Source organism: Bos grunniens, chromosome 23 (assembly GCF_055505025.1).
Source record: "Bos grunniens cultivar Pamir isolate PY7600 chromosome 23, Bosgru_T2T1.0, whole genome shotgun sequence".
NCBI classification, from domain to species: domain Eukaryota; kingdom Metazoa; phylum Chordata; class Mammalia; order Artiodactyla; family Bovidae; genus Bos; species Bos grunniens.
The window spans coordinates 21486011-21630189 of NC_141187.1; the positions used below are offsets into that span (position 1 = coordinate 21486011).

The window sequence follows — 144179 nt, forward strand, 5'->3', positions numbered from 1 at the left end:
ATGTAAGTCTCTTCTAAATAAATAACCACTCAGGTGTATCAGGTACCCTACCATTTTCACCCTGTTGAGCCATTTCCCCTGAAGGTCCAGCCTGGACCTGTCCCCCCAGCTGTTGTCTGGCTAGCGACTCTCTTTACCCCAACCCTGGAGGTTCCTTCTCTCTCTCTTCTACTGAATCTTGTATTCTAAGTCTTCCTCTTTCTGGGTTTATTGCCTCTTTCTGAATTTACTTGGTCTATTTTCATTTATCATGCTGGGCATTCATTCAGCCATTCCAGTAGAGAAACTCATGTCCCTAAGTGAGAAAAAGCTGTTCTCTATTAGCTTCTCTAATGATACCCTTCCTTTTGTTCCTCGACACTTTCTTTCTGAAAATCCAGTTATTTAAATGGTGAAACTTTGGGTCTAGTCCTCTAATTTTTTTCTCTTTCATTTTGCATCTTTTTCTATTATTTCTATTTTCCAAGTCATTGCTTCAACTTTATCTTTCATCACCTCAATTGAAATATATCAGTAGTTATATTATTCTATCTTTAGTTCCAAAGATTCTTTTTGTGGCCCCGATATTCCTTCTTATGGCATCCTACTCATAAATGCAATGTTCTGTTGGAGGGTAGTATTGATCCCTGCCTTTCCTCTCTTCCTAGTTGTGTTTTTTCTCCCAAGTTGCCTTTCTTAGTTTTCTCCTTCATCTTCTAGTCAAGTCCGTAGACTGGGTTCTAAGTGACACCATACTGACTCTTTCTATAGTCTTTTTGTTTGTTTCTGCATTTAATATTGGGGGCTTTCCTAGACAGCCTAGTGGGCTGTCAACTAGTGGGCACATATCTCTTAGCCAGGATAGATTCTACCACAAAGGCATATGGGTAGAGCATCCCTTGACATTACTTCCCCCTTGACCTCCAAGGAGCCTTTCTGCGCACATGTGGTCGGGGAGGTCTCCTGACTTTGGGAATGAGAAATATGTGGTCTGTCCAGGGCCCAGCCTCCTCCTTTAATTGTCCTACTATTTCGCCTTGGAGTTTCAGTCCATAGGAAATGAATGTCGAATTGTTTTATGGAGTGGAGGGGGCATCTACCTCCTATCTCAATATCTCCATATAGTCTATTGCTAGGATGGAGGAAGAGGTGATTACTTGACTACTTGGGGTGAGGGAGGCATCTGAGAGTCTGTTTCCTAAGTTGACTTTGAACTACATGTATGGTTTAGGCCCAGACTCACTTCACTTCTTAAGGAAATTGATGCTGCCAAGTCTTGAGTCTCTTGAGAAATTTTTCAGGATAAATCAGGTTGCCCCTTGGCTTTCTCCAAGACCAAGGGAAGTTGCTCAGTCGTGTACGACTCTTTGCGACCCTATGGACTGTAGCCTACCATGCTCCTCCATCCATGGTATTTTCCAGGCAAGAGTACTGGAGTGGGTTGCCATTTCCTTCTCCAGAGGATCTTCCCAACCCAGGGATCAAACCTGGGTCTCCTGCATTGTAGGAAGATGCTTTACTGTCTGAACCACAAGGGAAGTCCTGCTGCTGCTGCTGCTAAGTTGCTTCAGTCGTGTCCGACTCTGTGCAACCCCATAGATGGCAGCCCACCAGGCTCCCCCATCCCTGGGGTTCTCCAGGCAAGAACACTGGAGTGGGCTGCCATTTCCTTCTCCAATGTATGAAAGGGAAAAGTGAAAGTGAAGTCGCTCAGTTGTGTCCGACTCTTTGCGACCCCATGGTCTGCAGCCTACCAGGCTCCTCCGTCCATGGGATTTTCCAAGCAAGAGTACTGGAGTGGGGTGCCATTGCCTTCTCCAAGGGAAGTCCTACTGCTGGCTTAATATTTAGCTTTCTTAGGCCAGCTAAGTCAGTTTGCACTCATCCCACCTGCTTTCCAAAGTTCTATTGTTATTCCTTCCTCTCTTACTCTTTATTCTTGGGAGTTCATGTCTATGACCACAGATAATCCTTTTCTCCTGCTGTTCACACCTTTAAAAATTCCCTTCCCTTGAGTATAGACAGAACCTATAACTCACTTCTAGCTGATAGAGTATGACAACAGTTATAGGATGTCACTCCCCTGATAACTTATATTGTACAAGACTCTGTCTTAAAAGCATCTTGGAATAAGAGACTGTCCTTTCAGGCTCAATGATATAAGGTGGCCTTGTAGGAAAATCCCCATGGGAGTGATGTCTAGGTGACCTCTGGGGTCACAGGATAACATCTAGCCAATAGTTGGCAAACAGTCAATGTTCTCATTCACACAGTTGCTGGGAAATAAATTCTGCCAATAACCCGAATGAGTTAGAAATGAATTCTTCCCCAGTTGAGCATCCAGATGAAAATGAAGACCAGTTAGCTCCTTCACAACAATCTGTGAGACCCTGAGCAGAGGACCCAGTTAAACTGTGCCTGGTTTCCCAAGTCAGGGAGACTGAGATCATAAATGCAAGTTTATTTAAACCCCTAAGTTTGTGGCAGTTTTTTATACATAGAAACTATTCCAATGTCTTTCTCTTTTTTAAATTCAATTTTTTTTTTTCAGTTTCTTTATTTTTTGGCTGTACCACACGGCATGTGGGATCTTAGTTCCCTAACCAGGAATTGAACTTGTGCCCTCTGCATTGGAAGGTAGATTCTTAACCACTGGACCACCAGGGAAGTTCCTTAAGTTCTTTTATCATTGTTTCAGTTGCATCCTGGAAGGAAGCTGAAGTGAATGTGTGGTAATCAGTGAGTTAGACAACAATGGCATATGGTATGTGACCTGACACACTTTTCAGTTCAGTTCAGTCACTCAGTCGTGTCCGACTCTTTGCGACCCCATGAATCGCAGCACGCCAGGCATCCCTGTCCATCAGCAACTCCCAGAGTTCATTCAAACTCATGTCCATCGAGTCAGTGATGCCATCCAGCCATCTCATCCTCTGTCGTCCCCTTCTCCTCCTGCCCCCAATCCCTCCCAGCATCAGAGTCTTTTCCAATGAGTCAACTCTTCGCATGAGGTAGACAAAGTACTGGAGTTTCAGCTTTAGCATCATTCCTTCCAAAGAAATCCCAGGGCTGATCTCCTCTAGAATGGACTGGTTGGATCTCCTTGCAGTCCAAGGGACTCTCAAGAGTCTTCTCCAACACCACAGTTCAAAAGCATCAGTTCTTTGGTGCTCAGCTTTCTTCACAGTCCAACTCTCACATCCATACATGACCACTGGAAAAACCATAGCCTTGACTAGATGGACCTTTGTTGGCAAAGTAATGTCTCTGCTTTTCAATATGCTATCTAGGTTTTAAAAGACTCTAATTTTGGTTAAAACAGGCAAGTAAACATTTCTAGCTACTTTCTATGGACTGAATAGTGTTCCTGCAAAATCCCTATGTTGAAGGCCTAACCTCCAATGTGGTTATTTGGAGATAGGGTTAGCAGGGAAGTAATTAAGGTGGAACCAGCTGATAAGGGTGGGGCCCTAATCTGATAAGATCGGTGTCCTTTTAAGAAGAGGAGGAGACACCAGAGAGCTCTATTTGCATGTGCACGAAGAAGAGGCCATGTGAGGACACAGACAAGACAGAAGAGCAGTCTCACTAGAAGACAAGTCTGATGGCATGTTCAACTTGGACTTCCCAGCCCCAGGACCGTGAGAAAATACATTTCAGTTGTCTAAACCACAAGTCTGGGATGTTCTATTACAGCAGTCTGAGCTGACTAATATATTCCTACAGATAGCCGTACATATGGACATAATTTGCTTTCGTAATTACAAGCTGCTGGGTCTTAGGACATCAGGGCTATGTGTAAAATAGTGGCTAGAAGAGACCTGAGCTCCCTTGCAGACCAAGCAGTCTAGGATTCTAATTACAATTAAATAAACAACGTCAATCTGGCTAGACTGACTTACATAACCCCTCTCTTACTGTAATTCAACTTCTATAACTTCTATCTTGGCACAGCCATTTGCCATCCATGTTGCCCTGCTCACATGATCTCACCTCTGTGTGCCTTAGTTTCAGCTGCTATAAAACAGGGATAATAATATCCCCCCCTCTCAAACTTGTTGTGAAGATTACATGAGATAATAAATGCAAAACAGATACATGTATATGTATGGCTGAGTCCCTTTGCTGTTCACCTGAAACTGTCATGACATTATTTTTTAATTGGCTCCATCCCAACACAAAATTTAAAAGTTATTTAAAATAAATAAATAAAAAATAAATACAGAGTAGAGCCTGACACATCGTGAGTGCATATACATATTGCGTCTTCTTTTTTAATTTCTTACCATCACCGTCAGCATCATTATCATCGCTACTGCTGCTGAAAGGAGCAGATACTTGCTTTAAGAAATACCGCTGCAGACTTTTTAGGAAACTCTGGAAGCAAGGATGAATCAAAGGGCTTAGTTCTTCTGGGCTCTGTGGTCAGGGCTGAAATTCAGGTGAGCCCAAAGTGATGGCAGTATGGAAGGGAAATGTCACTTCCTAGAGAGTCTTCACTTGCTGCCTTGTTATCTCATCCAAAAGTAGCACCAACTATACATGTAAGTAACTTCCAGTAAATGCCTGCTGTATTATGAAAGAACACCCGGGTGCTTTACGGTTTTCCCGAACACCGACAGTCAAACTCTCCCTCGCTTTGCCTCTGACATAGAGAGAATTCTGGGAGGAAGAAATGAAGAACTTAACCTCACAAGGCTTGATTAGGATTGCAGGTAATTTTCAAGGCTGTTAGGGGGCTGTAGAAATGGACTAGGAACCAAAGTCCTAGAAGTGCCCAATAGCCTTTTAGTGTCATTGCAATGCTTGGGAAGTCACTTGACCTGTCCAAGCCTAAATTTCCTCATCCCTTCATTCTGTCTGCCCAGACACCTCACGTCACTGGACGGGGACCAGATGAAAGTTCTTTGTAAATTGACAAATACTGCATTTTATATAAAATCACATTGTTATAGTTTCTAAGTCAGGGCTGCAAAGCTGTCTGAAATGGACACTTTCCATTTTGCTTCTGATTAACCTTCAAACTTCAGTGACTGAATCTAAAAAACAATTAACATGCATAAAATTTGACTAGAAATTGAGGAAGAAAAGGCCTTTTCTCTAGGAAATTTCACCAGTGATTTTTTTATAAGAAAGTAAACATGGTCCATCAATGTATTTAAAGTGATTTCATGACATTTCCTTATTCCAAATCAGATAACTGGAAATGTCACATGCATAATGCTAATTTATGAAAAAGGAAACCACAGTTTGTGGCAGTGAGAAGCTAGTACAACTGACAAAATTTCTGACACAAAATTAATCTTCTACATTTATGAAGCAATTCCTTTAAATCAAACCTTACAGAAGGCAATCTCTCCATTTAATTGAAGATAAAAGATGGTGGTCATGAAGCTGCTGAAAGCTCTTTATTTTATTCCCAGATTTTTAAATCAGAAAATTCCATTGAATATCATTTCTTCACTGACATTGAGCTCTGAGTGTCGATTTACTAAAAAAAAAAAAATTATCCTTGATTTTAGGATTCTCCGCTTTGTTCAGCTGATGAAAACTGAGTTAGCATGATGTCGTGTGAGGATTCGCTAGTATACGAAAATACGTAGCAGCCTAAAAGGGGAAAAAGAGGATAAGAATTATTGCTGTTATGTTGGAACAAGCTAAGATCAAAATTAGAGTAAGCCTATGCAATTCTTTACAATTTTGGACGGTCTCATGAAGTGAGGGTAGACAGCATTTTATTAATGCCATCGAAGCTTACATCTCTCATATTTCTCTCATTTGAGAAGAGAAACCCCACATTTTCAGATCCTGGGGGATGAGATATAGGTTTGAGACCACTGAATGTTACTGCTGGAAGGAACCTTAGTGGTCTCTTAGTTTTTCATTTTACTGATGAGGAATCAATGTCCAAAAAGGTAAAAAGATTTATTAAAAGCCCTCAGGCTGATTTTGGTGCAACTTTTGTCGTGTATAGCTCCACATTCCTTTATTTTAACCCTAAGACCTTTAATTACACAAATAACATATTATCCCCCACCACTGCCCACATAAGCCTTCAGACTGGTTGGTAGCAGTGATAATAGGACCCAAAGCTTTTGAATGAGCACATTGAGCATTTGGGGTGGGAAATGCTTTTTCAAGGTAAGACACTTGAACTTTATCTGAAATTCAAAGAATTTTGATCAGAATCTAAAGTGAATTACCCATGACAGATGCTTATTCTTTCTTCCTACCCTTTGGAAACTTTGGTCTGTTTTTACTCACCTTTCTGTTGGAATGGGTTGAAAGGCTTTTCGAATCTGAGTGTGACAGATGAATCTGATAACTTCTGCTGCACCAAAGGAAACCAAGTTACTTAGGTATTCAAAGTATTCTTTCACGTGCTTCCTTATTTATTCAGATTCCCTCAAAAGATTACAAATGCTCATCTTTTCTTCGACCAAATGTTCTTAGAAGATGAAAATCTCATTTTTATCACCTACTCAGAAGACAAAAATCTTATTTTTGTCACCTAATTTGAAAGTGAAACTGCTGCTGCTGCTGCTAAGTCGCTTCAGCCATGTCTGACTCTGTGCGACCCCATAGACCGCAGCCCACCAGGCTCCTCCATCCACGAGATTTTCCAGGCAAGAGATACTGGAGTGGGTTGCCATTGCCTTCTCCAGAAAGTGAAACTGGAGGAATACAAATGGAGAAGATGCAAAGCCCTCACTGACCATGGCTGCCTTCTGAAAAGTGAACATTTTATATTAGAAACAGGGAGAAAAAAACACTGTTGGGAATCTTTACTTTTGGGTTTGCTTTATTCTACTTTTGAGTGTTTTTCTTTCTTTGATTATCCAATGAGGAAAATTCTGACTCCCTGCTTTGTAGGGTGGGGGTGTCCTGTCTTACTTTACTAAAGGATTGTCTTTAATGCAGTCACACAGGCTATAACTCCTTCCTTTTTTTTTTTTTTAATTTACTTTTGATTTGAGGATAATTGGAGGATATATTATAAAATACTGTGTTGGTTTTTGCCATACATCAACCTGAAATCATCCATGGGTATACATAACATACACATGTCTCCTCCCTCTTGAGCCTCCCTCCCACTCCATCCCACCCCTCTAGCTTGTCACAGAGCACTGCGTTTGGGCTCCCTGTATCATACAGCAAATTTCCTCTGGCTTTCTATTTTACATACGGCAATGTGTATGTTTCAAGGCTACTGTCTCAATTCACCCCACCCTCTCCTTCCCCCACTGTGTCTACAAGTCTGTTCTCTACATCTATGACTCCATCACTGCCCTGAAAATAGATTCATCAGTACCATCTTCCTAGATTCCATATATATGTGTTAATATTTGATATTTGTTTTTCTCTTTCTGACTTACTTCACTCTGTGTAATAGGCTCTAGGTTCATCCACCTCATTAGAACTGACTCAAACATATTCCTTTTCTGGCTGAAAAATATTCCACTGTGACATTGTGATGGTGACTGCAGCCATGAAATTAAAAGACGCTTACTCCTTGGAAGAAAAGTTATGTTTTTTATAACATAGACAGCATATTAAAAAACAGAGACATTACTTTGCCAACAAAGGTCCATCTATCTAGTCAAGGCTATGGTTTTTCCAGTGGTCATGTATGGATGTGAGAGCTGGACTATAAAGAAAGCTGAGTGCCGAAGAATTGATGCTTTTGAACTGTGGTGTTGAAGACTCTTGAGAGTCCCTTGGACTGCAAGGAGATCCAACCAGTCCCTCCTAAAGGAAATCAGTCCTGAATATTCATTGGAAGGACTGATGTTGAAGCTGAAACTCCAATACTTAGGCCACCTGATGCAAAGAACTGACTCATTCAAAAAGACTCTGATGCTGGGAAAGATTGAGGGCAGGAGGAGAAGGGGACGACAGAGGATGAGATGGTTGGATGGCATCACCGACTCAGTGGACGTGAGTTTGAGTAAATTCCAGAAGTTGGTGATGGACATGGAGGCCTGGCGTACTGTAGTCCATGGGGTTGCAAAGAGTCGGACACAACTGAGCAACTGAACTGACTGAATAATCCATTGTACCTATGTACCACATGTTTTTTATCCACTCATCTGTTGATTGACATTTAGATTGCTTCCATGTCCTAGGTATTGTAAATAGTGCTGCGATGAACTTTGGGGTACATTTGTCTTTTTCAATTATGGTTTTCTCAGGTCACTAGTGGGATTGTTCAGTCATATGGTAGTTTAGAAAAGTGTAAGTGTTAGTCACTTAGTCGTATCTGACTCTTTGTGACCCCATGGAGTATAGCATGCCAGGTTCCTCTGTCCATGGCATTCTCCAGGCAAGAATACTGGAGTGGGTTGCCATTCCCTTCTCCAGTGGATCTTTCTGACCCAAGGATGGAACCTGGATGTCCCATATTGGCAGGCAAATTTTTTAGTTTGAGCCACCGTGGAAGCCATGGTAGTTTTATTCTTAGTTTTTAAAGGAATCTCCATACTGTTCTCCACAGTATTAATTTACATTCTGACCAATAGTGCAAGAGAATTCCCTTTTCTCTACACCTTCTCCAGCATTTATTGTTTGCAGATTTTTCAATGATGGCCATTCTGTCTGGTGTGAGATGGTACGTCATTGTAGTTTTGATTTGTATTTCTCTAATAATGAACCTTCTTTTCTTAATAGCAGAGAATGATTCATTAATTTCACATTTTCTGGCTCAAGGCATGTTAGTTCTTCAAGACAATACAATTATCAAGACATACAATTAAAATCACAGAGCATTAGAACTTCTGCTTTGAGCAACTAGTCCAACACTGAATTTTTACAGTTTGAGAATATGAGACCAAAATGTACTAAGTGACTTTCCTATGATCACACAATCAGTTGGCTACAGAGTCAGAAATACAGAGCAGGTCTCTCAATTCCTGAGTCATGGATCCTAATTCACAGCACTCTCCAATGAAATGCAGACCTAGGAAAGTTACTTTAACGCCAGAAACTAATTGCCTCAGTTCAGTTCAGTTCAGTTCAGTCACTCAGTCGTGTCTGACTCTTTGCGACCCCATGAATTGCAGCACGCCAGGCCTCCCTGTCCATCACCAACTCCCGGAGTTCACTCAGACTCATGTCCATCGAGTCAGTGATGCCATCCAGCCATCTCATCCTCTGTCGTCCCCTTCTCCTCCTGCCCCCAATCCCTCTCAGCATCAGAGTCTTTTCCAATGAGTCAGCTCTTCACATGAGGTGGCCAAAGTACTGGAGTTTCAGCTTCAGCATCATTCCTTTCAAAGAACACCCAGGGCTGATCTCCTTCAGAATGGACTGGTTGGATCTCCTTGCAGTCCAAGGGACTCTCAAGAGTCTTCTCCAACACCACAGTTCAAAAACATCAATTCTTCGGCGCTCAGCTTTCTTCACAGTCCAACTCTCACATCCATACGTGACCACTGGAAAAACCATAGCCTTGACTAGATGGACCTTTGTTGGCAAAGTAATGCCTCTGCTTTTGAATATGCTATCTAGGTTGGTCATAACTTTCCTTCCAGGGAGTAAGCGTCTTTTAATTTCATGGCTGCAATAACCATCTGCAGTGATTTTGGAGCACCAAAAATAAAGCCTGACACTGTTTCCCCGTCTATTTGCCATGAAGTGATGGGATTGCCTCACTGTTTCTTTATTTCAAAAGTTTATATTATCCCATATTAAAAAAAAAAACCCTCTAAATATCTATGTATTTTTTTCACACACTTAGGTCAGTTGATTTTTATCAGACACAGAAATTTCTACTTTAGAATCCTTTCTGAAAGACCCTCCATGTCTTACTGAAAGATAAAAGTATGAGGTAATGTCAAAAATACAAAATAGGGAGGCAAGTACTTTTGTTTCTAACTGTACGGTTCCTTACATGGATTGCACTTTTGTGGCAAAGAATGAAAACAGAAATCCTGTCTCCATACAAACTTGGCAGTTTGTGGACTAAAGAGCTAAAATTGCAAGGGACAAAGTTTGTTATACCAGCATAAGACAGAAAATTCAAAGAGAGAATTTTTTATATTAGAAGTTAATGAAGACTTTCCACTCTGCTTTTCTGGAGAAGGAAAACGGGTCTACAGGAGATTAGGCAGAAAGTTAGGCAGAGAAAAGGACCCTACTGATTCTAGATGTTGGAAAACAAGTCAGACTACAACAAGTGATACACTTCAAATGAATTTGCTCACAAGAACACTGCAGACCCCCATGCCTGAGCATCTTTGAAGCTTTCCACACATTTGAATTCATTCATTCACTCACTCACTGAAAAACTTTCTGGTGAATATTAACTGTTTGCTGGACGTCATGCCAGATACCAGGAATATAATGGCAACAGAAACTTAAGTGGGTTTACACAAAACTGGGCCTGTTGTGGGACTGTGTAAAAAGTACAGAACTTCACAAATTGCCTCCATGGTAGCAGGAGATAATTACCTTTGATGTCTGGTCCCAACAGCTTAAAGGAGACAACTTGTTGAGCAGCAGCTGTCGCAGCTATAGGGCAAAAAAGATATATTGAGGAGCTACCCATATGCAGTCATACATAGACATATCAAATACAAAACTAGTAAAATTGTTATTTAGTAATAGTATTTCCCAGCGGTATTTAATAGACTATAAGCATAGGGACCTGATGAAAGGATTTTTCTTTTATGTCTTTTCTTATAAAAAAATTTAGAATGAAACAAAAAATAACAGTACCAAAAGCTATAATAATTCAGATTCTAGACATTAGTAATTGGCAATAATTGCTGACTTGAAGTTTATCTTTGAAGTGAAGAGTCTCCTCACTGACTAAATGGTGAAAACCACGGAATTATTTATTTTTATTTAATTATTTCCTTCCAATCCAGAAGAAAGTAAATTACTTCTTTGTAAACAGGGATTTGGGGGCATGTACAACAACAATTATAATAATTATAAAATATCCTTATCTTCTTATTGAAACAAAGGCTACATTTATTAACTTACTATCTTTACTTCTCTCGGCAGAATTGCTAAAAGCTTGGAAAAATAATAAAAGTAGTATAAGTTTTTTTCTACTATCTTTTACTTGCATTAGTCATCCTTCATTAAGAATTCTATTTCATGTTAGAGGCTACAAAATATTTACTATATTAAATTCTAGAAACATAGAAATAAATAGGCTTTTCCAGCATATGGAAAGTTTTTTTGCAGGCTAATTATGCCAAGTCAAAATTTGAAAGTAAAATCAAGTTTCCCCCTTTTTTCTACAGTGGTCACATTATATGCTGTGGTTGATTCACTATAGCTCCATTATCAGCAAAGAGTGTTCAGTTTCTTTGTATGCTGACTGAACCTGCCTTTTGTAAAATTATAGAACTTTTTTATGAAAAAAAAGTTTTTCATGGTCTAACCTCTTATATATATGAATAAGGACCTTAGAACTGAAGGGAAGGGATTAGATTCCTGGGTTAAAGGAGGAAGAGAGAAATGAATACACATACCTTACTATCCAAGAGAATTCCAAAACACAAGATGAAAAGACCCTTTAAATGAAGGAATAAAGCACATGCATTATCTCTTCCATTTCCAGAAAAGAAAGTTTTCATATTATTACTATTCTATTCTATTCTCCAACATTGAAATTATTTCCTTGTCTGTCCCCCTATTGGCTGTGGGTTCCCTGAAAACAAGGATACGATGAAACCTCCACAGTGCCTGAATTAACACAAAGTACTCAAACATTTTTGTTGTTGTTGCTAATTAAATTATTGAGTAAATAAAGTTTGAAACACACATGGAGCTTCATGTTCCCCTTTGTGTCATCCTAAACCCCAAATAAAGAACTTCCATTTGCTTTTGTGTCTTAGGCTTTCTTTAGACATTAAAGAAATGCCAACTCAGCGTCTTATGATGTCAGCCGGCTCTGAAGTCCAAGGCCAAGTGGAGGAAATTGACTATATCAGCACGCTTTCCATGAAGTCCAGCCCCTGGGGAATCCTCGGCAGCATCTTTCTTGGACCCTGAACTCCTCCTCCTGGTTGGAGCACCCTCAGCTGCTGCCTGTTCAGACAGCACGTCACCAAGGGCCCTGGACGAAAGCTCCCTAACCCTGTCACCATGAGGTGTGTGCTCTCCATGACAGTCCTTGTGCCACCACTAAACATATCCTGGTTTGCTGAAGTAGGTGGAGAACCAACTGCTTTCTGGAGGCCTTTACTGACCACTTACTCTGTGCCAGGCACAGTGCTAAATGCTGAATGATCTCACTGAACCCTCGTATTTACTCTAAGATACAGGTAATAATTGGGTTTCCCAGGTGGCAGAGTGGTAAACAATCCACCTGCCCATTCAGGAGACATAGGAGACCTGGGTTCCATCCCTGGGTGGGGAAGACCCCCTGGAGTAGGAAATGGCAACCTACTCCAGTATTCTCACCTGGAGAATCCCATGGACAGAGGAGACTGGCAGGCTATAGTCCACAGGGTCTCAAGAGCTGGACACAACTGAGCACCAGCACCAGAGCACACAGATGATAGTATTATCCCTGTTTACCAGGGGCTTTCCTGGTAGCTCAGACGGTAAAGTGTCTGCCTACAATGCTGGAGACCTGGGTTCGATCTCTGGGTCGGGAAGATCCCCTGGAGAAGGAAATGAAAACCCACTCCAGTATTCATGCCTGGAAAATCCCATGGACCAAGGAGCCTGGTGGGCTAGAGTCCATGGGGTTGCAAAGAGTCAGACATGACTGAGCGACTTCACTTCACTTCACTTACCAGATAAAAGAATTGAGGATAGAAAAATTAAATAACTTGTTAGCAGTCACACAGTTGGATAACATGACATATGTGAGCCTACAGCTATTTAACTCCAGAGTACAAACATTTAACCGCCACTACCCTGAGACATTGTTCAGCGTTAAGAGACCCAGCCAATGTTCCTTGAACCAGGATTGAGGGCTCTCTTCCAGATTCTCCAAATCTAAGGAATACTTTGCCCGCCTACTTGCTGAACACTCCTTGATCATGGCGTGTAAAACCCGTGCTTGACAGCAGAGGTCCACAAACCTTTTCTCTAAAGAGTCAGAGAGTAAATATTTCTGGTTTTGCAGGTCATCCAGATTCTTACTACTGCTCAGTTCTGTCCATGTAAGGGAAACAGCCACAGACCCTATGCAAATGAACTGGTGTGGCTGTGGTCCAATAAAACTTTATTTACAAAAACAGTGCTGCCTGCAGTTGGCCAGGCACTGCTCTGTGGCACACTAGGGACTTCCTTTACACCATTCAGACTCCAAAAGTATTCTAGATTTATTTCCCTTTCCCTGTGTGCCTTCACAGAGATCAGCACAAGACAAAGAGGACTGGGTCAACAGCAAGGGAGATGAGTGTTAGCTACGCGAATTCAAACATTTAAAACACTGGAATGGATTACTGAAGAAGGCTAATATTTACTTTTGGGGAAAAAAATGGATCTTTTTCTTCTGTTCACTGTTGCAGGCGGTTTTGTTTGTAATAGTCCTGCTGGAGGCAGGGAGATGAGATCATCTCCAGAGTGGTCTTCCCATCCTCAATTCTCTACACTCCAGTTACCTGACTATACAATAGGCTATTCTCATTGTTCTTACCTGGAATGCATTGAGAAATGCAAAAATAACGTGCCAAGACAGATTCTGGCCGTCCGCCATTGTTGCTATGCCGAAACCCCAGGTGAGCCCCAGAAGAGGGGTCAGGACGAGGAGGCTCTTCCCTATGCGCTTGACAGTGGCCTTGTTATCCTGGGCCAGCCTTTCTCCAACAGCTGGCCTCCAGAGCTTCGTGAGAACTAATAGCACCACCGCCAAATTTACAGCCACAATAGTCAGGGCAGGAACCGCAAAGGCCAAGAGAGGCTTGCTCCCATCGGACCAGTTAAGCCAACATGCATCCTTCCTTTTGTAGCCATCGCTGGGCTGGGTGACCAGCAAGGTGATGATGGATATAATGAGAGGGCACCCGTAGCCCAAGCAGAACCCGACAGCCACCATCAAAGATGTGGCCATGTGATGGAACACAAAGATCACCCTATATGCCAGCAGGAACCCGAGCAGAAGCATCCAGAAGAACAAGGAGAGGTAGAAAAGGTGTGAAAAGAACACGGCAGCTGTGCAGACGCCAGAGTTTGTGTCCACCGTGGCAGCAACAATAAACCAGACATCTGCAATCAGGAGGCACAGAGCTATGTTCACTATGCAGATGTGACGGCTGTGTGAGGTTTGGTTTTTGTTGACCTGCTTCCAAAACAGACCTTGGATGGTCAGGCATAAGATGAGACTTCCAATGGAGACCCCCAGTCCCACAAAGGTGATCCATTTCACAATGGGGGCGATGGCAGGGGGGACAATAGAGGACATCAGCACGGAGAAGGAGGTCAGGTGAGTACAAAGGCATGTCACCAAGTTTGCAGTTTCATTCTCTAGGTGGCAGCCGGTATCTGTCCACTGCAAATGACTGAAATCCCAAAACACACATTGAGGTTGACTCAGATTCAATTTCATCTTAGAAAAAGTCAGGGAAATTTCATCGATGGAAGAGTTTGGGATAATAATGGATATCAAGGGCCCATTAACCTGAGCATTGTTATTTTCAGCAATGGGTAGAATGTTCCCCAGGGTCAAGGAGGTCATGCTGATGATAGTATGTAGAAGGTGCTTCTCGAATTGTCCTGGCCCAATAGACACATGGCCTGTGATGGGACTGGGGGTATTTTGGGGGGGAAATTCAGTTTCATAATTGTAACCTTGATTGCTGAGATTTGCAGATACTGGAATCCCTTTCCAGTTAATGAAGTCTCGAGAAAAAGTCAGAGGCAGAGCTGTCGAAGGTACCAGAGTGCTGATGTTTTCCAGTGATTCTAGTAACTGGGAACTGGCATTCTTTTCTTTCTTCAGTAACACTGTCCAGTTGGTTAGCGAAGCTGAATTAAGGATGTGATCAGCTATATTGATGACATTCTAAAATACAAGGATGAAAGTCAATTTGGATTTTGAGTAAACTGGTCAGAGGACTGTGGATGGATAGTCCTTAATCTTAAGCTCAAGAAAATTGCCCAGAGAATTAGCTCAATCAAGGATCACACATTAAAACTTAGCAGTGAAATATAGCATGGTGCTCCACACAGGGAAAGCTTTGGGCTAAGGAAAAAAGATCCACAGAATCACGTCAGTTCCAGGGTGAACACGTCCCAGGAATTCATAAGCCAAACAGGGTTTAGGCATGAAGGAGGAGAATGCTGCAATGGGGGCTGAAAAATGTGCATTTCTTGCTTCTGAGATAGCAAACAGGACTGCACGACTCCTCAGGCTGAGGGTCCAAGAGTGAGACGTTCTTTGTAACTCCTTTCCCATATTATGTTTATTTTACTAACATCAGAAGTTCTAAATTCATGTCACGAATGTTCAAGCTTTAATTCATGTATATTTATGACATTAACAGAGGAAACTAAAAAACAAAAATTCTTAAACCCTGGACATGCAACAAGGAAGCCTTGAATTGAGTTGTGGGTTTTAAGGGTCATTCTTAGTTTAAGACATTCCTTTTCCAAACATCCCTGAAGGGCAATGTTTTCTCCCCCAGGACCCTTACTCACTCTTAACAGCTCTGGTCCCCAGGCATCTGCTGTGGGCATCTGTCACTCTAGCTGAGTCTCACCCTGAGCCCTCTGTGACTCCTGGCTCAAATCCCATAGTGGGTTTCTTTTACTGCTTTCAGCAATCTCTGCTTTCTTTTGGTTTGTGTTTGCAGCTCTATTTTCCCCTTCATTTCATTTTTAGCTTTTTTTGTGTGTCATTTTGTTTTATTTGGTCTCATTAACAGTACATAGTCAGACTTTTTGAAAAAAACAAATCTGAGCATCTTTGGTTCAGGGAGTTTAACTTATTCACATTTAATGTCACTTCTGACATATAATGTTCACCTTATATAGTTAAGGACCATTGTGTGATTATGTAACAGTATACATAATATAAAACCCAATTTTGTAAAATATTATATGCTTTAACATATAAAATGCACACATCCAAAATTTTTGGAAAGACACTTATTTAACAAATAGTTCTTGAGTACCTGCTATGCGTCCCTTGTCAATCTTCTAGGCACTGAGATAACACCTACAATGTAAGCAGTTGGCCATTCTAGAGTGACAAGATTACATATCACTTATTTTTCTTTTTGTTTATTTGCATATCTTATAGTGAGCATGTCTTATTTGAGGACTTTTTAAAGTTAATTTTAAAATATCCAAACTAAATCATGAATTCCCCACTCAAGAAATGGAGTTCTTAAAATATACTAAATATAATATACTAGAGTCAGAGTTTATAGCCACAGGAAGGAAAAACTACAGACTCAATATTAAGTATCAAAAAGTTGGCACCTGTATCATTCAGTGTCATGTAGGGCAGAGACTTACACCTTTCCCTTAGCCAGGTGCCACCCAGGCGGCCTGCCTGGAGGCAGCTCCCTCTTACTTTGTACACACACAATTGAATCCTGGGGATTCTTATACATTGCAGAGGAAGCAGCAAAGCTCACACAAAGACTGTTACATGACTCTTTGGTCCTTTTCAACAACATCTCATCAACTGGGGCTTCTGCCATTCCTCCTACCCGATCGAGCATTTAAAGTGAGCCGTTCCAGCTCACGCAGACTTTACCTCCATTGTTGAATTGGACACCGTGAAGCTTTTTCTCAGAGATGAGATATTGCCCAGAATTGACACCACGGAAGCCAGGTTCCCAGCTGTGGTTGATGGGCTTTGCTGGATGACCATCGAAAGCTTCTGCACCAGAGACGACACAGCTGCCTCTGCGTCAGTACTGTTGCGGGCCAGCTCACGTGAATTCTAGCAACAGAAACAGTTACCTTCTAGGAAACAATGTAGTGCTTGTGCTTCATCAGACTTATATCAGTTTCATGGCCACATATAACTAACATTTGTATGGTGCATGATAACCTAGGATAATCATATAACAATGACACTAACACTACGGTGGCTGTCATTCAGTGCTATTTTCCATACACTGTTCTAAATGCTTTACTGGGGATTCACTGATTTGATTTAATCCTTCAGTTCAGTTCAGTTCAGTTCAGTTGCTCAGTCATGTCCGACTCTTTGCGACCCCATGAATTGCAGCATGCCAGGCCTCCCTGTCCATCATCAACTCCCGGAGTTTACCCAAACTCATGTCCATCGAGTCAGCGATGCCATCCAGCCATCTCATCCTCTGTCGTCCCCTTCTCCTCCTGTCCCCAATCCCTCCCAGCATTAGTCTTTTCCAATGAGTTAACTCTTCGCATGAGGTGGCCCAAGTATTGGAGTTTCAGCTTTCCTTACACTACCCTGTAAAGGAGGTACCATGATTATTTTCATTTTGATTAAGGAAATTAAAATTTGAAGAGTTTCATTAAAAAGTATTTTTATATAAATTATTACCCTAATTATACAGAACCTGAAGTGAGAGTCAGTGACTTTCCAAACAGTACCCCGCTAGGAAGTGGAAAAGGCATGGTCTGCTTGGCACTAAGTGTTATATCCGTTTACTATGCTGCGAAATCCCTGTAGAGCAGGGGTCCCCAACCTCCAGAATCTAATCCCTGGTGATCTGAGGTGGAGCTGATGTAATAATAATAGAAATAAAGTGCACAATAAAGTAATGTGCTTAAATCACCCAGAAACCATTCCTCTACCTCCCAGTTCATGAGAAAACTGCCTTCCAAATCGGTCCCTAGTGCCAAAAAGGTTAGGGACCACTGCTATAGAGGATTTAAAGGGATGTACGTGGAGATTTGACTACACTTGGTCACTGGATTTGGGGTTTTACTTTTTCCTTGAGGCTCCTACCTGCTTCCACAACACTGAGCTAATTTGGAAGGCACCTAGAAGGGATATTCTCCTTACTCAAAGCCTGTCAACCCAGGAACCCAGATCCCTGTTTTCATTTTTACTCTTCTCAGTTGACAGAGCTGTACTCTGCCTCAGCACCTGGGATCTGCTTGTCCTTATACCCTGGGGTGGCCTAGTCCCAGCTATGGTTTATGTCCAGAGCTGAAGCAAAGACAGCAAGAATAAGGATAAGCCCCAGAAGTCACCTGCTCCGACCTCCCTCCCAAGTTTACAGATAAGAACCTGAGGTCCAGAAACGGAGGGTAAAGCTTCCACAGTCCCTTGGTGAATACCATGGGGGGTTCTCTGCTTCTGAAGTGGGGTCTCTAGCTGGAACTGAAGCCCTGTTCACTATGAAGGTCTATTTGCAGGACCATATCTGTGAACTGGTCTTGGAGTCCCTTTTAACTGAGTTTTAACTCCTCACCATTTGCTTGCATTTTTCTATTTATCAAGTCTTAAGTACTTGAATCTTCCTAAGAGAGCATCATATGAAGGTCATAGCCCTAATCCAGTGACCACATTTCTAGTTCAACACTGTTGCTACCTGAGGGACCATTAGCCCCCTATTCTCTCCTTTTCCAGTCTATAGAAGGAAATTGGTAAGGTGCATGGCCCTAGAGAGCCATTGCAGTTCTCTCATTCTATATGGTTCACCTCTTGCTGACCCACTCCCTACCCCCATTTCTAACACATGTACATCTTCACTTGCACTAAGGTTATGGCTTCTGACTTAACACCTTCACTTAGATCTTTAATTCCCAGGCTTTCTGGATTTAGTTGCTGTTCTGCCATCTATAGTAGCCCTCCACCACATTGATTCACACCTCTACAGCACCCTCCCCTGAAAACCATCCAATCTGACATTTCTGACATTCTCAGCTGCCACTTAGGCTCACTACTCATGCTTACACTTCCTGGGTTTCCCAGGGTCTGACGTCACCGACATCTGACCAACGAGACAAACTGATACATATTACCTACCCCCAGGAGGGTTCACTGGAGACACCCACTGTGAAACTCAAAAGCAGGGCAAGTCTGCAAAGTGGAAATGCCTTTTTTTTTTGTTTTACCTTCTTCAGTTCTTCCAGCTCAGAGAGCACACACATCTCTTCAAGGATATGCCACCCAGAGGGTTGGCACCTGACTGTGATGTTTCCGATGTAGCCGAGGCTACAGGGAAGAGTGTACTCGTCATTCTCAGACCCAAATCCAAAGGCAATGCTGTTACACTGGGCTGGAAAACAATAGAAACAGAGAAATAGAGAAAAGAATAGAAACACAGTAGAAGAATGTCTTGACACTCTCTATAAACTATGTATTAATAGCAGTGCTTTAGAAGTCATATTTTCAGAGCCAAACCTAGGCAAAATTCAGGAGTAGAAGAAGTTTATTTTTGATGCCCATCTTTACCCCCATCAGTCCCTTTTCTTCTTTCCTGATGTTCTGCCCTCCCCAAGGCTGGCCCCCTTTCCCTCCAGGTATGTAGTCTAGGCCAACAATCTGACTTTTAGTGAGCTATCAAATAGTAAGTATTCACTGAAAACAAGCCAAGGTGTGATCGCTCCTAGAAAATATTTACCCTCTTTAAGGGCATGCTAGAATACCAGATAAGCTTCAAGATACTATGGGACAAAGTAGGCATGATAAGGTTAAAAGATAGGCAGTTGCCATTTGGGGGTGACATGTCCTACTCTGTTCCCCTCACATCATGACCAACCACTTAGCTCCCCTTGCACCAGGCCCTTCCTAATAGGTTCTTACCATGATCGTGACTGGGAGAAGAAAGAACCACAAGGGCTGTGATTTTTGTTTCTTTTCCCCACTGCTCTGTCGTAAGTGTCTAAGCTCTTTGTACACTTAGTAAATATTTGTTGGATAGATGTTGAAAGTGGCAAAAATCTTGGTAAGAGAGATTGAAACTGAATGTAAAGAATTTTTCAAACATTTGAAGAAACGAAGTGGGGTGTGTGTGCCTGTGTATTTCTGTGTGTGTTTGTGTATGTGAAAGACCTGAAAAAAAAAAAAAAAACATTCTTTCCTGGGTCCCTTGGATTATAATTTAGGAATGTCATCAGCCCCAGGGCTCTTTCAACATGGACACCAGTAAACTATTGCTGAGTCATTTCCAACAGAGCCTGCAGTGAATCAGTCTTGCATGACATTTACATTAAGAATAAGAGGTCAGATCACCCATGAGCAAGAGTCTGAAATAGTCTGAAATAGTCAGCTGAAATTGAGTTTCATCCTGGCGGGAGTTGGGCGGGGGAGGGAACAGCTGCTTGATAAAGTCAGTCTTAGAACAATTCTGTTTTGGGAACATCTCCAATACATAATCTACTAATTAGGCTCCCACAACCTACTTCCCTGGAGCTTCCCAGGTGGCTCAGTGATAAAGAATCCACCTGCTGATACAGGAGATGAAGGAGATACAGGTTCAATCCTTGCTCTGGGAAGATCTCCTGGAGGAGGAAATGGCAGCCCATTCCATTATTCTTGCCTGGAAAATCCCATGGACAGAGGGACCTGGCGGGCTACAGTCCACTGGGGCACAAAGAGTCCCACATGACTGAGGATCTGAGCCCATATACAGGTAACCTAATTCTACAGAATCCAGCTTTACCTTCTCCGAACACTCTGAAAGAATTTTCTTCAAGTGCATACAGCTGGCGCAGATATTTCTTAGCTTTCTCAACCATCTGCTCAATGCCCGACAGGAGCTCAGATGTGCCACTGGAACCAACAACTTCATACCCAACAACGATGCTTCCATCTCTACAGTGATGATGTGGAAAGAAAAATGAGATATATTTGTTCAGTCACTCAGAGCTTACTCTGTGGGGGTGACCTTAGGTCTGTAGGAATAGATCAAACAGATTTGATTTTTGCCTACATAGAGCTTACATGCTGATAGAGAAGGCAAGGAAAATAGAAACAAATAACCACTATATATAAATATATATAATTCTAAATTTTGTTAAGTGTTATGATAGACAAGCTCAGGGATAGAGTTACAGATATAGAAAACAAACATGGTTACCAGGGTTTAACATGAGGGCAGGGATAAATTGGAAGCGTGGAATTGACATGTACACACCACTATATATAAAATCTTTCCCAGATTTTAGGAAAAGATTGAAGGCTGGAGGAGAAGGGGCAACAGAGGATGAGACGGTTGGATGGCATCACCAACTTGATGGACATGAGTTTGAGCAAGTTTGGGGAGTTGGTGATGGACAGGGAAGCCTGGCGTGCTGCGGTCCATGGGGTTGCAAAAAGTCAGACGGGACTATGTGACTGAACTGAACTGATATATAAAATAAGTAACTAATAAGCACCTACTGTATAGCACAGGGAAGTCTACTCTATACACTGTAATCACCTATACGGGAAAATAATCTAAAAAAGGGTGGATAAATGTATATGTAGAACTAATTCACTTGGTTGTATACTTGAAACTAAGACAACATTGTAAATCAACTATATCCTATAAAAATTTCAAAATAAAGTTTCTTCATATAGATCTTTTTAAAAGCATATTGGAACTTCCCTGGTGGTCCAGGGATTAAGAGCCCACCCTGCAATGCAGGGGATGCAGTTTCCATCCCTGGTCAGAGAACTAAGATCCCACATGCTGTGGAGCAATGGAGCCCACGTGCCACAGCTTGAGAATCCGTGTGCTGCAGTGAAAGATCCCATGTGCTATAACTAAGACATGACACAGCCAGAAAAAGTCCCTAGAATAAGCACGGAGAGCTGTAAGATCTGGGTTCTAGATCTTAGGACCCTGGGTCCTAGGAGAACAGCATCTCTGGAACTGAGATGGGGAAGATGGCAGGAAAAGAATGTGAAAGGTTATGATGGGGGGAGATGGAGGACCCCCATTTTGGACATGTTACATTTGACATGTCTACTAGAAAATCAACTGGAGATGTTAATAGGCATTGGATATTTGAGTTTGGAATTTAAGGGAGAGGCTGAAGTCACGTAACATGTTTAGAACCCACCTGCATACAGACGGTATTTGACGTTATGAAAGCCAGTGAGATAATATATATTAATTTAATCCTGCGATTCAATGAGGGTTAGGCTTTAGGGTTATTCTCATTTTATAGATAAGGGAACAAAGTCTTAAAGAGAAGTTGGGTCAGGTCATTAATTATTAATTGATGGGGACTTCCCTGATGGTCCGATGGCTAAGACTCCAGCCTCCCAGTGTAGGGGGCCTGGCGTTTGGTCCCTGGTTGGGGAACTAGATCCCATATGCTGCAACAAAGAGTTTCCATGCCACAGCTAAAAAGATCCTGTGGGCCACACTAGACCTGGTGTAGCCAAATAAAGTAATATTTCTTAAAAGTTATTAGTTGATGGATAAGAACCTTTGGCTCTCTGAAGCTCAATTTTTTTTTCTTTTCTTTTTTTTAGATTTAAACAAAGATTATTCCAAAGGTCAAATTCTTAATCACTTCATTGAACTAACATTGAGCTACACTGAACTCACAATAAATAAACCCAAATACCTTTTTAGGTTGTAATGGTCACAATGTCGTTTCATTGATATGGCTCTTCTGTAGTGTTTGAAAAGTATTTTTCTGCCTATTATTTCATTTTATGTAATTGAGCTTAGTCAGATTCCATAGCTATTAATAGTTCTGTCTGACAGATAAATAGAGAAAGTGAGAGATTAAGATTTACTTTAGGTCATATATGTAAAGAGCAAGACCAAAATAGTTGCATTTTATAGACAAGTCCACTTTTACTGTGATTTTGTCTATGAATTATTGAGGACAATTTGTAAGATAAATAGATAATTTGATGGAACATAAATTAGAAATATAAATAGAAAACCAGGACCAAGGAAAAGAAAAATGTGAATATTGAATACAAAACTGTTGACTGATTTTCAATTTTGTCTATGAATTTAATAACGACATAGTCAGAAGCAGAAGTTACATGAATTATATAGACCTTGATATAAGAAAAAGGAAGCAGAGTTTTTCCTAGAACTAAATTTTAAAGAATATTATACATGTGATCCTTTTTGTAAGTACATGAGAAGACTTAAAGGATAATGTTCAAAACAGTATATTTGTAACAAATGTTATTGAAAATTTCCTATAACTACTCTTTAACTGTGAAAAAAAAATATAAGAAGCTAAATTCTCTGACCTCTAAGTCATTACTTCCTCTAACAGACTATAAATAGCTGGTAATCAATACACACATGGATAACTAACCAAATAGCTTTTGAATTAAAGTATCAACAAAAGGATAATTTACTAAATACCTCTCTATTTGCTGTAGACAATGACTACTGGGCTTTGAAGCATGGTACATAAATGATATCTACACAAAAAATTTAATATTTTACCCAAGGAGCCCCTTCTGGCTCGCAGTTATACAACATTACACCCTCTCTGCTCAGGAGCAAACCCATTCCTTCACAATCCACGAGCCTCATCTCCACTCCTTGCCCCTTCCTATTCATGCCTTCCTGCTTCTTTCCAAGCTCTACTCTGCCATCTGGGTTTCTGATTCTAGTTTCTGATCCATAGTTTTGAGAATGACATTTAATATTTATGCTTGCAAAAACATTTAAGTGAGAATATAGGCCTTCTTCTTCAGACTTTTGCAAGCATCACAGACTTTTATCCAGCTTTAGTAAGAATCCTACGTCAAAGACCAGTTCTGACCTATTTTCTGTCGTGGTCACTTGGAAACAGCATGAGACATCCTTCTTGGCTCTGGGGAGGCCCTTCTAAGACCACTGTGGTACTTACCGAAACTGGATGACTCGAACGGATTCAAAACCTTGGATTCCTTTGTATGCTTCCTTTAGCTTTACAAAGAGAGCAAAGGGCAATGTGTTGATCTTTGTCCCCATACAAGAAAGACATTTGAGCAAAAAAATGGATGCAGACAATAAATAAACCAACTGAAGCCCTGAGCAAAGGAAAGAGACTTGGCAGGAGGTAATTGTGTGTTACAGAAATACTATTAAAATGACAGCAGAGAATGGACACCCACACGCCTGTGCACACACATACAGTTTAATCTTGAGGTGGCTAATAAAGAACGTAGAAGCAATTGCTTAGATTAGAGGATGAATTTGGTGCCAGATAGTATAATAAATTCACCCCAAACCTATCTTTTCCTTCCCCTAAATAAGCCATTTATTTCTAAACTGAATCTACTTGTGAAGTATTTGTGCATGTCTTCAGTTACGACCACACGTGAACCACCAGCCTAGACAGAGGTAGTTTTATGTGACTTCAGTATGAAGTCCAGAATTCTGGAGAGTACTCGCTTTAGCCTCTAACAAGAGAGGCTTCTTTAAGGAAAAAAAAAATCCCAAATGTTAACAATTGCACTCAGATCATGAAAACTTTCTTTAGACAAATAAAAATCAGAAAATAATAAGGCTTGATTTAATAATACCCTAATGAATGAGCAAAACCAAGCACTAAAGGAATGAGAAGAGGTCAGCTGCTTAACACTCCTTGAAAGAATATGTTTAAAATATATTCCTTGTGGGCAGAGTGATTAACTGCTGGGTAAGAACTAATTGAAAAATGAATAAAGAATATGTGTTAAATAAACATGTTGAATTAGAAAACATCTGAAGTTATGTTTAACCAACAAGTTCTTATGTAATGAGGAAAATACTTACCTGCATTTCAATTCCAGTGGTATATTTGGCGTACACGGCAGAAGATGAGTCCAAAAGGTCTTCTGTAAATTTCTCATTAATTTTGAAAGTACCCCAAACCTCTATGGAAAATAAGAAATTTACAGAGATAAAAATTACTCACTGGATATAGCATAAAATTACAAAGGTCTAATTCAGCCTATCTATTTGACAGTGGTACTTCAATTTTTTTTATTTTTATTTTTTTGGTCAATTTCTTTTTATGATGAATGTTCCCCTAAAGTAAGTAACACAGGAAGAAAAATAATTCTCTTTTGTGGTTTTGGAACATAATGGGAAATTGCAGTAATCAAGACTACCTTTTGTTGTTGTTCAGTGGCTAAGTCATGGTTGACTCTCTGATATTCCAAGGACTGCAGCACTTCAGACTTCCTTGGCCTTCACTATCTCCTAGAACTTGCTCAGATTCGTGTTCAGTGAGTCAGTTGTGCTATCTATCCATCTCATCCTCTGCTGCTCCTTCTCCTTTTGCCTTCAATCTTTCTCAGCTTCAGGGACTTTTCCAATGAGACAGCTCTTTGCATCAGGTGGCCAAAGTATTACAGCTTCAGCTTCAGCATCAGTCCAATGAAAGTTCAAGGTTGATTCCTTAGGATTGATTAGTTTGAACTTCTTGCAGTCCAAAGGACTCTCAAGAGTTTCCTCCAGCAACACAATTTGAAAGCTTCAATTCTTTGGTGCTCAGCCTTCTTTACGGTCCAAATCACACATCGGTACATGACAACTAGAAAAAACTTAGCTTTGACTCTATGGGCCTTTGTCAGCAAAGAGATGTCTTTAGTTTTTAACACACTGTCTAAGTTTGTCATAGCTTTCCTTCCAAGGAGCAAGCATCTTTTAATATCATGGCTGCAGTCACCCATCCACAGTGATTTTGGAGCCCAAGAAAATAAAGTCTCTCATTGTTTCCACTTTTTCCCTTTCTATTTGCCATAAAGTGATGGGACCAGATGCCATGAACTTAGTTTTTTGAATGCTGAGTTTCAAGCTAGCTTTTCCACTCTCCTCTTTCACCTTTATCAAGAGACTGTTTAGTTCCTCTTCACTCTCTGCCATAAGAGGGCATCATCTACATATCTGAGGTTGTTGATATTTCTCCTGGCAATCTTGATTCCAGCTGGTAACTCATCCAGCCCTGCATTTCATGTGATAAACTCTGAATAAAAGTTAAATAAGCATGGTGACAATATACAGACTTGACATGCTCCTTTCCCAATTTTGAACCAGCCCATTGTTTCATGTCCTGTTCTAGCTGTTGATTCTTGACCTGCATACAGGTTTCTCAGGAGACAGGTAAGGTGGTCTAGTGTTCTCATCCCTTTAAGAATTTTCCACAGTGTACTGTGATCCACACAGTCAAAGGGGTTAGTGTAGTCAATGAAGTAGATGCTTTTCTGAATTCCCTTGCTTTTTCTATGATCTAACAGATGTTGGCAATTTGATCTCTGGTTCCTTTGCCTTTTTAAAATCCAGCTTGTACTTCCAGCTGGAAGTTCTCCATTCACATACTTCTGAAACTTAGATTGAAGGATTTTGAGCATTACTTTGCTTGCAAGTGAACTGAGCGCAATTGTATAGTAGAGTAGTTTGAACATTCTTTGGCATTGCCTTTCTTTGGGATTGGAATGAAAACTGACCTTTTCCAGTCCTCCAACCACTGCTAAACTTTCCAAATTTGCTGGCATGTAGAGTGTAGCACTTTAACAACATCATCTTTTAGGATTTGACATAGCTCAGCTGCAATTCTATCACCTCCACTAACTTTGTTCGTAGTGATGGTACTTAAGTCCCACTTGACTTCACACTCCAGGATGTCTGGCTCTAGGTGAGTGATTACACCATCATGGTTATCTGGGTCATTAAGACCTTTTTGGTATAGTTCTTCTCTGTATTCTTACCACCTCTGCTTCTGTTAGGTCCATAGTGTTTCTGTCCTTTATGGTATCCATCTTTGCATGAAATGTTCCCTTAGTATCTCTAATTTTCTTGAAGCAATCCCATCTTTCCCATTCTATTGTTTCTCTCTATTTCTTTGCATTGTTCACTTAAGAAGGCTTTCTTATCTCTCCTTGCTCTTCCTTGGAACTCTGCTTCAGATGGGTATATTTTTCCCTTCCTCCTTTACTGGAGTGGGGTGCTATTTCCTCCTCCAGTAGCATGGGTCATGACTTCATTGAGTTACATAAGCCCCTTTGCAATGGTAAAGCTGATGAAGGGGATGACCTTATAAGCAGGTAAGCAAGTAAGCACTCATATGTGGTTACAAACAACAGCCACTAGCAATGAAGTATATCTCAATTTAGGCACTGAGCTTAAACGTTGTCCCTATTAAAAAGAAAACTTTTTAAAAAATCACTATTTGCTAATTCCAACTTAACCCTTGCTTACCTATCACTGGTGCCTTTCTGCTCTGGGACAGGCTATTCCTTACCTCTGGATGGACAAATCCTGTGTCTTTCATTCAGGACTTGGTTAAATGCACCTCTTTTGCAAGGCCTTCCCTAGGTCCCATATGAAAAGAATCTTTCCCTCCTTTAAATTCCTACAGTACTTTATCCATACCTCCCTTCCAGCCTTTTCATCTACACATCTATCTGTGAACACACCTCATGTATATACATTCCTACTCTATTTGGGAAAGACTCTTGTGAATGTAATCCCTTTCTGATTCATGCTTGTATTCCTCCAAAGATGGATCAGAAATGGACCACTTTTCAAAGAGTAGGATTCCATCAAAATCTATTGAAAATATGACATTGTCTTTTTACATGTGTTAACAATCTGGCCTACCCAAGCAGCTTGCTAATGCATCAACAGCAAGAGAAATGCCTTATAGTGACCTCCCAGAATTTGCTCCAGATCTGGGTATAAAGATGGTGCTTAATAATTACATGTTATTTGGGGAGGAAAGGATTGGTCATTTGGGATTAATAGATGCAAAGTATGATATATAGGATAGATAATCAATAGGTCCTACTGTATAGCACGGGGAACTATATCCAATATCCTTTGATAAACCATAATGGAAAAGAATATTGAAAGAATACATGTATATATACATATACATATGTATATGGACTTCCCAGGTGGTGCTAGTGGTAAAGAACACTCCTGCCAATGCAGGAGACATAAGAAACATGGCTTCACTCTTTGGGTTGGGAAGATCCCCTGGAGGAGGGCATAGCAACCCACTCCAGTATTCTTGCCTGGAGAATCCCATGGACAGAGGAGACTGGCGGGCTACAGTCCATTGGGCTGCAAAGAGTCAAACACAACTGAAGCAACTTGGCATGCACAGATGCATACGTGTGTGTGTGTGTGTGTGTATGTGTGTGTGTGTGTATCTGAATCTCTTTGCTGTATAGCAGAAATTAAACACAACATTGTAGATCGACTGTATTTCAATACAGTTTTAAAAATAAAAAAGTAAATAAATAAGCATCACTTTAACCTGAATTGCTGTGGTCCTGAGAAAGGGACCACAGGATACCCAGGGAAGCTGGGCTATTTCAGGTCCTCCTTTACTCTCTGCTCCACTTTACCAAACTCTGGGGCTTCAAGACAACTGGACTAGTCACTGGGGACATTTCCTAAAGTTATTCAGTCTGTTGGGGGCCCATATCATCTGGGTCACCTTATCATACACTGAACATCAACCTAAGCTGGCAGTAGCTCCCTCAGCATCCACTGGTTTCCTAAGCTAGACTTTCAACTTCCGTTTAGTTTTGGCAATTCATCCAGTACATGTATTTGTTGGCAATTTAGAGCATTTCTTTCACTATAATTACTAGATAACCCTCCCTGTTTTACCCCTCTGAATTTTTATTTTCTGGAAATTGATGTTGGCCCAAGAAGTGGAAAGAAAACATTATTTACTCAGGCTGTTCCCAAGGAATCTCCCTAAATTTCAGAAGAATCATAGAATTGTTGAGGTGAACTAGATGTACCTCCAGGATAAACTGGCACCCAAACACCAACTTGCATATCTGAATTTTCTGCACTTCCAACTTTCTCAGTGTGTCCAGCCAAGCCTAACATGGCATGTCATCTCTGCCTTTCCATCTCCCTGTAAACACTAGCTCTCCTTTGGAAGGCAAAGAGAAACATCGGGGTGCAGAGCTAAGAGTCCTTTTTCTCTCTGTCACAGGTGGAGGCAGGAAACGCCCTGGCTCCCCTCTGGGTATCCGTAGATGCTTACTTGTTCTCTCACAGAAATAGACGCTCTGGGTGAGGTTGCTGGAATGACAGTCACAGGTCTGGGGTGATCCTGCCTTGAGAAGGGAGCAGTTCTGGGGATCGAGGCACTGGGGAGGAAACCAGGAGTAGCTGTCTTCACAGGCACAGTGCAGGGCCCTGTTCTGGTAGCCACAGTCTGCAGGAAAAACAGAGCTTGGTCTTACCGGGCCTTTTTCATAAACGGGCTATAGCTGAGTTCTCATCCTTGGCTTTGACACCGAATCTGAATCAAAAGCTAGAGGTATCTCTCTCCAAAAGCTAGAAGAATGAAACCAAAATGGAAACAAGCATGTTTAAAGTTAAGGAAACATCCTGCTCAATAGATACTGAGGTTGGATCAGAAATCCAGCAGACAACAATCAAATATCTTGGAAAGTGAAAGTGAAAGGGTTAGTCTCTCAGTCATGTCTGACTCTTCTCAACCCCATAGACTGTAGCCTGCAGGTTCCTCTGTCCATGGAATTCTCCAGGCAAGAATACTGGAGTGAGTAGCTGTTCCCTTCCCCAGGGGAATCTTCTCAACCCAGGGATCAAACCCAGGTCTCCCATATTTCAGACAGATTCTTTACCATTTGAGCTACTAGCATCCAAAAGAAGGATGTATGTTCATTGATACCCTTTGAATGGAGAAAGAAGCAGAAGAAGGTTTGTCAACCTGAGAGTTATTTGAAGGATTCTAGAAGGTATTTGTCCACTGTCTTATTGGAGGCTCTCATCAGCCTAGCATCACTCCCCCAAAGTCCCTGTTAGCCATATGGCAAAGACAGAGGGACCTTTCTGTTGAGAGTCATAAGGAAAAATTCTATTAACCAATCCTGAATGTTTCTATTTGACCTAAAACTCCCACCAAAAATCCTTCCTTTTTAACAGACCAAAAAAAAAAAACCCAAAAACAAAAACAAAACCCTGGGGCCAAGTCACCAGACACTGTTGTGAAATTACACACAACTGTGCCCAGGAAGTGGTTCTCTAACTTGATCATGCAACAGAATCTTCTGGGAGGGGTCTCATTTCAAAGTTTAGGAGGCAAAGTCTGGGATTTGCATTTTTTTTACATTCTCTGTTGCTGCTACCACCAGTCTGGGTATCACACCCTGAGAACTTTTGTTTTATAAAATTTCTTAATTTCTCCTAACCCCACTGTGGTGGTTGTTAGTGGGGCTTCCCAGATGGCTCAGTGGTAAAGAATCCTCCTGCCAAGCAGGAGATGCGAGTTCCATCCCTGGGTCGGAAAGATCCCCTGAAGAAGGAAATGGCAACACACTCCAGTATTCTTGCCTGGAGAATTCCATGGACAGAGGAGCCTGGCAGGTGACATCCATGGGTCACAAAGAGTTGGACACAACTTAGCAACTAAACAATAGCAACAACATTCTTTTCAGTCATAGCTATTGTAGGGGTGACGGATTCCACAGGATAGCCTAAGCTCTACCGACTCAGGCATCATATTCCCCATTTCTAGTCCCAGTCAACAGAGATGGACTCACACGTGGTGGCCTTTGCTCTGATTATCTTCACTGGCTCAGGTAAGAAAAATGAGGAAAGCGCACGGAACTTCAGAAATTCCTTCAGCTCTCTTTTCTCCTTGGAATTTCGATAGTGCACCTGAAGCAGCAGCTCATATTCCTGGATTGAGCCTAGGAAAAAGAGAGACAGTCAGAGGCATCCTTTCTCGGGCTGGGAGGGAGATACTGCAGAGCAAGTGAGGGCAGAAGAGAGGTCAGGTTCAGCGTGGGGCTCGTGGACGCTGCTTGGTATTCACTTCCGCTCATCCAGTCATGGACTGAAAATAAACCTCCAGAGTAAAGCATGCAGACCGCCCACACAGGCCCAAGACACATCTCTTCTCTGACTTCTGCCAGATTAGCTGCTCCGTGCTCTCCAATCCAGCTCAGCTCCGATGTCCTGATTGTCCCTACTTCTCAGGTCACATCTAGAGTCAAGCTTCAGGGTCAAGACTGAAGGGAAAAGAGGTGAGGAAGTCTTAGTCACTCTCCCCTCCTGCTCCCTCAGTTCAGGTCTTCTGAAAGCGTCTCTGATACTAAACCCCCAGTTCAGACTTCTCTGGCGGTCCAGTGGTTAAGACTTCGCTTTCCAATGCAGGAGGCGTGGTTTCAATCCCTGGTCAGGGAGCTGAGATCCCACATGCCTTCAGGCCAGAAAACCAAAAAAAAAGCAATAATATGTATACCTATGGCTGATTCATGTTGATGTTTCACAGAAACCAACACAATTCTGTAAAGTAGTCATCCTTCAATTAATAAAAATAAATTTGAAATTAAATAAAAGAAGTAATATTGCAAATTCAATAAAGACTTTAAAAATGATTCACACCAGAAAAATCTTTAAAAAATAAATAAATAAAACCCCCAGTCCCCTCTTTCCTCTCCAAAGAGCCTTTCCCTCTTATGCACAAATGTTCCACTAGTTAGCTGAGTTTGATACTGAGATGAAATGCCAAAGTAAAAAACAAAGCAAACCTTACTTGAACCTTAACGCACTCTCACCTCCACCTTATCGTTTCTGAGCAGCACTTCTCGTTTCCTTAAGGAGAGGCCATTAGGTGCTTTGCACTGGGAGAGAAGAGGAACCCCACCCAGAATTTACTTAGACACATTCACATGAAATTTGGTATCAAATTCCATGGGGTCTTAATATCCTCCCAAGGTCCTCTGTGGACCCCAGACTGAGAATGTCAAGGACTTCAGAGACAAAGAGGCAAAAGATGAGTATCTTTTTCCCCCGAGTTTCATTTCATTGCCATTGACAAAGAAACCTCTAAGAATCCTGTAGATTTCTCAGGACACCACCCTGCTTTCTCCGGGCACAGATGAGATGGAGAGGGCTCCTATGAAACTGCCCTGGGGAGTTGGAAGATTTATAGGGAAGAAAAGCAGCTGAATCAATCCCTAGGCAAGGAGGGCATGACAACCCATTCCAGTGTTCTTGCCTGGAGAATCCCATGGACAGAGGTGCCTGGTGGGCTATGGTCCACAGGATGGCAAAGAGTGGGACATGACTGAAGTGACTGAACACACACAGAGGAAAATCCCTAGGCTTCTTGGAAGGAAATCCAGAGGTTGCAGCCTGTCCTGGGACATTAACAGGAGACTCCTGTCTGTCACGGTTGCCACCTACTCACCTCTCCCCTGCCTCCTTCAGGCCAGAAACTCTATCCCAGCCTTGGGAATTACCCCCAGTGATGAGGGCTAAGGAGATATCCACTCCCATGGCTCAGACAGGTAAGAGGTGGGAAACTGCGGAAAGGCTGACCCTGGCCACACTGTCAGGGGTTAATGCTTCTTGTTCTGGAACCACACGGACTGGGGTTCAATCAAGCCTCCACCCGCCCCCGCCCCTCCCTGGGCTGTGTCAGTTTCACACTCTCTAAAATAAAGATGGTGATTGAACCTAACTGATAGGATCCGTGTGGGAATTTAATTCATCTAACACACCTAAAATAGTGCCTGGCATTTGCAGCAGTTCAATGTGTATGTGTGCATTTACCATTTTACAGCATTCCAAGTTGAAATTCTGATTTCATTTTCCCAAAGAATTATGGCCTTGCTACAATGTGGGAAGGTCTATGGCCCTGTGAATATATTGTCGGGTGGCAAATTTACTGTCATCGTTCAGTCGCTAAATAGTGTCTGACTTTTGCGACCCCATGGACTGTAGCCCGCCAGGCTCCTCTGTCCATGGGATTCTCCAGGCAAGAATACTGGAGTGGGTTGCCATTTCCTTCTCTAAGGGATCTTCCCAACCCAGGAATCAAACCCGGGTCTCCTGCACTGCAGGCAGATTCTTTACTGACTGAGCTACGAGGGAGGCCCAGATGGATTGGGGTGAAAGATTTACTGCACCATAATAAAGCTTTAGTGGTCTGACCCAGGAATCTAACAACCATCTGTGTGTATTGCTTCCATGGGGAAATATACACAATGCTTGAGACACCACACTTACAAATCAAATTTCAGACCACGACTCATTTCTAGATTGAAGTCTGTGCCTTTAATTACATTATTGGGATCAAGATGAGGAAGGAAAGGAGGAATATGGGCAGTTACTGGCTGGGCACGGGGTAGGATACTATGCCTCTATTATATTATTTCATCCTCACAAGGAATTACTATTATTATCATTCTACAGATTTGAGGTATATAACGACATGCCCAAGATCATACAATCCATCAGAAGCACTCCTAGGACTTAAACCCTGCTCTCCTGTGACTCAGAGGGTAAAGAATCTGACTGTAGTGCAGGAAGCCTGGGTTTGATCCCTGGGTCAGGAAGAACCCCTGGAGAAGGGAATGGCTACCCACTTCAATATTCTTGCCTGCAGAATTCCATAGACGGAGGAGCCTGGTAGGCTACAGTCCTTGGGTCTAAAAGAGTCAGACATGATTGGGTGACTAATACCTTTACTATCACTCCTGGTTCCAGTGTATGCTTCCAGTCTAAGAGTCTTACCTAGAGGCTTTTCCTTATTCACAATGAGTTCTTGTTTTGTTTTGATGCCTTCATCCCTCTGTTAAAAAGAAAAAAAAAAAAAGAATTACAGCAAGGGTTTGTCATGTTGTATTTCATAAAGCTGTTTCATACAACATGCTGTATTTCATGTTGTTGGATTTCCCAGATAAATTAAAATTATGTATCTAAAACCTAGCGAGATGGTGAGTGGGTACAAGACAAGACATGGCTGAGACACCTTTTGAGCACAGATCTGAAGGAGGTGGGAAAGTGAGGATCTCCAAGAAAGAACTTTCCAAGAGGAGGGAACAGCACGTGCAAAGGCCACGGGATAAGAACATGCCTGGCACGTGAAGGCCAGAGTAGCTATGTGCTGTGGGGGAGGGGGCAGAAGTGAGGTCAGAGAGTATCTCTGGGGAGGCAGGTCCTGTGGATCTTTCTGGGCTGTGGCAAGGGCTGTACAGGACAGGGAACTATACTCGATGTCTTATAATCACCTATAATGGAAAAGAGTCTGAAAAAGAACACATATGTGTATATATTGGGCTTTCCTGGTGCCTCAGTGGTAAAGAATCTGCCTGCAATGCAAGAGCCATGGGTTCGATCCCTGGATTGGGAAGAACTCCTGCAGAAGGAAATGTCAACCCACTCCAGTATTCTTGCCTGGGAAATCCCATGGACAGAGGAGCCTGGTGGGCTACAGTCTATCGGGTCACAATATTCTTGCCTGGGAAATCCCATGGACAGAGGAACCTGGCGGGCTAGTCCATCAAGTCACAAAAGAGTTGGAGATGACTTAGCAACTAAACAACTCAATCACTTTGCTGTATACCTGAATCTAACACAATTGTAAATTAACTATGTTAGCTAAACTAAAATATGTAAATTATTACTTCAATTTAAAAAAATGGGAACTTCCCTGGTAGTCCAGCAGTTACAAAGCCATCTTCTAATGTGGGGAACACAGGTTCCATCCCTGCTTGAAGATTTAAGATCCCGCCTGCAGCCTGGCAGCTAAGCCTGTGAGCTGCAATTAAAACCTGACATGGCCAAATAAGTAAATTTTAAAAATAGATGACTTCTTATTTTTAAAATGACTATTGGAAAAAAAAGAAAGTGAGAATAGGAAAGAGTCCAAGGATTGCTAATGTTAATTAATGTGGATTTATATGCTTTTTCTCCATCAAAGAGGCCATAGGAGAGGATGTGCTGAGTTAGATGTGATCTCCAGGATGGCTTAGTCCAAGATGCTGGTTTTGCTGTCAAGTCATCTAAGCTCCAGGAGATAAAATGACTCGTCTAAGGCCACACAACTAAGGCAGGTAATGTTGAGACAAGAACCCAGCACTTCTGATTCCAAGTCTATGAAATTATGTCATTTCAGTTGCCTAGAGAGTGATGGGAACTCAAAGTGGCAAAAAGACAGAAAGGAAAACAGGACATACACCAGCTAACCTCTAGGAAGCCATCTCGGCCCTCGGTGATCGTGAGGAAGGAGAAGAGCCAGAGAGGAAGAAATCTCATCTTCTGCTGGTCCCTCATGGTCCTGGACAGGACACAAACAGCTGGAGTCACAGTCTGTGACTAGACGTGTGTGCCATGCAAGGATGAGACATGAAGACAAGTCATTCAAACCAAAATTTTAAAGTGCATTGGTGGGGGTGGGGGTGGGGAGCAAATCTTGACTTGCTTCACTTTGCAACTGAGCGCATTTAACATCCAGCCTTTTATATTTCACTGAGGTTTTCTTTTCATCTCAGTAAAGACAAACACTCAAATAACCAAGGACCCTAGAAACACTAATATTAAGATAGAATCAGAGTGTTTTAGCATTAAAACAGTCATGCACCAATCAGATTTCCTTCTTCATAGTTCATGCGGTTAGCAACAAATTGTCCTCCAGTTCATGGTTATCTCAGAATAATTTAGACACAACTCAGCCCACAGTCATGGCGATAAAATGCCCTTTACAGCTCCATGGGAAAAGATGAAGAGCTGATTCCCCAGCATTGGAATCAGTGCCTGGAGTCAGCAGCACAGAAGATCAGTCCAGCACTTACCTTCCTCTCTGGGTGCCCTTTGAACTTCATGCACGCTTTGTCATCCCAACAGCACTGCCCTGTACTTTGCTCTGTGATCTACATGAAAATAGAACAGTTGGGGAGGGATGGAAGAGGAGGTTGGAGTTAGCAGATGTAAGCTTTTATATAGATAGTGGATAAACAACAAAGTCCTACTGTATAGCACAGGGCTGTGCTGTGTGTGCTTGGTCACTTAGTCCTGTCCAACTCTGCGACCTCATGGACTGTAGCTGCCAGGCTCCTCTGTCCACGGGGATTCTCCAGGCAAGAATACTGGAGTGGGTTGCCATGCTCTCCTCCAGGGGAATCTTCCCAACCAAGGGATCAAGCCCAGGTCCCCTGCATTGCAGGCAGATTCTTTAACCATCTGAGCCACCAGGGAAGTCCAAGAGTACTGGAGTGAATAGCCTATCCCTTCTCCAGGGGATCTTTCCCACCCATGAATTAAACCGGGGTCTCCTGCGTTGCATAGCACAGAGAGCTATATTCATTGTCCTGTGACAAAGCATAATGGAAAAGAAGAGAGAATGTATATATAAGTATAATCCCTAAATCACTTTCTTATTCAGCAGAAATTAATACAACATTATAAATCAGCTATACTTCAGTTAAAAAAAAATACAATTAAGGGACTTCCTTGGCTTCCCAGTGACCAAGACTTCACACTCCCAACAGAAGGGGCCCAGGGCTTGATCCCTGGTCAAGGAACTAAGATCCCACATGCCACTACTAAAGATCCTGCGTGCCACATTGAAAATCAAAGATTTGAATTCTGCAACTAAGACCCAATGCAGCCAAATAAATAAATAAATAAATGTTTCTTAAAATATTGATTAAAAAAAGAAAAAAAGACATTGAAGACAGTGCAACTACTGCCACCGATATGGCCTATATGTTAGTAGAGAGTCTTTCTAGGGCTTTCTAGGGCAGCATGAAAAATAAGCCATGGGACACACACCCCTTTTGTATTTACCTGCTCCCCTTAGTGAATGGTGCTCACATGCCCCCATCCCCTGCCTGCCAAGATTCCCTCTAAATAGACTGCTTTAACTTTCTTTGGGCAGCAATCCGGACTCCGGATCATTCTTCTCCATCTTGCTTCCCAAAACCTACCTGCTCTGAGTCCTGGTCCCTCTGACTCATGCTTTTTGCTTTCTGAAAGTGATAGGTTTTTGTCTCTGGGGTGGTTGTTTTTTCAGATATACACTATGCATATACACCATCATGCGTAAAATAGATAGCTAGTAGGAAGCTGTTGTCTAGCACAGGGAGCTCAACCTGGTGCTCTGTGATGACCCGGAGGGGTAGGATGGAGGGGATGAGAGGGAGGCTCAAGAGGAAGGGAATATATGTGTGTGTGTATGTGTGTGTATATATATATAACTGATTCATGTTGTTGTATATTACAAACTAATACAACAATGTAAAGCAATTATTCCAATAATAAATTTTTAATTCAATTTGTAAAAAATAAATAAAATTAAATTTTAATTTAAAATGAAATTAAAAAAATTTTTTTAAATGACTCCATAAAAATAGACATATTTTATAACATGAGTATATGTACATGGGGCTCCCCAGGTGGCGCTAGTGGTAAAGAACCCGCCTGCCAATGCAGGAGACGTAAGAGACGTGGGTTCGATCCCTGGGTCAGGCATATCCCCTGGAGGATGGCATGGCAACCCATGCCAGTATTCTTGCCTGGAGAATCCCATGGACTGAGGAGCCTGGCAGGCTATGATCCGTAGGCTTGCACAGAGTCGGACACGACTGAAGCAACTTAGTCGCAGCAGCAGCAGCATGCACGCATATTTATATTGGGGCTTCACCAGTGGCTTAGATGGTAAAGAATCTACTTGCAATTCAGGAGACCCAGGTTTGATCCCTAGGTCGGGAAGATCCCCTGGAGAAAGGAATGTCTACGCACTCCAGTATTCTTGCCTGGGGAATTCCATGGACAGAGGAGCCAAGTGGCCTACTGTCTATGAGGATTGCAAGAAGTTGGACATACTGAGCAACTAAAAAAAAGAAAGAAAGAAAAATATGGATGTAAACATAGATACACACATACATAATAAAACGTTTCTATCTATATCTGTATTATGTGTATATACACACTCATACATAATGAAATTTCATATAGATGTAAAATAGCTGAACAGTTTTGTGAAACAGAACTCCTTTTCCTATGTCCTTTGGATATTTTCTATTTGTTTTTACTTATACATATGTTGTTATTGCTTATTTGTTGGTGAACTGCCACATCGTGCTAAACTGAAACCCTGATCCTAAGTTCCAATTTACCACATCCTGCTAAGCCAATTTTCCAGTACCTTCCTGAAGTGAAGTCACATTGCAGAGGGAGCTGGTGCTCTTTCTAGCTCCTTTCCCACTTTTTCTCCACTTCCAGGGATGATTTTTAACATGATCTCCTCTTGTTCTCTTGTGCCAGGGCCTGCTTCCATGTGGGAGGCTTGGCACTCACATGGCTCTTTCTCTCCATTTCTCTCTCTCTCTCTTTCTGAAAAATCTCTTTCTCGCATATGGCACCCAGGCCTGAGGCTGCAAACCCAACGTGAGGAGGCCTGGGTTATTAGTTCCAAGTGTTGTGAGGAAACTCTCTTATCCTTTTGGCCTGTTTATTCTCTCTTCTTCCCCAACTGGAGGGTGGAACATGGGCTTTCTGTCTCCTTGGACTTGTTAGAAATGGTAAACTGAAACTTTAATCAGGATTTCAGACCAGGGATTCCCAGTCACTGGTCCAGAGGCCAATCATGAATAGCCAGACTATGAAAAGGAGAGGGAGGCATTGAGAAGGAGAAAAAGAAACACTTCAGGGCCAATTTGAAAATACAGGCACCCCCATTCCACCATAAATCTACTAAATCTTACACAGACCAGGGTCTGCCATGTGTGTTATTAAAGCTTCCCAAGTGAGGCTGACCCCTAGACAGCTCTGAGAGCTGTTTTTCTAAACTACTTCTAGGAGAAGAAAAAAAGGTTCTATTCCAAGGCTATTTGGAAAGACTGAAGCTGAAGCTGATGCAAAGACCAGACTCATTGGAAAAGATCTTGATGCTGGGAAAGATTGAGGGCAGGAGGAGAAGAGGGTGTCAGAGGATGAGATGGTTGGATGGCATTACCGACTCAATGGACAAGAGTTTGAGCAAACTCTGGGAGATATTGAAGGATGGGGAAGCCTGGCCTGCTGCAGTTCATGGGGTCTCAAAGAGTCAGATACAACTGAGCGACTGAACAACCACAATTGAGGCTAATACTGTTATCTGAATTCTCCTTTTGAAGTGTGAGACCAAAGTTTCAACTTACCAAAATGGTTTCTTTGCTTCCTTGGTACACTCAGCTTCCTCTGGGGTAGGGTTGGAAGACTTACAGATAAATAGGGAATAATTTTTTAGTATTAGGTATGGGCCACACAATATTTAGGACACTATTCATTGTCCAGGATGACTGTTGTTTTTTCGAAATTCAAATTTAACTAAGGGACTTCCCTGGTGGTCCAGTGGTTAAGACGCCACACTCCCAATGCAAGGGCCCAGGTGTGATCCCTAGTCAGGGAACTAGATCCCACATCCCGCAACTCAAGATTTTGTGTGCTGCAACTAAGACTTGCAACAGCCAAAAATAAATAAAAATTTTTAAAAATTTAACTGGGCATCCTATATTCGACAAGTAATCGTAGATATGGATATCTCAAGGTGCATGGGTCAAAACAGGCTCTGTGGTTAGCCTGCCTAGGATTCAGATCCCGGCTTTGACATTTATTAACTGGATGCCCTTTGACACTTTCTTAGTCTTTCTATGCCTCAGTTTGCTCATCTATAAAATGGGGAAAGTTGAATAAAATTCAGAGATTCTTTAGAGATTTGAATGAGTAATTGCATATAGAAAACCTAGAGCAATGCCCAGCAGATGGTGAGCCTCAATGATTGATAGGTGCTAATATTAGCACAACTAGCATTTCAATCTCACCACCAGTTTCCATAGTAACTTGTTGGATTATTTCAGAATTTGACTTCAATCTGAGTCAAATTAACTAATCAAATAAAAGGTACTCCTGGTACTCCTGATGCCCAGCACGGTATCAATGGAGGGATTTAAGCTTCAAGGAAGTAAAAATACTTGTTTACAATAACTGAGTTAACTAATTCTAAAGATGTTTAATTGTGTGTGTGTGTGTGTTGAGGAGTTGTTGTTTAGTCGCTAAGTCGTGTGTGACTCTTTTGCGATCCCATGGACTATAGCCCACCAAGCTCCTCTGTCTGTGGGATTTTCCCAGGCAAGAGTACTGGAGTGGGTTGCCATTTCCTTCTCCATGTGTTGAGGAGGCGTAATCTTAAATCCTACTTAAATTTGCCCTCACTAGAGGCAAGCCCTATGGTATTTTCAGCACTTCCTTCTCAGTTGGAAGTGTCTTGATTATTTAAAAAAAAAGACAAGTTCTCAGAATCCACGTGTCCTTGCCACAGATGAGGAGCTGTTGTTGTCATCAGCGTGTGTGTTTGTTTACATCACACCTCGCTGGGGGTCAGTGATACCTGACCTACAGCTGTGTCGGCCCTGGCATCCATGCGAAGGCTTGGCCATAGTGGGACCCCCTTCACTTCCTTGAATTCATTCAACTGAATTCATTCCTGATAATCCTTGTCCTTCAGTTTTTGGAGAACAATCATTAGCATTTGCTATTATGCTTCTGGAGACAGCTGCCCATTGTCTTCTCAGTCTTCCAGTTATATATTTATGGATCAGATTTCATTTATTTATGTCAACAGCTGTCTCCTTATGAACAGTGGTGCTGAACTGGGACTGCTCTCACCTACAGTTTCCAGAATTTTTAGTAATAATCTATTCTTAGGCAGAACTGAACTCGGGCGGCTTTCCTGGCATCAGTGTTTATGGGATTGTGTTTCTCCCTCTCTAAATAAAAGAATTCCCAGTAGAATCGTCATCCTCCTCTCTGCCTTGAACTCATGTGCATGCACACATATGCGCCTGTGCACGCGCGTGCACACACACACACACGGGAAGAGCAGATCTCTAACTGGGATATGAAAAAAATTATGATTCAAATAGAACTGGTTAACAGGTGAGAACTTGCCAAACCTTGTTTTCATTTTATTCTTTTTTTATGAGTTTTCGGTCATGTTTTCATTGGGATCTGCCTTTGTATAGGAATCCCTGAGCCATTTGCCTTTGAGAATGTCTTCGTGTTTTTCAATAGGCAGATACAGTAGAGAAGCCAGGTGGAAATATAGGCGGGAAACAAAAAAGATAATCAATGCGTCACACTTGGAAAAATATTTGGTGGTTTGGTCATTTTTTTTGAGCTAGACTAACTTCTTCTGGAAGGACTATAAAGATATTTAAAATTTCAGTGAGTGTCTGTGTTGTCTCCCCAGTACAATTTAAACACATATTTTATATATTAGCATGTTTTTAGTATGTTAATATTTAATGAACTTGGTCGGAAAAAACCTAGATGAATTAGACCCTAACCTCAACTTTGTCCTTTTTCTGCTAGAATTTGTGCAAGCTAAAAAGAACTCTTGCTGGACTCAGTTTCCTCTTCCCTAAAGTAAGCAAGAAAATAAGATGCACTCAGAACTGTTCTCATTCAGATTTCATTATTATATGCGCATTTCACAGTTTCTATGTATATACCATTTATGTAGTTATTCTTTACATTAGTGCCTATCAGTAACTGAATCTGAGCTTGGAGAGATTAATTTTTTTTTTTACTGGACTCTAGGTAGGCTGCAGTCCATGGGGTCGCTAAGAGTCGGGCACGACTGAGCGACTTCACTTTCATGCATTGGAGAAGGAAATGGCAACCCACTCCAGTAATCTTGCCTGGAGAATCCCAGGGACAGAGGAGCCTAGTGGGCTGCTGTCTATGGGGTCACACAGAGTCGGACACGACTGAAGTGACTTTAGCAGCAGCAGTAGCAGCAGTCCTATTTTCTCTAGTTATTATCATTCCTGAACATCTTTTAAGGTCAGCTGAGAATCTACTTATAATTAAGTTCTTAGGATGAGAATAGCAGTGGGGTGTTTTAAGAACTCCCAAGGCTGGAAGAGATAAAAGAACCTACTTAGCTAAGCTGGCCTTTCCCTTGGGACACTTCACCAATCTGCAAAGCTTTAATTTGTCCAGTCGCTCCCCCCAATTTCCTAGGCAGGGAGTTTGCTCATCGTAGCTCCACCCCCTTGGGGAAACTCCAAGAACCATGATCAGATCTACTTTTGAAAATAGCTGCTGCATCGCTTGAGTTTCTCTCCTCCAACGTCCCTATTTAAATTTCCGATGGCTCACTGAATGGATCTCCTTTCAGAGTCCAGCTTAAGACCCTATTTCTTCCCTGATCCTTGTTCCTTCAAAAATTAAGAAACATTTTTTTTACAAGTCCCTGTGTAGTTCTCTGGAACTTCGACCAGAGAGCATTTCTCCTGTTGCTGATGCTGTCATCATAGCTCAGCTGTCTGCTCCCTCCTTACATGGATTCTGGTGTTTTGTTTTTCTTAATTCATTTGTCTCCACTTTACATCTTAAAAGAGTTGCGAGAGTGCTCAGTCTTGTCAGACTCTATGTGACCCCATGGACTGTAGCCCACCAGGCTCCTCTGTCCATGGAATTTTCCAGGCAAGACTACTGCAGTGGGTTGCCATTTCCTCCTCCAGGGCATGTTCCAAACACTGGGATCGAACCCGAGTCTCCTACATTGCCTGCATTGGCAAAGAGATAGAGAATGACTTGTTGTTCTCATCACCCAATACTTCTAGTTTATTTCTCATAGACAAGTCTAGCTCTATTCTGCTGTAAAAAGCCTGACTGCCAGCCTCAAGGGTTGGATCTATTCCAACCCCCCGTAACTGAAGATTTTCTCCTGTCACTCATGGTTCAGTAGCGCACAAGTTACCACCAAGCCCTTAAAACATGATTAATGGCATTCCAGAGGAGGTGCCAAGCTCTTTCTTGCAGCCAAGACTTAAGCTTAGCAATGGGGACCCAGCCCTCCTGGAATCCCCCGGTCATTATTTGCCATCTTCTCCCGCTTGATTTTGCCTACTGACAATCAGTAAAGCCCAGAAAACTTGAGCTTCCTCTTGAACTGTTTACTTGAAAAAAAGTACCTGAATAACACTCAAGGGAGGGGATAGTTACATAAGAAGAAGTAAGGATAATTCTTTCTAATTTACAAAAAGCTTTCATATGTATGTCTTTGATTATTTTGGCGATTAAGTGGGAATTATTTTGGCTTCACACTTGTATAAAATGAGAAGAGTAAACCTAAATTCTAAATAAAAAGACTGTATCTTTGATTTCCTTAAATTTCTCTCCCTAAAGAACCTCATATTTCTCTTAGACTCTGGGCCCGGTTCATTTTATTGCTTGGGCCATGGTTTTTCTAAAATTTGAGTGTAATTGCTTTACAATGTTGTGTTAATTTCTGCTGTACAACGAAGTGACTCAGCCATATGTACACATATATCCCCTCCCTCCTGAAACCCATTTCCGTTCCTCCCCATCCACCCATCTAGGTCAAAACAGAACACCGAGCTGAGCTCCCTGTGAAACGGAGCAGGACCCTATGGTCCTTGCCCTGCATGTTCTCTGCCTGCCTTTTGTCTGTGGAAAACTTTAGTCAAAGAATAATCATAAAAGAGAGAAATGCTGAAACAAAGAAAAAGAGTCAAAGGAGACTAAATAATAATAATAATACAGTCATTAAGCATAGGCAAAGACCTTTAGTTCTTTCTCAAGGTCTATAGATAATATTCAGAGCCATATCCTGTGAGCTGTCTCATAGATATTAAAACACGGGGTGGGAGAAGTTAACTACATGATGACCAGACTGTACCCAGGACACGAGCTGCCACAGTTTCAGTAACTGGCTGCGAGGAAATGGAAACAAATGGACCTGGAACTAAAGATTAACCATACCCCAAACAACCGAGATGATGTTGGTCAGACCACTGATGACCAATTTGAAGATGGCTGTTAGAGATGACTGTGCTGTTTTCACATGTAGCTCAGTTAAGCTCTCTTTGTACAAGAAAAAGAAGAATGTATGTTTCAAAGCTATGTTCCTAACAAATGTGAATGTCATTTTGTATCCAAGGAAACCTAACTCTTCAAGAGTGAAAACACAATTCATCAGGCCTACTGGGAAGAACCTACAGAACAGGCTTTGTGGGGTCTTCAAGGGTGAAAGGTCAGATTAAAGATTTTACAAACTGTTCTTGTGTGATCTGTTTTTAAATGAGTAAAACAATATCTGACTTCTCATTCAGTGCTCACATTGATAAACCTTGTTTCAAATCTACCAAAAAATACTCATTCTATAAGTTTCCCTAACCGTATTAACAGTATTTTCATCACAATTTCCTAGTAAGTAAAAGCCTATTTTACAATTATATTTCCTCAAATGATTTTTCTAGAAATAAAACCAGTTGCCTGGCATTCTGCCTATCCTGCAAATACCATGCCAATTCAAAACTAAAACACCTTCACATTATGTACAGATGAAAAGCAAACACATTATCATGGTAAATTTGTTATTTAGACTCCTATAATCTGTCTTAAACGTCCCTTCTATTAACCTTTTTCTTGTTCATCCTTCATTCCAGATTATTTTGAGTTTTGATAGACATGGCCAAATGAGCCTTCTCATTTGTACCCAGTTATAGTCCCTGGTACAGTGTAGAAATGCCTGTTTCGTCACACTGGCCCCAACATGGTTATAATGCTTGCCAAACTAATTGGCAAATTTTACTCTAATTGTTTTAATTTCTAGGCTTTTGATTATTAATAAAATAAAACATTTTTTCAGATGTTCATTGGCCATTTATATGTATTTTTCTGGTTTGACTATTTAAGTCTTTATATCAAGTGTTTCTATTGAAATGTTCACTTTTATCTTAACAGCTGCTTTTAGGAGCTCATCATAGCATGGATATCAGCTCTTTGTCACTCATGTTATAAACATTTGCCCATCATTTGTCTGTGGTCTCATAACTTTTTATGTTGTCCTGTTCAGCACAAAAGTTTAAAACATTCATGGAATCACATCTGTCAATCTCTTCCATTATGGATTTTAAACCTGGGGTCACGTTAAAAAATTTTTTCTATGCAAATATGGTAAAAAAAAATATCCTCTTATATTTACTTCTCACACTTCTTTAGGCAAGTTCGTTTGTTTGTTTGTTATACACATTTACATCTTCAACCTTCCTGAAGTTATTTTAGGTTTTGGTATAAAATAGGGCTTTGGGGCTTCCCAGGTGGCTCAGTGGTAAAGAATCCGCCTGCCAAGTGGAAGACAAGGGTACAATTCCTGGGTCAGGAAGATCCCCATGAGGAGGAAATGGTGACCCACTCTAGGATTCTTGCCTGGGAAATCCCATGGACAGAGGAGCCTGGTGGGCTACAATCCATGGGGTCACGAAAGAGTCGGACATGACTTTGCGACTAAACAACAACAAGGGCTTTCCTTTCCTTTTCCTCTAAATGAATAGTTAGCTATCCCAGCTACATTTCTCGACGGAACCATTCTTTATTAAGACCACCTGGAAAAATCTTTATCCGTTTTAAAGGTACATACTGTCATCATAAAACTCTAACCTGAATATTTTTAAAATTCTATGCTGTCTTTGTCTTTTCTTTTGCTAGTTACTTGCTTAATTGGCATCTTGGTCAACAGCATAGAAGAGTGTTATGTTATATGCCTAAGAACTGTATCGTTAAGTGTCTTATTAGGAAGAATTAACCTGATACTCTTACGCAATTAAGCACAGGAATGTCATCAAGCAAAACTGGGCTAAAGTACAAACAAAAAGTCTGAAAGGTTTTCATGGAAAATATAATCTGCTTAATCCAAAGTCTCTTTACCCAAAACGCTGCAGGTGTGAACCAGTCCTAATACCACATTTTTATAGTAAATGTCTGCTTATCCCTAAATAATAGAGGAACCCTTATGACCAGATTTTTTTAAAATTTTATCTTATGAGGAAGAGGCAAATGATAAAGAAATTATTTTCAAGACTTTATTTAAATAAAGTCTTTGTTCCAAAAGACCTTCTTTAAAGCAAAACAACAATTTCCACTGTCTGTGGGCCTCTGAAGATTAAAAACTGACATTTGCACTGAGAACCCAGAGACTATGAGGACTAGATCATCCTCATCAACAAAATTTAACTATATTTTGCATTTTTTTCATGTCTGTTCGCCTTTTTGGATTTTATTCACTTAACTGACCGTGCACAGGAGATTTACAATAACTCTAGAAAATGCTAGGGCAATTTCACACTTGTTAATTCTTATGGATATTTGTCCTGATATGCCTGAGCCCAGGTTTTCATCTGCCATTGAACTGGAGCTTCTATGAGATTCTCTGTGGCTTGCTGGGGAGTGGGGTGCTGTAAGAGGCCCCCCTCCCCACATTTCCTCTGGTTTTCTGTACTGCAGTGGTGGAATTCAGCAAGACTAGAACCAGCTGGGCATGGGAGAGAGGTTGATGCTTTACATCTTTTGCACCATCCTTCTAGGTTCCTAGATTATTTTCACAGCTATTAAGACCATGTAGCCAGTCCAGAACTTTGAAGGCCTTGACATCCTGTGAGCACATCTCTGCTCAAACACAATCTATGTAACTATGGGTATTCCCCGCCAAAAATCTTTAGAAAGAGAACGATAATTTGAAAGAGAACAATATTTTGAAAATTGCAAAGACATATGTTTAGATTGGGTAGATTGTGGTTTCATAAGGTGTTCTCGTTTGTTTAGTCACTAAGTCATATTCGATTCTTTTGTGATCCCATGGACTTTTGTGACTCCATGGACTATAGGTTCCTTTGTCCATGGGATATGCCAGGCAAAAATAATGGAATGGGTTGTCATTTTCTTCTCCAGGGGATCTTCCCAACTCACAGATCCAACCCCCATCTCCTGCATTGGCAAGTGGATTCTTTACCACTGAGTCACCAGGGAAGCCCACATGAGTGGCCTTATGCAAAACTGTGAATTCAATGACATTGTTGTGGAGAAGCCGTTCCTCTACTTTCTGAGTTGTTCACCCTGGGGACACACCCCAGCCATGGCTCACATCCTTCCATACCCGGTACCCTATTGCTTCTTCCAGTTCATGCTTGCACCAAACCAAAGTGCTCGGAAAGCCTTCCTCAGTAATCAGTGCAAAGAAAGAGGAAAACATTATAATGGGATAGACTTGGGGTCTCTTCAAGAAAATTAGAGATACCAAGGGAACATTTCATGCAAAGATGGGCTCAATGAAGGACAGAAATGGTATGGACCTAACAGAAGCAGAAGATATTAAGAAGAGGTGGCAAGAATACACAGAAGAACTATATACAAAACAGATCTTCACAACCCAGCTAATCAGGATGGTATGATCACTCACCTAGAGCCAGACATCCTGGAATGCGAAGTTAGTTGGACCTTAGGAAGCATCGCTACAAACAAAGCTAGTGGAGGTGATGGAATTCCAGTTGAACTATTTCAAATCCTAAAAGATGATGCTGTGAAAGTGCTGCACTCAATATGTCAGCAAATTTGGAAAACTCAGCAGTGGCCACAGGACTGGAAATGGTCAGTTTTCATTCTAATCTCTAAGAAAGACATTGCCAAAGAATGCTCAAACTACCGCACAATTGCGCTCACCTCACACGCTAGTAAAGTAATGCTCAAAATTCTCAAAGCCAGGCTTCAGCAATACGTGAATTGTGAATTTCCAGATGTTTAAGCTCATTTTAGAAAAGGCAGAGGAACCAGAGGTCAAATTGCCAACATCTGTTGGATTATCAAAAAAGCAAGAGAGTTCCAGAAAAAAACATCTATTTCTTCTTTATTGACCATGCCAAAGCCTTTGACTGTGTGGATCACCACAAACTGTGGAAAATTCTTCAAGAGATGGGAACACCTGACCTGCCTCTTGAGAAATCTGTATGCGGGTCAGGAAGCAACAGTTAGAACTGGACATGGAACAACAGACTGGTTCCAAACAGGGAAAGGAGTATGTCAAGTCTGTATATCGTCACCCTGCTTATTTAACTTCTATGCAGAGTACATCATGAGAAACATTGGGCTGGAAGAAGCACCAGCTGGAATCAAGATTGCCAGGAGAAATATCAATAACCTCAGATATGCAGATGACACCATACTTATAGCAGAAAGCAAAGAAGAACTAAAGAGCCTTTTGATGAAAGTGAAAGAGGAGAGTGAAAAAGTTGGCTTAAAGCTCAACATTCAGAAAACTAAGATCATGGCATCTGGTCCCATCACTTCATGGGAAATAGAAGGGTAAACAGTGGAAACAGTGACAGACTTTATTTTTGAGGGGGGCTCCAAAATCACTGCAGATGGTTACTGAAGCCATGAAATTAAAAGATGCTTACTCCTTGGAAGAAAAGTTATGATCAAGTTAGACAGCATATTAAAAAACAGAGACATTACTTTGCCAACGAAGGTCCATCTAGTTAAGGCTATGGTTTTTCCAGTAGTCATGTATGGATGTGAGAGTTGGACTGTGAAGAAAGCTGAGCACTGAAGAATTGATGCTTTTGAACTGTGGTGTTGGAGAAGACTCTTGAGAGTCCCTTGGACTGCAAGGAGATCCAACCAGTCCATCCTAAAGGAGAATGTTCATTGGAAGGACTGATGTTGAAGCTGAAACTCCAATACTTTGGCCACCTGATGCGAAGGGCTGACTCATTTGAAAAGACCCTGATGTTGGGAGAGATTGAAGGTGGGAGGAGAAGGGGACAACAGAGGATGAGATGGTTGGATGGCATCACCAACTCAATGGACATGAGTTTGGGTGAACTCCGGGAGTTGGTGATGGACAGGGAGGCCTGGTGTGCTGCAGTCCATGGGGGTCACAAAGAGTCGGACACAACTGAGCGACTGAACTGACTGAACTGAAAGTGCTCAAAAAAGTCACTGACACCCTAGTTTGAATGAATGTGTTCATTTACTTTTCCTAAGAGGATATGTCTGTCTCTTTAATTGCAGAACGAATGACATCAGAGGGCACATAGATACCAAAGTACCGAGCCCCCTCGCCCTCAGCACAACAAGACATAAACCTTTCATGAGAACCCTGCCCCTGTTTTTAAAAAAGAGTAAAGGAATACACTGTGTTTGTAGAGAAGCAAGATATATGTACCTATGAGGCATGTCAGCAAAAATTTACATCAACTTGTGGTCATGCATTAAATAGGAGTCTGTGCAAGTCAAGCCTCTTAGACTCAACATGTTCATGCTCCAATTTTAACACTTTATGCTCATGGCTACTATTTTCACATTAAATAACTAGAACAAGAAAAGCTGAATAATTTGCTCAAGATTATGCCGCTTGGTAATGGCAACCCACTCCAGTTTTCTTGCCTGGAGGATCCCATGGGAAAAAGAGCCTGGCAGGCTACAATATGGGGTTGCAAGAGTCAGACACAACTTAGTGATTAAACCACCGATGGTTGAACAAAGTACTCTATGTGGTCGTATAACATACGATCCTTTTAAATTTGGGTTATGTTTGAGTAATTAGTGGTGTTTTATTAAAAACATAGCAAAAGGTTTGTGTTAGTACTCTGATAAATTACAAAATGTATTTTAATCTTTTTTTGTTACTTCCCTTGACTCTGTAATCTGCAGCCTACTGTGTGTTATTACCAGGTTTGATTTAATGGATTTGTCCATGGAAATGCCAAAGTTATCATTTCCCCGCACCTCTGCAGCCTGACCTTCCTTCCATACCTCCTTTGGTAACTTCCCATGATTTAGTCTCTGGCATGGATGAATTACATAGACTAGCAGGCTTTAATACATGGATTCTTCATGAAAAAGAAGAAAAAGGAAGAGAAAAATGACTACGTTTCAAGGCCTGTCAGAAAATATAACGGGTCACTTTGTACTTATTTGAGGGAGAGAGACTAAGAAGTAATTAAAAACATCAGTTTGTGGATTTTTCAGGGCCCAAAGAAGAAGTTAAATTGGGAAATACTTCCTGGAAATATACCAATTAGGTCAAATCTTAAACTAATTCATCCTAAAGTGAAAATAAACTTGATCTTCTTAGATGGCACAATGGACTGTGTTTGTACGATTACCCTTGGTGAAGCTTTCTTTATTTCAGTCAATCCACCTCCCAGACACCACCCCCCAAGAAGAAGGGGTACTGTCTTGAAATCGATAGAGAGAAGGTTATGCTTTGAATCAACAACCTTAAGCCTGAGACTCACATAACATCTCAATTTATACAGTTACCAAGAAACTGAACTCAATTGTATCTGTTCCTTGTTTTCTCCACTCTCCATTCCTTTAGTTACCCTTCTTCAGGAAACGGGATATTGAAATATGGGTTTCAATTATTGAAAACTAATCAGATTAACAGGTGGTAAGGATGATGCTAAGACACGTTCTAAGGAATCAAATCACAGCATTGGGGCTTACCTGTGATTCCACTCTTCACATCACAGCCCCCGGGAGCCCTTCCTCTGGGGTAATCGTGGCTTGATCACTTCTTGTTCTGTTTGGAAAGACAATCGAAATAGCTGAGCCACAGCAGCTCGCTGGCATGTGTACAGGCCACTGATTTACTGGTAACTCCTGTAGCACATTGCTACCCTGTAGGCAGACAAGCCCAGAACACACCCGCTTCAATAAGGAAGAGAAAAATACCTTTCTGTTGACTCTTCCTCCCACTTAGAGTCCCTATCAGGCCTGGTAAGAGGAAGGAAATCAGAGCCCATGACCTAACAATTCTCCCAGCAGACAGAAATCATGGAGGGGAAATGGGAGGAAAATGCTCCAGGGCAATGCAGGACACTTCTGTCCTTGATTGGTGTGTTTCACAGTGTCACTCTGTCCAGCTTCCACAACCAGCCTCCGGACACCCAGGGTCATACCTCATAAAGCGGAAGGAATGCAGCCCTCCGTGTGTAAATTTCAGGTGGGAAGAGGTGGGTCATACCAGTGGGGTATGGAGATAGACAGGTATTATTTCTCCTTTTCTGATTTTCTTGCACAACACTGAATAATTGGCCTGCTACTTTCCCAGATGAAGCCACCTCAGACTTCTCTTTGAAATACTACAGAATGAAGGTGGGCAAAGGAGAGCCCTGGCATGTACGCACAGGGCAAATGCTTTCAGTATGTTGTTTGTCCTTAGAAAACCTCATGCTAAACCTTGTTAACTTCTTTCATAAGTTTCTTTTTCCCATCCAAGTTGAAAACTAACACTTCACAATTACCAATAATTTGAGGTAGGTGACTCTAAGTCACTCTGTAACTTACAAATGATTTGAGGCAGCTTACAATACTAACACTTAAAATAAAATTACATTAGAATAGACATAAAGAAATTTAAACTGTAATAGTTCTATACACAAACTATATATATATATATATGTATATGTATATGGAATATTCAAAAGAGAAACTATAAAAGTAGAGCATCAACTAAGAGAAAGAATGTAAATAAAAACTTACTAGGTAGTTGCTGTGTTTTGTAAATTGAAAGCTTAACTCTATGAACAGAGCTTCCTAGCAAGGAAAAGAGGAAGCTAGTCTGGTAGACTGCTCTTATTATCAGAAGAGAGGAAATATATACTTTCTCAGGAAGAACAAAAAGGTCTTTGGAGCACTAAAATCTAATAGAAATCTCTTTTTTTTACAGAGAACAATATTCCCCAAATTATCAAGGTCCATAATTTCAAGTTGAAGACTGACCTTCAGTGCCAAGCAGGCTGAACCTCAATGTGATCTTCTCGTTTCCAACAACGGCTTGGCCACTTGGTCCACATCCTTGCTCTTCGTGACCGGGCCTGGATCTGGCCCAGTGGAAGAGCTGACGAGAGAACGAAGCCGTTCTGCCAACCCCCAGTTTTTCAAGGGCATCAACCATCCCTCCTGTGTCACCCACTAGCCTGGGTGGAATAGAGCTGATGTCATAATAGTCAAGTTAATCCCCTTCTCTTCACATGCCTTTTCAGCAGGGTTTTGCCTGTTTTGGAGATGCATCAGTGGTAAGTGGAGACCAAATATTCATTGCATACAAAGAGTCAAGGTCTTCTAGACCTGTATTAACCTTTGGTTAATCCAATGCCTAACGTTCTAGGATCAGATGCCATCTTTTCAGTTCAGTGCTGCCTTTTCCTTTTGTCTGTATTAAAATGCAAGAGCTTGTAGGCACACTTATGTCACTGATATCTCAGTGTTTATAAAATGAGGCTAATATTTACTAATTACTTAGGGAGAAAGTAGCAGTAGAATTGGGTGGAGGGGGAGGGGAAGAGGTAAGGAAACAGTGGCAGAGTGAACAGATAAAAAGCGATCAATCAGCATGGAACTTGGCATGGTGAGGGCTGGTGGCTCCGATGACAGCTGTTATTCACCTCCAGCTCTTTGTGCCACGAAGCCCAGCAACTTCCTAGGCACTGGTGCGTAGCCCCACAACCAAAAGGACCCCTACTGTTTCTTAGAGCAAAGAAATGGTATCATTTAGCAGATACAGTAAGTCTCCTACATACGAATGAGTTCCATTCCAAGCATGCATTTGTAAGTCCAACAAAGTTAGCTTAGGTCCCCAGCTAACACAGCTGACTATACAGTACTGTGCTGTAATAGGTTTATAATGCTTTTCACACAAATAATGCATAAAACAAATTAAGAAAACACTTTTAGTCTTACAGTATTGTATCTTGGAAAAACACAGTAATACAGAACAACAGCTGGCATACATGGGCTGGTGTCAAGTGAACGGGCAAGAAGAATTACTGACTGGAGGAGGAAGGGGAGGTGGGAGATGGTAGAGCTGAAGGATCGTCAGCAATAGGAAACAGAGGGCAAGCTGTAATTTCACTCACATCTGATGTTGATGAAACCTACATTTCAATGCATCTTTGAAAATCTGCAAATAGAAGCTTCACTATACAGGGGGCTTACTGTTTCAAGAAAATTAAGCATCTAGTAAACACCAGTGGTTTCACGAGTACATTGATTCTGGTGAAACTCTGAATCCAAATAAATGAATGTGTTTAATAGGCAATTCTATATTTGATAGAAGGTGATCATAGGAGGCCCAATATTTAGGTTGTATCAAAAGAATCCGCCAGCCAATGCAGGAGCTCCAGAAGATTCAAGTTTGATCCCTGGGTCAGGAGGATCCTCTGGAGGAGGAAAGGGCAACCCATTCCAGTATTCTTGCCTGGAAAATCCCATGAACAGAGGAGTCTGGTGGGCTACAGTCCATGGGGTCGCAAAGAATTAGACATGACTAAGCAACTGGGCACTCGGGCATGTCAAAAGAGGGTGTGCTTCTCACTACAATGACTCACCACCAAACCATTTAATCACCCCTTGTAGCTTCCTCCTAATAATTTGTTAACACACGCGATGCTGAATTTTTCAATATTTCCTGGTTAGGGGATGGGGTGCCTCTGTCACTGCAGAGAACAAAAAGAAAATGGAAGAAGCATAGTGTGAGCCTTGAGGTGACATGTATGACACGTCTTTGTTATGAACCCAAGAAGAGCCACCTTCTTCAAAGGCAGAGTCATGGCAACACTGCTGCTCTGGTGTGACTGCAATGCTCCTTCTGCCCCCAGATCTCACACACTAACCTATAAAGCAGAAACAAGATTGTTCACCTGATGCTATAAAGGCAGCTAAACAAATGTGGTTTGGTCCATTTGGTCAACTCTACATTTTCCTTTTCTCTGGTGGTCTTGACCACAGAGCTTCCTTGGCGAGGCTGGCTCAAGCATCTTACAAATGCTGAAGAAGAGCAAGAAGGAAGACAGGGGGCTGAGGAAGAGCATCAGGCCTTCTAACTCCATCTATTTGGGTTGGTTTCCTGAACAGTCTGATGGCTTCATTTCCAGCAAAAGAGCAGAGTCACAGGAATAAACAGCAGTAAACCTGAAGTCTGGGAAAAAGGAAATGGCAAACAGAATCGTGTTATCAGAACTAGTTATCTAATTCTTCTGACCTCAACAAACCTTCCTGGAGAGGCAGTTGTGAGTCTGAGACAGTATCTTAATTGAATCGGCAGGTGGACCCACGAAGGACATGAACCCATGCCAAGCAGTGTCCATCCATCTGATACGCTGGATATCCTTTGAACTTGGTTTCTGAGAAGCTCTGATCCAGGGGCAGAGCTTAAATGGGCCACCTTAAATGATACGGTGATTCAAGGGAGGGAGAGGGCCTGAACTGTTTCCCGTGGCTTTATTCCATAATTGTGAAAGGGTTAAATGCAATTAAAAAAAGATTCAGGTATAATTATACAAAAAAAACTGAAAGGAGGAGTAAATAAGGGAAGAGTTGATTATAAAATGTGAATTACAGTGAGTAATATGGTAATTCTTACAAATATGGCAAAACAATCAAAACGGATGTAGTCTCTTACCACTCAGAACTAGGACTTAAAGAGAGGCAGATGGGGACTTATTAGACTGTCTGAGGACAAAACTTGGTCAATGTGACTTATGAGAAACTGTTGTGGGAGGTGGTGTTATTGCAAAATAATAGTATTGCTATTTAGCATTAATATAAAGGACATTTGGACTTCCCTGATGGTCCCGTAGTTAAGAATCTGGCTTGCAGTGCAAGGGACCAGGGTTCCTTCCCTGGTTGGGAAGATCCCACTTGCCTTGAAGCAACTAAGCCTGTGAGTCACATCTACTGCGCCCGCACGCCACAACTAGAGAGCCTGCACACTGCATGGAAAGATCTTCAGTGACTCAGTGAAGACCCCACGTGCTGCAACTAAGACTGGACACAGCCAAAGAAATACAATTTAAAAAAAGAAAACATTGAAGTAAACAAGGAAAGAGTTTGAACAACTATAGGAACTTCTCCCAATCACATAAGAGACAAGTGTAACAATCAAAAACCTGGAAATTGACCTAGACAGCAAAGGAGAAAATGAGATGAACTGTCAAGCGTTGAGAATCAGCTGTTTTTACTGCACACTAATCATATTCCAAGGACTCTTCTGAGTCATTTCCACGTGCTTTTATATCCTCAGCACTCTGTGAGGCAGGAACCACTAACATCCCCATTTTACAGATGAGGAAACAGAGGCACAGAGCAGTTAAGGAAATGATGGGCTACGAGAGGAACACAACCTGACTTCAGAGTCTATTTTCTGAACCTCTATTGCTTCTTAAAGACATACGAGAAATACACAGAGAGGTGCCCAACGCTTGCAAAAGAACCAAACGAAAGGTAAAGGCAAGGTTGTCTCAGGTACTAACAAGACACAGCGTTCTTACCATCCGAACTTTCCATAATCAGTTGGAGAGCCACCAAGACCCCATAGAATCCACAGTTTCATTTTATTCAAGTAGCTTCAAGAGTCATTAAATTCAAGGCCCTGGGTAAACTCAACAGTCAGGAAATCTTCTAATTGCTTTAATCAGTTCAGAATGTACTATATTTGAATGTCAGAGATAACACTGAGAAGAGAGAGCCATGGACTATAAAAGTATTGAGCTTTTTACCCCCTACTCTGCCTGTCTTTACAGTGAGAATTATGCAGCACCAAAAAACAAGAAAGGAATTCCCTGAGAGGCCAGTGGTTAGGACTTGGGGCTTTCACTCCCAGGGCCCGGGTTCAATCTCTAGTCAGGGAACTAAGATCCAGCAAGCTGTGCGGCCAGCAGAAAGAATAATAAACTAAAATAAGAAAGTACTCCCACCTTAGTGGACCCCGCAGACCCTCATGAGGCACGTGAAAAATACAACCACAGGCACCAAAACATATCCTTTGTGTTCATGTGATGCTCAGGAATTCACACGAGCACCTGGCAGGCTCAGTGAAGAAGTTCCTACTAACACAAGTGTGTATGCTAAGTCACTTCAGTTGTCTCTGTGACCCGATGGTCAATAGCCACCAGGCTCCTTCCTCCATGGGATTCTCCAGGCAAGAATACTGGTGTGGGTTGCCATGCCCTCCTCCAGGGGATCTTCCTGACTCAGGGATCAAACCCCATCTCTTATGTCTCCTGCACTGGCAGGTGGTTTCTTTGCCTTTAGCTCCACCTGGGAAGCCTTAATACATTTTCCAAGTTGAATTCTGCTTTTACTACACAGGTTCTAGAGTTCAAACCCTTAACAGTAAGATGTATTTCTCCACCCGCTGAAGCAGCAGAGTAAAGTAACACCACAGAGATGGAGAACAGTTGTGAATCTGTTAGATTAGAGGCAAAAAATCCAACAGACTGTCGTTTCATTGCCCCCAGGGGTGCATTTCTGAGGATGAAAAGTTCTCCCAGAACAAAATAAATCTGATCCTGTCCCTGGGGACTTTTTCTTTGACATTGTGGCTGTCTTCGGCTTCCTCAAAAGAACAAATATCTGTAGAAGCTGTGACCTGAGATTAAGGCATTCTTTTTTACTTAAGAATTGCTTCTTTTTACCAAACCATAGGTTGACTCCAGGCCTTCCCAGGTGGCTCAGTGGTAAAGAAGCCACCTGCCTGTGAAGCATGAGACACAGGTTCAATCCCTGGGTTGGGAAGGTCCTCTAAAGTAGGAGATGGAAACCCACTGGAGTATTCTTGCCTGGGAAATCCCATGACAGAGGGGCTTGGCTGGCTACAGTCCAAGGGGTCGCAAACAGTCGGACACGACAGAGCTACTGAGCACACAAGTTGACCCCAAGGCTTCAGAATGTCCTTTAAGCATAGGGAGACATCTAGCGGCCAAGAGTCACAACGTGCAAGAAGCCACCTGTTAACAAAATCCGGTACAACTGCTCAGGTTGCCTGGAGCGGGAGCGCCCAGGGGAGGTGAGGGGAGGGGAGGGCGTGGTCTAACCTCCGAGAATCTGAGCTGTTCTGTCCAGAAGTTTGGCACGGAGAAGGCGATGACACCCCACTCCAGTACTCTTGCCTGGAAAATCCCATGGATGGAGGAGCCTGGTGGGCTGCAGTCCATGGGGTTGTGAAGAGTCGGACACGACTGAGCGACTTCACTTTCACTTTTCATTTTCCTGCATTGGAGAAGGAAATGACAACCCACCCCAGTGTTCTTGCCTGGAGAATCCCAGGGACGGGGGAGCCTGGTGGGCTGCCATCTGTGGGGTTGCACAGAGTCAGACACGACTGAAGCGACTTAGCAGCAGCAGCAGCAGCAGGTACTTGCAGTAGAGTTCACTCATTCATCTACTTAAAATTCATTCAACAAACGTTCATACTAAATGTCTACTAGGTGAAAGATGCTGTGGTTCTGGGGACCTCAAAATCTGTGAATACTTCTATTTATAACTTTATCACTTAATAGAAAAGCTTGAGCCTAATAGAAAAACTAGGCCACCAACAATCAATTAAAATCTATTGTGATAAGGGCTACCCACACTACAGCAGCCCCTAGAAGAGGTACTTGCATCTTTGAGAATTAGGAGGAAGCAAGTCTAAACCACAGGTCTCATACTGGCACCCTCAGGGCCCCATCTGGCTCACAGATGTGTTTTGCTTGGCCCAGGCAATGTTTTTAAAACTATTGATTTAGTTGCTAACATTTAAACATCAGGGGATTTCAGATGCAAATTCAGATTTTTGAATTTCGGCATTTTTTGAAATGGGCATGTCTGACAATACTGTTTCGCTATTCCTGCCTTGGTGACATTTAATTGGAGCTGAGTACAGGCTGCCCATATTCTTGTAGCTTTCTTTCATCACTGCCGAGAATGTACTGTTTCAGTGAATTTTTGGTAAGTTTCGCATGAACAGGGTAAAAAACTCAAACTTAGAAAAATATATTCATTGGAAAATTAGTTTCCAACAACTTGTGTTTCACAGCCCACAGATCCTCATCTACAAAAGCACACACTCTCACCAGTTAAACAGTGTATAAATATGTATCCCCCCTTGCAACTTACACTGGAATTCATTTCATCTGGGTTAAATATGTCAAAACAAAATATGAAACTATAAAGATACTAGAAGAAAAAAGGAAGATGTTGCTCTTGTATCCCTTACTTTGTTGATTTAATGACAACATCTTCCCAAAGTAAAACCCTAACCCAGACATGACCCAAAGGAACAATAGGTATTCAACTATATAAAAAAGATGGGGACGGGGCCGGGGGGGAAGATGCTTCATGGCAAAAAAATACAAAAAATAGCATCTACATATAAATAATTGGGCCTCTCTGGTGGTCTAGTGGTTAAGAATCCACCTTGCAATGCAGGGGGCCACCGGTTCAGTCCCTGGTCTGGGAAGACCCCACATGCTGAGGGGCAACTAAGCCAGTGCGTCACAATTACTGAAGCCTGTGCGCCCTAGCGCTTGGGCTCCACAGCAAGAGAAGCGCCTCAGTAAGAAGCCTGCCCACTGCAACTAGAGAAAGCCTTCACGCAACAGCAAAGACCCAGGGCGGCCAAAAATAAAAATAAATGAATAAAGCTGAGTCTTAAGAAGTGAAATAAAGAAATAAAAATATTTGGGAAAATACTTTCAGTGTATATCTTAAGTGACTCTTTCCTTGAATATGTAAATAGTTCTCATAAACCTGTAAGAAAAAGTTATATATGTTGAATTACTTTCTGGGCCCAAGATGGCCCACTGTTGCCTGGGATGTCGCTGATTAACAAACTCCAACCCGGGTAACTTTTGTGTCCTTGTAAATGCTCCACTTGACCTGAAATGCAGTCTATCCAGTCAGCCAAACAGCGAGCCAACTCTGGGCTCTATACTCATTTCCTTGTTCTTTCTCACCCCAAGCAGGCAAGAAGACTCTGCAGCCTGGGTCAATCAGATATTTTCTCTTTGCTCTTCCTTATTCCTTGTTCTTTACCCGGTAAAGCTTCCTGCCTTCTGCCCCATTTTGCACTTCTTTGAATGGAGACTTTCTGCTTCATGAAGTGTTAAATAAAGCTTGTTTGTATCAACTGAATTGTCTTCTTTAATAATTTTTACCACAACCAGAGTGAGAAGTGGACAAAACGATGTGAAAAAAACAAAACAAAAATGAAAATAATTCTATTATTTTATTTTTTCACATAAATATATGAAAAGCAAGGAGAAGTCTAATATAACCTGAAAAGTGAAACACAAAACGTTAATGAAATATTATGTTTCCCTTCTCAGGTGGGGCAAAGATCAAAAGGGTTGATAATACTGTTGCTAGTAGGAGGAAATAAGTAGTCTCATATATAGCTAGTGGGAGTATAAATCAGTAAGTCTCCGTCAAATTTTAAAATGCACATATTCTTTAACCTAGCAATTCCATTTTCTAGATATAAAAACTGCATGTATACTTGCTCATGTGCAAAATGATATTGATATAAATATGTCCAGTGCAGAATTATTTGTGACATGTGACAATTGGAAGCAATATAAAAGTCCACCAGTAAGGTGTGGAGATTGTTTTTATTTAAAACGTCCGCACAATATAAACCTCTTTTGTTTTAAGCAACTGAAATTCTGAAATTGTTACCACCATATGATTCCACTGGCTAGTAAAGAAATCAGTTCAAGAGTGGGACAAAAGCTACCCATAAGAGAAACCTGAAAAATTAATGGCCTTTGCTTCTGGTCTGCCTAATGTGCAGCAAAGAAACTGTTCCAGGAGACTGAACTAAAGGCAATCCGTGTAATGCTATGAAATAGTTGTGAGAACTTGTCTAGAGAATAATAACACGCTGAATAAGCTCATGGTCTTAGGTTAAGAAGTTAGAATCCCTTTTAACACAGCTATTGGCTCTCTAGACAGTGTAACTCCAAAACATAATTGGCTTTTAATCTATTTTATTCCAATTAGCTCAATGTGCCAGTCACTATGCCCCAGTTCTTTTCCCAGCAGGTATCGGGCTTTGATGGGAGAACTGTACCTTTGGTCTATAATCCTGGAGCAATTTTGTCCAACTGCAAGGATTTACCTAGACCCACTTTAATTATTCCAGATATTTAAGCAAAAGATTTGATCATCATACTCTTGACTTGCTCCTTGTCATGAGGCTTAGTTGTAATTGGTCTTAATCACTCAAAGGCCATCTCAGTTTTAATTTTTTCTAGTTAGAAACGGGAATTAGTTACAGCTTATGTCTGACCAGGTCCTGGAGTTTCAGGACTTCTTTTTTTCTTTTCATTCCTCCTTAAGAACAGCCATCCTTTTCTTACAATACGTAGTCTAAACCAGCAAAGCAATTAAAGCATGTTGTTTTTTTTTTTCAGTTATCTACCCATTTGTTCCAACACTGTTGATTGAATAATCCATTTTTCCTCATTGATTTGACATACCACCTGTATTAAATATGAAATTCCCTTATTTCTTTGTGGACTTCACATTCTCTTCATTCATCAGTATCTACTCAAAAACCAGCTTGGCATTATTTGCTATAGCTTCATAATATACTTCTAGATACTTACTCAAGGGAAATGAAAATAAGCTATCCACACAAAGAGCTCTATGCAATGTTCATAGCAGTTTATTTATAATAGCCCAAATCTGGGAATAATCCAAATTTCTATCAACAGGCAGAGGGACAAACAAATTCAGACATAGCCATACAATGGATTACTACTCAGAAGATGTGTAATGTTCTTAGCATGATATCTGAGTGTGTAAGCTATAATAAGGAAGTTGTGTTCTGTGCAAGAACAATGCTGTACAAGGTATAAGGTATAAGATATTGGGAATTCCCTGGTTGTCTAGTGGTTAGAACTCTGTGCTCCGCAGGGGGCACAGGTTCCATCCCTGGTTGGGAAACTAAGATCCTGCAAGCTGCACAATGCAGCCACACACACAAAAAAAAGCCCTTTTTTTTTTTTTTTTTTAAAGGCAAATACAAGGTGTTGCCTTTCTTGGTTTTAATCTGTATTCATCCTGATGAACTTCACCAGTCTTTGCCTACTTTGGATTATAGTGTTTCCACGACTGTTTGAGTGGATGATAACTTCCATTCTATTCAAAAAGTATATACCAAGACCCTCTATGCACGGAGTCCAGCACTAAGTACTAATACCTAAGTACTGTCGGAGACACAATTAGAAGTAAACTGGGTCCCAGGATATAAGAAAGGAGGTGACAGTTTTGCATGGGAAACAGCACTAATTAATTAAAAAAAAAACAAACTTGAGAACAATATTAGGCATCACAATGAATATTTCCAATGCCTCTTACCTGCTTACATTCAATAAAAGCAACAAGCAGAAGAATAGCCTTAGTATCACAAAAACTTAACACCTTAAGCTATGCCGCACTCACAGACTCTCTCACTTCCACTGGTGGGACGGCCAATTTTTCTTGTGACGTCATTTTCCATGGACTGAGGCTCTAACTTTTGGCTTTCCTGTTTTTGGCTTTTCAATAAACCATCACGGTGTTATCATACATGAAATTGTTCACCCTTCGCTGAACGTAATTTGTCTTTGGCATGTGGTTGAAGTTATCTCATGGAAGTTATTCTAACCCCTCTTAAAAGAGTCCCTTTAATTTGCCTTAACTTTAATTTTTAGACCTCAAAGCACATTCTGATACAGAGTAAGCTCAAACTTAGTGCTTCTTTCATATATTCTATGTATTTATTCATATATTTGATTGGACATATTCTCAAGCTTACACTTCGCAAACTGGGGACCTAATTTGTAATTTGTCATATGTAAAACTTGGTAACAAAAACTTAAAAGAAAATCCACTTGAGGACTTCCCTGGTGGTCTAGTAGTTGAGAATCCACCTGCCAATCCAGGGGACACGGATTCGATCCCTAGTCTCGGAAGATCCCACATACCTGGGGGCTACTAAGCCGTGTGTGCCACAACTACTGAGCCCACACACCTAGAGCCCATGCTCAGCAACCAAGGAAGCCACCGCAAAGGGAAGCTCTTGCACCCCAACTAAAGAATAGTGCCTACTCACAGAAACTAGAGAAAGCAGACACACAGCAAGGCAGCCCCGGAGCAGCCAAAAAACCCACATAAATTTAGAAGCTTTCAGGAGGAGATCTAAATTTATCTTTATAAAGCAGCTCACTGTTAGGCAGCAGGCCAGGGTTTGGAGTGCAGATACTTAAATGTGGGAAATTTAAGTGGCCCATTGAAAGCCTGAACATACTAAAACAGCCAAACAAACACATGTTTAATTTACCAAGTGTAATAGAGTTCCCCACAGAAACAGGACCAATAGGTTATACATATATATCAATACGGGACTTCCTGGTGACTAAGTGGTAAAGAGTCCCCCCTGCCAGTGCAGGAGACTCAGGTTCAATCCCTGGTCCAGGAAGAGCCCCTGGAGAAGGAAATGACAAGCTACTCCAGTATTCTTGTCTGGAAAAACCCCATGGAAACAGAGGATCCTGGCGGGCTATAAACCAAGGGGTTGCAGAAAGTTGGACATGACTTAGCAACTGAACGACAACAACAATACATCTATATAGGTAGAAAGAAATTTACTGTAAAGATTTAGCTCACCACATATGATTATGGAGACTGAGAAGTCCATGACAGACTGTTGGCAAACCAGAAACCCAAGAGCATGTAGCTCCAGACTGAATCCAAAGGTCAAAGAATCAGAAATGAAAGATCTGAAATCCAGCAGGCTCAGGATCCCAGAAAAGCAGATGTTTCAGTCCAAGCCTGAAGGCTGGAAAAGACCAACATCCCATCTCAGTCAGGCAGGATTGATTCCCTCTGTTCACAGGAGGGTTACCCTTTTATTCTATTTAGATCTTCATTTGACTGATCAACTGATAAGATATCTGCATATCTTATTAGGGAGGGCAATCTGCCTTGTCTAGTCTATCAATTCAAAGGTTAATCCCATCCCAAAACACCTTCACTAACACCCAGGATAATGTTTAACCAAATATCTGGGGGCTCTTTTGACTTGACACATAAAATGAACTGTCCAGCCTAGAGTCTGTGATTCTAGATTTTTCATGCTGCTCTTTAAGGCTCACATAATTTCTACTGCGTTCTTTAAAAATCATGAAAGTATACTCTTCTGTTGAGACTCTTGTATTTAACCCATCAGAAATTGATCAAATCACTGAATTATAGGCATTGCACAGATCAAGACCCTGCTATCCTTTGTTGATGGTAGAGAGAGTTTCAGGCACTTCAGTTGAGTCACCTTAGCAACCCTGATCCCACAGATGACACCTACAACCTCAGTAGATGCCAGGATACATCCCATGAAGAGCCCAATACTAAGTCCAACTACCCCCAACAACTCTTGACTAGTTAAACTCTGGACTCTTCATGTACATGCAACAAGCATCGTTACTGTGTTGGTCACTGTGACCCAAGATCCCAAGGGGTCTTCAAGGGAAACATCTTATCAGGGTGACCTCTTAGGCATGGGGAATATCCTGAGAGGTACTCATATCAATTCTTCTAATCATTAGAGCGCTTTCAGGCGTTGACTTGCAGACAAGATACAAGAAACAACATCCAAGGAAAAGAAGAGAAGCTTTTGGCTGAGGGTGGGCCACCTTGGGTGGCCTTTGGGAAAAATGTGTAATGACTCATAGAACAGGTTTCTATACTAAGAAACAAGGAGAATTGCTTTTCAGAAAAAATGTGAGGCGTCTCCCTTTCTCCAAGACTGGGGGTCGGGGTGGGGGTAGGCAGTGAATTTCTTTAGGCATAACAACACCTGTGCATTTCCCGCACTGACTCATGCAACCTGTTCAAGTGGTTTTCCATTCCGTTGTCCCACAACAAACACGCCACAACACTTCCTCCACCCACCCATCCTCTTTACCACCTGCTCCTTCCTAAGAGACAGAAATAGCCTCTGAACAAAAATAGCTGAGGCAGTACCACTAATTTACTTCACCTTCTAATTTCACATTTATGGAACACTGCCTAGTGCCAGGGAATCCTGTGGATATATTTACTCAATTAAATTTCACAACAATTATCTATGATGGGTTCTATTTTTTCTTCTCCTGTACAAGGATGAAACTCAGGCTTTGAAAGGCTAGCCAGTTCACCCAAGGTCATACCATCAATGGAAAAGCTGAATCTGGAAGTCATTTGTCTATCTTAGGTTGCTGAGTTATTCATCATTGATCTTGAAATCATGCCTTAGTGCCCCTCTGTCCAAATTTAGAAATCACAAGACCTTAAGTACATGGTTAAAAGCAAACTTTACAAGAAGTCTTGAGACATTTCAGTGGATGAAGTTCCCCTCCAATATGTGCAATGAATAACAGTTTCTGGACCTACTGGTTAAAAGAAATGTCATTTCAGAGGTTTTATTTGGGTCCCAGAATATAAATTTAAATTGCTGTTTTAGATTCTTAAAAGGGTTCAACCATTTGAGAATGAGGCAATGGAGGCTTTGAATCTGCTTTCTTTGTAACTCTACTCAGAATCATATGGCTGAAGATAAAAGTTTTCTTTTTTGCAATCTTATTGAGATATAATTGTGTAAGTTGAGGGTGTTCAATATGTATATATTGTGAAATGATTATCACTAAATAATCTAATTTCATTAATTCAACTAGAAAGCCAACAGAGAAGACCAAGGGAATTGGAGAGAGTTCCTTCAATTACTGACGGACGGACTTACTGATTAAAGTACTAACAATCCTCATCCTTAGGGAACATACAAATTGATAAAGGACATGGACATATAGTCAGAGTGAAACCACGTCACCTATACTAATAGGAATTTGGGCCTAGTAGGAGTGATGATGAACGGATTCCTCCAGATCATTTCATTAGCCTACCCATGAATTGATCCTATATTATAGGAACCCAAATTTGGGGGTTGCCATTCACATTGTGATGGCAGGATTTTCTACAGCATTAATATAATGGCTCAATATTAGATCAGCAGATGTTCAAGACAGTACTGAACACCTAACCCATGCCTGACCACAGAAAACATGTCAGTGGCACCCACTCTGCCAATAAATCTCCACTCTCCATTTCTTTTCCACTTGTCTCTCCTGCTCCACCATGAGAAGCAGTATAGCGCAGGGATTAAGAATAAGGGCTCAGGGAGACAACTGTTGGGCTAACCATCAGATGACACTGAATGAAGTATTTCACTGCCCCCTCCCTCAGCCTCATCCATAAACCTGGAGCATTTCATGCCTCCCTTGTAGGGTTGTTGTGAAGATTAAATGAGATAATGTGGGTAGAGTGCTTTGCTAATGACTAGCGTTTTACCTCTGCAATGCAGGAGACCACCTGCAGTGCTGGAGATGAGGTCCCTGGGTCGGGAAGATCCCCTGGAGAAGGAAATGGCAACCCACTCCAATATTCTTGCCTGGGAAATCCCATGGACAGAAAAGCCTGGTAGGCTACAGTTGATGGGGTCACAAAGAGTTGGGCACAACTGAGCGACTAAAGAACAACAATAATAAGCATTTAATAAAATGCTTTAAAAAGTGGCTTCCTGAAATGCCCATTTCCCTCTTTTCTGTCTCATCAAATCCTATGGAGACTTTTGTAAATTAATATTGCCTGACAGTAAACAAAGGATGTTGCAGCCATCAAGCCATTAGCCACTGCAGGCACCCTGGACTGTGTACTCTAAGGGTATTCAGGATGGAGAAAAACAGGATGCAGACCTTAGATAATTAAGGCGAATATCAAAGGAATGATCTCAACAAGCCCAGACTCATATCTTTCCTGTACACAGAAAAGTGCTAAATTCATTAACTTGAGATGTGTGGTTTTCTCTCTTTAACAATAATTTTTGATGTTCCAACTATCTGGTTTTTGTTGCAAAAAACTCCTGTGTATCCTGGCTTTTCCCCTACCTCTTTTGAACAGTCCCTTGGAGCTATCTAAGGGGTTGCTTCTAGGGCTTAGGTCCTCAGCAAGTCCAAGTATGCGAATAAAACATAATTCTCAACTTTTAGGCTATGAGCTTTTTTTTCAAATGAGACTTTAAATCTTGAAACAAGTTCTCTACTCCCTGACTGCCCCAGCTCTTATGGGAATGACTTCCCTTAAAAAACCCATGTGTGTGCATGCTTGATAGTGTCCAAATCTTTGTGACCCCGTAGACCGTAGCCCTCCAGGCTCTTCTGTCCATGGGATTTCTCAGGCAAGAATACTGAAGTGTGTTGCCATTTTTTCCTTCAGGGGATCTTCCCAACTCAAGGACTGAACTGCATCTCCTGCATTAGCAGGCAGATTCTTTACTGCTGAGCCACCTGGGAATCCCTTTAAATAAACCACACCATACACTTAAGCCTTGGATAATAGGCTGATCAGATGCTAGCAACTCCCAAAAAGGAAGTGGTGGCTTGTGGATGGGCTGGGGTAAGTATTCAGCAAACAGGCAAGCACTGTTAGCAAAATGTCACTCATGGTGGCCCAGGTTGGCTAGGCTGCCAGAGTGTCCCCAGGAGGGGATGAGACAGAGGGGACCAGAGATTGCATTTCTACTTTGTCCCCCTCCCCACTCAATCCACCTACTAGCTGCGTATCCTAAGATAAGGCCAGGCCTTGGTTGCTTTATCAGTCAGCTGGGCAGGTTCCCATTTTCCCATGCTGAGATCAGAGAGTTGAACCACTTCTTAATGTAAGACCTCCTCCAGCTTCAGATCTGGGATTCTCCCAAGGTGTGTGGCCTTGCATGGAGGGCAGAGGGGTATCACCCTGCAGCCAGGTGCCCTGTGCATCCAGCCATTCTTGAGGCCTCCACATCCTCTGAATAAACAGGACATGTTGTTCTTATTTCCCTCCACTCCCTCCAAAATCTGGACTCTCTTTCCAATCAGGCCAGAAGCCAACAGCTACTAACACCCAGGCTGCAGCAGGGCAGTGCCCAGGGCTGGCTGATGTAAACACCGAGGTGGAATGATTGAAGTTTGGCTCTGCCTGTCCCTTTGTGTGCTGTCTTCAGCCAAAGGCCTGCAGGCTTTCAACTGCTGAGCCCAGCCGTGTTCAACAACATTTTTCTTCCTGCCTGCCTTGACTCCCACCCCTTCCTCTGGCCGATGTCTCAAAGGAAATACCTAGCAAGGTCTGAACAGCCCCTGCCATTTAGACTTCTTGTTAATGGAAAGGATGCTGGGAGAGACAGCCGGGTTCTCTGCTTCCTTTAATGCAGACCTGGTGATAACTCTCAAGGAGGAATAAGACACAGTAAGAAGAGGTGATCAGAGAGTTCTTTGGGACGGGGAAGAGGGGGAGATTTGTGATCAGAGTCCTGATCCAGGGACTTCCCTGGTGGTCCAGTGGCCATTCTGCACCCTTGATGCAGGCCTGGGTTCGATCCCCAGTCAGGGAACTAGATCCCACATGTTGCAACTAAGACCCAGTGAAGCCAAATAAATAAAATTTTTTTTTTAAAAAAAGAGTCCCTACCCAATCTATAACCAGACAAGTTCTATCTGCCTTCAGATCTCCCCTAGACACTGCAGGAGAAGGTCCATGGTGACAGTGACCAGCAGTCAAAATTAACATTTTTATGGCCAGACAAGAAAAATTTAAACAAAAATTTTCTCTGCCCTTCTTTCCTCTCCCTGCTAAAGTTCACTGTGCATCTGCATTTGGCATCAACCAAACCTCCCCATCAGCAGAAATACCTGCTCAGCCATGAAAAGCAGCATTCTCCTAGCATCAATAAGACAACTCCTTAAAGATAGCATGTCTTCTGGATTTCATAAGGGGTCACATGACCCACTGCAATGGCACTTAGATCAGGATGATGTAAGCTGTCAGTTATAGATTATTTGATGTACAGCTTTCTGTTTTAAAAAAGTTGTAGAAATATGCTTTGACTTCTAAGGGGCAGAATAGTTCTCAGAGCTTTCTGAGATGCTCTTCCTGGGTTATAACCCTAGTGCAAATAAACTTTTCCATTTATTTCTTAGATTGACTGATTAATTTTTCCTTGATAAGTTGAAAGAAGAAAAATCATATGATTGTTTTAACTGATGTAAAGAAAACATCAAAATTCAACATCTATTTATGATTTTTAAAGGGTGTCTCAGAAAACTAGGAATAAAGAGGAACTTCCTCCACTTGATAAACTGCCTACAGCTAATATTATGCTTAGTAGTGTAAGACTGAATGCTTTTCTCCTGTGGTCAGAACACGGCAAGGACATCCACTTTATCACACTTATTCAGTGTGTTGCCAGAAGTTCTCTCTAATACAAAAAGGCAAGAAAAGAAATAAAAGGTATACAGATCAGAAAGTAAGAACCAAAACTGTCCCTCTTTGCAGATAATGTGATCGTCTACATAAAATCATCCCAAGGAAGCTAATACACACACACACACACACACACACACACACCCCTCCAGTTAAACTCACTTATTATAAGTGAGTTTAGCAAGTTGTAGCATCATCACGCAAAATCAGTTGTATTTCCACATGCTAGCAGTTGTATTCCTAAACACTTATGTAATCACATGGTCAAAAAAAAGCTATGTATGAATGTTCATAGCAGATTTATTCATAACAGTTTCAAGCTGAACACAAGTCAAATGTCCTTCAATAGGTAACTGGTTAAACAAATTGATATACCCATATCATGGAATACTATTCAGCCATGAAAAAAACTACTGAAACATGTGACAATCCCTGAATGAATCTCTAGGAATTATGCTGAGCTAAAAAAGCCAATAAAAATTACACACTATATCAGACTTTATTTTGAGGGGTTCCAAAATCACTGCAGATGGTGATTGCAGCCATGAAATTAAAAGACGCTTACTCCTTGGAAGGAAAGTTATGACCAACCTAGATAGCATATTCAAAAGCAGAGATATTACTTTGCCAACAAAGGTCCGTCTAGTCAAGGCTATGGTTTTTCCAGTAGTCATGTATGGATGTGAGAGTTGGACTGTGAAGAAAGTTGAATGCCAAAGAATTGATGCTTTTGAACTGTGGTGTTGGAGAAGACTCTTGAGAGTCCCTTGGACTGCAAGGAGATCCAACCAGTCCATCCTAAAGGAGATCAGTCCTGGGTGTTCATTGGAAGGACTGATGTTGAAGCTGAAACTCCAATACTTTGGCCACCTCATGCGAAGAGTTGACTCATTGGAAAAGACATACTGGGAGGGATTGGGGGCAGGAGGAGAAGGGGACGCCAGAGGATGAGATGGCTGGATGGCATCGCTGACTCGATGGATATGAGTTTGGGTGAACTCTGGGAGTTGGTGATGGACAGGGAGGCCTGGTGTGCTGCAATTCATGGGGTCGCAAACAGTCGGACATGACTAAGCGACTGAACTGAACTGAATTGACTTTATTTATATAACATCCTTGAAATGACACAATTTCAAGGATCATTAGTGATCTTTGTAGTACTAGAAGTGCTTTACGTTTTGACTATATCCATATCAATATCTTGGTTATGATATTGAACTATAGTTTTGCAAGATGTTACCCTTGGGTAGCATGGGTAGCAGTATACTGGATCATTCTGTACTATTTCATACAACCTACATGATCCTATAATTATCTCAAAAAAGGAGGTTAATTTAAAAATGCAAGTGTATATAACATGCAACTATGCAAAGTAAATGTAGTATCGAATTTTTAAGAAAACGAACAACAAAAGTTTTGCACACTGACTATTACCCAGTTCTGTGGGCTCCAAATGAGTTATAACACTATTCCACACTCAAAGAGAGGGGGAGTAGATTCCATGTGTGGATGGGGGCATCACAAGGTCACATTAAAAAAAGTGTGTGGAAGGGGAGATATATTTGGGAAATACAATCTATCACAAAGAGAATGATGTTAATCAGGGAATTCTCTTTGGTCCAGTGCTTAAGAAACTATACTTCCACTGCAGGGGGTGCAGGTTCTATCCCTGGTCAGGGAACTAAGATCCCACATGCTACATGGTATAGCCGAAGGGGAAAAAATTGAAATAAAATAAGATAAAAATAAAAGGTAATACAAAAAAGATGCTATTTTATTATTTTTAAAATGGTATTAATCACCATCATATTCTCGATTATTAAAAACATTGGGAAAGCAAAATGGCTTTATCTCCTTTCTCATAGCAGATGTCCTCTAGGAGCAAAATTCCTCAGTGGTTAATACTTGCGATTTGCAAGTTACATTTGCAAACGGTTGAGAGCCTAGTCATTCATTTACTCAGAGAAAAATTTATTCAGTTTTGGCACTGTGATAAATGCTAAACAAAAATGAGCAACTACAATGGTAATAAAGGGCTATCAAGTCCGTGTTAAAGAAAGTACAGACTACCATGAGACTCAGAGGAATAGACTTGTGGTTGTACCTGGAGGTAAGGGATGGGTTATTATTCAGGAAAAGTCTCCTAGTGATTAGAAGTGAAATAACTCTAGAATTGGGTCTTAAAACAGATATATAGATTATGTGATGCTGCAGTGGCTTTAGTTTGAAGGAAAATGGAGCAATAGCAAGTAAAGAAAGTCAGAAAAGGAAAAGCACCATTCTTGGAAAGGTGAAAAGAGGGAGCATGATTAATTTGTGTCTCTGTGGGGTGTAGAGTGTGTGAGGTTTAGGTGAGAGATGAAACCGGTGAACTGAAAGGCAGGCTGGGGCTGCTCGATTTACGGATCCCACTAAAGAGTATGGGCCTCATCTCACAAGCAAGAGGGCACCACTGAAGGCATTCTAGCTGCTTTGTGGGAGGTAGACTGCAGATGAAAAAACTGGAGGTAAGAGGAGTATTTTAATAATCTAGGAGAAAAGTCAGGGATGGGGAAAAAGAGGGGAGTAGATACATATCAGAGATGCTGTGGTGGTCGGGTCTACAAGACATGGTAACAGATGGGGCGTAGGAGCTGAGGGAAAGAGAGAAAGTTAGGATAACCACCCAGGTTTCTGACTTGGGTGAGTAGATGAATGGTAACATTATTTCCTGGATGGGATACAGGAGGAAGACCAGGTTCTACAGGAAAGATACATGCAATTTTGAGTATGTTGAGTTTGAGTTGCCTATGTGGTGTCCGGGAGAAGAGATCTGGAAAGAAGCAGTTGGAACTTAGGGGAAAACATGGAATGGAAATACAAATATAGGCACCAGCAGTACACAGGTAAGAACCATGGACAAGGGAGAAATTACCAGGAGAAAGCAAGAGGGACAAGATCCAAGGGCCTCGAGGAACATCAGCATTTGAGGGAGGAGGTGGAGAGGAATTATCAGAGAGAGAAGAAGGAGAATTAAGAGGGGGTGGTTTCTTAAAAATCCAGAATAGAATCTCAAGAAGCAAGGACTGACCACAGAGGCAAGTGCTACATAAAAGTCAAACGAGTTGAGCATAGAGTCCTTTGCCTCTGACAAGTAGGTCCTTCATGTCTTATTTCAATCATTTTCCTGGCTTTGGCGGCTGGAAATAGTAAAGTTGCTGTCAGGGAGGTAGAGAGCTTAAAGAGGAAATCAAAGGGACTTCCTTGGTGGTTCATTGATTGATAACTTGTCTGCCAATGCAAGACAAGGGGACACTAGTTCGATCCCTGATCTGGGAAGATACCACATGCCACGGAGCAAGAAAGCCCGTGAGCCACAACTACTGAGCCTGTGCGCCCCACAGCCACCACTCCTCAACAAGAGGAGCCGCCTCAAAGAGAAGCTCGCGGACCGCACTAGAGAAAGCCCATGTAGCCATGAAGACCCAGCGCAGCCAAAAATAAATAAGCAAATTAAAAAAAAAAAAAAGAGGAAACCACAGTGATGAAAAGTGAAGCAGGCAAAGTGCAGATAGAAGTGGAGATGTTAAATATACACTATGCTTTGAAGGATCTTATCTGGGAAGAAAAGAGAAAGGGAAGTGATTGGAGGGGAGATGGGCAGAAAGACACAGGTTAAGAGAGGATGTTTTCAAAAGATTAAAGACACTTGAGCATTTTTATAGGCTAAGCAATGGAGTCAGCTAAGTAAGAAAAAGGACGCTACAATGCAGAGCAGACATAACTTGGAACCAGCTCCGGAAGAAGACATTTGGATGAAGAACTCAACAGGAAGGACAAGCAGTAAATTGGAGAAAGGTCGCCTTTGTTTGAAACTAGAGGAAACAAGTATAGGGTGGGGAGGGGATTCATCTTCTCTCCCAGGCTGGAGGCCAGGAGGTCTGCTGGCAGAGGAGGCTGAAGAGGAAAGCGGAAGCTTTAGGAGGGCAGATGTGCTGGAAGTAAACCTCCTAAATGAATAAGAACCTTCTGTTAGGAACTGTTTAGACTACAGCCCCGGAGGTAGTTTTCCTCTGAAGTGATAACCAACGTCCTTCGAACTTCTTTTGCCCTTTGTTTTTTCACACTTTTGTGTTTGTTTTAATTAAATTGCCCTTTATTCTGGTGAATCATCAAGGAATATTCTGGGATGGAGCATGTCACAGAATGCAAATCAGCTATACTCATTTCTCCCCAGGGATGGAATTAGCAGCCACCCAAGGTTCGGCTAATTTGAGTGACACAACCGTCCTTATCGTGGAGAATTAGAGTAAGTCTGGTTTGGCAATCCACAGAGGTTGCTAAGGGTCCTTGTGAAAGGGGCGAAGTTCCTGGTACCAAGGGGACAGAACTGCTCTGTGTGACAGTATTGTGGCTGAGAAGCTCAGACCAAAAATGAGCACAACATCTCCTCTGGAGACCAGATCATGGGGCCAAACGAGATGCTATCTGGCCTGTTAGCCTCAGAAAAAAAAAAAAAAAGATGGTCTTGGAACAATTCGGGCAGGGAGACAATAGAATTCTTTATTTCTTGGCACAGGAATGAATGGATCTTTATTCCAAATGCAAGGCAGGCATTAAATCCAAGGACAATAAATGGTAGGACCAGCATTCCAGGAACAATCATGAGCTTTGCTCTCACAGTGAAAACAGCCCCACGGGGCTTCAAAGAGACGTGTGGGCTTCTTTTCTCTTCTTAAGCAAACACAATGAAGAGAGAACAAGCACTTCCTAAGGTTGTCAATGCCCAGAACTTCTCCTGACCCTATCCCCACCCTGACCCCATCCCCACCCTGACCCCAACCTGAGGAACTCTCGCCTTTCCTGGCTGACAGCGGCGTGGGACACAGAGTGACCTTGAGGTTGAACTGCAAGCTTTCGGGTCACTGCTTTGAGGTCAAGTTTAAAACATGTTCCAAAGTGTAATGAGTTTTCCTAACCTCCTGTACTTCACTGCCTTCCCCCTGTTCTCTGAAGATAAATTTATATGTCTTTGAAAAAGCCCCAATATAGATCATGTATGCTTGCAAAATAGGTAAACTTGGGAAGTGGGGATGGTCAGATGATTCATGTCAGAAAAGTATGGGGTACTTAGAGTTGCAAGCTCTTTGATGCATTTTAAAAATTATTTTTTGTTTATAGAAGTAAATGCATTTGATCTACCAGGACAAAGGGACACATCACCTGTATTCTTTGAGTTCAGCTTTTCCCTCCTGAAGGAGAAAGTTCATGCTAAAAACTAGCCTGAAAAAAGTTAGTGCTGGTCAGTATGGGACCTAGAGGCAGCTGCCTCTTTGTTGCGTACTTCCTGTCAGATTGGCAGGGTGCCATCCCAATAAAAAGTCTCGTGTTTAAAGAAGCAGACAAGACTCCTTGTGGAGTCACCTCTTGTTACTTACCAGAAGTCACTCCTGAGTCAGGGAACTGCAAATAAAATTTGCTCCACATCCTACGATACCCTCCTCCCACGAACACCCCCACTTGAAACTCACGGTTTACGTATTCCCATAAGGTCAAGTCAAGGACGTTTGGTCACATGCAGAGTTATGGAAAACAGCATACAGAGGGTTGGACAAGCAACAAACTCAGAGATTAAAAATTTCTCTAATTTTCATGTGAGATTTCACATGGGACTGCTTCCCTTTAATAGAGGGCTGCCTCTTCTCAGAACAAGGACATAGTGTGACCCGTCTTTTAGGACAGACCATTACGATTCAGTTCCATGAATATTTCTGTGCTGATTCTACCATTTGCTAAAGATGAGGATCTTAAAAGAACTGGAAAACCAGATCTGGGTCTTACGGACCTTACAATCCAGACAAAAAGACAGAAAGCACACTCACACCCAAACTAGTTTGTTGATTCATTCATCCAATCAACAGATTTCTGTGAAGAATCTCCTTTGAGCCAGACACTACACAAGATATTAGTGAAAGCGCAAATAAGTCTTGATTCTGTCGTTAAAAGGCTTACAGTGTAGCTGATGAAAACAGATCTATCTGTAAATATAACCTCTGTTGAAAGGAAATGTGTCAGGGCTTGTGGTGGCAGGAAATTGTTAGGGGCTGAAATGACTTGGTCATACAATAAAAGCTGTAGGAATTTGTTCCTGAAGTGGTGAAGGATAGCAGGAGATTAGGAAAAACTACATGGGGAGATTAGATTTGATATCACTCTGTCGTGGTCGGTGCACGGGGTGGAAAAGAATTTCCAGACTTGAGACAGAATGAAAGGAGAATAAAATTTATTAGAGTTGGAGACACTCTTAGAACAGCTGGCCAGCTCAAGGAAGAGCCAACCCCTTTCATGAGCTGATAGCCAGTTTTCTCAAGTCACAGAGAATTTCAACTGGAAGGGTAGTATTAGGTATTTGGTTAGGGGGGTACATGATTATTCAAATTGTCTTCCATACTGCATTTGACTTCGTATCAACCTGATAATCGGAGAAGGCAATGGCACCCCACTCCAGTACTCTTGCCTGGAAAATCCCATGGACGGAGGAGCCTGGTGGGCTGCAGTCCATGGGGTCGCTAAGAGTAGGACACGACTGAGCGACTTCACTTTCATTTTTTCACTTTCACACACTGGAGAAGGAAATGGCAACCCACTCCAGTGTTCCTGCCTGTAGAATCCCAGGGGCAGGAGAGCCTGGTGGGCTGACGTCTATGGGGTCACACAGAGTCGGACACGACATGACTGAAGTGACTTAGCAGTAGTAGCAGCAGTAGGGAGTTAACTGTAGGGTGGGTAATAGGAAGGGCATTTTACCTAATATGGGGTCAGGGAATTGGTCGTTTTAGACCCAGAGGCTCATGGCAACAGCTGTTCTGAGGCTCAGTCAGTTTCAGAGATTTTTGTTCTGTGACCTTGGTACAGGGCTCCACGCCTGTCCTAGTATAAGGCTCCATGCTCTCAAAGGATGGCTAGAGTCTGGATTATTAAAGAGAAGAGGTGAGAAGAGGAGGAGCCAAGATGGCAGAGGACTAGGACGGAGAGAACACTTTCTCCCCCACAAATTCATCAAAAGAGCATTTAAACGTCGAGTAAATTCCACAAAACAACTTCTGAATGCCGACAGAGGACATCAGGCACCCAGAAAAGCAACCCAACTCTTCGAAAGGAGGTAGGAAAAAATATAAAAGACAAAAAAAGAGACAAAAGAGGGAGGGACGGAGTTCCGTCCCGGGAAGGGAGTCTTAAAAAGAGAGAAGTTTCCAAACACCAGGAAACCTTCTCACTGCCGAATCTGTGCCGAGCTTTGGAAGCACAGAGGGCAACATAACAGGGAGAAAAAATAAACAATTAAAACTCGCAGATTGCGAGCCCTATGGTAACTCCCCCAGCGGAGAAGCAGCGCAGACGCCTGCACACGCCATTAGCAAGCGGGGGCTGGGCAGGGAGGCGCGGCGCCGGCTGGATTGCTTAGAGTAAGAATCTGGCCTGAATACCCTGAGCGCTATCTGAGCGAAATAATTTGGGCTAGCAAACCAGTCTGTGGGATATCTACCACGTGAAAAGCCAGCCCTAACCTAAGACACCGCCAGGCCCGCGCACGGAACAAAGGACTGAACAGAGAGAGCCGGCTGCAGACCTTCCCCCTCCGTTGACAGGCAGCCAGAGCCGGAAGGGGGCAATCGCAGCCCCAGAGAGACATTATCTATAAACCTGTAAGCAGGCTTCTTTGCTAACTAAAACTTCTTGGGGGTCTGGACGGTCAACATCTGCCTGACAAGGTGCGCCGGTTTTACACCCAGATAACCGAGTGGCAGGGAGGCGATAAGTCGCAACATTGGCGTTCGCCAAACACCTCATCACCTGAGCTGCTCGGACCTGGGAAGAGCACAAAATGCAGGCCCAACTGAGTCTGCGCCTCTGAGGACTACCCGAGTGCCTGAACCTGAGCGGCTTGGACCTGGGAGGTGCATGCAGCCCAGGGCCGGCCTCGGATTGTTCCAGGCGGAACAACCTAGAGCCCGAGCAGTGTGGGCAGGGAGGCTACACACGCCATGAGTGGGGGCAGACCCAGTGTGGCTGAGGCACTGCGAGCGCACGCCAGTGTGAACAAGTGAGCCTAAAAAAAAAAAAAAAAAGTTTCCCCCACCATCCCCTTTGTGTCAGGGCAGAAGCCAGACACTGAAGAGACCAGCAAACAGAAGAAGTTATAACAGAGGGAAATGCCTTGGAAGCTACGGGCAATAGATTAAAACCCCGTGGTTACTACAGACTACATAGGAAGGGGCCTATACATCTTGAGAAATATAAGTCGGACCAAGGAACTAGCCAAAAATGAACTGAACCCACAATACAACAAAACCAGAGAAAGTCCTAGATATATTTTTACTATTTTTACGATCATTCTTTCTTTCTTTTTTTTTTAATTAAAAAAAAATTTTTTTAAGTCCGCTATTGTTCCTTTAATTTTTACTTTTATAACCTATTACTTTGCAAAAAAAAAAAAGATCCTATTTTTTTCTTCTTCAGCAAACTTCATATATATATTTTATAATTTTTTGACCTTGTTTTGTTTTGTTTTGTTTTTTCTTCTTCTTTTCTTTAACATTGTATTTTTGAAATTCCAAACTCTACTCTAGTTTTTTAATTTTAGCTTTTTGGTATATGTTATCAATTTTGTACCTACAATTTTTTTTTATAATTTCTGTGACTTTTTTTTTTTCTGTTTCATTCTCTTCTTCTTTTATATAACATTGTATATCTGAAATTCCAAACTCTACTCTAGATTTTTAATTTATGCTTTTTGGTATTTGATATCAAATTTGTACCTGTATTTTCTTTTTTTTTTTTTTTCTAATTTTATTTTATTTTTAATCTTTACATAATTGTATTAGTTTTGCCAAATATCAAAATGAATCCGCCACAGGTATACAATATTTTTGCGACACTGTTTGTTTTTGTTTGTTTGTTTTCTCTCTTTATGTTTCTTCTTCCTTTTTTTTAACATTGTATTTTTGAAATTCCAAACTCTACTCTAGATTTTTAATTTTTGCTTTTTGGTATTAGTTATCAATTTTGTACCTGTATTTTCTTTATAATTTTCGCAACCTTGTTTGTTCTTCTTTGTTCGTTTTTTCTCTCTTTCTTTTCCTTCTTCTTTTCTTTAACATCGTATTTTTGAAATTCCAAACTCTACTCTAGATCTTTAATTTTTGCTTTTATGTATTTGTTACCAATTTTGTACCTTTAAGAACCCAATCTTCAGGACCCATTTTTCACTAGGGAGCGAGATTACTGGCTTGACTGCTCTCTCTCCCTTTGGACTCTCCTTTTTCTCCACCAGGTCGCCTGTGTCTCCTCCCTAACCCCTCTCTACTCTACCCAACTCTGTGAGTTTATGTGTGTTCCAGATGGTGGAGAACACTTAGGGAACTGATTACTGGCTGGATCTGTCTCCCTCCTTTTCATTCCCCCCTATTATCCCTCTGGCCACCTCTGTCTCCTTTCTTCTTCTTCTTCTCTTCTCTGTATAACTCCGTGAACATCTCTGAGTGGTCCAGTTGTGGAGTGCACATAAGGAAGTGACTACTGGCTACCCCACTCTCTCCACTATTGATTCCACCTCATCTCATTTGGGTCACCTCTAACTCCCTCCTCCCTCTTCTCTTTTCCATGTAACACTGTGAACCTCTCTGAGTGACCCTCACAGTAGAGAAACTTTTCATCTTTAACGTAGATGTTTTATCAATGGTGCTGTATAGAAGGAGAAGTTTTGAAACTACTGTAAAAATAAGACCGATAACTGGAAGCAGGAGGCTTAAGTCCAAACCCTGACTCCAGGGAACTCCTGACTCCAAGGAACATTAATTGACAGGACCTCATCAAACGCCTCCATACCGACACTGAAACCAAGCACCACACAAGGGCCAACAAGTTCCAGGGCAAGACATACCAAGCAAATTCTCCAGCAACAAAGGAGCACAGCGCTGAGCTTCAAGATACAAGCTGCCCGAAGTCACCCCAAAACCATAGACATCTCATAACTCATTACTGGACATTTCATTGCACTCCAGAGAGAAGAAATACAGCTCCACCCACCAGAACACCGACACAAGCTTCCCTAACCAGGAAACCTTGACAAGCCACCTGTACAAACCCACACACAGCAAGAAAATGCCACAATAAAGAGAACTCCACAAACTGCCAGAATACAGAAAGGACACCCCAAAATCAGCAATTTAAACAAGATGAAGAGACAGAGGAATACCCAGCAGATAAAGGAACAGGATAAATGCCCACAAAACCAAACAAAAGAGGAGGAGATAGGGAATCTACCTGATAAAGAATTCCGAATAATGATAGTGAAATTGATCCAAAATCTTGAAATTAAAATGGAATCACAGATAAATAGCCTGGAGACAAGGATTGAGAAGATGCAAGAAAGGTTTAACAAGGACCTAGAAGAAATAAAAAAGAGTCAATATATAATGAATAATGCAATAAATGAAATTAAAAACACTCTGGAGGCAACAAATAGTAGAATAACAGAGGCAGAAGATAGGATTAGTGAATTAGAAGATAGAATGGTAGAAATAAATGAATCAGAGAGAATAAAATAAAAATGAATTAAAAGAAATGAGGACAATCTCAGAGACCTCCAGGACAATATTAAACGCTACAACATTCGAATCATAGGGGTTCCAGAAGAAGACAAAAAGAAAAACCATGAGAAAATACTTGAGGAGATAATAGTTGAAAACTTCCCTAAAATGGGGAAGGAAATAATCACCCAAGTCCAAGAAACCCAGAGAGTCCTAAACAGGATAAACCCAAGGCGAAACACCCCAAGACACATATTAATCAAATTAACAAAGATCAAACACAAAGAACAAATATTAAACGCAGCAAGGGAAAAACAAATAACACACAAGGGAATTCCCATAAGGATAACAGCTGATCTTTCAATAGAAACTCTTCAAGCCAGGAGGGAATGGCAAGACATACTTAAAGTGATGAAAGAAAATAACCTACAGCCCAGATTATTGTACCCAGCAAGGATTTCATTCAAGTATGAAGGAGAAATCAAAAGCTTTACAGACAAGAAAAGCTGAGAGAATTCAGCACCACCAAACCAGCTCTCCAACAAATACTAAAGGATATTCTCTAGACAGGAAACACAAAAACGGTGTATAAGTTCGAACCCAAAACAATAAAGTAAGTGGCAACGGGATCATACTTATCAGTAATTACCTTAAACGTAAATGGGTTGAATGCCCCAACCAAAAGACAAAGACTGGCAGAATGGATACAAAAACAATGGCAAATAGAAGAAGTAAAAGTGGAAACAGTGACATTTTATTTTCTCGGGGTCCAAAATCACTAGAAGGCTTCCCTGGAGGCTCAGCAGTAAATAATCAGCCTGCTATGCAGGAGACATCCATTGATTCCTGGGTCAGCAAGATCCCCTGGAGGACGGCATGGCAACCAACTTCAGTATTCCTGCCAGGAAAATCCTGTGGACAGATGAGCCTGGCAGGCTATGGCCCATGGGGTCACAGAGTCAGACATGACTGAACAACTGAGCACATAAAATCACCACAGATGGTAAGTGCAGCCATGAATTTAAAAGATACTCCTTGGAAGGAAAGCTTTGACAAACCTAGACAAGATATTAAAAAGCAGAGGCATCACTTTGCCGATAAAGGTCCATATAGTCAAAGCTATGGTTTTTCCACTAGTCATGTACGAATGTGACAGTTGGACCATAAATAAGACTGAATGCTGAAGAACTGATGCTTTCAAATTGGGGTGTTGGAAAAGATTCCTGAGAGTCCCTTGGACTGCAAGGAGAACAAATCAGTCAATCTTAAAGGAAATCAATATTGGTTTCCTTTAAGAAATCAATTCAAAGTTGAACTGGAAAAGTCATTGGAAGAACTGATGCTAAAGCTGAAGCTCCAATATTTTGGCCATCTGATGGGGAGAGCAGACTCATTGGAAAAGACCCTAATGCTCGAAGGCTAAAGGAGAAGGGGGTAGCAGAGGATGACATGGTTAGACAGCATTACTGACTGAATGGACAAGTATTTGTGCACACTCCAGGATATGGATGTGAGAGACAGAGGAGCCTGGCATGCTATAGTCCATGGGGTCACAAAGAATCAGACATGACTCAGCAACTGAACAACAAACTGGCACTTGCCACTTACTTCTACAAAAATTAAATTATGTGCTGCTGCAACTGCTGATTTTCAACACTCCCTGAAAGGAGCTCAGGATGGAGAGCAGAAATGAGGCACTCTGTGCTGGGGGTGGGGGAACTGGCAAAACATGTCTTCAGATAGCAAGATAATTTCAAGAGTCAATTTATGAGTGCAATTCTTGTATCACTTCATATCTAGAAAAACACCAAAATCCTTCACGGTGGTGATTCTCTTTCATGCACAGCAGAAGCTTCTGGAAAAATATGTGCTTGACTACATGTACTCTCCCTTCACCAAAATCACATATATACTGTTCTTCCCTCTCTACCTCTTCAGAGCAGTTTCTCAGAGCTATCTGAGGCTCTGTCTCCTAGGCTGCAGTCTTCATTTTGCCCCAAATAAAGCTTAATTTGCAACTCTAAAAAAAAAAAAAAACAAGACCCCTACATATGTTGTCTACAAGAGACCCACCTCAAAACAGGGGACACATACAGACTGAAAGTGAAGGGCTGGAAAAAGATTTTCCATGCAAATAGGGACCAAAAGAAAGCAGGAGTAGCAATACTCATATCAGATAAAATAGGCTTTAAAACAAAGGCTGTGAAAAGAGACAAAGAAGGTCACTACATAATGATCAAAGGATCAATCCAAGAAGAAGATATAACAATTATAAATATATATGCACCCAACACGGGAGCACCACAGTATGTAAGACAAATGCTAACAAGTATGAAAGGAGAAATTAACAATAACACAATAATAGTGGGAGACTTTAATACCCCACTCACACCTATGGATAGATCAACTAAACAGAAAATTAACAAGGAAACACAAACTTTAAATGATACAATAGACCAGTTAGACCTAATTGATATCTATAGGACATTTCATCCCAAAACAATGAATTTCACCTTTTTCTCAAGCACACATGGAACCTTCTCCAGGATAGATCACATCCTGGGCCATAAAGCTAGCCTTGGTAAATTCAAATAAATAGAAATCATTCCAAGCATCTTTTCTGACCACAATGCAGTAAGATTAGATCTCAATTACAGGAGAAAAACTATTAAAAATTCCAACATATGGAGGCTGAACAACACGCTGCTGAATAACCAACAAATCACAGAAGAAATCAAAAAAGAAATCAAAATTTGCATAGAAACGAATGAAAATGAAAACACAACAACTCAAAACCTGTGGGACACAGTAAAAGCAGTCCTAAGGGGAAAGTTCATAGCAATACAGGCACACCTCAAGAAACAAGAAAAAAGTCAAATAAATAACCTAACTCTACACCTAAAGCAACTAGAAAAGGAAGAAATGAAGAACCCCAGGGTTAGTAGAAAGAAAGAAATCTTAAAAATTAGAGCAGAAATAAATGCAAAAGAAACAAAAGAGACCATAGCAAAAATCAACAAAACCAAAAGCTGGTTCTTTGAAAGGATAAATAAAATTGACAAACCATTAGCCAGACTCATCAAGAAACAAAGGGAGAAAAATCAAATCAATAAAATTAGAAATGAAAATGGAGAGATCACAACAGACAACACAGAAATACAAAGGATCATAAGAGACTACTATCAACAATTATATGCCAATAAAATGGACAACGTGGAAGAAATGGACAAATTCTTAGAAAAGTACAACTTTCCAAAACTCGACCAGGAAGAAATAGAAAACCTTAACAGACCCATCACAAGCACGGAAATTGAAACTGTAATCAAAAATCTTCCAGCAAACAAAAGCCCAGGTCCAGATGGCTTCACAGCTGAATTCTACCAAAAATTTAGAGAAGAGCTAACACCTATCCTGCTCAAACTCTTCCAGAAAATTGCAGAGGAAGGTAAACTTCCAAACTCATTCTATGAGGCCACCATCACCCTAATACCAAAACCTGACAAAGATCCCACAAAAAAAGAAAACTACAGGCCAATATCACTGATGAACATAGATGCAAAAATCCTTAACAAAATTCTAGCAATCCGAATCCAACAACACATTAAAAAGATCATACACCATGACCAAGTGGGCTTTATCCCAGGGATGCAAGGATTCTTCAATATCCGCAAATCAATCAATGTAATACACCACATTAACAAATTGAAAAATAAAAACCATATGATTATCTCAATAGATGCAGAGAAAGCCTTTGACAAAATTCAACACCCATTTATGATAAAAACTCTCCAGAAAGCAGGAATAGAAGGAACATACCTCAACATAATAAAAGCTATATATGACAAACCCACAGCAAACATTATCCTCAATGGTGAAAAATTGAAAGCATTTCCTCTAAAGTCAGGAACAAGACAAGGGTGCCCACTTTCACCATTACTATTCAACATAGTTTTGGAAGTTTTGGCCACATCAATAAGAGAAGAAAAAGAAATAAAAGGAATCCAAATTGGAAAAGAAGAAGTAAAACTCTCACTGTTTGCAGATGACATGATCCTCTACATAGAAAACCCGAAAGACTCCACCAGAAAATTACTAGAACTAATCAATGACTATAGTAAAGTTGCAGGATATAAAATCAACACACAGAAATCCCTTGCATTCCTATACACTAATAATGAGAAAACAGAAAGAGAAATTAAGGAAACAATTCCATTCACCATTGCAACGGAAAGAATAAAATACTTAGGAATATATCTACCTAAAGAAACTAAAGACCTATATATAGAAAACTATAAAACACTGGTGAAAGAAATCAAAGAGGATACTAATAGATGGAGAAATATACCATGTTCATGGATTGGAAGAATCAATATAGTGAATATGAGTATACTACCCAAAGCAATTTATAGATTCAATGCAATCCCTATCAAGCTACCAACAGTATTCTTCACAGAGCTAGAACAAATAATTTCACAATTTGTATGGAAATACAAAAAACCTCGAATAGCCAGAGCGATCTTGAGAAAGAAGAATGGAACTGGAGGAATCAACCTACCTGACTTCAGGCTCTACTACAAAGCCACAGTTATCAAGTCAGTATGGTACTGGCACAAAGACAGAAATATAGATCAATGGAACAAAATAGAAACCCCAGAGATAAATCCACGCACATATGGACACCTTATCTTCGACAAAGGAGGCAAGAATATACAATGAATTAAAGACAATCTCTTTAACAAGTGGTGCTGGGAAATCTGGTCAACCACTTGTAAAAGAATGAAACTAGAACATTTTCTAACACCATACACAAAAATAAACTCAAAATGGATTAAAGATCTCAATGTAAGACCAGAAACTATAAAACTCCTAGAGGAGAACATAGACAAAACACTCTCTGACATACATCACAGCAGGATCCTCTATGACCCACCTCCCAGAATATTGGAAATAAAATCAAAAATAAACAAATGGGACCTAATTAACCTTAAAAGCTTCTGCACATCAAAGGAAACTATAAGCAAGGTGAAAAGACAGCCTTCAGAATGGGAGAAAATAATAGCAAATGAAGCAACTGACAAACAACTAATCTCAAAAATATACAAGCAACTCCTACAGCTCAACTCGAGAAAAATAAATGACCCAATCAAAAAATGGGCCAAAGAACTAAATAGACATTTCTCCAAAGAAGACATACAGATGGCTAACAAACACATGAAAAGATGCTCAACATCACTCATTATCAGAGAAATGCAAATCAAGACCACTATGAGGTACCATTTCACACCAGTCAGAATGGCTGCGATCCAAAAGTCTACAAATAATAAATGCTGGAGAGGATGTGGAGAAAAGGGAACCCTCTTACACTGTTGGTGGGAATGCAAACTAGTACAGCCACTATGGAGAACAGTGTGGAGATTCCTTAAAAAACTGGAAATAGAACTGCCTTATGATCCAGCAATCCCACTGCTGGGCATACACACTGAGGAAACCAGAAGGGAAAGAGACACGTGTACCCCAATGTTCATCGCAGCACTGTTTATAATAGCCAGGACATGGAAGCAACCTAGATGTCCATCAGCAGATGAATGGATAAGAAAGCTGTGGTACATATACACAATGGAGTATTACTCAGCCATTAAAAAGAATACATTTGAATCAGTTCTAATGAGGTGGATGAAACTGGAGCCTATTATACAGAGTGAAGTAAGCCAGAAGGAAAAACACCAATACAGTATACTAACGCATATATATGGAATTTAGAAAGATGATAACAATAACCCTGTGTACGAGACAGCAAAAGAGACACTGATGTATGGAACAGTCTTATGGACTCTGTGGGAGAGGGAGAGGGTGGGAAGATTTGGGAAAATGGCATTGAAACATGTAAAATATCATGTATGAAACGAGATGCCAGTCCAGGTTCGATGCATGATACTGGATGCTTGGGGCTGGTGCACTGGGACGACCCAGAGGGATGGTATGGGGAGGGAGGAGGGAGGCGGGTTCAGGATGGGGAGCACATGTATACCTGTGATGGATTCATTTTGATATATGGCAAAACTAATACAATTATGTAAAGTTTAAAAATAAAATAAAATTAAAAAAAAAATAAAATAAAGAGAAGAGGTGCGACCATTCCAGGAACGAAGACCCATCTGATTTGACAAGCAGAGTACTTCCCAGGACAAGGAGGAGAGAGTCAGTGCTGGGGTGAATTACTATGCATACTTACATCCTTTACAATGCAGCAAAGGCGCAGCTCCAGCCTCACACTGAAGCAATCCACCACCAAGAGGTAATCACAGATACGATCATTAAAATACAAGGCAGACAGAGCACTCATCCAGCTTGGTCGTGTATTTGCTGTGTATCTTTGGATCAGTTAGTCAACGTCTCTGAGCCTCAGTTGCCTCATTTTGTTTTGTTTTTAATATTGGCTTTTCTTTATTGAAGCAAGGGCTTCCCTTGTGGCTCAGCTGGTAAAGACTCTGCTTGCAATGTGGGAGACCTGGGTTCGATCCCTGGGGAGTTGATTTATAATCATTCGCTTCATTTTTCACGGTAGTGTCCACTAGATAGGATTGTTGTGAAGACAGAGTTACACATGAAGTAGGTAGATTTCTCCCCAGACTACTTGAAACATCCATTAGTGCCTGTTCTCCGTCAGGTACCTGGATACAGTGCTTGAGACAGAAATTCTAACACATGTGAAATCTTGAGGAACCCCCACGAAAAAGGGACAGAGAGAAGGGGCTGGGGCAGGGAAAGAGCTAGACTAGGATGTGGCCTCACTGGGGACCTGTTTTTCAGTCACTCAGTTGTGTCTGACTCTGCGACCGCATAGACTGCAGCACACCAAGCTTCCTTATACTTTGCTGTCTCCTGGAGTTTGCTGAAATTCATGTCCTTTGAGTCAATGATGCCATTCAACCATCTCATTCTCTGTCACCCCCTTCTCCTCTTGCCCTCAATCTTTCCCAGCATCAGGGTCTTTTCCAATGAGTTCGCTTTTTGCGTGACGTGGCCAAAGTATTGGAACTTCAGCATCAGTCCTTCCAATGACTATTCTAGCCTTAGCCTAATCCCACAAGGGGCGCTGGAATGTGAACTGTACCAGAGGTCCAATCCTTCCTTGAGGCCTGGGGACCACCTTCTTTTTTTTTTAATATAAATTTATTTATTTTAATTGGAGGCTAATTATTTTACAATATTATATTGGTTTTGCCATACATCAGCATGAATCCGCCACGGGTGTATATGTGTTCCCTATCCTGAATCCCCCTCCCACGTCCCTCCCTGTACCAACCCTCTGGGTCATCCCAGTGCACCAGCCCTGAGCATCCTGTATCATGCATTGAACCTGGACTGGCGATTCGTTTCACATATGATAATATATATGTTTCAATGCCATTCTCCCTAACCATACCACCCTCGCCCTCTCCCACAGAGTCCAAAAGACAGGGGACCACCTTCCGTGACAGTCTTTGGCTGCAGAGTGGGGATGCTGGACATAACCTTCCTGTGGCTTCAGCCAGCCCAGGGCAATTCTGGGTGGAAGGGAAGGGTCGTAGACTGTTGGCAGCACACCCTCACCGTAGCTGGAGGAAGCTACCTCCAGCTGGGGATACCACCATAGCCAGGGAGGGGAATTCAGGCTTCATGTAACAAACTGCCCCAAACCTAGTAGCAGAAAACATTTATTTCTCTGACAAATCTACAGTCTGAGCAGGGTTTCTCTGGAACAGTTTGGGTTACATGGTATCAGCTGGGGTAGCCAGGAAACTGGAAGTGACCTGACTAGGGGCCAGAGCCATCTGTAGTCTCATCCTGACTGGCAATTGGTACCGGCTGTTGCCTGGAACGACCTGCCCTTTGGCTTCTCTGTGAGGCTGCTGGACTTCCTCCTCAGTCTGGATTCCAAGAGTAAGCATCCCAAGAGGAAAGGAGAAAGTACCTGCCATTTTTATTTAATTTACTTTTAATTGGAGGATAATTGCTTTACAATGTTGTGTTGGTTTCTGCTGTACCAAGACATGAATCATCCATAAGTATACATATATCCCTTCTCTCTGAGTCTCCCTCCCACTGTCCAGTGCCCCCACCCCCATCCCCACCCTCTAAGTCATCACAGAGCGCTGAGCTGTGCCTGGCGTTTTTTGATTAACAGTTGTCTTTTGATGTTTGATTACGTGGGTAATTTCTTGGTTTTTGGTTTTTGTGTGTGTTTTTTTCCCAGCAAAAACTCCTATATACTCTGGTTCCTCCTTTTCCCCTTTGGAACAGATCCTCAGAGCTATCTGATAGACTGTCTCCTGGGCTATGGTCCTCAGTAAGCTCCCTAAATAAAACTTAACTTCAAACTTTGGGTTGTGCATGTTTTTTCAATTGGTAGAGTGAACTGCAGTTCTGCTGGCACTTTATTGCTGATGTAGCACTAAGAAACTTGACGCTTAGACAAGTCAAAAAAAAAAAAAAAATCACACAGCTACTAATTGGAGAGTTCCAGCTTGGATCTCTCAGACCCTGAAGTTCCTTCTGTTTCTACAGCTCCTGTTGCCTCCTTGCCACCTACTTTTTTTTTTTTCTGGCCATGCCATGGTTCATGGGATCTTAGTTCCCCAACCAGGAATTGAATCTGCATTGCAAGGAGGATTCTCGACCACTGGATCACCACGGAAGTCTCCCATCTATGTCTTAAAAGCAGGCTGTTACATCCTTGAAGACCCATAGCAATTGAATAACAGCCACAGTAATTTAGAGGATGACAATTCTTAAAAAGATGACAAGGACCTTGTTTTGAATACCACTAGAATTCATTCTCCTCCAGTCCTGGAATATTTACAGGTCTGGAACTGTCATATTTATCAGAATTCTAGTCAAGCCCAGCTGGCTGCCTCTGGCTTCTGGCCACATGTAGACAATCCCTGGTCACTTGTCAATGTTCCCCAAGGGTGCCTGCTTCATGTTAAAATCCTGGCGGTATGCCTCTTTCCCCTGTATAATTGCACTGGCCATGGGAAGGCTGACTAAATTCTCTTGATGCTTCTGCTAATTCTATGAGCCCTGCAGGCTTGATGAGCCTGGAAACAAAACACGGCTCGCCCAGAGGTGCAATCCAAAGGCTGGAGGCTCCTCAGTATTTTTTTTTTTTTTAATGTAAGTGAACTTACATTGTCAAAATGTCATCTTGCAAATTACAGGCAGGGTTTTAGGCTTGAATGGAATGCTAGGACTGAAACTGACATCAATGATCACCTATACACGGAATCTAGAAAAACAGTACTAAGTAACCTGTTTGCAGGCCAGGAATAGAGACACAGATGTAGGGAACAGACTTGTGGATACAAGGTGGGAAGGAGAGGGTGGGACAATTTGAGAGGGTGGCATTGACACATATATACTACCATGTGTGAAATAATGAGAACCTGCTGTATAGCACAGGGAACTCAGCTTGCTGCTCTGTGATGACCTGGAAGGGTGAGATGAGGGTAGGGTGGGAGGGAGCCTCAAGAGAGAAGAGAATCCCATGGACAGAAGAGCCTGGCGGGCTACAGTCTATAGGGTCACAAAAAATCAGACACGACTGGAGCGGCTGAGCATGCACAGCAGATTCACGTTGTCGAGCAGCAGAAACTAACACAACATTATAGAGCAATTATACTCCAATAAAAAAAAGCTTATATATATTTTTTAAAAAACCCACCTAACACACTATTTCAGATTGTGTTCTGAGGAGCCCTGAAATGGCCGAGGAGGTCTCCACAGGGGCCTCTTGGGGGACCGGGAAAAGCTGAACAAGTCAGGGTCTTGGTTTCACTCCCCAAGTTCAACCACATAGACCAGAGTTCTAACTGTAACTGCCACGTTACATTTATTTGCAGGGCTTCCAGCTAAAACAAGTTGGAAAACCACTTTTACTGGTATAGAAACTGAGGCTCACAAAGTGTTTGCTGAGGCCAGACCGTGGTCAGTTATAGGGAAGTCTGGGCTGAGCAGCTGGTTCCTGGGCCAAAGCTCTCCCCGCTATCTGGGCTCCATCACCACCCTGAGTCCTCCTGTCTCCTTTGTTCTGGGCTCTTATTCCTATGAATTTGCAGCCAGCTATTCCCCAGCCCCTCAGTTGTGAATCAACACACCCCAGATTCTCAAAAGCCATTCTGAGAAGCAAGCTTTCAGGCTTTTCTCTACTCAGTCCAACTCATGGCACATCTTGCTCCGTTGAGTACCAGTTTGAGCTCTATTGGATCCTGAGGCAAAGGAAAATGGTATGCACCTATGTATACTTACCAAAATCTGCTCCCAGATTTTGAACCACTGGAAAACATTAGTGAAAGTGCTACAATTAAAAAAAAAACTTATCTGTATATAAGGATAGCTTAGGCTAGCCAGTTGGTTTGCTCACCATTATGAACCCAAGTGGATGCAACAGCCATATAGACCGAGGAACCAAGGGCAGATTGTCCCTTCTGCACAGTTGCTGTTGTTTAGTCACTCAGTTGTGTCCAAATCTTTGTGACCCCACAGACTGTAGCCCGCCAAGCTCCTCTGTCCATGGGTTTCTCCCGGCAAGAATTCTGGAGTGGGTAGCCTTTCCCTTCTCCAGGGGATCTCCCTGACTCACGACTTGAACCCGTCTCCTGCCTTGGCAGGCAGATTTTTATACCTCTGAGCCACCAGGGGAATCCACTGCACAGTAATAAGATCATTTAAAAAGAAAACCAACTCGTAGCAGCTTATTTTTATGTAAAAGTTTGATATTTTGTTCATATGGATTTTTACATGAATTTTTATTAAGTATGGCATTCAATGTTTATTTTTGATGGAAAAAAATCTTGATTGCTTGGTTCTTGATTACCGAGGGTTTTTTGGTGCTCCGTTAAATTTTCTCCCTCACTTGCCTGACCCTACTCCCAGTGCCACCGTTCACTTGTGTAGCCTGGTAACTCCTCCTCACTGCAGGGCTTCCCAGTCATTTACAGAACCCCAAAATATAATACCTATATGGCCAGCAAGTATTTTACCTCTTGCGTCCCCCTTAAAAATCCCAAAGACCCACGTTACTTTACTATTTATCTCAGCCTTCTCCCTCCATCAGCTTCATATCAAGAATTCTGTTTTAAATAATAATTCCCTTTAGAGAGGGACCTACTTTTATTCATTCTCTCAACTCCTTTTCCTATGGATACTGAATCAGAACCAGGGCCAGACTTGGTTATCATTAGAACTAAGTCAGACCTGCAGATTCTGGAAAACCATACGAAGACATATCCAGTACATTCGTAGATGGGTTGGCATTTTCCTATTTAACTTGTATCCCTAAGTTTCTTCCTTCTTTGTAATTCCTCATTTAGACAAAAGTAATGTAGAATCACAGAGGAGGCAATGGCAACCCACTCCAGTACTCTTGCCTGGAAAATCCCATGGATGGAAGAGCCTGGTAGGCTGAAGTCAGTGGGGTCACTAAGAGTCGGACACGACTGAGTGACTTCATTTTCACTTTTCACTTTCACGCATTGAAGGAGGAAATGGCAACCCACTCCAGTGTCCTTGCCTGGAGAATCCCAGGGACGGCAGGGCCTGGTGGGCTGCTGTCTATGGGGTCACACAGAGTTGGACACGACTGAAGCGACTTAGCAGCAGCAGCAGCAGCAATGTAGAATCAGGGACTGGCTTAGTATGGACTTCTCTGATACTTTCCTTCCCCCACAGCTGTTGATTTTGAAAGAGCCAACACCGACTTGGAAATCGTATCCCAAGGGAGTATTCGATACTAGGACAGATGGATGGATGGATGGCGACTGAATTCTACAATTTCCCCTACACGGTGACACACCAAGACAGGTGCAAAAACACCAGGTTGAAGAGACAACATGTTGTTTCGCTCTTTCCCTTCCTTCTGCAATATCTTGGAAGTATAGTTAGCAACCTACTTAGCCACTTGTTTACTCCAATTCATCCAAAGGGCTGGCTGTGGTTGGTTGTGGCTGGTACTCACCTCCCTCTCTCAGGCCTGGGGCAACTAGCTGCAGGAAGCCAGCTCGAAACAAAAGTGCCCTAAGCTTCTTACACATCTCCCATCCTTCCACTCCAGTGACTCTGTACTTTTTGTTTACGGGCCCCTAGCCTTGCTCATTCCTAAATCTGGGATGTCCCTTCTGAATTCTATTTCGTTCCTTCTTGTACTCAGGGAGGCTGGAAGGGGTCACGTCTCTGGGGAGCCCCTTTTCGTTTTGCTGTCTAAGATTTTAGACTGCTGTTGGGTGGGCCTGAAAATCTGCAATGGAAAGCATAGCTGAGAGGCAGGAATCAAACGAAGATAATTTGGAATTTTATTTATTAACGTCCCTGGTGGCTCAGATGGTAAAGAATCCACCTGCAAGGTGGGAGACCTGGATTCAGTCCCCTGGGTTGGGAAGATCTCTTGGAGGAGGGCATGGCAACCCACTCCAGTATTATTGCCTGGAGAATCCCCATGGATAGAGGAGCCTGGTGGGCTACAGTCCTTGAGGTCACAAAGAGACACGACTGAGGGACTTTCACACACACACGAGCTGTACTTAGGGTTTCTCAGGTAGCTCAGTGGTAAAAGAACCTGCCTGCCAAGGCAGGAGAAACAGGAGACCTGGGTTTGATTCCTGGGTCAGGAAGATACCCTGGAGGAGGAAATAGCAACCCACTGCAGTATTCTTGCCTGGAGAATCCCCATGGACAGAGGAGCCTGGTGGGCTGCAGTCCATGGGGTCACCAAAGAAATGGACATGTAAGCACAACACACATTTGTAGATGATGTTTTCCTATTTCTTCATACATCAATCAATTTTGGATTTTATTTCAGTCATTATGAAAAATATTTTATAGAAACTCTAGATTCTGTTATGTTTCACTGAAGAATATTGATTTTTTTAAAAGGTCAATTTCTGGGGCATGCATGATTCAGAGATGATTTAGCAGTTTAGGCAGAGTCTAGAAACAGAGTCTGAGGCTTTTCCTCTCTGATTCTTTCCTTTTCAGGATTTTCTCTTCACTTTCCAGCAGCTTTGGTTTCCCTGGATTCCATCTTTTGACTCTTTAAGCCAAAAGGATACAATTTTCCACTTGCTTTATTAACCTTCCCAGATCACAATTTGGGGCCTGTCCTCAGGTTGAAAGCTGTAAATATTTCAAGAAAATAAAGGGTGAGACTTCCTGGCAGTTCAGTGGCTAAAACTCTGTGCTCTCAATGTAGGGGGTCCAGGTTGGATCACTGGTCGGGGAACTAGATCCCACATGCCACTACTAAGAACTGGCAGAGCCAAATAAATAAATAAAAATAAATATTAAAAAAAATAAAAATAGAAAAATAAAGGGAAGTGTGCCGGGGTCCTGCCCCGGCTGATCCAGGGTATTCGAAGCGGGGACGGCGTCGGCGACCTATTTATTTATTTAAATATTTTATCAAAGATATAAAGAGTAATAGGATGAGGATAGCTCAGTAGGAAAATTCAGTGGAGAAAAGAGGCTGAGTAGCTTGGTTTACGCGGGAGACCAATAAAACTTCAAGACAAGAAGTTTGCACCACTTACGTAGGCCGCAGGCGTCCTTCCGTTCTCCCAAAGGAGAGGAGACACTGAGGCCTCCCCGGTCGGATCTTAGAAGCCCAGGCATAATTAGTAAGCATGGTGGGTTCCGCGCTCCAGATGGAGACTCAACCAGAGTGAGAGAGAGAGCGACATGGGGAGACCAGTATTTCGAGAAACTGATCCCAATTCTTTATTTTCCATGGTCTACTTTTATACACTGAGATGTTATGCAAAAGTCACGCGGGGTCAGCAGTCCTGACTTTTATCAAAGTCAGGTGCTTCATACAAATGTATACAGAGGTCTTAGGGGTGTTATGTCATCTTCTGGCCAGGGGGGCCTGCTGACAATTTACGACCCTCTCCTTGTGACAGCGGTCAGTCAATCAGGACACTTATTTCTCCAGGGCTGATTATTCTCAAAACAGACGCCACCCAAATAAAGTTACATTCCTACAGGGTGAGGGTGTAGTGGGTTTTAGTTAAGGAAAGAATTTACTTAGCCTAAGGTCTAACGTGATTAATATCAAAGGTTAATTCTATATATTCATTAATGTGTGTAAGGGCAGGGGATATGGAGACTTAGCAACAAACATTGGCTCAACAAATGAAAAACCCTTCACCAACACAATTTCTAATTAGCCCATTATACTTATACTAATAGTTTTCTAACTTTTCTAAGGAACCTGTTTTTAGAAGGTTTAAAGCATCTTGTGCCTCTCACGGTTGGGAGGCTGTGAGCGATCACATGTGGCCGGACAAGCCTGTCAGGCAGGCCAGAGAACCTTCAGAGGAGTTTGTAGGTTAAAACACTCTTATCACGCCCAGGAATTATTATAAACTGGAGCTCTAAGTTAACTCCTTCTCCAAAAGAGGTGGTGGGGGACAGCCCCCCGTAAAGTCAGAGGTGTAGGTGAGCACAAAGTAGTAAAGTAGGCAGGCTCTGGTTATGGGGGTAGATGCTCGAGGAGTTCCAGGGGGACTCCTGAGGCTCGATCCCGCCTTTGCGTATGTCGAGCCTCCTTCCTCATGACCTTTGTCACGGGCGGAGTACCTCACTCTGGCCCCCAACAGAAGTGTACCCAGTGCCATCCATTTTGTGCACAAATCAACTTTCCTCTAGTATCTGCTTTTATTCACTTTCTACTGCCTTCAAGTAATTGGATATTTCAGTAGGTTTTATCCACATTTTATACACACTTTAAGAGGGTTGGCTCAATGGGGACTATTTGACCCAGCCAAAATCAGAACTGTCTCACATGATGTTTCTTCTAAGGTAAAAATGGGCTGGGGGAGGAGGAGGGATAATCTGAAGTTTTATTAACAACCTCGTGATATTTTCAGCTTCGTAAACATTTTTGGGGTGCCTTCCAAGTTCTAGGCACTGTAACAGTGACTGAGAATACAAAAATAAAGTCCACTAACCCTGCTTTTGAAGCAGTTTACACTTTCATTTCAGTTAAGGGAGAAGTAAACCATCCTTTCCTACTGGCCTGGAAAATGTGAGCTCTCTATTGGATTCTGCTGGGAAAAGAAAGGGGTTAAATTCATTACAATGACTGACAGAGATGGGTAGAGAGGAATACATTTCTGTACCAGCTGTATGCTCACCTGTGCTGTTCAATTTTCTCCCATCCTAACCCCAATGATGTCGTTGTTGTTTTGTTCTTTGCCTTTCTCTTACAGATGGGGGAAAAAAATGAGGTTCTGAAAGTTTCAGTGTAACTTGTCTGAATTCACATCACAGGATAAGGGAGGAATTGGCTCCAAGTTCTGGTTTCTTTCTACTTCCCTTAACCAAATTTGGAAATACCTGATCTCTACCGCACTCTTTCCATTTGTCTGAACACATCAGGAAACTTTGGATTACTTGTCTGTAAAGATAAAATGCACATGTGCTCTTGGCACCAAATACGAAGACCAGTCAGATGATTTAAGGACCCTTCAATCACTCAGGTCTACACTTCAGCTGGGCTTCCCTCATAGCTCAGTGGTAAGGAATCCACCTGCCAATGCCAGAGATGCAAGAGATGCAGGTTTGATCCCTGGGTCAGGAAGATTCCCTGGTGAAGGAAATGGCAACCCATTCCAGAATTTTTGCCTGGGAAATCCCATGGACAGAGGAGCCTGGTGGGCTAGAGTCTAGGAGGTCGCAGAGTCAGACATGACTTAGCGACTAAGCAACAACATTTCAAATACTTCAGCATGAATCACCTCCAAGGTATCTGATTTTAATCTAGACATCTCTGAGTTCCAGACCATCTACAAACATTACCTTTGGTGGTGTCCTTGGAACTCCTGTGATTCCTATCCTACCCCTTACTCAATATTTCTCACCCATTGCCTTTGAGGATGCGTGATCTTTCAGTTTTCTCTCTGCAAGGATTGAAGCAACTTATATGACCAATGGTTTCTAATAACAACAAATAAATAATATGCATAACAAAAATGCCTTACATCTAAAGTGTGTCTTTTACTTTCCAGGCTTCTTTTTGAGTCATTATTGCATTTGATCCACACAGTACTTTGGAGTTACCCTCCCATTTCCCTTTCTCCTTTTCCAAGGGAAAGACTAATTCTAATTACATTTTTTAATGTCTTTTTTAAAAACCAGAACATTGTTTCTATTTTAGGAAGACAATTTTTATATGCCAAAGAACATAAGATCCCAAAAAGATTCTCGTCCCTCAATGTCAGGGATGGTTTCCCACTATTTTCTCTGTTTCCCAATCATCCAGCTGTGTATTTATAATGTAATCAGCCCTTGACAAAAATAATAATCATAATAAACCTCATGTTTACAAGTTTCAATACAATATCTCATTCCATACATGGTGTATAAACAAATGGCAAAAAATTCAGGCTCAGGATGACAACTCTGCCACTCACTAATGTCAGGATTTGGGCCAAATTTCCTCACCCCTCTGGGGTTCCTTTTTCTTATGCATAGTCTGAGCAAGCAATAATCAAGGGTTGGGAAAAGCAAAGGTACATTTTAAGGAAAACCTAGCACAGTGTCTGTGTATAGCATGCTCTTCAAAATAAAAATTTGTTGGTTTTTAAGTGAGGCGGCGGTGGTGGCAGTTTGGTCGCTAAGTCGTGTCCGACTTTTGCGACCCCGTGGACTGTAGCCTGCCAGGCTCTTCTGTCCATGAGAATAGCATTTTCTCCTATTTTTTAAGATGTGAAAGCAAAGGCCCCATTTGTCCAAGGAACTCAAAACTTGGCAGTGACAAAAATGCCCCCTTACTTCCTCTTCACCACCTCTCAGACTGTGACTGCCCAAATCCTGACCCACAGTAGATATTTAACAAATGATAGTAATAATATTCCATGCCATGAAGACGCTACTATCTGCCAGGCTCTGACAATTTCTATACTCCAAGCATTAACAATAACCCTGCACCCTGTACTTGGTTTATAGATGGAAACAACAAACAGGATATTTTGAAAAGTTAGCTCACTCAATCCAGGGCCTACAGACCATAAATGGCAGGTCTGGAATTTGAACCCACACCACAATACCTGTCATCTTTCCACTGGTTCTTTTCCCTTTATGCTATCTTTCCAAAGGAAAAAATACTGCTGATACATGACAAATTATTGGGAAATTTTTACACTGTGCAACCACTTGATGTGATGTGAGTGAAAGTCACTCAGTTGTGTCCGACTCTTTGCAACCCCATGGACTATACAATCCATGGAATTCTCCAGGCCAGAATACTGGAGTGGGTAGCCTTTCCCTTCTCCAGGGGATCTTCCAAACCCACAGATTGAACCCAGGTCTCCCACACTGCAGGCGGATTTTTTACCAGCTGAGCCACAAAGAAAGTCCAAGAATACTAGAGTGGGTAGCCTATCCCTTCTCCAGTAGATCTTCTCAATCCAGGAATTGAACTGGGGTCTTCTGCATTGCAGGTGGATTCTTTACCAGCTGAGCTACCAGGAAAGCCCATGATGCGATGTATTCAGGAACAAAAAAAATTTTTTTTTCCTGCCTGATTGCTGTAGTTTGCAAGTAGTTTATCAAGCAGTGCTGTTTTTGTCTACCCCTGAGATGCAAAGAAGAGAGTGGGCTTGGAAAGGCAGTTCACCCCAGGAGTGATGGGCAAGGTAGGCCTTGTGTAACAAATCCACCAAACCGGGGCCAATGGCTCATGGGCACCAATCCTATTTTCAGGAGGAACACACTGAACTGAGTCATTGGGTATAAACATGTGGTTCCGCTCAGTAGAACCAGACTCCTCCAACAAGCTGTTTTAGTGATGGAAGCTGGACCAATCTGTTTGCTTGTGAGGGTCGACTCCCAGCTGATGTATTTTGGTTGTTCTTGGCTCTCCAAGCACATGGCCATAAGGGAGTGGTTGCTGCGGCTTCCCCAGCTTGGCAACCACAGCTCCTCGGTCATTTACTGGGCATGTTCAATCCTGACAGCCTCTTTCACCTCTCAGGAGAGATAAAGGCAGAGAAGCAGAGAGGAAGGCCAGGTGGCAAGCAAAGAAGAAAACCTATTTCAAGCGGAAGATGGAGAAGGAATTGTACAATGACCCTAAAAATACATAATCATGACAAAATCTCTTCTGAACTTCCATGGGGCTTCACCCTAGTACTGATTCAGATGTTTTGCTCAGAGCTTTGGACACAAGCTCTTCCCATGTAGAAATTTACATATATACATCTGAGTTGCCATGTGTAACTGTGTTCAAGCCATTTTCTTATGGGCCATTTTGATAATAAGGGTGGAATGGGCATGGGGGTGGGAGGTAATTTTGCTGAGTTTCACCCAAAGTGCATTTCCAGGCCCAGGAACCAGGAGGCCAGTGAACCACGCTGGAGAGCACAGGAAGAATGTTTACCAGCTTAAGCATTAATCTTATATCCTGGGGCAAAATCTTGTGCTTGCCTATTGCAAGCACAAGATTGGAGAAGGAAATGACAACCCACTCCAGTATCCTTGTCCGGAAAATCTCATGGACAGTGGAGCCTGGTGGGCTGCAGTCCATGGGGTCGCAAAGAGTCGGCCACGACTGAGCAACTAACACACTATTGCAGCAAGAACAAGGCTGAGTAAATTCCCGAAGCCCTGGGCTGTGATGCGAGAACTTCCATTCTGCAGCTTTGCAACTTTCTGGCCTCAGTTTCCTTGGATTCCTGATACAGAAAACACAGGCATGAAAAGGGCATCAAATTTAGACTCCGAAGGCCTGTAGGAAGTTATTTAATCTCTCATAGCTGAGTCAGGGCAAAATTATTTGCCAATAATTGTGTACGGAGCAATAACCAGGCTCTGGGAATGTGGCAAAGAGTGAAACAAACCCATTCCCTTCTAGGAAGGTAAGGTTTTGATGGACCTTACCTGTTAAGAGAAGCAGCTAGATAATAGGAAAGTAAATAAATATAAAGATGTGGGATATAATGCCAGAGAATAATAAGCTCTATGGAAAAAATAAAGCAGGATAAAGAGGGGAGGTTTTGCCATTTTCATTAGAATGGCTAGAGGCAAAAACACCAACCTCAAACAGTTATTGTGAGAAAGCTAAAAGAGAATGTATATTAACATATTCTATCATGAAGCAAACATACCATAGCATTGCTATTTTTTTTTTACTAGTGTATGATTTTTTTCTTTTTACTTTTAATTTCATGTTGGAGTATAGCCAATTGAGTATAGCCGATGACATCTAATAATCCTAAAATGGACTGGTGCAACACTTTGTACCTTAACTGTGGACATAATGTGACTTTTAACCTTGCTGATTGTTCTGTTTTTGCTGTTTGCTCCCTGCATCTGTAACTGTGTAACTGGATTTGTTTCTAGCCACATGAAAGCTTTTAAGTCACAAATGGTTGCTCAAATTCCTGCCACTGCGGCAGCTTCTTCCAACTACTACTTGGGCCCCCTGGATCAGAGACCCTCAATATGAGGGTTAGGAGAATATGCTGCTTCACAAATTTAGAGACGACTCCCCTTATCAGCTCAGAAGCAGTTACAGAATGAAAACGAAGCCCCTTTCCCTAGGCAGCATAATTCTCCTAAAAGAAAAGCGAAGAATGAGAGGGTAACAGGCAGGAAGGTTAGAGGTCTCCAAATGGAGGCTGCAAGTGTCAGACGTTTTTATTTCTCTCTTAAGGGGCAGGAGGAAACAAACTACAGGTGTCATATTTTTGGCTTTCCTGATAGCTCAGTTGGTAAAGAATCCCCCTGTAATGCAGGAGACCTGTGTTCGATCCCTGGGTTGGGAAAATTCCCTGGAGAAGGGAAAGGCTACCCACTCCGGTATTCTTGCCTGGAGGATTCCATGAACTGTATAGTCCATGGGGTTGCAAAGAGTCAGACATGACTGAGCAACTTTAAAATATAAAAAAATGTAAAATACCCGATTAGAGGAGGGAAGTAAAAGGCGCTTACTCCTTGGAAGGAAAGTTATGACCAACCTAGACAGCATATTAAAAAGCAGAGACATTACTTTGCCAACAAAGGTCCATCTAGTCAGGCTATGGTTTTTCCAGTAGTCATGTATGGATGTGAGAGTTGGACTATAAATAAAGCTGAGTGCCAAAGAATTGATGCTTGGACTGCAAGGAGATCCAACCAGTCCGTCCTAAAGGAAATCAGTCCTGAATATTCATTGGGAGGACTGATGTTGAAGTTGAAACTCCAATACGTTGGCCACCTGATGCGAAGAACTGACTCATTTGAAAAACCCTGATGTGGGGAAAGACTGAAGGCGGGAGGAGAAGGGGACGACAGAGGATGAGATGGTTGGATGGCATCACCGACTCAATGGACACGAGTTTGAGTAAACTCCAGGAGCTGGTGATGGACAGGGAGGCCTGACGTGGTGCAGTCCATTGGGTTGCAAACAGTCGGACACAACTGAGCAATTGAACTGAACTGAACTCAGAGGAGGGAATGGCTACCTACTCCAGTATTCTTGCCTGGAGAATCCCATGGACAGAGGAGCCTAGCAGGCTGCAGTCATTGGATCACAAAGAGTCTGACATGACGGAAACAACTTAGCAGCACCAGCAGCATGGCCAATTAACAATGCTGTGATTATTTCAGGTGGACAGCAAACAGACTCAGCCATATGTATATATGAATCCATTCTCCCCCAAACTCTCTTCCCATCCAGGCTGCCACATAACATTGAGCAGAGTTCCCTGTGCATAGCACTGGTATTTTTGAACATACCATAGCACTGTAATTTTATTTCTTTTTTTTTTTTTGAATGGCTAAAAGAACTACTTCCCATAAGATAAGAGTGGGGTTCCCGGGCTATGAGAAATAAAGTTCAGCATGTCGGTTGCTTCCGTTTCCTTTCTCCTGGTTTCTTTCAATGCCATCTCCTCAGATTTGCTCCCTCCCCAACCCCCCACGCCACCATTGCTGCAGTGGGAACTTGACCTCTGTAGCAAGGACCTAAAAAAATGTAAAAACTTCTTTGGAGGACTGGTATTTACTGCTACTGATGATAAGTCCACAGTTCATTTCTTTTGCCTGAAGTTCAGGGCTCAGCACAGAGCTCAAATCTGGGAGGCGGGGAGGCCTGTTTGTTTTGGAGCGATCTGTCCTCCAGGTGGTGAAACCTTCCCCGTCAGGAAACAAGCCCCAAAGCAATCGGGCCAAAGGACGCCCTCTGCCCAGAGCTCAACAAAGGGCTCCTCTGTGTAGTCTTATCCTGGATCAGAGAACACCGGCAAGTAGCCATACCCACACTGTGGCCTGACCTGACTCTGGGGATTAAGGTTCTGACTTACATCTCTCAGAAGTTGGGGGATTTTAGGTTTTAGAAGAAAACCAGTCATCTGAGAGCTGACTCTTCCACATCAAAAGCAGAGCTCTCAAATGTGGTGCTCAAGTGTGACTTGATTTACACATTTGTAAGGAGTTTCCACCTCAATATCAAAGCAAAGCTTTCCTGTGGGTTGGAGAATGTTTGACAAAAAGGTTACAGACCATTACCCATAGGGAGCATTATGGGAAATTGCCAAATAAGAGCATTTTAAACATTTCTGCTTGTCCCATCAATAGGTGCTTCCCAGTGTAATTTGAAACTATTGTTTTTCTATGCATTTTTCCCATAAACCCCTACAGGGCATGAACTTTTCTGTAGAAACCCACAGTAACCAGCCTCCAAGATGACTACCACCTGCTAGTCACTCCCTGTGTGGCCTCCTCCACAATGAACCAGGACTGACTGGTGTGACCAATGAGATAAAGTAAAAACGACAGTATGTAATTTCAGAGGCCAGGTCAGAAAAAGGTCTTCCCTGTAGCTCAAATGGTAAAGGATCTGCCTGCAACGTAGGAGACCTGGGTTCGATCCCTGGGTCGGGAAGATCCTCTAGAGAAGGGAATGGCAATCCACTCCAGTATTCTTGCCTAGAGAATCCCTTGGACAGAGAAGCCTGGGTGGGCTGTGGGCTGTGGAATTGTAAAGAGCCAGACACGACTGAGCGACTAACACTAGGTCAGAAAAGGCATTACAGCTTGACTCCTTGGATGGCCCCCTAAACCACCATGCCATAGAGATACTCATGCAGCTCTGCAGCGAGGCTCACGTGAAAAGCAGCTAGAGCATTGCACTCATAGCCAGGCAAGTGAGTAAGGAACCTTGGAAGTGGATCCTCACCCCCAGTGGAGCCTTCCAGTGACTACAGCCCTGCAACCTCGTGAGAGACCCAGAGAAGCCAATCCTGAATTCCTGATCCACACTCACTGTAAGAGATAATACATGATTCTTGTTTTGAGCTATTAAGTTTGGGGCAATCTGTTACAAAGCAAGAGATAACTAATACAAAAGTTATTCTAAAGTACTAGGATTGAATGGAAAAGACTACAGTCTGCTAAACCCACCAGACTGAAATCTCTTTAGATTGAGCACTAAATTCTGATAAATGCTGTCCCATCTTGCCCAGCACCACACCAGTGATTTTTAGAGAATTATTCACTGAAATTGAAGTTGGTGGCTCTAATGGTAAAGAACCCACCTGCCAATGCAGGAGACACAAGAGATGTGAGTTCAATCCCGGCATCTGGAAGATCCTCTGGAGAAGGAATAGCAACCTACTCCAGTATCCTTGCCTGGAAAATTCCATGGACAGAGGAGCCCAGTGGGCTACAGTACATGGAGTCACAGAGAGTCAGACAAGACTGAGCAATGGAGCACACACACATTGACTGAAATTGGCACTGGGTTTTAGAATCCTAATAAAGTCCTAGTCTTTGCCTTTAAGAGACTTGTGGGCATTCTAAAGGAAGAATCTTCTGGGCATCACCTCTGAGCATGATCTTACATTATAGGGTTCACATTATCCTTATGTTCTGTAGATGATATATTGAATTTCCTACAGTTAAAGGTTGAAGGCTACTGATGAGATAGACATCAATTCCCTGGCATTTCTGGCTTTCTTTGCATGTGGCCAGACTGGGTTCCTACCTCCAAAGAAAGACAGCTGCTGGTGGACACAGGTGCCTGAGGATGGATGCAAGTTGAACCAGTGAGCTCAGTAATGATATGGGTTGAGAGGATGTGGGTGCGTTACCAAGTCAAGGCCTTGGCCACAGCAGAAAGACAAAGAATCATTACTACGAGATGGTTACTGACATTTAGGAACACAGTCCAAGCCCAGCTATCCAAACAAATCAAATACAGACTATAGCAAAGGCTTCTTAGGCCTAAACTTCCCAAATCACACTTTCTGGGGTAAAAAGAGGAAGCTTAGAGTCTAGGAATCCCCTTTCTCTTCGTCAGTCCTAACCACAGGCATGAGATTCACCAGGCTCACCCTGTTGAGACTGTAGTATCGCCTTATTTCCTTGCTGCTGGCTGTCATCTGAGCAACCCTACTATGGGCATCCTATCTAAGGGACAAGTCTATCATTTAAAAATAAACTCAACCTAGGGCTTTAAAAGAACCAAAGGAAAGACTTCCCTGGTGGTCCATTGGTTAAAACTCTGAGCTTCCAATGCAAGGGATGTGGGTTGGATCCTTGCTCAGGAAACTAAAAGATCCCACATGTCACTGTGGTCAGAAAATTTAAAAGAAGAAGAAGAACCAAAGGAAAGGATAGTCTTCTTAAGAAAATCAGCAAGTTAAAGTAGGGGCTGGCACACAGTAGGTGCTCAACAAACATTAGGCTGGTTTCTTTCCAGCCCCTACCATCACAGCCTTAGGACTGCCAGGCAGGAACAGAGCCATAGAGAGAATCTACATGTGCTCTCTGGGCCTGCTTGTATCTTAACCAAGAAAACACAGACAGTGACCCTTTATGCGGACACACTGTGTGTATAGTGATACTGTCTTCTCACTGGGAATCCCTCCCTCTTGGTGAAAGGTGTTGCTGGAAACCCTTTACCTTGAGACAGGTAAACAGGATAGACCATGCAGGAAGATCCATCATGGGGGACAAACCAGAACCTTGGACATGGATCTGAGGAACCAAGTGATTTCCTACTATCCCAGTGGTTCCCTGATGTTTCACACTTGAGGGTCACACCAGGAAAGACATTCCTTCAAAGTCCCCCAGCCTTTGCGCTTGGAGGCAGGGACTTCGATAAGGAGCAGGGGCAGAAAACTCCAACTGTGCTTCCCTCTCACCTTTGCTTCTCTGAGTTCAACCTCCAGAGGGCACTGATAATCAAAGGACTAAAGCACAACACAGAGGCCAGGTTCTATAGATCACCAGCTGTGCTCCCTACAGGAAAGGAAGAGCCCCAGCAGTGGTTAATTCTCTGTGAATAATTGATATTGGTGAGATTGAAACAGAGGTTTTATTAGCACTTACCTGTCTTCCCCCAAATAATAGAAGGAAATCACAACACCATGGTTTCATGTCTGCCTTTTAGGGTCACTTACCTCCTCAGTGTTAGGTCCAGGTGTCTCGCAGGCTTTCTCTGCAAAGAACCCAACATTTCCTGGTCACAGTGAGTAGCAACATCAGAAGCTGAAAGAAACTTCTTGGCCCAGGAGCCAGTCCAGAGTGTTTTGGGGCCACCAGGAGGCAGCAGTGATGCCTCAGGACTGTGTTAGCAAACAAGGATGGAGGTTTTAGAGTTTAGTGGCCGTGGTTTCAGACCCCTCCTGTGCCTCTCAGCAGCTCTATGACTTTGGAGACGTCAGGCAACCACAACCAGCCTTACCTGTAAATGGAAATGATCATCTCATATTATTTTGAAACTGAAAATGTTAGTCACTTCAGTTGTGTCCGACTCTTTGTGACCCCATGACTGTAGCCCGCCAGGCTCCTTTGTCCATGAAATTCTCCAGGCAAGAGTACTGGAGTGGGATGCCATTCCCTTCTCCAGGGGATCTTCCCAACCCAGGGATTAAAATCAGGCCTCCAGTGTTGTGGGCTGATTCTTTACTGTCTAAGCCAATTTGTTGCTGCTGCTAAGTCACTTCAGTCGTGTCTGACTCTGTGCAACCCCATAGACGGCAGCCCACCAGGCTCCCCCATCCCTGGGATTCTCCAGGCAAGACCACTGGAGTGGGTTGCCATTTCCTTCTCCAATGCATGAAAGTGAAAAGTAAAGTGAAGTCGCTCAGTCGTGTCCGACTTAGCGACCCCATGGACTGCAGCCTACCAGGCTCCTCCGTCCATAGGAATTTCCAGGCAAGACTACTGGAGTGGGGTGCCATTGCCTTCTCCGCTAAGCCAATTTGGCATGGAATAAATTCATTTGGACACATAAAAAGCTAGCTCTATGCCAGGCACAGAGTAAGTGCTTCATAAATACTAGTTCCTTTGATACCATCCTTCTCTCTACTTTAATGATATCATACAGGATGGGTAATTTCTAAGTTTTCCAACAGAAGCATCAGTCTCTTACTTAAACCTGACCTCTGTCTCCTTAAAAAATACACTTTTTCATTTGTCTGACATCCCTCAAACAACAAGGAAGAGTAAAGGCTGTGTGCGCATCAGAAAGCCAACCATCCTAGAGGTCTTGGGGTGGTCTGTGGATTTGTTTGCTTGTTTTTAATAATATTTTTTAAAAATTTTATTGAAGTATAGTCAATTTGCAAAACTGTGTTAGTTTCAGGGGCACAGCAAAGTGAATCAGTTATACATGTATTCACTCTTTTTTTTTTAGATTCTATTCCCATATAGGCCATTACAGAGTATTGAGTAAAGTTCCTTGTACTATACAGCAGCTTCTTATCATCTTCATTTTTTGTACCCTGACTACTATGGAGTTGCGGGGAGTGGGCAGAGTCCCCAGGACAGGTCAGTCTTTAGGGAATGAGACTGGAAACTTACTTAGCAGGAAATTCTCCTATAACTTGAGGCTCCCTGTTTCCCATCCCCGACTTCAAGTGCCTTGTATGTCTCAAGGATGATACCAAAGCCAAGTTTCATGATGAATAGAGGAAGTTCAGAAGCAAATTTTGAGTAAATACACTTCCTTAGTACTCCAGATGCTCCCCAACGGGTCACTGAGCTGTTGACATGAAACAGGCTCTGGTCTAAGCCGTGAAACTACTGGGCCCTTAACCTCAGTGAAATTTCTGTCCATCAAAGGAGACAAGTAGTAAGCAAGCAGTCATGGCATCGTGCAATAAGCTCTGTGCTTTTGGAGCCAAGGATCACATGTCTAGGACAGAACTGCAAGAGATGGGGATCTAGGCTAGATTGAAGATGACCCACATCCTTCCCCACTTGTCACGTTCGCTGCCAGGATGACTCATCCAGGCTGAACCTTCTTTGAGTTCTCTGTTCCGGTCCTGTCAAGTAACCTCTGTGCCTTGGCTTATTCGTCTTAAGGAAGGGCCAAAATCTAGACTTAAAATACTCTAGTGTAGATCCACCAGAGACAAAACAGAGGGAAAATGTGAAGAAAATTAGACTTAAATGTTTTTAATGTGTTTTAAGAATTTATTGAGGCTCTCATTACAGAACTGAAGCTGTCTTTTAAAAAGCTTCTCACTGAGGGTGGGAGAAGGAAGGATTGGGACTTTCGGATTAGTAGATGCAAACTGTTAGTAGATGGATAAATAGCAAGGTCCTACTGTATAGCACAGGGAACTATATTCAATATCCAATGATAGACGATAATAGAAAAGAATATGAAAAGAATATATATGCATAACTGTATGACTTTGCTGTACAGTAGAAATTAACACAACATTATAAATCAACTATAAAATAATAAAAAAAAAAGCTTGGCATTTACCAACCAATCTGGTATGTCTGGCATTGTCCTGGTTTTAGAACTGAAAGTTCCACATCCTGGAAACACCTCAGCCCAGGAGACATCAGAACAGTGGGTCATCCTAGTTCTGTTCTGAACACAGAAGTCCCAACAGAGCACAGAGAAAGTGTACAACCTTGTACTTAAGCCTATGATTTATGAATTTGTGAAGTCATAAACAGTTAATCTACAAGTTCCAAGTTGCTTCCTGAGTATGAATGGAGAGATATATAATATTCAACAAACACAAATATTAGATAACTAATGAATGAGTATTGGGACTATATTCAATAATAAGGAATTGCGGTTTCTTGTTCTTGACAAAATTGCCCAGAATATAGCCTGCTGCTACTGCTGCTAAGTCACTTCAGTCATGTCCGACTCTGTGCGACCCCATAGACGGCAGCCCACCAGGCTCCCCTGTCCCTGGGATTCTCCAGGCAAGAATACTGGAGTGGGTTGCCATTTCCTTCTCCAAGTTGCTAAGAACAATGGCATTTCCATTTTCCTGGAGAACCTTCACAAAACAGTCTAGATTTTCACAGCATGGGCATGGATATAAGACAGATCTGACCTCAAATCATGTCTTTACACTTACACATTGGGTGGCCCATGGTAAATATCTTAACCTCTCTATGCATTAATTTCCTTTTCAGTAAAACAATAATACCTACTTTGAATTGCTGGTCTATACATTTTTTTTTAATTAACACAGTGTATAGAACATAATGATTACTCTATAAATATTAACTGTTACTAAAAAAGCAAGAACAAAAACATGGTATTTTATTGTCTCTAAGATACCAAGTGGAGTTAATAAGAGGTTAAGAGGTAGACTGCTCGTGAAAACAATTGTGCCATGAAATAGCAAGCATATAGCTTTAGACTGATTGGACATTATATTATGGGCTTCCCCGATCACTCAGTGGTGAAGAATCCACCTGCCAATACAGGAGATAAAGGTTCAATCTCTGGTCCGGGAAGAGCCCCTGGAGGGGGAAATGACAATCCACTCCAGTATTCTTGCGTGAGAAATCCCATGGACAGAGGAGCCTGGTGGGCTAAGGTCCACGATGTCTCAAAGAGTTGAGCACGACAGTAACTGAACAACAACAGTGAACATTATATTGGATTGGTTAAAAAAGGTTTTTTTTTTTGTTTTTCCATAACATCTTGTGGACAAACCCTAATGAAATTTTGACCAACCCAATATTTCCATGTGTTTCCACAGCTGAAAAAAACCTTGGGCTGAATATTTTCATTTGACCTTCCAATCACACTCTCCACCCTCTCCTCTATCCCTCTGCACTCTCAGAGGCTGGCTAGGTGGTCTCTATCAGCGGAATTCCTGCCCCTCTGGATTCCAGTTGGTTTGAACCAACTGATTGCTTTTCTCAAGTGAAGGTCATATAGCCCTTCTCTGAAGGCTCTCACCAGCCAGTTCAGTCTGCCTCCAGTTGGGGGGACCCGACTCCTCTCTCTCTCCTTCAGGCTTAGAGATGCTAACAGTTGTGCCCTGGGACCGACCATCCTTCAGGGGCTTCCCGACAGCCTGACCACACATTTGTAAATCATCCCTTTGTAAGCTTCTCCTGGTTTATCCCACTGAATGTGCCTTTTGTTTCCTGCTGGAAGGCTGACAGATACAAACATCAAGAGAACATCTTGCTCAGTGATTTCTAAACATAAGTTTGGGAACAACTCTGGGCCAGACATATCAGAATCGCTTAGGGAGATTTTTGAAAAGATGGATTCCTGGACCTCACACCTGGAGAACTCAGAGCCGTCTCGGGTGAGGTTTTGCAAACTGTCCCTCCTTTTTTTCCTCTAAATTTATAAATTATATTTTAATAAAATGTGTACATATATAAAAATATTCCCCTCTCTGTCTCTCTCTCTGGCTCTCTCTGTCTTTCTCTCTCTCACACTCCCTGTGTTTCTAACAGCTCCCTTGCTGATTCTGGGGCATGGTCAGATCTGGGAAGGGCTCACTCTGAGGCCTCTGGGACAGCTGGGCCCTCTTTCATCATCAGTATTTTTTGTTCTCACCTCCCAGTTCACTCTGTTCGATTTCATTTTGGTGATAAACAAAAATACAGCATAAACAGACACGATATATGTCCTCTGTCCTTGACCTTCATCAGGGTAAGAATTTTGGCCAATCTTTTTCATGTTTAGAGCATTGCCTGACACAAAGTTAGCACTTAATAAGTATTTGTTAAGTGAACATTGAATGGATACTTTATTAAGAACATTCACAGAACTTTGTGGGGCTTAGATATGTTCATGTTTGTGACCTTGAAGAGGATATGAATTAAGCACCATATTGGATTAAACAAAAAAAAATGATCCGGATAAAGATGAATTCATCATCAAAGCTGAATGAGTTGCTGAATATACATTTAATACCGAGTTCATGGGTTTCCTTTCATTCCCCCCATCTGTCCTTTGAAGCCTGATGTGCGTTGGGTGACTTATGCTAAAAGCCAGGAGGTTGCTGTAGACATCAATCGAGGCCACGGAGAGGTATTTGTGAATTGAAAGCCCAATTTATTCAGAGTACTCACGGTGCCTCCTTTGATGCAAAGGTTGTTGTGCATTTTCAAATGGAGTGTTCAAAACAAATTTCTAGGCAAAATAATAACCCGTACTCAGACAGATCTTTCCCACCCCCAGACCAATTGAACCTACATGGTCCTCGGGATTAGAATTGTGGCTAGTTGCCTAAGAGGATGCATCTTTTTTTTTTTTTTTTTTCCTCTTTGCTCCTTACTTTCATTATGTTTTTGAGTGGCTAACAGAAAAACCTTTTGGCTTCCATTTTTCTGACAATATACACCAGTAACTTCTTTAGCTAATTGACCTCTTTTTGTGCCAAGATTAACTTTGCTGGAATAAATTTGGTTGGAAAACATTCTAGAGGAAAAACGAAACTTCTCCAACTCTTCATATGGACTCTACTGCTGATCCCTTTTGTAGCATACTCTCTAAATGATCCATGGTCATCATTATGAAAATCAATGAGTGGTTTTAAGGTATTCTAAACCACTGACTGCCCAGGAGCCGAGAAGATGTATACAGCTGCTTGATCCTTTAGAACTGGCCCCAGCCTGATGCACTGGCTTGGTCTATTGTCTACTCTTTATAGTCTTTCTGTCTTCTCCACTCCTGATTATGCTTTGCTGTTGTCAAACACTTAATCCAAGTTGCCAAAAAGAGCTCTCTGGGTAGATGAAGGGTCACTCAGGGATTTTATACGAATGTATGTTTCTTCCCTGAGTTAGGCAGGAATTAACCTGAGGAAGCTCTTCACTATTTAAGAAATGTTGTAAAACGAGAAAATTCTAGGAATTAGCAATAACCTGATCATTCATCAGATATCTAAAAACAGTTTTAAAGGTTTGAAGAAAAGATGAAGTATATACTATCCAACTTAGAAAATGAGTCTTGTGAATGATTCAGTTCAGTTCAGTCACTCAGTCGAGTCTGACTCTTTGCGACCCCATGAACCACAGCACGCAGGCCTCCCTGTCCATCACCAACTCCCGGAGTCCACCCAAACCCATGTCCATTGAGTCAGTGATGCCATCCAACCACCTCATCCTCTGTCGTCCCCTTCTACTTTTTTTGAATATTTGTTACTTTTTGGAGACTATGTAGCTCCAGTTAGAGAGAAACTTCAAGTGGATAAAGAAAAAAAGTGACTATGAAGGTTTCTTCGGAGAAGGAAATGGCAACCCACTCCAGTATTCTTGCCTAGAGAATCCCGTGGATGGAGGAGCCTGGTGGGCTGCTGTCCATAGGGTCGCACAGAGTCGGGCACAACTGAAGTGACTTAGCAGCAGCAGCAACAGGATGAAGGTTTCTTGGGTTGCCCTTCTGAAAGGGGTTATAGAACTGCCAGGCCTTGTGATCTCTACAATTAGCATGACCTACTTCATTTATATGTACTGCTGCCTGGGGACGGGGATGGACACTAAAGCTTCTCCAATTTCCTTATAACCTCAGAATTCAGAAGTATTCCTTCCTCATGCTTCTTGCACTTACAACTTTATGCATGTTTAAGGTATGTCATCTGTAGGGTCACAATTAGGTTCAATCTCTTTCACAGCTTTGGAATGTTACAGAGAAAACCACCTACTGTCTAGGAGAAATGGAATTCGGGGAGTTTAAAATGTAGTAGTACTGGGGCTTCCCTGATAACGTAGTGGTTAAGACTCCACCTTCCAGTTCAGGGGGTACAGCTTCAATCCCTGGACAGGGAACTATAAGATCCCATATGCCTTGAGATACGGCCGAAAAATAAGTAGTATTATTTCTGGTCCTTAGGACTTGTATCCTAAAACATCCTGGCTCAGTTATCCCAGTACCAGCCTCTTAGCAGCATCTGAGACACTTCTTTGCCTTATCCAGTGAAGATATATGAAATGTTAGGAGGAAAACCGTGCAGAAAACGAGGTTTAGCAGAGTAACTAGCATCTACTCTAAGATACCAAATGCATATATTTGTATATGAAGAAGCATGGCATCTTGGATTCAGTTTGGGCCCATGAGGTTCTCTTCTTATTTTTTTTAATTTCAAGTATTAGAACTTCATTTTTAAAATTTTATTTCTTAATTGGAAGAAAATTGCTTTACAGTGTTGTGTTGGTTTCTGCTGTACAACAATGCAAATCAGCCATGATTATACATATATCACTTCCCTCTTGGACCTCCCTCCCCTCCCACGGTCCCACCCTCTAGGTCATCACAGTGTGCCAGGCTGGACTTCCTGTGTTATGTAGCAACTTCTCACCAGCTGTCTGTTTCACACATGGTAGTGTATATAGGTTGATGTTACTTTCTCCATTCGCCCCACTCTTTCTTTCCCCTACTATGTCCGCAAGTTTGTTCTCTTTATCTGTGTCTCCATTCCTTCCCTGCAAATAGGTTCATCATACCATTTTTCTAAATTCCACATATATGTGTTAATAGACTATATTTGCTTTTCTCTTTCTGACTTACTTCACTCTGTATAACAGGCTCTAGGTTCATCCATCTTAAGAGAAGACTCAAATTCATTCTTGTTTTGGTTGAGTAATATTCCAATAGATATAAAAATACCACATTTTGTTTATCCATTGATTTGTTGGTGGACATCTAGGCTGCTTACGTGTCCTAGCTATTGTAAATAGTGCCGCTATGAACATTGAGGTACGTGAGTCTTTTTCAATTACGGTTTTCTCAGAGGATATGCCAAGGGTATATGCTTCCCTGGTGGTTCAGGGCTGTAAAGAATCTGCCTGCAATGCAGGAGACCTGGATTCGAACCCTGGGTTGGGAAGATCCCCTGGAGAAGAGAATGGCAACCCACTCCAATATTCTTGCCTGGGAAATCCCATGGACTGGCGGACTGCAGTCAATGGGGTCACAAAGAGTCAGACACGACTGAGCAGCTAAGCACACACACGGCAGTCTTAGTCCTAGTATTTTAAAGGAATCTCTTTATTGTTCTCCAATCTTATCTTCTTAAAACTTCTATAAAAACTCTAAGATGTCCCAGGCACATTACTCCACCTCTCTGTGTTAGATGTCCCTCCATAAGACACAGGCCCCTTATTCTCACTTCGTGTTTATATCTCAGGAACCAAAACTCAAGCAGTGGGACACGGAATGGCTGGCCCCTGGCTGCCTGGAATTGGCCAAGCAGGGTATTTGCTGTTCAAGAAAAAAATGTCCTCTCATAGCTATACAGAGACCTGGCTTGCCCTGTAAGGCCGTCTCCCAACTTAGTCATCACTCCACCCAGTTCTAGAGGAGGAGTCATCAAACAAATGATTCAAAACATTTTCATTCGAAAATAATAATAAAACTGACAATGCCTTCCTTTCAGGCCACAACACGAAAATCTCCACTGCCAGAGGGAGAGACGGCTTTTTACCTGCAAAGATTGGCAAACGGGGCCCTTTGCCGTGGAGCAGTTTGCCTGTGGTGCCGCAGTGGCTGAGAAAGAGCAAATATATCCTTGGAGCAACTGTTTGGTTTAATTGCTGAGAAGTCAATCTGGCCAAAACGGCTTGCTTTTAGCAATTTTTGTTGAATATGGTTCTCTGAGAAAACATCAAGTGACACAAGGCGGCAGGGAAGAGGACCAGTTTCAAGGCCAAAGGAGTCAAAAAAAAGCATAAAAGGAACATACTTATCTCTCCATTCTCACGAATACATGGGTTTGGGATTGATTGACCAGTTTCAGGTACAGCAGGCACTGAATACCCTTGATCTGGGCTCCGATTAGGACATAAAAATGATGGAAATTTGGAGCTTCAAGGAGCTTTCAAAATCCTTTAGACTATTTCTTTCCTTTTACAGATGAAGAAGTAAATTCAGGGTTTGTTTCTCTTTGGTGTCTGTTAAGTGACTTAACTGAATGTTTCAGAAACTGAGTCAGGATTAGAACTCAGGTCTCCCAATGATAGATGTAATACTTTCCCCATGTGTCACTCAAGAAGCTTTCCTGGCTGAACAGCCTAAATTATGGAGCACAGTCTTTAGGTCAGATCCACTTGTGGAAAACAGAGGAGCAGTGGAATGCCAACTTTTACTGGAACCTCCCAAGGAAGACTCAAAATCATGGTACTCATGGGGGCCCTAGTCCCTCCAGAGGTCGTATTGGTTTTCTCTTGGAGACCCAGCAGAATGTGGAAGTGTATTTTAGGGTAAACTAAATGGTCTTGCTTTTTAAGAAAAAAGTATTTATTTGATGGCACCGGGTCTTAGTAATGGCACATGAGATCTTTAGTTGTGGCATATGGAACGAACTTAATTCTCTGATCAGGAATCAGGCCCCTTGCACTGGGATCAAGGAGTCTTAGCCACCAGACAACCAAGTTCCTAAAGGGTCTTGCTTTTGATGGCAGCCCTGACTTCCAATCCTTCAAGAACGACATACCTGCCAGAGCTGGTAACAGTTTAGACACTTCACACAGTCCATCCTAGGCTTTGAGAGAGCCAGGGCCTGGGGTGGTCACAGCCATCCTAGCTGGCCCAGGAGAAGAAGCCAAGACACCAGTTATCTCTGTCCTTCAGAAGTAGCCCCTGTGCACTGAAGGGAAGGAGAGGATTCATGTTCAAGAAGAGCACAGTGAAGGAGCTCACTTAGGTCCATTTTGTCATTGTTGCTGTTGCATCTGGGCCGTGGAGACCTCAAGGTTTCAACCATCCCCCTCTGTGGGTTGGCTTCCCCTTTAGGTCTCCAGCCCTAAGTCTTCCCTTGAGGCACATTTCTGTATCTCTTCTGCTCTCTGATGTTTCCAGAAGGATATCCTCTATCACCTCTTTCCCATCAAACCTGAAACTGAACTCACTCCTCGCCTGAAAGATGGACTTCTCCATTTCTGTTTAAAAAGAAAAAAACAAAAACTAAAACTGAACACACTACGATTCTTCCAGTCATACCTCTGAGTTATTTTTGGATCCACTTCCTCTTTCGGATTTCCACCTGGCATATCAGTTGGCCCCCAAACCTTATCAAGTTCCCTTTGTAGAGTTTTCTTTTACTGACTACATCACGCTAGAAAAACAAGTCACTACCCCAGGCTCCTCACCTCTGTCTCTAGCTTAATCCATGCTGCAGGCTCATTACATTTGAGATGATACATTCCTGATGGCTAAGTCACCCACGAGTCGGTGGTGTGTGACAGCAACCTTCTCTAGGCGGCTCCAGGGTCTCCCCCACATGTCATCCCTCCATGCCTTGGCACTGGCTGATTTCTTTGCATGGCATGCACCCCACCCTGTCCCCTTTGTCCTATTTGGTCAACTTCCTCTTGTCCTTTAAAATGAAACTGAAGTGTCTCTTCTTCTTTCACCCAACATCACCTCCAGAGGAAAATTTGATCTCTTCCTCTTTCACCATGACCCACCAAGACTCATACATTCCTCTCCTAGCACGTGGAGGTGCACCTGCCTTCCTGCTCAGCCTTGGCTTTCAAACTACTGTTCTCAATCTTCGCTGTGTATTAGAACCACCTCTAATAATGTGATTTTTAAAAATACTAATGCCTGGATCCTTCCCCCTGAGATTCTGGTTGGGTGGTCTTGGGTGAGGCTCTGGCATTTTTCAGCAGACCCCTAGGTGACTCTAATGTGCTGCTGGGATGAGAAATATAGTATTAAGTCTCCTGGGTAGGAGCCTTAATTAAGGCTTAATTAAGGTAGGATAGGGCTTAATTAAGGCTTAATTAAGGTAGGATAGGGCTTCAGTCTTATTCTCTGATCCTCAACCAGCCCTCAAGTAAGCACCTTCTAAACATTCACTCAACTAGATGAAAGGCCCCAGGTCCTCTGCCTGCCCTCTGCTTTTCTCTCTCTTCTCACTGAGCATCTTCATCACTCCTAAAAAAAAAAATAAAAGAGGTGGGGCCACCAGGAACAAAACCTCGGGAAAATGCCACTTGAAGCTTTAGAGAATTAGGCCACCTGGAGTCAGCATAGGTGGGAGGGGACATAAAAGTATGATCACAGTATTTCAAATACGGTAAAATAAAAATGGAGAAGGAGCATGTTGTAAATATCCATTTCTCCACCTTCTAACGTTTCTTCTCTCTTTCTGGACCCAGAATGTGGGAAAATGTCCTGCTCCCCGTCCATGCCTTTTCCCTGAGGAACTTCAGAGAAGAAAAGCAGTGCTATATTTATGCTTTTCTAATGTTCTTATCCAACCATCCCTCAGTAAAAAGGAGATCTGGGCATAGCACCCCCTTACTCCAACACTCAGTGTTCAGTCTTTCTCCCTTTCTTCTCCCTCTAAATAAACATTTAGGTGAAAATAAGTGATAAAGGGCTGTTTGCTTTCTTTTTTCCCTGTGATAAAATTATCCCATCCTCCTTATACAAAGTTCAGAAAATTAAAAAAAAAACATGAATAATAAAAATAGTGGTACTGCCACAATGAAAAATGAACAACTGTTAAGATTTTGGTGGTTTTGTTGTATACTGCATATTTATATAAGGAAAAAATATATATATAATGTATATACGAGTACAGGTTTATGTGTGAGAAAGAAAGAGAATAAAGCACATATTGACTTTCCGTGTGGGAAGATCTGTCTTCACGCTGCACTAACTTGCTTCTTTATCTACCCAAAGAATAAACAGGCCCATAACCATCAGACTGAAGTGTTCCTGAAGATTCCAAAGAAGAGGTGGAAGAGGCTTGTCACCTTGCTTACCCACAGCTCTCACGATCATTGTCCCGACCTCAACCTCAGCCTTCCTCTCTGCCCAAGTTCATTTCCCCTGGCACTGGCTTCCGCATGCCCAAATCATTCTCCCAGCTTCTCTGTGTTTCCTTCCCCAACAGAGCAATTTAGTTCACGTTTCATTCCTTCAAGCTGATATCCTCACCCCTGTCCTCTAAGTGGAGAAAGACCTAGTGATTCCTAGAATATGTCATCTTAGAGAGTAGTAGGAGATTACTTATACCAAAAAAAAAAAGAGAGAGAGAGAGGGAAAGAGAAGGAAGGAAATATGAAAGGGAAAGGAAGTAAAGAGGAAGTGGCAAGGGAGAGAAAAAAGAGGAGAGAGAGAGAAAGGAGGGAAAGAAAGAAGGAAGGAAACTTAAAAGGAATATAAATTACATAATTTTAGAAAACCATTAGGCCATATTACTTATAGTTTTGCACCTTTATTTTCACACTCAACACTATATTAGGGTGGCTATCCTCTTTTTAATTAGAAACTGAAGAGTCACAGAGAAAGAAAATGCCAACAGCAGCTCTCTGGTGTGGGTGGGACTCTGGGCATGGAGGGCTTTCCTTAGTGAAGGGAAACCTCCTATGTCAGGACAGACCTTATTTAACAAAGGCATTACCCATGACACAGGTACATGGGGTCATTTTTGCTGCCAGTTCTCTGTGGAAGTTGTTGGCTTCATTTGTTGAGGACTATTCTAAAGTACTACTCTTTAGTAAGGGCTTCCCTGATAGCTCAGTTGGTAAAGAATCCACCTGCAATACAAGAGACCCCAGTTCGATTCCTGGGTTGGGAAGATGTGCTGGAGAAGGGATAGGCTACCCACTCCAGTATTCTTGGGCTTCCCTTGTGGCTTAGCTGGTAAAGAATCCTCCTGCAATGTGGGAGACCTGGTTTCGATCCCTGGATTGAGAAGATCCCCCGGAGAAGGGAAAGGCTACCCACTGCAGTATTCTGGCCTAGAGAATTCCATGGACTGTATAGTCCATGGGGTCGCAAAGAGTGGGACACAACGAACAACTCTCACTTTAACTTTTCATTCTTGAGTAAAGGAGACAGGAATCTTGAAAGATACAGTGTCTCATAGGAGTCCTTTCTTTAGAGCCAGGTGGGGAGACCCTCCCACATGTGTACACATCACCATGACAGCACATGACCTACCAACACCAGCGCATCTTGGGAACAAACACCAGATATCCTCTGTCCTCTGCAGATTCCTAGGTCTTGGTGCAGGACTGCTGGTAAAAGGCTGCGTGAATTGGGGGATGCAGACACACAACAGAAAGGATTCCAGGTGAATATAGAACTAAGATGCAAGGAAAGTTATACTTTTCTTCCCCTGAACTGACCATTAGAGAAGATTCAGATTTAGACTCTTGAATGGGAGTTGGCAAATCACAGCCCAGTGGCCAAGTCCAGCCACACTCATTTAATAGTTGCTATATTGTCTTCTGACTTACAGTAGCTAGACTGAAGCACTGTGGCAGAGACCACACGACTCACAAAATCTAGAGGATTTACTATCTGGCCCTTCGTCGAGAAGGTTTGCTGATGACTGACCTAGAAAAATTCATTCTAGTTGCAGGGAGTCCCAAATGGAGGACTCCTGGTCTGCTTTGTCTTCTGGTTGTGGAGTAAACTTCATTCTTGGTAGAAGGGAGGAATGAGGGGAATGCCTACCTTTGAGTTGGAGGGGGCAGGTTTGTCCCAGAATCTAAGCCCTCAGGCCTGTTAGGGCAGAGTCTGTAGGGGGAGGACGAACCGGTTTCTTGGAGCCAGATCAGAAATCAACTTCCTCCAAGAGCTTCCCATCCTCCACACCCAAAACCATAACCATAGAAACACCCTCTATCTATCTTCTGTGGGGACCTGAAAGGGCTTGAATCATCCTAGTGCTAACTGGGGAACATTTTACAAGAGTTAGACCACAAAGGAAGGTTAATCCATGGAAAACCTTTCTGTGAGGGATTTGTTCTCGAAAAACAATGCAATATGATAATGCAAGGCTTTGTCTTTGGAGTCAGACAGGCATGGGCTTGAGTTCTGTTTACTGAGGGACCTGGGGCAAGTTACTGTAGTTCTGGAAACTTCTCTTGAGTCATCTGATAAATAGGAAGAAAAATAGTAGCCTCCTCATAGGGTCATTATGAGAAGTAGATTAGATATTGTACCAAACAAAATATTTGGCACAATTCACAACACACATAAATAGTGTTCAGTGAATGTGCAGTCTTATCATCATGAAGACAATCTTCTGGCTGACTAATGTACAAAGAGAGCATCACTGTCATTTTCTAAAAAGTTTTCTTGCACATTATTATTAATGGTCCTGGAAATTTTTAGGCATTTAATAAATGGTAATAAAGATCTAGGTTGCAGATTACTTTGGCAAATGGAGCATCTTTGAAACTGTTTGTTTGAATCCGTGAGAAGAAATAGATTTTATGATAGAACCAATTACGTACACTTGTGTGTGTGTTTGCCGTGGAAAAAAAATGCTCATGGTGTGAATAACCTTCCTATACACAATGCACTTTGATATTTTCTATTTGCTTAAATGGTGGACATAATCCACTCAAATTTACAACCCACTGAGGGGTTGAGATCTACAGTTTGAAAAAACACGCTCCGGGGAATCACTGACTTTGAGTCCTGAGGCATGAATGTCTCTTGTTTCTAACACCACCATTTTTGGCAGTTGGGAGACTTATAACAGCTCCCATGATGATTTGTTTTATGTTTCTATGTCTTGCATCCTTAATTATATCTTTTGAAGTCAAAACAAAGTTGTTTGCTTTCTTAGAATATTGCACAATTTTCTTTTGGAGTGATGGAAACAAAAGAGTTCTCAAAGATTGTTTTTAGGTGCAAATGAATTTATGTTTCTGAAAATTTAAGAAACAGATTTTTCTGTCTTCCACAGGAAATTTTATGACTCAAATTATGGAAGATAAACAGATAGCAAAATTATCTGTCTCGTGTGGTCTACAGTGGGATGTGAAAGTTTCTCAGAGAAGGAATTTGAAGTAGTACAGATTTACCCCATTGTGTTAGCTTCAAGTGTGATTCAGTTATACAGGTGTATTCCTTTTTCAGTTTCTTTTCACTTATAGGTTTTTACAAAATACTGAGTATAGTTCCCTGTGCTGCACAGTAGGTCATTATTGGCTATCAATTTTTTACTTAGTGTGTGTGCATGCTCAGTCAATCAGTTATGTCTGACTCTTTTTGACTTCATGGACTGCAGTACACCAGGCTCCTCTGTCCATGGGATTTTCCAGGCAAGAGTACTGGAGTGGGCTGCCATTTCCTACTCTAGCGGATCTTCCTGACACGGGGATTGAACTGATGTCTCCTGCGTTGGCAGGTGAGTTATTTACCTCTGAGACACCTGGGAAGCCTGCATATGGCAGTTGAGTATCTGTTACTCCCCAAAATCCTAATTTATCTCCTCCCCCTCTCCCTGAGAAGTGATACTAAGCAAAATACATAAGAAAAAAAACACAACAAGACATGATCAGTTCTTCTGGTTCCTTTCCCCACCTACTCCTACACTATGCTGCTAATGAAATTGCTGAAAGCCTGAATGCCAATGACTTATCATCAAGATGTTCTGTTCTAACTCTTCCTCCTGTATCTACATTCTTCCTAATGTTCTAAATTATGATTCCCTCTGTCACTGACAGAAACACAGCCAATACCTACTGTTTTTGCCCAGGTGTCTTAATCAGAATTCTGACCATAAAAACTCTAGATTGAGGCTCTGAGACTTGGAGGCAAATTCCTGCTGCAGGACTCTACCTGCATTTCAGGGCCACCCTGTGCTTCCAGCACATTCTACTACCCACCATTCTGAGCCAGACCAGCCCAACCAGCAGAAATCCAAGTCCTCAGCCTCTTTTCCTATTTCACACACATTTTCTAATCTTAGTCCCTTATAACCTGTTGCCCTTTGCCCCCAGCACAATTTTAAACAAGCTACACTCAGCCAGTTTAGGGAAGCTATTTGAGTTTCAAGTTTTTAAATTTTTACTTGAATCTTTATCCTTCCAACATGATACCTGAGATAAATGCTACAGAGAAAACACTAAAAAATATTAGTGTTATAGTGTTGACTCTTTTTCTTTCTTCCTCCCTTTCTGTTTCTTCCTTCCTTAATTTATTTTTTCCTTCCTTCTTTCTACTTTGATGAATATTCTACCTTTTCTTCAGTGAATTATGAGGTGAGGGATATTTTTTTAATTGCTTAAGAGAAAACTATACTCCCTCTAAAATTTCAAGAAACTTGTGTTTAAGATTTCATCACACCTAGTGTGTTCATAGCTGAGTCCCAGAGGTGAGATGAGGAGAGCAGGACATGTTCTGTAGAGCAGTCATTAAAAGGACAATAACCTGGTCCTTCTCTTTGTTATCTGGTAGCTGGATGGCTCCAGAAAGTTTCCTTACTCTACCTATGCCTCAGCTTTTGTTATCAGAAAAATGAGACTAGTAATAGCATGTGACTCACATTATTGTTGTGGAGATAATCACAACAAGCACTCAGCATACTCACTGGTCCCAGGCAAGCACACCATCCATAATAATAATAATTATTATTATTCTTGCCATAGGAGTTCTCATCCAGTCAGACCCCCTACAGAAGGAAACGTGTGGTGATGATAAAAATGTTTGTTTATTAACCTGGTTGTGGTGACAATTTCACAGGTGAATGTATATATTCAAACCCATCAAACTGCATATATTGAATACATGCAGTGTCTTAAAATATTAATTACATCTCAAAAAAGCCTAAAACAGTAGAGTACAAATATGGATGGGGCACCAATAACATCTGTCTCTGCTAGAAACCAAACAGACTATTAATAGATATGTTTTGTAAATTATTTTTTCTAATTGAGCAGTAGAAATGGCAGAAAACAAACGAGCAAAAACCAAAACAAACAAACCAAAATTCCACAAAAGCCAGAGCCCATAATCTTGGCTAGAAAGAGGACTCCAGCAACGTAACAGAGGGAAAACTACTTCCGGTCTCATGGAGAATTTTGCACCTGGAGGGGTGGGATGGGGCTAGAGGTGGGAGGGAGGTTCAAGAGGGAGGGGACATAGATACTTGTGGCTGATTCATGTTGGTATTTGGCAGAAATCAACACAATATTGTAAAGCAATTATCCCTCAATTAAAAATAAACACATTTAATTTAGAAAAAAAAAAAAGGATTTCTCACCAATGAATAGCCCATCCTGTGACCAGAAGCTGTAGGCAGGACTCCCAGGAAGAAAACGTGACCTCATGAGCGTCCCGTGACAGATCATCAAAACCTTCAGAAACAAATGGTTGACTGTTCCAAACAGACTCCCCAGGGCCAAGGGGTCCTAGGAGTTCCCCGCTCTTCCTGACAGACAGTCCCTGAAAAGCACACTGTAGTGATGGAATGGGGTTAAGTAGAGGTGCACTCCTGATGATTCCCCACATTGGCCCAGGGAAGGTTCCCATGACACAGATTTGGGGAGCAGATAATCTGAGGCAGCATAAGAAGGATAAGCTGCAGCTTGTTTTGCAATGTTACCCAGAATTCCCCAGACTCCACAACTTTGACCCTATGTCCTAGAACCAGGAATTGGGAGCAGGAGTGCTGGGAATATGGGGTCACACATGTCTCCAGCTCCCAGGGCTTCCTGCCAGACTTCTTAGTCTTTGGGAATTCTTTGCAGGCCCCTAAGGAGGTATGAAAGCTGGTCCCAAGTTCACCTGACTTATTGAAAAGTTAACTTCCTGGCTGAGATGCTCAAAGTAGACCATTAATGGGGAGGGAGCAATGTCGATGTCCCTAAGGCCAACCCTCTGCTCTTTCCAGTACCCTGGGGTGTACCTTACCCATTTGTTGTTGTTTAGTCACTTCAGTCGCCTGCCAGGCGTCTCTGTCCATGGTATTTCCCAGGCAAGAATACTGGAGTTGGTTGCCATTTCTTCCTCCAGGAGATCTTCCCGACCCAGAGATTGAACCTGCATCTCCTGCACTGGCAGTCAGATTCTTTACCACTGAGCCACCAGAGAAACCCACCTTAACCCTTAGAAGGATTAACAGAGTACATGGTGATCTCCGGCTCCTGGCTCAACTCACAAGCTTAGTCGGAAGTGTAAACATTTTGCAATATACATGTTAAAAGCTGATTATCAAAGTCTCCATCTGAAGAAATTTAGCTAAAGACAGTCCCCTGGCATTTCCCAGCCTCCAATGTTTTGGCCCTGAGCCCTGGAGACCCAGGAGGCTGAGAACAACAAAGATAATTTGCCTCATGCTGAATTCTCATCTCCTTCTATTTCCTGTCATATCCACAGCTGTTCTCCAGGCTGGGGCTTCACAAGATGCAAGTTACATCCCTCTGACTGGAAAGGACTCTAGGGAGCAACCAGGCTGTCCCCCTACCTCTTAGGAATTACACTCAAATCATGAGATATGCTTGTGGCTTTGTGAACAGGGTCATCCTTAAATCCACCAGACCCTTTCCAGAATGAAGTTTTCAGGGTTGGCCATCCTGAAGCAGAGTCCAAGATGCTCCTTCAAGTTCCCCCAGCCTCCCACTCATGTGCAGAATCTTGAATTTGCACTTAACAGGGGCCTTTGATAACACATGTACCACTGCCACATATGGTGGAGACCACAAGGTTCTGGTCATGTCCCTGGGTTGGGCCAGGTCCCTCCATGAAGGACAAAATCAAGTTGCATCTCGGGACTAAGAGTGAGTTAGAGGTGACTCTGTAGTTTTGAACCTGAATGACTGAGGTGTCCTCTCTGATCGGAGAAGGCAATGGCACCCCAATCCAGTACTCTTGCCTGGAAAGTCCCACGGACGGAGGAACCTGGTGGGCTACAGTCCATGGGGTCGCGAAGAGTAGGACACGACTGAGCAACTTCCCTTTCACTTTTCACTTTCATGCATTGGAGAAGGAAATGGCAACCCACTCCAGTGCAAGTCAATATACCTGTTGCTGATTCACGTTGAGGTCTGACAGAAAACAACAGAATTCTGTAAAGTAATTGTCTTTTAACTAAAAAATAAATAAATTAAAAGAAAAAAGAAAGAAGTGGAAGAAAGGTGGTGTGGGGATGACAAGAGAGCAGATTCATGGAGTCATTTTAGAGGGTGTTTAGACCTTCATTCTGAATCCAGAAAGGATGGATCTCATTAGGTAAATGAAACTATTTCTGAAGACTTAAGGTGGGGTTGATTGTGCTATTATTTGTCACAGGAGATAGCTAGGAAAACAAGAAGAGGACACTATAAGATAACTCTGTGCTTCGTGTGCTGTGCTTAGTCACTCAGTCATGTCCAATTCTTTGAGTCTCCATGGACTGTGTGGCCTGCCAGGCTCCTCTGTCCATGGGATTCTCCAGGCAAGAATGCTGGAATGGGTAGCCATTCCCTTCTCCAGGGGATCTTCCCAACCCAAAGATTGAACCCAGGTCTTCCACATTGCAAGCAGATTCTTTACCACCTAAGCCACTAGGGAAGCCCAAGAACATTGGAGTGGGTAGCCTATCCCTTCTCCAGGGGATCTTCCTGACCCAAGAATCAAGCCAGGGTCTCCTGCATTGCAGGCAGATTCTTTACCAGCTGAGCTACAAGGGAAGCCCATAAGATAACATTGCTGCTGCTGTTGCTGCTAAGTCACTTCAGTCGTGTCTGACTCTGTGCGACCCCATAGAAGGCAGCCCACCAGGCTCCCCCGTCCCTGGGATTCTCCAGGCAAGAACACTGGAGTGGGTTGCCATTTCCTTCTCCAATGCATGAAAGTGGAAAGTGAAAATTGAAAGTGAAGTCGCTCAGTCGTGTCCGACTCTTAGCAACCCCATGGACTGCAGCCCACCAGGCTCCTCTGCCCATGGGAGTTTCCAGGCAAGAGTACTGGAGTAGGGTGCCATTGCCTTCTCCGAAAGATGACACTAGAAATCACTTAACATTTATACATATAATAAAATAATAGCATTCTTCCATTTCCAGTAAAATCTCTAGGGAAAAGGAAAATTATAGGGGAGCAAATAATGTTCCCTCTCCCAAAGTCAACCCTGAGTTCTCTGCTAATCTTGGGATTTGAGAATAGTTCTCAAGTCTCCCCAAAGCCATCTATTTTGAGTAGACAATTCCCAGTTCATACATGACTGCTTTCAAAACTCTTGACACATACTGTCCTCTGAATACATTCTAGTTTGTCACTGTGCCTCTGAAGATGATTCAGATTCATATTCAGAATTTTCAAAAAGTCTCTAAATCCAAAATTAACTGACCAAAAAAAAAAAAAAAAGAAGAAGATTAACAGACCTATTACCCATCTGGTGCAGCCTAAGACTACATTGAATTTTTAGCAGCAATATGGTAGTCATAGTTGACTTTGTATTGCCTTTTGGTTAGTTAATGTCAGTTCAGCTTTTCCAAACAAACTGCTTTTTTTTATATGCATTTACTTGTTTGGGTTGTTTTGTTTTTGTCTGACTAAAGGCAAACATTTACTCATGTTAAACTATATGGTAAAGATGGGAGATGCCTACCAATCTCATTTACTGACACCTCTTTGAATGTGGATTCTGAGTTATTAACCATCCTTCCCAATTTTGTGTTATTTCCAAATTAATAATCAGGTCACTTAAGACTTCTTTCAAATGTTTGATTAAAATATTGAATTGGAGAGGAAGGAAACCAAGGACACTGTGGCAGGTGATAAAATTTTCCTCCTTCTTTTTTTTATTTATTTATTTTTTAAATTATTATTATTTTTTTACTTTACAATATTATATTGGTTTTGCCATACATCAACATGCATCTGCCATGGGTGTACACGTGTTCCCCATCCTGAACCCCCTCCCACCTCCCTCCCCATACCATCCCTCTGGGTCATCCCAGGGCATCAGCCCCAAGCTTCCAGTATCCTGCATCGGACCTGGACTGGCGATTCATTTCTTATATGATATTATACATGTTTTAATGCCATTCTCCCAAATCATCCCCTCCCCCTTCTCCTTCTTAAGCAGGTTCTTCAGGATCACATAGGCTTTCCTGGTGACTCAGATGGTAAAGTCTACCTGTGGCGCAGGAGACCCAGGTCTGATCCCTGGGTAGGGAAGGTAACTTGGAGAAGGGAAAGGCTACCCACTCCAATGTTCTTGCCTGGGGAATTCCATGGAGAGAGGAGCCTGGTGGGATACAGTCCATGGGGTCACAAAGAATCAGACATGACTGAGTGAATTTCACATCAGGATCACATTGTGGTTGTTTTTCTTAATTGAGGTACAGTTGATTTATAATACTGTGTTAGTTTCAGATGTACAGCAAAGTAATTCTGCTATATATATGTGTGTGTATTAATATGTAATATACATTCTTTTTCAGATTCCTTCCCATTATATCGAGTATAGTTTCCTGTGCTATGCAGTAGGTCCTTGTTGTTTATCTATTTTATAGTATCTGTTAATCCCATCGGAGAAGGCAATGGCACCCCATTCCAGTACTCTTGCCTGGAAAATCCCATGGACGGAGGAGCCTGGTAGGCTGCAGTCCATGGGGTCGCTAAGAGTCAGACAGGACTGAGTGACTTCACTTTCACTTTTCACTTTCATGCATTGGAGAAGGAAATGGCAACCCAATCCAGTGTTCTTGGCTGGAGAATCCCAGGGATGGGGGAGCCTAGTGGGCTGCCGTCTATGGGGTTGCACAGAGTCGGACACGACTGATGTGACTTAGCAGCAGCAGCAGTTAATCCCATACTCCCAATTTATCCCTCTTCCCTGCCACTTTCCCTTTAGTAACCGTAAGTTTTTATTTCTATGTCTGTGAGTCTGTTTCTGTTTGGTTAATGAGTTCACATGTATCATTTTTTAAATTCCAAATATAAGTCATATTATGTGACATTTCTTTCTCTGTCTTACTCCACTTGGTATGATAATCTCTAGGTTCATCCATTAGGGCTACATGGTTGATATAAGCTTCATACGTAAAAAGTAAGCCATTATAAAAGCAATTCAACATTTTAAAAATTCTTTTTGAAGTATGGAATCATTGGAATGAAGAGACATGTAAGTAGTGATCCCATTATAAGAAAAAACATGTCTGTGTTATTAAATTGGAATACAAAAAAAAAAAAGATAAGATTCATCTTGAGGCTTCCATTTGATTTCATGACATGAAACTTTCTAGCCCGAGATCAAAGATTAAGGCTACAGGGAGAGTTGAGAATCCATAAAATAGGTGTTGACCACGGGCTAGTGGAGGTCACTCCCCAGTATGGTGATGTCACAATTACTTTATGGTTTCCCAGGCATGTGAGTCACCCTGGGGCTTGCCGTAAGTAGAGTCATAAAGAAAGGCCATTTAAGATACCATTTCCCTCTTAAAATGATGCTTCCCATTGAGTGTAAGCTGAAGAATCAGAGTAATTGAGTGGCAGATTTGACATGATTATAAACAGGACAGAGGCAAACAGGATGAGTATGCCAATATTCACCTAACAAAAATTTATTAAGTGAATTAAATCAAGTTTCTTGCCAGCCATGAATTCCTGAAGGGTAATCACAGTTCCTCAGGGACACAATCTCCCGCCCAATCCACACTCTTATCTTTTCTGGTGTCCACAGAAACAGTGTGCTTGTTTGTAACCAAAAGTTTTGGTTGTTAAGATTGATGTTATCCTAGCCCTGCTCTGACCTTCCCAGGCCAGTGGGCTTATGGGAAGGTCCTCTCACCGCCAAGGCATCAGAGGCCATGTGCCCTGAAAAGGGAAGAGAGAAAGCTGGAAATAGCCTCTGAAAGAGGGCTGAGAGCTGGGTGGGGAACCTACAGCAAGTCAACTGCTCTTCTCCCTTCTTGGGTCCACATGGAATGTGTCAGGACTGCTTCCAATTCAGGTGCAGAAACCTCACACTAGGGTGTTAGACAAAGATGAGGAGGAGAATGGTGGGAGCATTTCAGGCAGAGAGAACAGTTAGCATTCTCGATTGCTGTAAAGTTTGGGAAACATGCTGCTAAAACCTTAAATTCCATGTCCTAGGAGTTCCACGGATATACCAAGGGCCATGGAAAAGACTAAGAATGGTCCCTATCTTTTCCCTCTTCCTATTAGGAGTAGAACTCTGATCTTTTTGGATTTTAGCTGAGCACATAGCCCCCAAGATTCCCATGAATTTAGGGCTTTCCTGGTGGTTCAGATGGTAAAGATTCTGCCTGCAATGCAGGAGACCTGAGTTTGATCCCTGAGTTGGGAGGATCCCTTGGAGAAGGGAATGGCTACCCACTCCAGTATTCTTGCCTGAAGAATTACATGGATGCATGAGCCTGGTGGGCTACAGTCCATGGGGTCACAAAGAGTTGGATCAATAAGCCAACTTTCAGAATACAGTTTTTATAAAAGGAAATCTCTTGCCCTCCACTTCCTCTACCCCGCTTCCTATGGGCTGGACTGTGTGGGTGTGCAGTGAACCAGTTTCAACCATGCAGATGAACTCTGTATCCTAGCAGATGGAAGGACCACACGAAGCGGGGAATCTGGACTTCAAATGGCCTGATGGAGAATAGACTCCTTGGATCACTGCTTCTGGACCAGTTCAAAAAGGGAAACAAATTCTTTGCTCTTTTTTTAAGCCACAAGATCTTGGGCATCATTTTTTTTAGAGCAGCTTATCAGGTACCTTAAGTAAGAGATAGACAGAGGAAGGGGACAATGTTGGAAGGGGAAAGGAAGTGGGAGACTGAGAAAGAGAAAGGAAGACCTGTGGAAGCTGGGGGAGAAAGCTAGAACTGAGAAGAAAACAGAAAAGCTGTTTAAGCTTCAAGTGCTTACGTGGCTGATGATAGTACTATTTCCAAATAAGCAAATCCGGTGATTGAGGAAAAGGTGGCCTGAATCAGGCAAGAGAAAAAGAGGCATTATTAGTGAGCTGGTCCAAGCGCTGGTCTCCATCCTCTCAGGCAGAACTGCCTCTATCTGTCTGAGGTTGAAGAAAAAGTTAGTGATGAGCACCAGCTTTTCTGGGTTCTTAGTATACGATGAGTACTTTACATCGGGGCCCCCACTTAATCCTACGATGACCCTTCGGATAGGTCCCATTATCATCCTCACTCTACATTCTGGGACTAAGAAGTTGAATTATTTACCCACAGTCACATGGGTAAAAAAGTGGACCCAAATCCAATCAGGTGCTCAGTAGCTGCCGTGCTCCACTACACTGGCTAGTATGTCGGTGTCTCAGGAGGAGCTCCTGAAGAACATTGAAAATTCTTGAAAGTTTCAAAACAAAGTGCAGTTTTGGTCACAACAGGGCAAATTTTCAGCCACCTTAAAAAAGAACACAAGAAAGGTGCTGTGTTCCAAGTGACGCACTCTACCACTGGCAGCTGATGAGCTCTGAGGGGGCACTTGGCCCAAGGGCAGCTGATCTTACTGTTGCCCATGAATATGCTATGACTGGCACCAAAATATGACCAATCTGAGTTCTTACCTTATGAAGTTGAGCTTGAAAACATCAAGGGAATGTGCAGTTATCCACAGAAACACAAGCTAAAACATCTTGCTTAGTATGATGATGAGATGTGCACACATGCTCTGTCATGTCTGACTCTTTGCAAACCAGTGGACTGTAGCCTGCCAGGCCTCTCTGTCCATGGAATTCTCCAGGCAAGGATACTGGAATAGGGGGCTAGTTTAAAGTCGAGGGAGTGGGGATTTCCCTTGTGGCTCAGTGGTAAAAAAATCTGCCTGCCAATGCAGGCAACATGGGTTTGAACCCTGATCCAGGAAGATCTCCCATCTCGTGGAGCCACTAAGTCCATGTGCCCCAGCTGTTGAACCTGTGCTCTAGAGCCAAGGAGCCTCAACTACTGAAGCCTCAGCGCTCTAGAGCTTGTGCTCCGCAAGAAGAGAAGCCGCGGAAATGAGAAGCCCTCACACTGTGACTGGAGAGTAACCCTGCTCACAGCAACTAGAGAAAAAGACCACACAGCAATGAAGACCCAGAGTAGCCAAAACTAAATAAATAAAATTACTTTTTTGAAAAAGATGAGGGAACAGAAAGTATAATATGAGAAAAGACAGGAAAGAATGGAGGTGATAACATGACATGAGGAAGAGAATATGTAGTTCATGAAAGTGAACCTGAGAGAATCCAGCTTGTAGCGATTCAAGTCACCTGTAGCTGTAAATAAAACCAACTTTTCTGAGATAACTGAAGCAAGTCTTTATGCTATGCAACTACAAGAGCTGATGGGGAAAATGAGGGAGAGAAAGATTGTTTACCTAGGACAGAGATTCTTAGAGTGTGTTCTAGGAACCCCTAGGGACCCCTCAGACTTTTTCAGGGTGTCTTTGAAGTTAAAATTACTAGGAGTAGATGAAGGAAAAGAAAAAGAAGATGGGGAAATAAGAGAAGAAGAAGGTGGGGGGAAGGGGAGAGGAAGGAGAAAGAGACGTAGGAGGAGAAGACATGATTTTCTCCTCTTATTCTCTCACATTTGTATATGGTCCCCCCAGTGGCTCAGATGGTAAAGGATCTGCCTGCAATGCAGGAGACCTGGGTTAGATCCCTGGGTTAGGAGGATCCTTCGGAGAAGGAAATGGCAACCAATTCTTTTTTTTTTTAATAGTCAGTAAACTATTGAGTTTATTTTTTAAAACTTTATAAACAAATTCATTCAATCACAGCTTGAACACACATAAAATTCCTTTTTAAAGAATCTATTAATACAACTTTCTTTTTTCTCGTTTAATTAATTTATTTTTTATTGAAGGATAATTGCTTTACAGATTTTTGTTGTTTTCTGTCAAACCTCAACATGAATCAGCCATAGGTATACATGTATCCCCTCCCTTTGAAACTTCCTCCCATCTCCCTCCCCACCCCATCCCTCTAGGTTGATACAGAGCCCCTGTTTCAGTTTCTTGAGCCATGCAGCAAATTCCCCTTAGCTATCTATTTTACATATGGTAATATAAGTTTCCTTGTTACTCTTTCCATACATCTCACTCTCTCCTCCCCTCTCCCCATGTCCATAAACCTATTCTCTATGTCTGTTTCTTCATTGTTGCCCTGTAAATAAATTCTTCAGTACCATTTTTCTAGGTTCTGTATATATACATTAGAGTACTGTATTTATCTTTCTCTTTCTGACTCACTTCACTCTGTATAATAGGTTCTAAGTTCATCCACCTCATTAGAACTGACTCAAATGCATTCTTTTTATGGCTGAGTAATATTCCATTATGTAGATATACCACAACTTCTTTATCCATTCATCTGTCGATGGACAGGCAACCCATTCTTGCATGGAGAATTCCATGGACAGAGGAGCTTGGCGGGCTACAGTCCATGGGGTCACAAAGAGTTGGACATGACTGAATGACTAATACTTTTCACTTTCTCACATTTGTACAGAATATGAAAAGTTCATTGATATAGGTTGAAATGTCACATTGCCACCAGAATCATCAGTGAAGGGGATTAAGAGGTACAAAGTATTATGTATAAAGTGAAAAAGTTACAAGGGTGTGATGTACAGCAGAGAGATATAGTCAATATTTCATAATAACTTTGTATGGAGTATATGCTACAAAAATATACAATCAGTATGTTGCACACTTTAAAACAAACACAATATGATAAGCCAACTATACTGCAATAAAAAAAATTTTTTTCCTCGGACACAGCACTAAAGGTGAATTAAAAAAAAAGAATCAAACACCTGTCAAATGTTAGTGTATTATCAAAGAAGAATATTCCTAATCTCCTGGAAAGCTATTAAAATACTTCTCCCTTTTCCAACAAAATATGTGACAAGCTAGATTTTCAATCAAAATGATACATCACAACAAATTGAATGAAAAAATAGACATGAGAATCAAGCTATTTACTAAAAAATCAAACATTAACAAGTTTTGCAAAAATGTAAAGCAATAACGCTTTTTTTGTTTGGGAAAATAAAGCTGTTTTTCATTTTAAAAATGACTACCACACAATTGCACTCATCTCACATGCTAGTAAAGTAATGCTCAAAATTCTCCAAGCCAGGCTTCAGCAATACGTGAACCGCGAACTTCCAGATGTTCAAGCTCGTTTTGGAAAAGGCAGAGGAGCCAGAGATCAAATTGCCAACATCTGCTGGATCACTGAAAAAGCAAGAGAGTTCCAGAAAAACATCTATTTCTGCTTTCTTGACTATTCCAAAGCCTTTGACTGTGTGGATCACAATAAACTGTGGGAAATTCTGAAAGAGATGGGAATACCAGACCACCTGACCTGCCCCTTGAGAAACCTGTATGCAGGTCAGGAAGCAACAGTTAGAACTGGACATGGAACAACAGACTGGTTCCAAATAGGAAAAGGAGTACGTCAAGGCTGTATATTGTCACCCTGCTTATTTAACTTCTATGCAGAGTACATCATGAGAAACACTGGGCTGGAAGAAGCACAAGCTGGAATCAAGATTGCCGGGAGAAATATCAATAACCTCAGATGTGCAGATGACACCACCCTTTGGCAGAAAGTGAAGAAGAACTGAAAGGCCTCTTGATGAAAGTGAAAGAGGAGAGTGAAAAAATTGGCTTAAAGCTCAACATTCAGAAAACTAACATCATGGCATCTGGTCCCATCACGTCATGACAAATAGATGGGGAACAGTGGCTGACTTTATTTTTGGGGACTCCAAAATCACTGCAGATGGTGATTGTAGACATGAAATTAAAAGATGCTTACTCCTTGGAAGGAAAGTTATGACCAACATAGATAGCATATTGAAAAGCAGGGACATTACTTTGCCAACAAAGGTCCATCTGGTCAAGAGTATGGTTTTTCCAGTGGTCATGTATGGATGTGAGAGTTGGACTGTGAAGAAAGCTGAGCGCCGAAGAATTGATGCTTTTGAACTGTGGTGTTGGAGAAGACTCTTGAGAGTCCCTTGGACTGCAAGGAGATCCAACCAGTCCATCCTAAAGGAGATCAGTCCTGGGTGTTCATTGGTAGGACTGATGTTGAAGCTGAAACCCCAATACTTTGGCCACCTGATGCAAAAAGCTGACTCATTTGAAAAGACCCTGATGCTAGGAAAGATTGAGGGCAAGAGGAGAAGGGGACGACAGAAGATAAGATGGTCGAATGCCATCACTGACTCAATGGACATGGGTTTGGGTGGACTCTGGGAGTTGGTGATGAACAGGGAGGCCTGGCGTGCTGCGGTTCATGGGGTCACAAAGAGTTGGACATGACTGAGCGACTTAACCGAACTGAACTGATACTATCAAGACATAAATTTTATTATTTTTAAGTGAATTAATAACATTTTTAATGTTCCAAATTTTAACATCTAATAAGGTAAAAATAAGAAACAGTCCAAGAACACAAAAGCTCTTTTGAGGTCCGTAATAATTTTTTAAGAGTGTGAAGGGCTCAGTGGTAAACCTGCCTGACAAGGCAGGAGACACGGGAGACTCGGGTTCCATCCCTAGGTTGGGAAGATCCCCTGGAGGAAGAAAGGGCAACCCACTCCAGTATTCTTGCCTGGAGAAGTCCCATGGACAGAGGAACCTGGAGGGCTACAGTGCGTGGGGTTGCAGAAGATTCAGACACGACTTAGCAACTAAACAGCAGCAAGAGGAATCTTGAAACTTAGAAATGTGAAAATTATTGCTCTCCTGTGTTTCACTTTCCTTTATCATTTTGCTTTTTCTCTGGATTGCTTCACACGTTGGCCGCAAATGCCCAGGTACTGCTTTTCCACTGTTTAATCCCCAGCACTCTCGGGTCACTTTAAGGAAAATAGTAAGCCAAAAGGTAGCATTCAAGGCACTCTGCAAGCTCTGTCCCTGCCACCCAGTCTGCTGGCACTGTTTTCAACTCACCCTTTAATTATAGCCTTGAGTTATAGCTCTCTGGCTGATTTCATTTAGCAAGCGCTTGCTGACAAATTCAAATGAACTCACTTCATAAGTAAGATGCATGGAGTTTGCCTCCTATTGAAACGGCCTCCCTCCTGTTAAATTATCTATTTCACTCCAAAGGCATGCTGATTTCACTTTGCACTCTCACTGGGAACACAGCACTAGGTAGCTTTGATTGAATTTTAGGATGGCTGGGCACAGTCTGAAGGGCATTGCATGCAGAGCCTCATTGACTAATATGGACAAACCTCTGGGGTTGTTACAGAGATTAAGGGCTTAGAAATACAAAGTGTTCAATAAACAGGATGTGCTCAGAAAATGATGATTGTTATAAAAGCCTCTCACTTGCCTTTTGAGTTACTTACTGTTATCATACCCATTTTACAGATGAGAAAACAGACATTAAGAAACTCCTTCAAAGTCACCCAGGTAGCATAGCCAGGCTTAGAACTAGACACTCACTTTGGAGCCCATGTTTTTAGCCACTAGACTTATGATTTTATTTGCTAGAAATTTATGAAGGCTTCAAGTAAGACAGACTTTTTCAAAATTTTATTTTAGACTCACAATGGTCTTTACAAATGGCACAATAATCCTCTGCCATTTAAGTTCCTTTGAGGGTTTTCCAGAAATAATTATAAATAAATTTACTATTACTTAGTGCTGATATTATCAATACTGTTTAAAAAAAAAAAAAAGGAATGAGATGACAATTACCAAATATTATAGAAGACATGTGGATAATTTGCCTTCAGATCTTTCAAAACAGAACATTTCTCAGGGAATTCCCTGACCATACAGTGGTTAGGACTGTACTTTCACTATCAAGGGCCTGGGCTTGACCCCTGGTCTGGGAACTTCCCAGGCGCTAGCGGTAAAAAACCTGCCTGCCAATACAGGAGATGTAAGAGATGCAGTTCTGATCCCTGGGTCAGGAAGATCCCCTGGAGGAAGGCATAGCAACTCACTCCAGGATTCTTGCCTAGAGAATCCCATGAACAGAGCTACAGTTCATGGGGTCGCAAAGAGTTGGACATAACTGAAGTGACTTAGCATGAATGCACTAGGAATTCAGATCCCACAAGGCACGTGACACAGCATAAGGAAGAAAAGAAAGGGGAAAAAAATGATTACATCTCTCCTCAGGTGAAATTCTCTCTCTCTGTGGCCCTCGTTGTCTGTATCAGTAATAACTCCCTTATTTTGGGTTCTGGATTCTGGATCCTACAGGTTTCAAAGTAGTATTACATTTATTTGCTACTCAGGAAGATTGGACCACAAGCTAAGTTAAAAGATGAGCCGGGAGACAGTCTGTGTATTTGTGTGTCAGTGATGCAAATTCCTGTCATTATTCATTATAATAACCACAGTGGTGCTTTCACTGCACCAGGCCCTTCGTTCTGAAGGTCAGGACACAGGTCACAATTCATATTTACCTTCTACATACCCGCTGAATAAGGGACAATTCTCATTTTACTTCCTGGGGAACTCAAAGCATTAACTGTAGAGTTAAGGTTAAAAGCAGTTAACTGAGGGAACCAGAGGCAGATATGTTCTAAGAGTTGAATCATTAACAAATAGAGTGTGTTTAGTGTTTAATGAGTAAGCATTGGAGTCAAAGTCAATTATGCCCAAGTAGCTCAATGTCTTTCAGTGGATTAACTGAGGCAGCATGAGAGGGTTCTGAGTTCTCAAACCAGCTTCCGCTTCAGGACCAGAGTTTCATTTTAGTTTTGCACAGGCAGAAACCTGCCCTCAGTTCGAATGGATGGGAGAAAGAACCAGCAATTTCTCTTCATGTTTACAATCGACAAGAAAAATAAATAAAAACAGAAGCAACATCCAAAAAGAACTGAGAGATGTCTCATCCCATATAAGAGAAGTTGGCATTGCATTTAGAGAATTGTAGGTGTTGAAAAGAAAAAAGGAAAACCAATGCTTTGCTGTGGGTCTCACGGATAACCAAGGGTATGTGACACCAGCTCTCTGTAAACTCTCAAGTCTGAAGACACCAGCTCTGAGGACATCAGACCAGGACTGGGACTGTCTTTGAAAAAAGCACCCGAGTATCAGTAGAAGTCTGGAGAAGGCAATGGCAACCCACTCCAGTGTTCTTGCCTGGAGAACCCCGTGGACAGAGGAGCCTGGTGGGTTGCTGTCCGTGGGGTCGCACACAGTCGGACACGACTGAAGCAACTTAGCATGCATGCATGCATTGGAGAAGGCAATGGCAACCCACTCCAGTGTTCTTGCCTGGAGAACCCCGTGGACAGAGGAGCCTGGTAGGCTGCCATCTATGGGGTCACACAGTCAGACACAACTGAAGCGACTTAGCAGTAGCATAAATAGAAGTCATTTACACTCATAGAGGGAAGTGTTTTAACTCATCACAAACTCAGCTTCTGCTAGTTGAGAAAAGGATTGGGAGTGCACATAAGACCCGAATGGCAACCCCCTTGGCAGAGACCAGACAGTGGACATCAACAGGATGGTACCGGGGACACCTCGGGCAGGTTGACGGAGACCTGGCAACACCTGACCAGGAGGGTTGGAACTGTCCCCAGGTCTGAATCCCGTGCCCCACCCCCAACCCCCAGGCCTGAAGAATCTTGGAGTGGTGGGGAAGTGACATCGAGCCTTTCATTCAAGTTTGCATTTAGCAAAGTAAGCAGAGCACAGCAAAACCAGATACAAAGCTGCAGAAAGTCCTGATCTTGGCCTAGAAGACAAAGCCCTTAGCTCTCCAGAATGGCTGATGGAAAACCCAGGTGAGAGGAAGTCCTCTCAGGAGGCTTGTCTGTGTTCTCCTTTCCAAGGCTCTATGGTGAGGATTTACAGGATTCTCTGTGTGGGGTGACAAATATTTTGAAGCACAATGGAGATATTTTCAAGAAGAATGTGAAGTGTGCCCACCCCCTCCTCCGGCCATAACTCCTTGCACAGGAGAAAGCATGCCTTCCTTTCACCGTGATAATATGTCTGTAAGCCGAGCAAGGATGTGAGTGGAGGGCCAGCCAGGGACAAAGCCACAGCTGTCTCCTGTGACTGTTATCTCTGCCTCCTAAAACCTGCAATAGCTAAAAAGAAAGGGAGAGAAAAGAAAAAGAAAGAAACCTCAGGACTTCCTTCGTGGAATGGTAAAGAATCCGCCTGCCAGTGCAGGAGACACGGGTTTGATCCCTGGTCTGGGAAGATTCCACACGTCGAGGGACAATTATGCCCGTGTACCTCAACTACTGAGCCCACATACCACAACTGCTGGAGCCCAAATGTTCTAGAGACCACGCTCCCCAACAAGAGAAGCTGCTGCAATAAGAAGCCTGCACACCACCAACTAAAGAATACCCTCAGGTAACTAGAGAAAAGCCCCTGAAGCAATGAAGATCCAGCGCAGCCAAATAAATAAATCAAATTATTAAAAAGAGAAAGAAGAAAGAAATCTCAAGAAAGAGTAATATTGGCAACCCATCCACACCGCCCCCCCAGTCTCTTGGCTTAGAGGCTGGGGTACATTTTCTTTTCTGTGTTAATGCCACCAGATATGAAGAAGCAACTTGTATCCAGAAGCATAAAGCCACCCAAATGGCCTGAGGGGTTCTTCTATGGCCACCCTGTCAGAGACAGCAAAAGTGTTCAGAGATGATATTTTCTTTTTATATTTGTGTTTAATATACGTGGAGCCGAAGGGTACCTGTCATCCCCTGCAGTGCCAAAGCACTTGGCAGATGGTGAGAAAAACCAACGTAGACAGCCAAAGCCCCGCTTTTAGGATTGGGAAACAGGCCAGGGACAAATCGGTCTGTGAGCTCCACCAATGTGGAAAATCAGGTGAGGGCAAGTCAGAGGAGCATCAGGATGCTCTTTGGACAAATAAGGTGTTGGGTTTTGCTTTGAAAGCACAAAAAGGTAGCAGGGTGATTTACAACCAGCCAAGCAACACTGAAAAGCACATGTCTAAAGCCAAGATCCTCCTTCCCTCCCATCCCTTCCTGCCCTTCAGGTAACTATTATATTATTAACAGTTTAGTATGTATTCCATGCACCATGCTTCAATACAACCAAGCAAGCACACACACGCATAACATAGCAAGATTTTTTTCTTTTACTCTAACTCATCAGGAAATCCTATCAGCAATATTTTCATAAAACATCTAGGGACTTCCCTGATGGTCCAGTGGCTAAGACTATGTGCTCCCAATGTAAGGGGCTGGAGTTCAATCCCTGGTCAGGAAACTAGATTCCATAAGGCACAACCAAGACTCCGTACAGCCAAATAAATATATATATTTTAACAATCTAGAATCTGACCATGCACCTCCTTCATGGTCAGCACCCTGATCTGAGCAATACCATCTCTGGTCTGGCTTACTGTCATAGCCTCCTAAATGGCCTTCCTGTTCCCTTTAGGATTTGTTGAAACAGAAGATGTATGTCCCTTGGGGGCCTAAATTCTCTAAACGTTTCCATTCTCCTCGAAGTCAAAGCTAAGGGGCTTCCCCCCAGCCCCTGCCCCACAAGTCCTGATCCATTTCTTCATCTGAGCCCTCACCTCCTTCTCCTTTTCCAGTGCCTTCTGTATCCCAGCCTGAGCCTGACCCCCTTCAAATGTACCAGCAACACGGCCCCCGACCTACCCACACCTGGCTTCACCTATTCCAAACGTCCTTGCTCAGATCTCAGAATGGCTCCGTTCCTCACTTCCTCCAACCCTTTGATCGAACGTCACCTTCTCAGTGTGGCCTGAGCTTTAAACCCTATCTTAATGTTAAAATGCTATCACCTACTCTACATCCTTCTTACCTCCACTTGACTTGATTCAAAGCATTTGTTACCTTCTAACATAATTTTCCTAATTTCCATCTAGTGGTTACCGTTGCTCCCCTCAACTAGAGTGTATGCAGAGGTTTCCATCTGTTTGTTCAGTTTTCCAAAAGCCTAGATCAGTATCTGGAACACAATTTATGAACAGTCAATGTGGAACCATAAAAGAAAATTACTTTTGCATACTTGTTGGAAATTATTGCATGACATTCCATAGGGGTGTGTTCTCTCAGTGAGTCACGCTTGATGAGGAACCAAACAACACAAACAACAACAAAAGGATTTTGACCAAGAAATAAAGTGTGGTCATGGACTAGAACAAGGAAATTGTGGAAAACAGGGCCAGAGGCTTCAAACATGTCATATATTAAGACTGGACCTTTTTATAAAACAGATAAAGAACAAGGTCCTACTGTATAGCACAGAGAACTCCATTCAATATCTTGTAATAACCTGTAATGGAAAAGAATACTAAAAAGAATATATGTGTGTGTGTGTGTATATATATATATATATATATATATATATAAATTGAACCACTTTGCTGTAAAACTGAAACTAACAGTTGTACATCAGCTACACTTCAATAATGTTGTTTAGTCACTAAGTCATGTCTGACTCTTTTGTGACCCACGGACTGTAGCCCACCAGGCTTCTCTGTCCGTGGGATTTTCCAGGCCAGAATACTGAAGAGATTGCCATTTCCTTCTCCAGGGGATCTTCTCTACCCAGAGGTTGAACCCAAGTCTCCTGCCTTGGCAGGTGGATTCTTTACCATTGAGCCATCAGGGAAGATGACTTCAATAATAGTAATAACAATAATAAAAAGATGGACCTATTAAAACATAATAAACAGCACTTTCTCTGGAGTGTTGCCTGGTACCAGCGGTCTCACTGGTGTCATCTGAATACTGGAAACAAATAATAATAACAGAATAAAGATGCAAAGTTTCTAAGAATAGTTTTGGTCAAACCTCATGATCTAAGAAAAGTCACCGTTCATTCCTTGTTCTCCTGTGAGTGATCTATCTGAAAATTGGAAGCTATCAACGCTCGGCTCTGCCTGCCTCGTGGAGATGTGAGAACTAACACAGCCAAGGGGATTGGAGGATATGAAGATGAGAAACACAGAAAAAGCCCACAGAAAATCAACCTCTGCACCTTCTACTGTACCAAGGCTGCCAGGCACACACCTTTGTTATTATTCATCGTGTTTACTGTGGCTCCTTTTACAGCCTCCCATCCCATTCTCCATGCTTTCCAGTTGCTAGGGGAACAGGAGAGGGCAGGGATGCAGTTAGGTTGAGGAGGGATCCAAATGTCCACACTGCCAGGTGGAGTTTGTTTAAGTTACGAGAGGGAAGTACGAACACTCCAGGAATGACTGTGATTGCTCTCATGTTGCTAATGGCCTATAAATACAGGTGCCAGAAGCTCAAGCCTCTCTCTGTTTGCTGGAGTTCAAGAGCCCGACAAGACCATCGGATCTGGCTAGTGGAGAAAGGGTGGCAGGCATTCAACTGCATTATATGAAATTCAACTGAGTTTTTAAACACCTAGCTAGTATTTGAAATTTCTTTCCATCCCAGCCGATTTCTCGTCCCCCCTGGCTCTTCCTTTCTCTCAGAAAAATCAAAGATCCCTTTGATCTATGTAAGCTCATCACCCAGTTATCACAGTATTGGCCCCACTGAGCTAGTCAGATTGGTAGCTAGATCCTCTGTTTCACCATATAGCTAAGGACCAGCCTCATGGCTCAGATATTTTCAGATCGAGGCTTTGTTGCCTTTTTCCACATATTGTGTCCCAGAGAGGAGAGTGGGAATGGGATACAGTGGCAAAGGGTCCCGTTGCCATGGCAACCTGCTGTTTCATGAAATCACACTGCAGATGGCTGAGTAGTACCCGTGTATAGCAAATTTTGCATTCATCTGTTCCTTCACTAAACTCGTCCAACAAATACTTATCTGACCCCTGATATATACCCCAACCTGTGCCACCATGAGGAAAGTATTTAGTTCTGTTTAGGCTGAAAGGTGTCATTGAAGCTTACAAAGATTCATAGACACAAACTCTGTCCATAATGATCATCTATCTTTAGAAGAGAAGTGGAATGCTTCCATGTGTAATTACAACACAATGTAAAGTTAATCCTTGCATAGGAGAATCGGGGACAAATATCATCGGATAAAATGGGATCAGGGAATCCAGCGGATCAAGCCTATGGAAGAGAGAGTATTCGAAGTACACTTAAAACATGAATTCACTTCTGAACAGTGGAAGGGTAACAAAGTGGGGAGAAAAGAGAAGAAAAGGCGACATTGGCTTTCAGATCTGAGGGGAAACTGTCGGGGACCAAAGTCAATCCATGGAAAACTAAAAACGACATGAAGTCGGACCCTGCTCGCCTACCCATTTTTGTTCCTACGACATACCAGGCCCTCCCCACCCCGTCTTCTTCCTCTTCCTCTTGTGAAGATGAGGGGCTGTGAAGTCAGACTCCTTCATCCCCACCTGGGTGTACTGCCTGGGTTCCATGTACTTTCACCTCCTCCCTCTTCCCCACAAAGTCAGATAATCTGCTCTCAGGAAATGACTCAGACTGAGGTGTAAGTTACCAACATTGACACAGCACATTCTCCGCGAGGGGATCACACACTTTAATGAGAGATTAGCTGTTTTTATCCAAGTAAATGATGTCAGGCCTCAACCTGCAGGCTGCTTGCAGGAGGAGGGAGTGAACTGGTAGAACGGCTAGGAGGGGTAGCTCCCCGAGCAATGCACATCTCATCTGGATGTGGGGTCTACTCCCCATTCTTTAGGGCTTATTTTAGAGTCTCCCTCTATGCAAGTGCTCTTTGAGGACAGCTTTGCCCGTCTTTTTACCTCTACAACTGGTACCTAGAATAGTACCTGACTTAGAATGGTTAAATGAGGGCTAAACTTGTTAGAAAAGGCAGAGGAACCCGAGATCAAATTGCCAACATTCACTGGATCATCAAAAAAAAACAAAAGAATTCCAGAGAAACATCTATTTCTGCTTTATTGACTATGCCAAAGCCTTTGACTGTGTGGATCACAATAAACTTTGGAAAATTCTGAAAGAGATGGGAATACCAGACCACCTGACCTGCCCCTTGAGAAACCTGTATGCAGGTCAAGAAACCACAGTTAGAACTGGACATGGAAAAACAGACTGGTTCCAAATAGGAAAGGGAGTACATCAAGGCTGTATATTGTCACCCTGCTTATTTAACTTCTATGCAGAGTACATCATGAGAAACACTGGGCTGGAAGAAGCACAAGCTGGAATCAAGATTGCCGGGAGAAATATCAATAACCTCAGATATGCAGATGACACCACCCTTATGGCAGAAAGTGAAGAAGAACTGAAGAGCCTCTTGATGAAATTGAAAGAGGAGAGTGAAAAAATTGGCTAAACCCTCAACATTCAGAAAACTAAAATACAAAATAGAAAGCCCAGAGATAAATCCACGCACATATGGACACCTTATCTTTGACAAAGGAGGCAAGAATATACAATGGATTAAAGACAATCTCTTTAACAAGTGGTGCTGGGAACTCTGGTCAACTACTTGTAAAAGAATGAAACTAGAACACTTTCTAACACCATACACAAAAATAAACTCAAAATGGATTAAAGATCTAAACGTAAGACCAGAAACTATAAAACTCCTAGAGGAGAACATAGGCAAAACACTCTTTGACATACATCACAGCAGGATCCTCTATGACCCACCTCCCAGAATATTGGAAATAAAAGCAAAAATAAACAAATGGGACCTAACTAACTTTAAAAGCTTCTGCACATCAAAGGAAACTATTAGCAAGGTGAAAAGACAGCCTTCAGAATGGGAGAAAATAATAGCAAATGAAGCAACTGACAAACAACTAATCTCAAAAATATACAAGCAACTCCTACAGCTCAACTCCAGAAAAATAAATGACCCAATCAAAAAATGGGCCAAAGAACTAAACAGACATTTCTCCAAAGAAGACATACAGAGGGCTAACAAACACATGAAAAGATGCTCAACATCACTCATTATCAGAGAAATGCAAATCAAAACCACTATGAGGTACCATTTCACACCAGTCAGAATGGCTGCGATCCAAAAGTCTACAAGTAATAAATGCTGGAGAGGATGTGGAGAAAAGGGAACCCTCTTACACTGTTGGTGGGAATGCAAACTAGTACAGCCACTATGGAGAACAGTGTGGAGATTCCTTAAAAAACTGGAAATAGAACTGCCTTATGATCCAGCAATCCCACTGCTGGGCATACACAATGAGGAAACCAGAAGGGAAAGAGACACGTGTACCCCAGTGTTCATCGCAGCACTGTTTATAATAGCCAGGACATGGAAGCAACCTAGATGTCCATCAGCAGATGAATGGATAAGAAAGCTATGGTACATATACACAATGGAGTATTACTCAGCCATTAAAAAGAATACATTTGAATCAGTTCTAATGAGGTGGATGAAACTGGAGCCTATTATACAGAGTGAAGTAAGCCAGAAGGAAAAACACCAATACAGTATACTAATGCATATATATGGAATTTAGAAAGATGGTAACAATAACCCTGTGTACGAGACAGCAAAAGAGACACTGATGTATAGAACAGTCTTATGGACTCTGTGGGAGAGGGAGAGGGTGGGAAGATTTGGGAGAATGGCATTGAAACATGTAAAATATCATGTATGAAACGAGATGCCAGTCCAGGTTTGATGCACAATACTGGATGCTTGGGGCTAGTGCGCTGGGACGACCCAGAGGGATGGTATGGGGAGGGAGGAGGGAGGAGGGTTCAGGATGGGGAACACATGTATACCTGTGGCGCATTCATTTTGATATTTGGCTAAACTAATACAATTATGTAAAGTTTAAAAATAAAATAAAATTAAAAAAAAAAAACACTAAGATCATGGCATCTGGTCCCATCACTTCATGGAAATAGATGGGGAAACAGTGGAAACAGTGTCAGACTTTATTTTTCTGGGCTCCAAAATCACTGCAGATGGTGACTGCAGCCATGACATTAAAAGACGCTTAGTCCTTGGAAGGAAAGCTATGACCAACCTAGACAGCATATTAAAAAGCAGAGACATTACTTTGCCAACAAAGGTCCATCTGGTCCAGGGTATGGTTTTTCCAGTGGTCATGTATGGATGTGAGAGTTGGACTATAAAGAAGCTGAAAGTGAAAGTGAAAGTGAAGTTGCTTAGTCGTGTCCGATTCTTCGTGACCCCATGGACTGTAGCCCAGAAGGCTCCTCCGTCCATGGGGTTCTTCGGGCAAGAATACTGGAGTGGGTTGCCATTTCCTTCTCCAGGGGATCTTCTCGACCCAGGTCGCCTGCATTGCAGGCAGACATTTTAACCTCTGAGCCACCAGGGAAGCCACATAAAGCTGAGCGCCAAAGAATTGATGCTTTTGAACTGTGGTGTTGGAGAAGACTCGTCAGAGTCCCTTGGACTGCAAGGAGAACCAACCAGTCCATCCTGAAGGAGATCAGTCCTTAATATTCATTGGAAGGACTGATGTTGAAGCTGACACTCCAGTACTTTGGCCACCTGATGCAAAGAGCTGACTCATTTGAAAAGACCTGACGCTGGGAAAGATTGAGGGCAGGAGGAGAAGGGGATGAGATGCTTGGATGGCATCACTGACTCAATGGACATGAGTTTGGGTAGGCTCTGGGAGTTGGTGATGGACAGGGAGTCTTGGCGTGCTGTGGTTCATGAGGTCGCAAAGATTTGGACACGACTGAGCAACTGAACTGAACTGAAACTTGTTAAGTGAAGGTTTAATGAATGTTGTCTGTCTCTAGTCCCTAGCACCAAAAATGAGGAAGAGGATGGAAGGCAAGAAAACCTGAAAATTTTCAAATAAACATAATATTTTTTCACAAACACTATGTGTTCATTGCTGGAAAAAACATTTTAAACAGATAAGTAAAAATAAGAAAGCTAAAAGCATTCATAATCCTGTCCCCAGTAGATTATCATTAACCCATCCAGATTTTTATCTATGTCTACATCTCTCTTATGGATTCCCAGGTGGCTCAGTGGTGAAGAATCTGCCTGCCAATGCAGGAGACGCTGGTTTGATTCCTGGGTTGGAAAGAACCCCTGGAGAAGGAAATGACAACCCACTCCAGTATTCTTGCCTGAGAAATTCCATGGACAGAGGAGCCTGGCAGACTCCTCTACAGTTCACGGCGTTACAAAAGGGTCAGACACAGCTTAGCAACTAAACAAAACATCTTTCATGTATATATATATATATATAAGTATGTTTAAGTATATATATGTTTAAGTATATATATGTTTAAGTATATATATACACTTAAACAAAAAATCAATTTAATATTTGATTTTAATATTTTATAACATTTATAATATTTTATAATCCTTAATATTTTATAATTTGCTTTTTAAAAATACAATAAACCATGAACATCTTACTATGTAATATTATATTTTGTAATCATTTAAGTGACTGTTTAACAGTTTAGCATGTAGCTGTACCAGAAGGCCCTGCTTTACCAATTCCCTATTGCTGGACATTAGGTTCTTTCCAACTTTTCACTATTATTTATAAAAACATAGCTAAGAAAGTCTTTATCACTAAATCTTTAATGCTTATTATTTCCTCATACAAGTGAAAATATTATCATGATTAAACATTGTCAATATTTATTGAATGCCCTCACTATGCCAGGATGTTTAACATTACTTTATTTAATCCTCCCCCAAACCCTGTTATTACCAGATGAAGAAACAATTTAGAAGATAATGAGCAATTTGCCTGAGAGAAACTGCTGTTAGTCACGTCTTTACTGTTTTTGATACATATTGCCAAAACATCTTCTGAAAACACACTTGGGAATGCTTCAGGGAATAACTAGGAACCTGCTTCATCAGGTAAACCCTCTATTAAGGGAGTTACTACACAATCTCCTTTTGTAAATGATTCCCATATTTTACTGACTGCTGCTGCTGCTGCTAAGTCGCTTCAGTCGTGTCCGACTCTGTGCGACCCCATGGACTGTAGCCTACCAGGCTCCTCCATCCATGGGATTTTCCAGGCAAGAGTACTGGAGTGGGTTGCCATTGCCTTCTCCCTTTTATTGACTAGTCAACAATTTGTTTTTCCCTTATGTTTACCCAAAACCTTTGTGATAGTTTTATCATCTTGTACTTCCTGGCTGTGTTTTTTGACTTGCTCTCTAAGTGAATCACACTCCAGACAGGCAGAGTTCTAAAGTTCTAAATAGTTTAAGACTCTTGGGTTCTGAGTCCTAAACCTCAGGCTTTATGCCTGAGTTCATCTCCTTTCCTGAGGTAAGGTCCTCAGGCATACAGGTTCACTCACCTTACCCTTGGTTTCCGTATGAAATAATAAAAATAATATTGACCTAACTCATCTCTAGGTTGTAAGGGGAAGAGAATATGGAACTGAGAGAGCTTTGCAACCTGGAAAGAACAATGTAGGTATTGTTAACAGTACCAACATCATCTTCCTTATCACGAACCTTAAATCTATTGTGCTAAGTCGTTTCAGTCATGTCTGACCCTTTGCATCCCCATGGACTGAAACCCATCAGACTCCTCTATCCATGGGATTCTCCAGGCAAGAATACTGGAGTGGGTTGCCATTTCCTCTTCTAGGGGATCTTCCCAACCTAGGGATCAAACCCGCATCTTTTATGTCTCCTGCATTGACAGGCAAGTTCTTTACCACTAGCACCACCTATAAATCTATTGCCTGGTTCTTTATTCAGGATTTAGCTGTTTTAATAAATAAAAGTAATCAGAAATGAAAAAAATAGGAGGAATTGCCTGGTGGTCCAGTGGTCAGGACTCCGTGCTTCCACTGCAGGAGGCCCAAATTTGATCTCTGTTCAGGGAACTGAGATCCTTCAAGCCCTGCAGCAAGGCCCAGAAAAGAAAAAAAAAAAAAAAAAGAATGAGAGAAAAAAAGCATAAAAGAGGGAAAGGAAGATATGAAAAAGAGAGGTCAGAAAGGAATGGACTGTGGCATTGGGGGACACATAATGGAACACCCAGTAAGGGAGAGCAATTAACTGACATCCCGAACAAGCTGAATAAAACTGGATTATACATTCCAGTGCCTGCATTCAGAGGACAGTGCATTAGAGAAAGTACTTACGGGAAACCTAGCCAGACCTGTATAAACCTGTGGGCTGCAGCCATAACAACTTTGCATCTCATTTTCTTAATCTTTAAAATGAAGGAGTTAGATTATATACTTGGAGCCTTTTAGTTCTGAATTCTACAATTATCAGAATTCTTTCTTACCAAATTCCTTTGTCCTCAGGACTTTGAAATTTTCTTATCCTCTTTC

At 42.1% G+C, this 144179-nt stretch overlaps 1 protein-coding gene across 10 annotated transcripts; it reads right to left on the reverse strand.

Moving 5' to 3' along the window:
* Nucleotides 1–5372: 5372 nt before the first annotated feature.
* Nucleotides 5373–102604, reverse strand: ADGRF1 (adhesion G protein-coupled receptor F1). 10 transcript variants are annotated; one of them, XR_015153277.1, is made up of 17 exons: nucleotides 49863–50058; nucleotides 35357–35434; nucleotides 34752–34842; nucleotides 33297–33354; nucleotides 30314–30463; nucleotides 28789–28962; nucleotides 24552–24652; nucleotides 23662–23720; nucleotides 20505–20656; nucleotides 18955–19118; nucleotides 16652–16840; nucleotides 13586–14950; nucleotides 12397–12599; nucleotides 11463–11504; nucleotides 10429–10488; nucleotides 6244–6307; nucleotides 5373–5586 (listed from the first exon to the last, which is right to left on the reverse strand). XR_015153277.1 is itself a non-coding variant. In XM_086372029.1 (17 exons), exons 3-17 carry the CDS (start codon nucleotides 35384–35386, stop codon nucleotides 5498–5500), a joined length of 2829 nt encoding a protein of 942 aa, XP_086228155.1. In that variant the 5' UTR covers nucleotides 35387–35434; nucleotides 49863–49938; nucleotides 102481–102604; the 3' UTR covers nucleotides 5373–5497. The 10 variants fall into 10 exon arrangements, 7 of the variants coding, with proteins under 7 accessions (XP_086228155.1, XP_086228160.1, XP_086228158.1 ...); XR_015153276.1 differs by having other exon boundaries at nucleotides 34752–34880; nucleotides 49863–50020; XR_015153275.1 differs by having other exon boundaries at nucleotides 6244–6310; nucleotides 34752–34880; nucleotides 49863–50020.
* Between the last annotated feature and the right edge of the window lie 41575 nt (nucleotides 102605–144179).

Excerpts from the sequence above, each read along its gene's own strand:
- ADGRF1 (XM_086372029.1), bottom strand. The coding sequence starts at position 35,386 with ATGAAGTTCAAAGGGCACCCAGAGAGGAAG. Across the intron at positions 24,653-28,788 it reads CTATTTCTGTGAGAGAACAA|AGGTTTGGGGTACTTTCAAA; the intron begins GTAAGCATCTAC and ends TATTTTCCATAG. Across the intron at positions 10,489-11,462 it reads GAATTCTCTTGGATAGTAAG|CTGCGACAGCTGCTGCTCAA; the intron begins GTATGTGTATTC and ends TTTGCCCTATAG.